This window comes from Chanodichthys erythropterus, chromosome 14, assembly GCF_024489055.1.
Source record: "Chanodichthys erythropterus isolate Z2021 chromosome 14, ASM2448905v1, whole genome shotgun sequence".
Taxonomy (NCBI): domain Eukaryota; kingdom Metazoa; phylum Chordata; class Actinopteri; order Cypriniformes; family Xenocyprididae; genus Chanodichthys; species Chanodichthys erythropterus.
The window spans coordinates 16,088,605-16,212,280 of NC_090234.1; the positions used below are offsets into that span (position 1 = coordinate 16,088,605).

General features: G+C 36.9%; 3 protein-coding genes across 16 annotated transcripts in view; 1 reads left to right on the plus strand and 2 right to left on the minus strand.

Annotated features, from left to right (window-relative positions):
• cobll1b (cordon-bleu WH2 repeat protein-like 1b) overlaps positions 1-15,905 on the minus strand; it is an 89,150-nt gene extending 73,245 nt beyond the window's left edge. For 3 of the 7 annotated variants that reach the window (XM_067409980.1, XM_067409978.1, XM_067409977.1), the window contains exons 1-2: positions 15,115-15,272; positions 12,964-13,038 (exon numbers count right to left, since the gene is read on the minus strand). In XM_067409980.1, coding sequence (XP_067266081.1) covers positions 12,964-13,038; positions 15,115-15,155 — 116 coding nt within the window. In that variant the 5' untranslated portion in view covers positions 15,156-15,272. Of the gene's footprint in view, positions 1-12,956; positions 13,039-15,114; positions 15,273-15,789 lie in introns of those variants that run through there. The other 4 variants (XM_067409983.1, XM_067409979.1, XM_067409982.1 and 1 more) reach the window with 3 other exon arrangements.
• A 2,069-nt stretch (positions 15,906-17,974) lies between these two features.
• Positions 17,975-27,277, minus strand: slc38a11 (solute carrier family 38 member 11). Its single transcript, XM_067410255.1, has 12 exons — positions 27,206-27,277; positions 26,995-27,115; positions 25,937-26,011; positions 25,328-25,462; positions 25,161-25,226; positions 24,381-24,487; positions 22,426-22,505; positions 20,878-20,948; positions 20,608-20,769; positions 20,403-20,515; positions 18,379-18,510; positions 17,975-18,265 (listed from the first exon to the last, which is right to left on the minus strand). The coding sequence occupies exons 1-12, from the start codon at positions 27,245-27,247 to the stop codon at positions 17,975-17,977; spliced, it is 1,395 nt and encodes a 464-aa protein (XP_067266356.1). The 5' UTR covers positions 27,248-27,277.
• Positions 27,278-49,797: 22,520 nt separating this feature from the next.
• On the plus strand, positions 49,798-110,044 carry scn1laa (sodium channel, voltage-gated, type I-like, alpha). Of its 8 annotated transcripts, none has more exons than XM_067409853.1 (27): positions 49,804-50,067; positions 50,676-50,794; positions 51,775-51,864; positions 51,956-52,084; positions 53,897-53,988; positions 56,540-56,761; positions 58,390-58,453; positions 59,124-59,265; positions 65,967-66,182; positions 66,352-66,615; positions 67,971-68,325; positions 70,077-70,187; positions 72,854-73,092; positions 75,045-75,209; positions 75,828-76,184; positions 78,590-79,017; positions 81,849-81,852; positions 89,109-89,241; positions 91,228-91,382; positions 91,708-91,881; positions 93,877-93,999; positions 100,796-101,071; positions 104,631-104,684; positions 104,820-104,957; positions 105,161-105,265; positions 105,482-105,752; positions 108,879-110,044. In XM_067409853.1, exons 1-27 carry the CDS (start codon positions 49,804-49,806, stop codon positions 110,042-110,044), a joined length of 5,856 nt encoding a protein of 1,951 aa, XP_067265954.1. The 8 variants fall into 8 exon arrangements, with proteins under 8 accessions (XP_067265956.1, XP_067265954.1, XP_067265955.1 ...); XM_067409854.1 differs by lacking the exon at positions 53,897-53,988 and adding an exon at positions 54,117-54,208; XM_067409856.1 differs by lacking the exon at positions 53,897-53,988 and adding an exon at positions 54,117-54,208 and having other exon boundaries at positions 65,967-66,173; positions 66,346-66,615; positions 67,971-68,330; positions 70,067-70,187.
• The last annotated feature ends 13,632 nt before the right edge of the window (positions 110,045-123,676 follow it).

Genomic DNA, 123,676 nt, shown 5'->3' on the forward strand with positions numbered 1-123,676 from the left:
ACAGAAGATCTATGGCATCTATAGACACTAGTGAGCTGTCTACGTAGGTATTATTTTAAGACATCATGCACACAACATAGGAAACATTAAAATACTGACTTCTCAGAATCAGAATCATGAAGAGCTGTACTGCTGGCAAGTATGTTTACACACACAAGGAATCTGTCTTGGTGACAGGAGCTTCCAGTGCAGAAGAAAGTACAGACATGGTAAAGACATACATAGGAATTACACAGTAGACATGAAATATAACATTAATAATATAAGAAAACTGAATAGTGCAATATAATACATATAAAAGATTACATTGTGACAAGAAACAATGCAGATGAAGCTAGACTATTATCAATATAATAATAATAATTTAAAATTGAAAAAATAGCAATAAAAGCTTCAATCCAACTTAAGACTAGTTTACCCAAAATTTGCATGGACAACAATATACGCCATCATTTTTTTCTTTTCGAAAGAAATAATATTGTGAAATATTATTACAATTTAAAATACCTGTTTTCTATTTGAACATATTTTGAAATTCCTGAATTATGACATATTAATTTATTCCTGTGACTAGAGCTGAATTTTCAGCATCATTACTCCAGTCTTCAGTGTCACATGATCCTTCAGAAATCATTCTAATATGCTGATTTGCTGCTTAAGAAAAAGAAAAATGTTTTATGTTTATATTTAATGTTTAAATAGAAATCTTTTGTAACATTATAAATGTCTTTACTGTCATTTTCAATTTAAAAAGTTAAGAATTTAATGCAGAAAAAAGCATAAAGGCTGTGTGTACACCAAAGTGTTTTTTTCCAAAGCGAATGTATTTTTCCACTTGTTTTCAATGGGAGCACTGTGTTTTTAAAACTCCAGGAGCGTAATGAGGCCTGAGAGTCTATTTCACGCTGAAGCGCTGAGCAAAACGTTGTGTTGTCGCTACAGCTAGGCATTTTTCGGCAGAGCACCTAGCATTTTCTGCTGTCTAAAAATGCTTTAGTGGACACACGGTCTAATAGCTTTAAAAAAATAAAATCTTACTGACCACAAATTGTTGAATGGCAACGTATTTTTATGCAACACATTTAGGATGCCTATGCAGGGCGTCCCAAATCAGCAATCAAGATGCTGATTTCAGTTAGGGACAGCAGACAGCAAGGCAGCTCACTAGGTTTTTGAACAGAGCCCTTGTGTTCATTCTGCTAGTCTTGTCACCACATGAGAGCCTCTGTCACAGTCTGTTTAGTTTCAGTTTCAGTTTATGGACTTTGTTTTCGTTCTGTGATCACATGTTCTGTTTTCCGCCTTAATCATTAGTTATCTGTATCACCTGTGTCTATTTAATCACCCTGGTTATGTTTGCTATTTAGTTTGCCCCCGTTCACTCAGTCCTGGTCCATTCACCGTTGTAAGATGTTGTGTTGCTTCTCTATGCCTGTTAACCTGTGGATTACGTCATTAAAACTAGTATTTGGATTTCTACTCCTCGTCTGTGCTCCTTCCTGCAGCAAACCGTAACAGATGAACGGACCGCCCAAATTTGATGAACGGGCCACGTTCATCACCGTGGCCCAGGAAAGCCACGTTTTTTTTCATTTTGCCACAAACTTTTGCGTTTTGGCTAGACAGACCTCTTTGGAGGATGAAACCATCAAGGACCTGTTCTGGATCAGGGCCAACCTCTACCATGCCACCCACCTTCCAGACTCCACCGGACTTAGTTGGAGGGAAGCCGTATATTTGTGTCTGGAAAGCGTGCGGTCCCGATTCAGAACCCGGCCAGACCCAGAGCCCAGCCCGTCACCACCGCGATTGACGACGCCTGTGCCCCCCGCAGACTGGAAGCTTCCGCCTGCCGCGACGCTAGAGCCTACACCCGAGGACAAAGAGGTGGAGCTCAACATCGCCCCGGAGCCGAAGCACCACCAGGAATCTGACCAGGGGCGTGAGCCGACGTCATCATCCATCGCCGTGGGAGTCCTAGTGGAGTTCGAGGGGATGGATGCGAGCCCCGCCCATACCCCCGCCACTGAGAGCGAGCAACAGTTGGACTTATTGGACAGTTTTATAGAGAGTGGTGTGAAAAATACTTTGTATCCCTGCATTTCCAATGATTCTGATTCTTCGACAGTTCTATCATCCCCACCCAACCTCCCTCTCCCACCACCTCAAATAACTACCAGTAAGGACACTTCATCTTTGGGTTCCTGTGCCACTCATTTCCAGAGCATCGCCAAGCCTGTCACCCAGCCATCGTCACCTCCCATCATTCCCATTGACTCACCTCATCCTCCTCTCAGTGGCGAGGCCTCATCATGGTCCTGCTGGGAGGTCACTCCTTCTGGGCGTCAGGAGTCCGTGGCTCCGCCTCCTGCCTCGTCGTGCTCTGTCCTGCCTCGACCCGTCGGCCTGGCTCCTGCACCTACACTCCTCCTCCCCTCGACTCCGGCTCCGACCATCGAGCATTCAGACTCACTGGGCTCCCTCGGTACGTCGGCTCCCCCTGGGTCGGACGTCGCCAAGCCTCCGCTGCGGACTTGCGGGCCGTGCGCTGCTCTTCGGCCCTCCACCCCTTCGGCTTCGGCAAGCTCCGCCCTCCCTCAGGCTCCACCTCCGCCCTCGGTCACTCCAGCTCGTCCTCTGCTCTCCGGATCTCCACCTTCGCCTCGGAAAGTCGTCACTGCGGCTTCGTCGCGGCCGCCCAGGTCATCGGCATCCCATCACCGCCTCGGACTTCCGTCTGCGCGGGGGATTCCACCCTCCAAGGCTCCGTCACCGTTGGTCATCTCCACGAAACCACCATCAAGGCTCCTACCACTGTTGACGTCACCTTGGGTCACCGCCTTGGCTGTGCTCTGGGTCACATCCACCTGGCCACTCCTACCTCCTCCAATCCCGCCTTGGTTGTCATCTTCCAGTCTTCTGCCTGCCTCCGGTTCCTGCTCCTGGCCACACCCTCGTCCTCCTCCCAAGCCGCCTCCATTTCTCCTTTCACGGCGTGAGGACACGCCTTTCCGGAGGGGGGCATAATGTCACAGTCTGTTTAGTTTCAGTTTCAGTTTATGGACTTTGTTTTCGTTCTGTGATCACATGTTCTGTTTTCCGCCTTAATCATTAGTTATCTGTATCACCTGTGTCTATTTAATCACCCTTGTTATGTTTGCTATTTAGTTTGCCCCCGTTCACTCAGTCCTGGTCCATTCACCGTTGTAAGATGTTGTGTTGCTTCTCTATGCCTGTTAACCTGTGGATTACGTCATTAAAACTAGTATTTGGATTTCTACTCCTCGTCTGTGCTCCTTCCTGCAGCAAACCGTAACAGCCTCATTCAAAGGATAACATATTACTCAAGTAAGCAAATGAAGCAAGTATTTAAAGGGACAGTTTACTCAAGAATTCAAATATGTCATCATACTTGTTAACATCAACATCATCATATATGCACACTAGGACTGGGTATTGACACAATTTTCACGATTCGATTTCTATTCATATGCTTGCGATTCGATTATTTTGGATGTAGTATATCAGATGCCGTACAGTACATGGCAAATTTTCTAGAGGAAAACAATCTCTCAACTAATGCTGTAAACTTAACCTGGGAGTCAGTTGGTACTACATTACGATAATATTGAAGGTTAAAATTAACTTATTTATATACAAACATTTAAATTACACTCAATGATGTTTTTATTATAAATAAAGTTTAGAATTACATAATCATATTTCTACTCCAATTTGTTTTTTTTTTAAATATAAACATTTAAACTGTCATAACTGATTTATTCGAACATGCATTAAATATTGAATAACATAAAAAATTATAATGAGTATGTAACAGTGCATAGCTATATTTATCAGAATGTTGCTCTCTAGAGTCACTTTTCTAGCTAAATAATGAGTTTATGGTCACTGAATATGTTTTTCTGAGGTAAATGTGACGTTACGCGACATTGTTTACAAGCTGTTTTAATGACGTCTTTCTGAGGTTGAAACACTGATTGAGCGATTACACGAGACATGATACGGATTTCAGTAAGTTGTACTGTACATTTTAACATGCCTTCAGATGTTCATGCATGTTTATTTTGCGCTGTAACTGGTATTAAAGCGGAGGAGAGGATGATCAAATGCGCTCGTGCTGCCGCTTCTCTTTAACTGAGGTGCTAAAACGATCGGTCACGTCACATTAAACAGCGCCATAACTGTATTTATTTTTTGAATCTGATAATAAGATGGACATCATTTGAAATCTGAGACTTTGCTTCATATCAAAAGTAACAAAGGGTATTGCGATTTATTGGATGGGAGGCGCTGCATATTCTGCTCATTCATCAAGTGAAAGCAGACTAGACTAATTAATTCCTGGGATTTAAGAATCGATATTGGTTCGTAAAAATGAGAATCGATTAAAATCAATATTTTTTACCCAGCCCTAATGCACACCTGTGATTTTTTTTCCTTCAACAATAGGTCTCAAATCTCTAATCTCAAAAACAGTACAAACACAAGGCATTATTCTTTGTCATACACATTTTGAGGAACATGGGGAATAAATGATGACCAAACGTTAATTTTCTGGTATCCAATATGAGAAAGAGAACTATCCCTTGGCTTGTAGTATTTATCCAGTGTGCTTTGAAATGTAAAGAATCACTATGGCTTCAAATTGCCTCAGGCTGTTGATGTCTGAGATGTCTAAATTTTCCAGACTAACCATTGTTCTTAAAGTGTCTTAGGGAGTTGTCTTTTAAAACCACCCTAAACCTTACACGGTAAACTGTAAATGTCAAAAGCTTGACTATTAATCATCCTGTTGATTCTATTGAGAAAACACCCAACCCGAAACCTCTCATTTCCTGCAAAGTGTTCACAAGACAGAAACAACTTCAAAGTTTAAAAGATCTCCCACACTAATCCAGACAACTATCCGAGACAACTGTTCAGCATAGACACAGCCTTACGTGGAAGTCTATGACAACTGGGGAATAACTAGAGATGCAAAGATACATTTCCAAAAACTTTCTAAAATTTCCTGAAAGTTTCCAAAATCCTGGAAAGTTTCCACCATTTCCGGAATTGGTGGAAAAAATTCCAGAAACTTTCCAGGATTTTGGGAAATTTTGTAAAGTTTCTGGAAATTTACAGTAAATTTAGCCTTTCCAGGATTTTTGGACATTTTTGGGAAATTTTGGAATTTTTTCACCCCTTTGCATCCCTAGGGGTGTTCTGGCTAGTTTCCAGGGGTTTCGTAGCCAGGTTTATTCTAGACGAGGCATTCTGATGGTATCTATGGTGTTGCTAGATGGTTTATAAAGTATTCTGGGTGGTTTCATGAAAGTCTTTGTCAAGCCAAAATAATAACATTACTGTTCTTATACTGTAGCTTTCAACACCGGATTGGATAGAACAGCTGTGCAAGCGGCATGTGTGTGTGTGTTAGTATATGAAGAAGGAAAATTGGAGTGTGAGAAAGTATGGAAACATCTGCAACAACACTTAAGAGCTTCCAAACCCCGTCCCTGAGGTGACACTTTGTTGTCAAGGCTGCACTGAGATAGAAGTGTCTGTGTTGATCATTTGGTAACGACTAAAGATCACACAAAATGACATCATGAGCGAGTAAACATTCCGACAGTTATTCACAACACCATAGCTGTCCGTCCAGCTCGGAATTCCAAGAACAGATGTCAAGAGTAAAAGAAGCCAAACTGCAGCAGCATACAGTAGAGTCCTGCCAACACCTGCGAAGTTCCACATCTTGCTTTCATATTTGCAGAGATCAAGCTTAAATTCCCCTCATTTGTCAGTCTCTTCTTTTACCATTCTGAGCTTCCAGAATATGAAAACATTGCTAAATGTGGGCACACCTGCAGTCACTGTACATTATTAGCAGGCCCACATTATCTGCACTTTTTTGGGGAGGAAATCGGCAAAACAGATTTAAATATTGTCAAATGTGTTGTATGGATGTGAGAGTGCAACACTTGCATTGTCAAATTAGCTACAATATTTAACGAACAAATCCAGAAAATTACTTTGCATTTACTGCGATTCAGTAGGACTGGTAATCAATTCAGATTTCCCAGTTCAATATGATTCAGATACAATTGCTCTTGATTCTTCGTTTGAATTCAATTCTAATTCATTATGTGTTCACACTTGGCAGATTTGGTTCAGTTAAATGAACTCTGGTGCGATGTTAGTGTGGTTCATTTGAGCAAGTGTGAATGCTGCCATCTGAACCCTGGTGCGCATCAAACAAGTGGACCAAGACCCTGAAAAGATGGGTCTCTGTCTGCTTTCAAATGAACTCTGGTGTGGTTCGACTGAAATATGAACGCAACACGGACCAAAGGGATGTAAATGAACCAAAAACAGGACATGATGTCACAAGACAGAATGCTCAAGCATACCCATTTTTTCTCGTCATAGTCGCGATGTTGCCCATCACAGTTCGGTACAGGCATCAGAACCGCGTCTCCATCGTTTTTTTGTGTGTGATGGAGGGATTCCTGATGCTGTTTTGACTCCTTTACACATTTTATAAGCTCTGCATGAGTTTTCAGCTCCATCATATACCATCACATGTACGCACATACAGCAAGCACATTTAGCCCAGAACACAGCATTGTTTTGCATGTTGTTTTGATTTGTATCTTTAGGTTTGGTGTTAAAAATGACAGTGTGAACATCATTGTATCATTTTCTTTTTTTGATCCAGACCAAAATAACCAAGAGAAATGAACTACAAATGTGAAAACACCCTTACATGCAAATATTATCTCTCTGCTTAGGCAGTGTTTAATTACATTACATTTATTCATTTAATAGGCGTCTTTTACCAAAACAACTTACAAATTAGGAAAAATCACAATAAATTTGTCATAGGACCTAGTGTTGTCAAAAGTACTGGTACTTCGATACCAAGTCGGTACTGAAATTTTGAAAATGTGACGATATCAGCATTTCTGTAGTACTGGGAGTACCGAGTATACGGGTATATTCGGTACCCACTGATAGGGCTGTGCCATTATTTACGTGAATATGACACAAAGCTTTGTTTACAAAATAAATAATAGGTTAACAATTAAATGTGACATCGCAGCCATGGAAACATTTTGGTTCATGCCAATTGAGAGAGGTACGTGAATCAAAAAATTTCAGATTTGTCAGCTTTGTATTCTGATTTGCGAATCACGATCTGGTCACCTGATTAGCAGAGAATTTAACAATATTCCATTAGTTATTCCACTGAACATAGAATCTGTGTTTCTTCTCCCAAATCTTCACTTACGTAGGGGATTATAAATGTTTCTTCCTTCAGTTCGCTTTTAATTAATTATATTTGCATTCTTTACTGTGGTAGAAAAGTAGCTAAAGTAGAAAAAACACTATAGAACAGAAAACTTTTTGCTTGCACATCAATTTCTATTTAACACAGTTTGTGCTTGGTATTAGGCACGTCAAGTTTATTTGTATAGTGCATTTCACACACGCTGGTGATTTTTAGTTTTGCTTTCTCTGGTATCAATATCAAACATGGCCTGAATGTCTGAAGATAAAACTCACTCTTCAGACCGTTTACAACAAGCGTCAGTCGCTTGTAACATCAGGAAATAACATGAAGATATTATTAAAGAGATGCTCTCTTTCCTGCTCGTGTACCACATCCCTCTCAAAGCGTAGAGCGGCAATATGACGCATCTTTGTGTTTTTTTGGGGTTTTTTTTAAATAATATTTAACCGTCTTATTATTTAATAACTAGCTAAAACATTCTAAGACTGTGCTCAACATACAGCGATTGTTTTCTGCGACTGAAACCGATTTATATACTTACACATGGAATTTGAACACCGACTGTAATCGCAGACTGGACGCAACTGGCTCTGACTGAACGCGTTTGAGCGCGATCAGTCATAAGTATCAATTTACATTCATAATCGGCCTTACAATCGTTAAGTGTGTGTGCGGCTTTAAGTTACCTTACCATTATTTACTGATATTTATTTAATAGTTTTACAGGCTGTGGTGTGTTGTTTCACTGAAGGAAGTGCTAAAATAAACACGCACGTCTGTTGCAAAATGGATGTTTGAGCATTTTTTTATTTATTTTTTTATATTTCAAAATGTATTTAATTGAGCTATGTATATATACACATACAGAAACTTACACACCAAAGACTATAGAATAACACAAGACGTGTCACTCGTATTGTTTTGAATGGGAGAAAGTGTACCTCGCAATACAGCGGAATAAGTCCCGCCTTCTTAATAAAAGCCAATCGCCGACTGGTAAAGTCATTGCGTCATTTCAGCGGCCGTTAGAATCACCGGTTTCTATAGAAACAGTCAGACGCGCGCCTCCTTAGAGACGCGCATTTAGGTCTGCACATGCGCATTAGCTTCATCCAGCCTGAAAAATAGTTTTTTTGTCATGATTCGAGCGTTAAGAAACTAAATTTATGAGCCGGTTGTTGTTAGATTTCATTGGTGATTTCAAATATGAAATTTAATTGTAAGGTTGGCGAACCGTTTTGGAGAATTTGATGTTTCCCCCGTTCAAATAGATTGCATGATGCCCAGGATGCCCGAGAGGCGTTTCAAAGATGGCCGCCGAGTGAAATGACTTGTCTTAAAGGGACTTTGATACACACACACGCTTCAAATATGTATATGCATGATAACCATCATATTTAATATGTTTTTCAAATAGGCTAGTTAAATAAAATAGTAAAATAGTTCAAACAGGTTTTCCTGTGGTACCGAAATTAGTACAGAGAACCGTAAAATTTTATTGGTATTGGTACCGACTACTGGAATTTTGGTACCATGACAACACTAATAGGAGCCAACAATATTGATTGCACACAATGTCAGGTTTAAAGTATAAAGTTTCACACTGATTCACACGTTTTTTGTTGTTGTTGTTGTTTTTTTAACTGGACATATCATGTAAATCTGACTTTTTCGGTGTTTAAGTGCTATAATCAGGTCCCCAGTTCATCTACCAACCCAGAAAACGTGAAAAAGGACAACCCAGTAACTTTCTCTGCAAGCATGTGAAGAAAAAGAAAAAAAAAGTCGCTCAGATTTCACTCCCCTTGTGACGTAGGGAGGGTATATTATTTATATTACCTCCCCTTAATCTGTAACTTCTTCCTGAGTCTCTCCATCAATGTCGACTCCGGTTTGAACAATGTAAGGCTGAACACCGTTACTGACAATCCTCATTTTGGCTTCATGAGATTCTCCAGCTTTGTTGTTGTTGAGCTGTTAAAGCTCCGCCCTCTTCTGGAAAGGGGGCGGGAGCAGCAGCTCATTTACATTTAAAGGGACACACACAAAAATGGTGTGTTTTTTCTCACACCCAAATAGGGGCAAATTTGACAAGCTATAATAAATGATCTGTGGGGTATTTTGAACTGAAACTTCACAGACACATTATACAACGTGCTAAGAGATCTGCAAGGTAATAGAGTGAAATCAAACTCATGTTTTTTGGACCAAATATTCAAACCTCATGTAAAAACAGTGTAAATAAATTGTGCAGCTTGGCAAAAGGCTGGAAATTTTGGATTTACAAACAAAGTTGCACCACAGACATAAGACGGTTGATGGCCTGATGCCCCGCGGTGCCAGAGAAACCAGAATCCTGCCCCCGAATTACACAACAACTTCTGTGTGGTTAAGAGTCACGCTGTTTAACACAGCAAAACTTTCCCTCTGTAAACCCCATGGGCAAATCTAATCAAATGATCCTGGGTGCAAAATCAGAGCGCTTGTGCGAGGCTCATAAAAAGCCTTCAAAATATCAGACTCGCCTCTGATTAAAATCACAATAACGCAGGGATGTGCTCATAGCCATCGTGGGAGATGTAACGTGTGTGTGATAGAGAAAATAATGCAGAAATAGAGAGTTATGAGAACCTGCTGGAAAAAAATCTCTCAGATTTCACAGAAAATGCTTCCAGCCTTTGGAACGCTCTCAGCTGACATCATCCTCTGCTAGCAAAATCTGAACCCATGGAGCACAAATTTCCAAAGTCTTAAAGTCCAAAGTGTGTTAATAAAGATCATATTTGACGCTAATGTGTATGGAGGATTCAACGTCCAGATCTCCTCACTCATGATATAGACGGCTAATCAGCCTCATGTGGTTTTCAAGGACCAGTTCTGCGTCTGGTTTGTATATTTTAAATTTCCTAGTCTTCTGACTCTCAGACTGTAGTATTTCCCCCACAGCCATGGATTATTACACCAGATAAGTACAAATGGCTCTGAGGTCAAATTAACAAGCATCACACTGAACGCAGCAACCATTTTTCTGTAATCTTCAGTCATATCTAAGAGGGAAATGAAAACTGTAGACCCTGTTCTTCACTAGACAACTTTAAAGTAACAAATGCAATTACTTCCTCATTTCCCCAGCAAAGAAATTAACCAGGAGAATTTTGCAAGAGACTCCCCCTCCCTAAAGTTCATTTCCCATGACCTCCACATGTGTCCAAGAGCGTTTCTCAGCTCTGCTCTGCAGGCAGGAAATGCACCGATGTCAAAGGTTGAGGCAATGCTTGCGACAACAGAGACTTTAATTACAGTCAGACTGTCTTGTAAACAAACACACAACGTCTAAATCTTCACTCATAAACAGCCCGGTTTGCAGCGACAGATCACACAAATTTCATTCCTACCCAGTGCATTATATTCATATATTTACTTTCAGCTACATAAAATTGCTTATTCCAGAACTCACATTATGCATCACTATGATTTTTCTTTACAGCAAATGGAGCTGGAATGAGCAATGAACTGCTTGAAAACTGGAAACTTTCTTCCTATTCTCCTCATTCCATATAATCTTTGAATCCACAAGACGAAAGAACAAATACACATGCATTAGTATTACAATCTTTCATTACACTTTCCTACAGACTCAAATATCCACACTTACTGTACAACTGGGAAATTTCTACAATGCATGTTTTCTTTGCAATACGGTTTTAATTGTTAATCAATTTATAGTTCTTCCCGCATCATCCTCAAATTCTATCTGCAGAAACCATTTACTAACAAAAGCTAGTTAACCCCTTAATGGTAACCCCCATTTTTGAACACAGACATGAAAATGCACTTAAAGGTGCCCTCGAATGAAAAATAGAATTTATCTTGGCATAGTTGAATAACAAGAGTTCAGTACATGGAAATGACATACAGTGAGTCTCAAACTCCATTGTTTCTTCCTTCTTATATAAATCTCATTTGTTTAAAAGAATCTCAACATAACACAGACTGTTACGTAACAGGCGGGGTGTACGCCCCAATATTTGCATATGCCAGGCCATGTTCCCAACATTATGAAAGGCATTAGACAAGGGCAGCCAGTAATGTCTGGATCTGCACAGGTGAATCAACAGACTAAGTAAGCAAGCAAGAACAATAGCGAAAAATGGCAGATGGAGCAATAATAACTGACATGATCCATGATATCATGATATTTTTAGTGATATTTGTAAATTGTCTTTCTAAATGTTTCGTTAGCATGTTACTAATGTACTGTGGTTAAAGTTACCATCGTTTATTACTGTATTCACGGAGACAAGAGCCGTCACTATTTTCATTATTAAAAACTTGTAGTCTGTATAATTTATAAACACAACTTCATTCTTTATAAATCTCTCCAACAGTGCAGCATTAGCCGTTAGCCACGGAGCACAGCCTTAAATTCATTCAGAATCAAATATAAACAATATAACAGTATACAATACTCACATAATCCGACGCATGCATGCCGCATGCATGACGAACACTTTGTAAAGATCAATTTGAGGGTTATAGTAGCTGTGTAAACTTTGTTTATGCACTGTTCAAGGCAAGTGCGAGCTCCGTGGGCGTGGAGCAGGAGAATTAAAGGGCCAGCAGCCCTGAATCGGCTCATTTATAATGATGCCCCAAAATAGGCAGTTAAAAAAATGAATTTAAAAAAATCTATGGGGTATTTTGAGCTGAAACTTCACAGACACATTCAGGGGACACCTTAGACTTACATTACATCTTTTTAAAAAAAGTTCTAGGGCACCTTTAAATGGTTGTAATTCAAGAATGCTTTGGAATAGACCTAAATTTGATCTTGTTTTAAAGAAGACACTCATCAGATTGCACTTCAAAGCACTTCGAAAAATTAAAGAATGAAAAAAAATATAGAACTTTAAATTTACTGTAAATCAAATGTACTGTATTAAAATGTTTATATTTTACATAAAAATATATATTTTACAATTTTTTTTTATTCTAATACAGACATAAAATCCAAGCCATATGTCTAACCAAGCTGTGTTCCAAATTTGAAGTTGATATCACAAAAATTGAAGTTCCCATGAGATTTTGTTTAGGCGTTGTACCAAAAAAAGCCACCAGGTGTCACCCACTTTCGGGTCACAAATTAATACATTTCTGTCCAAATATCACTTATATAACAAAATATGGAAGCTTGAGATTCAGACCTTTCCAACGATATGTGTTTTGTCAAGATTAGAAAAGTTTTGACTATCAAGTATTTAGAAAAAAAAACAAAAATTGTAATGTCTAACATGACAACGCCCACTAGGGGTTGATGATTCCTGAAATATGTGATGTGAAAAAGGCAATAAATAAAAACAGCGCCAAGTGGGTGACAGTTAAGGGGCTAATGACATCATCTGCCAGGAAGTGACATCATTTTGATGTGAAAACAACATCACAACTGTACGATAAATTTAATGATATGATAATATCAAAGCTCAGAAATGACAACCTTGTAACCTAATTCTCAATCATCCTCTTGACTGCACGGCAAAAATCAAAGTTTTAGAAAAATACAACAAGCATATAAAAGTTTAAGTTTAAGACATACTGTAACCACACAACTACTCTAAACAGATCAAACCCAGGGTTAAGGAGTAAATCTTTTAGTGCTTACGGTCTACCTTCGGTCAGGCGGTCGACTGTGCCCATTACCATCCATCCCTGCAGCGGCCTGCATGGCTCTGAAATCCCTGGCACTGTAGAACAGAAAGCAAACACTGTACTCACTCGTGGCACTGCCTAAAGGGAGTGCTGACAGATTGAGAGGTTAAACTCGACGAGTCAGTTTTGCAGAAGGTGGTTCTTCATGCCGCAGTGTCAATAATGGGCATGGTTCCCTTGTTGAAAAAACAAACATCTTGAACGTACACCAGACAAGCTCCCAACTTGGTCAGGACCGATTTTAGAAGGGCTTTGGCCACTTTTCAGCTAAAAGACCAGCTAAAACCAGTCAAGATCAGCAAACCAGCTTAGTTTATATAAATATATATATAATAGGGCTGGGTAAAAAATATAGAATTCTCGATTTTAATCGATTCTCATTTTTACGAACCAATACCGATTCTTAAATCCCAAGAATCAATTAGTCTAGTCTGTTTTCAGTTGATGAATGAGCAGAATATGCAGCGCCTCCCATCCAATAAATCGCAATAATCTTTGTGTTTTGTTACTTTTGATATGAAGCAAAGTCTCAGATTTCAAAGGACGTCCATCTTATTATGAGATTCAAAATGTGGCGTGACAGATCGCTTTAGCGCCTCAGTTAAAGAGAAGCATGTGAACATCCTCTCCTCCGCTTTAATACCAGTTACAGCGCGAAATAAACATGCATGAACATCTGAAGGTATGTTAAAATATACAGTACAACTTACCAAAATTTGTGTCATGTCTCGTTTAATCGCTTAATTAGTGTTTCAACCTCAGAAAGACGTCAGTAAAACAGCTTGTAAACAATGTCACATAACGTCACATTTACCTCAGAAAAACATATTCAGTGACCATAAACTCATTAGTCAGCTAGAAAAATGAACTCTAGAGAGCAACATTCTGATAAATATAGCTATGCACTGTTACATACTCATAATTTTTAATGTTCTTCAATATTTAATGCATGTTCGAATAAATCAGTTATGACAGCCGCGATTTAGCTGTTTATATTTCAAAGAACAAATTGGAGTAGAAATATGATTACGTAATTCTAAACTTTATTAATATTAAAAAAACATCACTGAGTGTAATTTAAGTGTTTGTATATAAATAAGTTAATTTAACCTTCAATATTATTATAGTAGTACCAACTGACTCCCATGTGTAGTTTACAGCATTAGTTGAGAGATTTTTTTCCTCGAGAAAATTTGACATGTACTGTAACTGAAATACTACATCCAAAATAATCAATATCAAATCGGAATCGAATCGAAAGCATGTGAATAGTAATCGAATCGTGAAAATTGTCTCAACACCCAGCCCTAATATAAGTCTAGTGATGTGGTTCAAAGGTGACCTGGGTTCGAATCCCGCCTCAACATCCAACTATTATTTCACACAAACTTGGAAATTAACAAATCAGCCAGTGATCCCCATGCAGTTTTGTTATATGGAAAATAACAACATTGTGATAACTCATTTTTGTATTCAACAGGCAAGGGAGGAAAATCGGATTGGTTTAAATACGCACTGAGCTTTTGCTGGCTGTCAACTGTGAAGAAAAGGTTAAACACATCATGATAATTCAAAGCCTTACAATAGTTATTTTATTATAACTGTAAAAACGATAAAAAGCTATTTCCTAAAAAGTATTTGATCAAAATTACAGACAACATCGAAATATGGTTGAAAAAGGAATTCGTTTTTGACAATTTAGCCGGTGTGATTTGTGTTCAAGACAACCCGAGTTCGAATCCCGACTCAACATACTTTTTTTTTTTTTAAGTTTTTTTTTAAGCAAACCAAAAAATAAACTTGTCAGTCATCACCACGAAATACTATTTCATAAAAAGTATTTGAGCAAAAATACAGACAACATCGAAATATGGTTGAAAAACGAATTCGTTTTTGACATATTAGCCGGTGTGATTTGTGTTCAAAACGACATGAGTTCGAATCCCGACTCAACATACTTTTTTTAAAACATAGTTTTTTTAAGCAAAATAAAAAAATAAACTTGTCAATCATCACCATGAAGCAATTTTGACATTATATCCATAATTAATTTAGTGTTTCACGAATAAAACAGTATAATAGTTTGAATGAGCATGATTCATTGAACCTACCTTGATCGCCCTTGAAGTTTCCCGCGGCTGTCAACTGTCATCAGTCTCGCTACCAATACGTCAAAACACCATCATCAACACAACTTCAGCAGGTTTAGGAACGTTTCAGCTGACTTAAAGCACTCCTTATTGGTAACTGCATCACTTCTATCCCGTTACCCCCTTAGAATTCTGCAACTCCCACCATATTTTCCAGAGTCCTGCCCCTGTCAACAGACGCTCCTCTGTTCCTATTTAACCGAGAGGGAGACTGCAGCTCCGCATATTCAAGTCATGACACGATGAGTTACAATCACTGCCAGCCCTCCCATCTTCACACTGGATTCATCGACTGTTCACACTCCGGGAATGCGAATTTACATGTCGCCCCCGACGGGAAAAGTCTTAACAAAGCAGTGAATGTGCTCAAATCCCACGTACAGTAATGCCACGCGAGAGATTAGCTTGTTTCTCAAACCCAACATAATTCATTCATGAATATCATATTAGTAAAATATTGTTTGTCATGCCAATAATAGCCTATATGTTAATTTAAGTGCACTTGTACATGGAGGATTTTATACTGCCTTGACGTGTCGAACCACAACTGGCAAAATAGCGACATCTAGTGATTGGATGCTGTAGTACATACCAGACGCCTTCACCAAAATTAAATTTCTGTCATTATTTACTCACCTTCATGTCGTTTAAAAGACGTATCCTCACAAGTCTAAGGAGAGTTACTGAAGAATATCCACAGAAAAATATTTCTTACAACAACAGACTGTCACTAATCCAAGTCAAGACCCAAAAAAGCGGCCACGTGCTTTTATTTCCTCCTATTCTGTCTACGTGTCAAATTTGTGGACAACATATGAAGTCTCAATTATATTGCTCATGAATCTCAGCTCAAGTCATTTTGTTTGCGAGTCAAGTCTCGTGTTTTCTTCTCCGGTTAACCAAAGCACGCCACAAACTTCCCACACACACTAACAAGGTTATTTGACCAATTAAATTTAACCCAACTGCAGACGAGCATCACGGGAGGATTTTCTTTTCTTTTTCTGAGAGTCGTGAACATTTCCATGACATCCTGTGTGACAGTCTAAACATGTTTTGAATAAACTGAGCTAATCTTTTGTCTTGAGATAGTCTTAAAGTGGTATTTCACCCCCAAAATAAAAATTCTGTCATCATTTACTCACCCTCATGTTATTTTAAACCTGTATGAGTTTCTTTGTTCTGTTAAACACAAATGAAGATATATTGAAGAATGCTGGTAACTAAACTGTTGCTGGATCCTCACTGACTTCCATAGTGGGTTTTCTATATACTATGGAAGTCAATGGGGACCAGCAGCTGTTCTTCAAAATATAGGCTATTATTTTGTGTTCAACAAAACAAAGAAACTCATACAGTTTTAAAACAACACAAGAGTGAGTAAATGATGACATAATTTTTTGCCATTTTTGGGTGAAATAACCCTTTTAAATATTTGAAGTATAAAGTCAGAATTGTGAGTTATAAAGTCAGAATTGTGTGATATAAAGTCAGAATTGTGTGATATAGTCAGAATTTGAAGTATAAAGTCAGAATTGTGAGTTATAAAGTCAGAATTGTGTGATATAAAGTCAGAATTGTGTGATATAAGGTCAGAATTGAGTTATAAAGTTAGAATTGTGTGATATAGTCAGAATTTGAAGTATAAAGTCAGAATTGAGTTATAAATTCAGAATTGTGTGATATAAAGTCAGAATTGTGTGATATAAAGTCAGAAGTGTGATATAAGGTCAGAATTTCGATATATGGTCAGAATTTGAAGTATAAAGTCAGAATTGCGAGATATAAAGTCAGAATTGTGAATTCTAAAGTCTGAATTGCGAGATATAAAGTCGGAATTGTGAGTCTTAAAGTCAGAATTGTGAATTATAAAGTCTGAATTGTGTGATATAAAGAATTTATTTTATAATTCTGACAATTTAGCATCTCCAACTCACCTTTACTGCATGTTTTTGGATTGTGGGGCAGACATGCAAACAAACTCCACTCGAACCGAGGACCTTCTTGCTGTGAGGCGACAGTGCTGAGCTGCCCTAATATTAATAAACAACTTCAGATTTTAATTTTTTCCCCCTTATTTACTGTTCATGGCTGTTTTTGCCCCATTGACTTCCATTATAATGACATTTTTTTTATTGCAAAGCCATGGCACCATATAATCATGCATTCTTGATTGATGGTGGTTTTCCCTGTTGGGAAGAGGTAAAATTTATAATTTTTACAGTTGATCACCAGGTAGCACCATTAACCCTTTAGATAGGTTTGTGCAAAAAAATGCTTAGTTTCTGGCTTTTATATGGAGTTATATGGAGTATAACAGTATATTATAGTGTGTGTGTGTGTGTGTGTGTGTGTGTGTGTGTGTGTGTGTGTGTGTGTGTGTGTGTGTGTGTGTGTGTGTGTGTGTGTGTGTGTGTGTGTGAGTAAGACCTTTGCACACTTACCTTGTGAGTTTATATATACAATTTTGAGTTTATAATGCATAATTATGAATTTATAACTTGCAATTATGAATTTATTTTATAATTCTGACAATTTAGCATCTCCAACTCAACTATACTGCATGTTTTTGGATTGTGGAGCAGACATGCAAACAAACTCCACTCGAAACAGGGACCTTCTTGCTGTGAGGCGACAGTGCTACCCACTGAGCTGCCCTAATATAAACAACTTCACATAATTGCAAAAAAAAAAATCTTTCTTAGGCTTGTTTTTATGTGATTTCTTTAATACTACAATTGTATCAACAATGTATCACTAGAAAACAGCATATGAAATAAAAAGATTCCTGTGAAAAGAATTCCAGTAAAATGAATTTGAGTCAGAAAATGCTGGCATTCTGTGTGGCGTTAATAAACTGCAGCACACTGCTCTGTGAAGTGGTGCTGGGAACGGAGGTGTTGGAGACGGTGCAGTAGAACAGCTCTGCTCCGTGGGAACAGTCCTGAGGGAAGAGCACCATCATGATTAAGCCGATTATCATAACACAAACACCCGCCACCAGGATGATGCTGGGGATGAGGTTTTCCCCACGAAACCAGCGGCCCTCCGAAAGCCTCAGAAAGCAGGCGGCGGGGAAGATGAACATGAGGGGTACAGCACTCAAAACACCCTGAACGAGATGGAAAAACATTTACAGACATCTCTGAATGTGACTGTCCAGCAACATCAACTACTGTTGCTAACCACATATTTTGCTGTTAATGATTTGACAGGAAAACTCACATTTAGTTCCAGTACAATACCCAGGCAGTCATAAGAGAGGGATATGGCAGTCGTTGCTGATATGATCACCACGGTAATGATGACATGGGCGGTGTTACTGAGTTCTCCTTTAAAAAAGACATTGGAGATCACCTGGACACCATCAAGAAAGGACCAACTTTAAAGCAAGTTAAACAAATACTAAAACAATCATCTTAAAGGGATAGTTCAACCCAAAATGAAAATTACCCCATGATTTACTCTTCTTTCAGATGAACACGATCAGAGATATATTTAAAAATGATGTAGTGAATGGGGGGCCTGTTTTAAAACCCAAAAAAATGTGCATCCATCCATCATAAATATAATCCATATGACTCCATGGGGTTAATAAAGGCCTTTTGAAGCAAAGCGATGGTTTTTTGTAAGAAAAATATCCATATTTAAAACTTTATAAACTAGAATAACTGCATTTTTTGGGGATTCAAAAACACGCCCCTCGTTCACTGCCATAAAGCTTGGAAGAGCCAGGATATTTTTAAATATATTTCTGATTGTGTTTGTCTGAAAGAAGATAGTCATATACACCTAGGATGGCTTGAAGTTGAGTAAATCAGAGGATAATTTTCATTTTTGGGTGAACTATCCCTTTAAGGATGTCACACATTAAAATGAATTCAAACATTGCATGCAGTCATTAAAGAGTCAGGATGACAGTAATGTCAAACAGAAAGCTCTGGAAATGTGTGAAGACTTTGACATGTGTCACAAAGAATGATTTTAAATGCTTTTTACTTTTACTTTTTTAATAAATTATAAAAAAAAAAGTTAATATCAGAATCCTACTTTACCTTTTTTTTACCTGGTCCTGAGAACCAGTGTTATTTTAGTATAATTGAGATACTATTATAGTTTTGATTATTTATTTTTTTTAACTTTTTAATTATTTTCCATTTTCATTTTGTTTTTAGTTAAAGTTAGTACTTTTGTTGTATTTTTGTAATTTTTACCTATCTATGTATCTATCTATGTATCTATATATCTATCTCTCTCTCTCTCGATCTATCTATCTATATATATATATATATATATATATATATATATATATATATATATTACAAATATAGTTTAAATTAATATAAATGGTTTAAATTAATTTAAATAAAAAAATAAACTGTTTAGAGTAAGTAAGTATAATATATAAATATATATATATATATATATATATATATATATATATACTTATTTTTATTTCAGTATTTCTCATTTATCATTTTTTTCACTTTATTTATATATATATATATATATATATATTTTTTTTTTTTTTTTTTTTTGTACAATTTTTTTTTTCAGGATTCTTTGATGAATAAAAAGTTCAAAAGAACAGTGTTTATTTGAAATATAATATTTTGTTACATTATAAATGTCTTTTCTGTCACTTTTGATTGATTTAATGCATCCTATACTGACCCCAAACTTTTGAACGGTAGTGTAAAATGTTACAAAAGCTTTGTATTTCAGATAAATGCTGTTCTTTTGAACTTTCTATTCATCAAGGAATCCTGAAAAAAAAGTACACAACTATATATTGTATTTGTATTTTGTATTTATTTATTTATTATTTATATATATATACACACAATATATATATATATATATATATATACACCATTTTTGAGATCAAAAATTAAGTGTAATAAAAAAATTATTGTATTTAATTTCAATTAACAAAAATGTTTTTTTGTTTTTTTGTATGGTTGTAGTTTCAGTAAACTATAATAACCCTACTAAAACCATTCAATTAATTTGCTATTTATGTTTACAAATTTGATGTTTTTATGTCAAAGAATCACCCAATACTGCTGTCATTCCCTTTACAAGAACAAAATATATATTTGATTATGATGGAAAATCCGGTTGAAGGCCATGATCAGATCTTCATTTCAGGACGTGAGTAATGATTTAACATTAAGAAGTTTTGATTTTCAAGCTTTCAAGTAGTCAAAAGTGCCCCTAGTTGAAGAATCACTCTTTAATTATCTTACCTCACGGGTTACAAAGCACTCCAGAGGGAATGTGGTGATTATACTGACACCATAGCAGAATCGACCGAATGTAGCCAAGTTATCATTCCTGCAGTAGTTCTCAAATATATCACCTTGGAAAGGAAACAAAACAGGAATAATCATTTCAGGTTATTTTAATGCATTATTTTACCGTATTTCTGACCCAGGATGTACAGTAATTTACCTTGTGAATAACCAGTAAATGTTGCATAACCTGCAGCAGCAAAGACAGCACTGAACAGCGCGGCTGAGCCCACAGATACATGCGTGACAAGAGACCAGCTGCTCAACGTGGGCTCCTGCAGCGACCCGTAGATCATGAAGCTGTTATGGTGGCAGATAAAAGCTGAAAAATATGTCAAAATTTCAATTGAAAAAGTACCTTAATTTTGAAAGTGACCACACTGACCACACTGATGTAGAAAGGTGTATATCACTAAAAGTAAAACCTTACCAAAAGACATGACAGCAACTGCCTGAATTGCATTCCACCGTGCAAACACCCATGCACCATCTGAAGCAGGTCTGTGGACAGAAAAAAAATCCAAGTAAACACATAAAGTATTAATTGTATAAATCATTTTTAATGTTTGTGCATGCCCATGCAAAAGTCACTACCATGATGCTGTTACATTGTTAGGGTGGTTTGAGTGGTTTTTTTAGCATGTCATAGGCCCTGTTTCCACCTGGTATTAAGTATATTATTACATTTTGGTCAATTGGATCACAGCACTAAATACAGGTGTAAACAGGGTGTAAAAGGTTTTGAGTGTCATGACAAATCGAGTCCCCCCCAGGAATCGGGTCTCCTTTAGGATCAGGCAGTAATGCCTGATCAAAAGTTGTTATCGTGATGTCTTGACTAATTATAACCTATTTCACTATTGTGTGATGTTTATTGCATTAAGTGCACAAACAACACGCTTAAAATATAAAACGAGTATACTAGTATTTGAACCATGTAATTTAAAAGACATCATATTCTATAATATTTTACATTTTAAACCATATAAATCATAATGTTGAACCAATGGGATCTCTTGGGGTCCTAAAGGAGACCCGATTCCTGGGGGGACTCGATTTCTCACCACACCAGATTGCTTTCTTAGTGGAAACGCTCATGTGATCAAATGCATTCGAACAGACACTAAAGACCGCCTACTCTCCACCTACTGACCTAACGTGAAGATATAATGTGAAGCTTGCTAGCCAGACGGGATTTAAACTATGTCGGCTGAACTGAAGACCCAAGTTTGGGTTGAAGTCAAAAAACGTACTAAGTACAATGTCCTCTCCCCATTCCTGATTTCTAAAATGTACTCACTGCATTCAGCCGGTGTTGAGCAGAAACGAAAGCTGATGCTCTCCATATGTTTTTCTCTCATCTTTGGGCGTGTTCATATGTAAATTGAGCAAGCTTTTTTTGTCCATTAGATCGAATGATCTGAAAAAACCCATACATTTGCCTGCCCATAGACGCTCCCCTTGAAGAAATCAAGACAGAAGTGGTTGAAAGTGGACAAAAGAGATGGATTTAAACACCACGTGTAAACGGATATGCGTCTCCCTCGTCCACTTTTGATCCAATCGACCAAAATGCATCTTAATACCAGGTGGAAACAGGGCCACAAAGAGTCAAGAAAGTCACATTCCCAAGTCTTTATGATAATACTAGAAAATATCTTTTGCCTGTTTAATCATGTGCTAAGTGAAAATCACATATTTGATCTGGGTTCACACGGGCCAGGGGTTTTCCTTATGAACCATCACAAAACATACATATATTGTTTCCCTACAGCGTGTCACTATATGCCTTGCGTACACAAAGGCCAAAAATATGATGGAAAAATCGAATCAAAAATTAAATAAACCCAGTGAACGGAGTGCAGATATAATTCCTCAGAAAAAGGGTAAATCATTATCCAGAGCTGCGGTCAGCAAACATGAGCATATGGTGGACGGTGTGAATGAATGCACACAGACGGAAAGAGAGATTTTATACATCTGTGGTCCTAACGTCGCTGCTCTCACGACCACTGTGATGAGGATGGCAAAAGTTAAGAGCATCGACAATAAAGATACCTGGAACAGAGGAGAGTTCATTATTGTCAATTTAAAGCAATAGTTCAGCCAAAAATGAAAATATTCATGTTATCCTATTCCAAACCCATATTTCTGTGGAGCACAACAATGACCTGGCTTCAAATATCAATGGAAGTAGCACACGGGTCATATGGACTATTCTTATAAAACTATTATTGTGCTTTTTTGTCCGTTCTAGAGTCTGATGTGGTACACTGTAAAAACTGCTGGGTTCAAAACAACCCAAGTTGGGTTGAAAATGGACAAGCCAAGCAACTGGATTATTTTGGCCCAACAGTTAGGTTTAATGTTTGCCCAACCTGCTGGGTAGTTTTATTGAACTCAATTATTGTATTGCTTGCTTAAAATGAACACAATGTTGGATTTATTAATATGTTTAATAAATGAATATGTTTTAATAAGTTTAATGAATAATAATTAAACTATAAACATTTATTAAATTGCTTATTAGCAAATGTTCACCTTTGGATTATTATTGTTGCCTCTAGTAATTATGTGTCTGATTTTTCATTTCCAACCTATTTTGGGTTCATTTTAAGCCAGACATATAGTCATTTTTATAAGTTGAGTTAAAGGTGCCCCTAGAATCAAAAACTGAATTTATCTTGGCATAGTTGAATAACAAGAGTTCAGTACATGGAAATGACATACAGTGAGTCTCAAACTCCATTGTTTCCTCCTTCTTATATAAATCTCATTTGTTTAAAAGACCTCAGAAGAACAGGCAAATCTCAACATAACACAGACTGTTACGTAACAGTCGGGATCATTAATATGTACGCCCCCAATATTTGCATATGCCAGCCCATGTTCAAGGCATTACACAAGGGCAGCCAGTATTAACGTCTGGATCTGTGCACAGCTGAATCATCAGACTAGGTAAGCAAGCAAGAACAATAGTGAAAAATGGCAGATGGAGCGATAATAATAACTGACATGATCCATGATATCATGATATTTTTAGTGATATTTGTAAACTGTCTTTCTAAATGTTTTGTTTGCATGTTGCTAATGTACTGTTAAATGTGGTTAAAGTTACCATCGTTTCTTACTGTATTCACGGAGACAAGACTGTCGTTATTTTCATTATTAAACACTTGCAGTCTGTATAATTCAAAAACACAACTTCATTCTTTATAAATCTCTCCAGTAATGTGTAATGTTAGCTTTAGCTACGGAGCACTATCAAACTCATTCAGAATCAAATGTAAACATCCAAATAAATACCATACTTACGCGATTAGACATGCTGCATGACGAACACTTTGTAAAGATCTATTTTGAGGGTTATATTAGCTGTGTGAACTTTGTTTATGCAATGATAGAGTCGAGAGCTTGGGAGGGGGCGGAGAGCATGAGCAATTAAAGGGGACGCAGCCTGAATCGGCGCATATTTAATGATGCCCCAAAATAGGCAGTTAAAAAAAATAATAAAACAAATCTATGGGGTATTTTGAGCTGAAAATTCAGACACATTCAGGGGACACCTTAGACTTATATTACATCTTTTAAAAAGACGTTCAACTGCCCAGCAGGTTGGTCAAAAATGTACTCCAACTGCTGGGTCAAAACAACCCAATCACTGGCTTTGTCTATTTCCAATCCAACTTAGGTTGTTTTTAACCCAGCATTTTTTAGAGTGTAATCAGACATGGTCACTATGAAATGCTGTTGTATGAAGAAATTGTCCTTTTGTGTTACACAGAAAAACAATATACAGTTCTAAAAAAAACATGAGAATGAGTAAATAATAGGTGAATTTATTCATTTAAAGCTACAGATCACAAGTGACTATACTGAAATTTGAAAAAAAAGAAAAAAAAATAGCACAGTGAATAGTTGGTAATACTCAACCTTTCCCAGCTTTGCTATATCTCTATAGAGAGACAGGGGAAGTGTGAATAGAAGAGTGGACATCAGAATGACAAAATGTCTCTCTGTAAGAATGTTTCCAGGACCAACTAAAAAAAACAAAACAAAAAAAGAGCACAAATGTAATGTTTCTGCTTTTATCAATGCATTCACAGAGAAAAAAAGGAGGTGACCTTTCAAAACCCAGACACAAGACCTTTAGACCCAAGATGAATTTATCATGCGTTTATTGTAGTGTAACTTTCTGAACACAAAAAAAGAGCACTTATTAAAACAAAGCAGGACAACAGTTGTTCTAAAAACCTGAAATATTAACACAAAATCATCCACATTTGCACGTCAATAATTCCTATTCATGAAAATGGACAAACCCAGCAACTGGGTTGTTTTGACCCAACAGTTGGGTTGAATGTTTGCCCAACCTGCTGGGTAGTTTTATTTAACTCAACTAATGTATTGCTTGCTTAAAATGAACACAACGTATGTTAATATGTTTAATAAATGAATATGTTTTAATAAGTTTAATGAAAAATAATGAAACTGCTTATTAATAAATGTTCACCTTTGCATTTAGTAATTATGCATGTGAGATGAATGAACATGGTCATAATAACTAAATTATGACTTTTTGGCATAAAACACTTTGCTAAGATTATAGGCAGACCTCTGGGACAAAAAAAACAAACAAAAAAAACAAACAATAAAAATATAGATATGACACTGTTTTAAAAAAAGAAACGTTAAATGTAATAACCAGCTCACCTCCTTGGATTCTCATAAAAACTTTGGTCAGCGTATCACCTGTGATGATGTTGTAGCTGATCATTGCTATTATGTGGGACACAATACAGACGATTATATTCTTCAAAATCTCACTTCACCTCACAATATAAATACAAAAGGTCATTAGGACAGATGTCCGCAATTACCTATGAATGGGTAAAGAAACTGAAGCGCTGACAAAATCAAATATCCTATCTGGCCAAATGTGCTTTGAACCAGAGACTGATAACTGTGAGTGCCAGACAGATTCCCACCTCTGACCAGCAGAATGATGGAGTAATCTGCAGAAAGAAAAAAATAAATAAAATAAAAACATGATGGGCGCAATAAACTTTTGACAATGGCACTACATTTGACATATGTTTAAATGGGTCATGACATGGATTTTAATATGATCCTTGACATTCACTGTAACACTTTATTTTAGGGTCTTTTAACTAGTTGCATATTAGCATGCATATTACTAGAATATTGGCTATGTATCAGTACTTATTAATCACATATTAATGCCTTATTGTGCATGACCTTAATCCTACCAAATAGCTGAACTTAACAACTACTTTACTAACAATTAATGAGCAGTAGATTAGGAGTTTATTGAGGGAAAAATCATAGTTAAAACTTTATATGTGTTACCACGTTCACATATAATGTTAAAAAAGTTTTTTTTGCACAACCAGTGCATTTTAAAATGCACATTATTGTGGTCTAGATACACAGTTAACAGGGAATGAAATTTCTTTTGCAGTGCATACCTGTGATGTAGGCAACCAGAAAAAGCAGCAGAAGACCCATTGGGAGACCAGCCTGACTCAAAGAATATGGCAAACCTAGATGAATGAAACCAAGAGACTGGAGATGTGGAGGACTTGTTCAATATAAACTAGTAAATACATTTTTTTGCAGCCAAATCCAAAGGTTTGTATCTATACATACAGTAGAAGGTGACTAAAAATAAACCCAGACTTGAAAATATTCACATAAATGTGACAACTAGCCCCAGTCTCCCATAGAGGATAGTGGGAAAGATCAGTTGACTAACTAGTTTTGTTTTCCTCTCTGATCAAGTAGGTGATAGAGCACAGAAATAGCTACTGCCAAGAATGCATGTATGCATTCAAATTTAATGCTGACCTTTTCTGGACATATCATCGGACCAGAAAAAAATATTTTTCTTCTTTTCTTTTTTTTTTTTTTCCTGCAGCAGAAGCATGTGAACTGACTAGGGCTGTTCAGTAGTCATATGATCCTGTACCGCGTGGAATCTAAGCCAGTTCTCACATCTACTGGCCTATTCAAATACGCAAAAATGTGAGAAAATAATGAACATGATAGCATCCAAAAATCAGTAATAGGCCATTAAGCATGCTTTTGACTTACATTTTTTAATTTTTAAAATAAATAGATGAAAAAAAATCTAAACTGTCAGTCAAGAGTTTGTACAAAGTCATTAAAACTATTAAAATATGGGAATTATGTAGTGATCAAAAATGTTAAACAAATCAGATTTTAGATGCTAAACTATTTGACATGCTCTCAACCACCTTCATGACATGCTTTTTTAAACACTTCAGGAGTTCACATGTATGGCTGGACACTTGATGATGCTTTTCCCTCAAAATTTATGATCCAACTCATCAATTAATAATCATAATAATAATAATGTTAGCTTTGTAACAATATTTACATGTGCAATTTATATTTTTCAACAAGTTATTAAGATCAAGAGGAAGATATATTTGGTTTAATATTTAGTGTGTATTTATTAAATTGATATTATTATTTTGCAGAAGCATAAACCAGAAAACATTACCTATAATTCCAGATCCTATAATGGAATTGATGAAATTAAACGAGGCAGAAGACATTGAGCTAGTTCCACTTTTCCCTGTGTCCATATGTGAAGACAACAAACAATCCCTGTCATTGTCCATCTGAAAAGACAAAAACCCACATCAGGAGCAGGTTCAGTGCATCTCAGATATATAAATATTCATGAGTTAGTAAATAATGTGCAAACTCACCTGTTGAACTGCGCCAGTTTTCTCTCCTTTGTGGTTTTCCATTTAAAACAATCCTTCTGACATGTCCTAGATGGATAGATGTTCTACCACGTCATGGAATAAAAGAGCTCCACCTGATTCAGTCAGTCCACCCATAGAATAAAAATACGCCCCTTGTTGCTTTTAAACATCAGCTGCAGGCTATCTGAACAGCTATTTCTGCATGAATAACTTAATCTGTGTTTGACACACAAAGCCTGTTAAACCGTATTATAGCTGTTGGCCAAACATTTGCTCAACAGTCTCAGTTTCTTGTGAAATAGTGGAAAGTGACTGCACTCAATACAAATGTAACTGAAGAAAATTAGATAGATAGATAGATAGATAGATAGATAGATAGATAGATAGATAGATAGATAGATAGATAGATAGATAGATAGATAGATAGATAGATAGATAGATAGATAGATAGATAGATAGGTGTCCTTGTCTTTGTGTCCTGCAGACTGTCTGATGCTGCTGAGCAACCACTTGGTGACATCTGGATGAACCTTAAGCAAGTGTCCACACTCTTCAAGAGCACAAAACCAAAAACTGCACAACTTGGATAGATCAGTTTCTAAACATTGCATTTATTGTATATTTTATATTGTTTAGTTAAAGTTATGATTTCACTTTTTTTTAACTTTAGTTAGTGCGTAATGTTGCTGTTTGAGCATAAACAACATCTGCAAAGTTACAACACTCAAAGTTAAATGCAAAATGATTTTACAGAAATCGCTGTTTAAGGACTACAACAAACAGCTGGTAGGGACTACAACCACCTTCTTCCCGGGTTGGTGACAATACTAACCCTAAAATTTACATAAACCCCGCCCCCGAGAACACACAACAAAAGGGGTGTGGCCATGTTGGGCTGCTTTAGAGAAGAGGAAGAGTTGTTGTAGTATAGTGTTGTTGTCATGCCGTCATTTTACACCGGACTGTTTCACAAACGAGGGTCAATTCAACACAAAAGATGAACATGACGACACATGCTAGTGGATGAGTTGAATCAACTCCACAGCAACTACATCAATTTATCCACTAACCATTCAGAAACGTCCAGTTTCATTCTAAAAGTTGTAACTTCTTCCTGAGTCTCTCCATCAGTGTCGACTCCGGTTTGAACAATGTAAGGCTGAACACCGTTACTGACAATCCTCATTTTGGCTGCGTGAGATTCTCCAGCTTTGTTGTTGTTGAGCTGTTAAAGCTCCGCCCTCTTCTGGAAAGGGGGCGGGATCAGCAGCTCATTTGCATTTAAAGGGACACACAAAAACGACCAAACAGGGGCAAATTTGACAAGCTATAATAAATGATCTGTGGGGTATTTTGAGCTGAAACTTCACAGACACATTCTGGAGACACCAGAGACGTATATCACATCTTGTGAAAAGGAGCATTATAGATCCCCATTAATGTTCATGACATTAGTTTACTATACATGTTTATTGGGCATGGTTAAAGGAAAGGTCAGTTCTGGTTAACACTTTTTGTTTTAGCATCAGTAACTCGGTGGATGTTTGTGCTAGATTTCTCACACTTTGATAGAGGGTAGCCACATTTGTCTACTAAGAATAAAACTCACTAGGATGTGTGTTCTAGTGTGTTGAGTTGTAACGGGAAAGATGTAACAGTGAGAGATAATTTGCTGAAACAAGATCTCATTTATGCAAGAACTTTATTGAGGAAAAAAAAATCTATTTTGAAAAAACTGAACGATTTAAAGTGACATTATATTGTAGGCCTATTTGTTTAATGAGCTTATATTTAGCACAAAACAATTGCTGTGTGTGTTTGTGTCTGTGTACTGTATTTCTGTCACATAAGGGTTCAGTCAACAGCTATGTTGCTATCCACCTATTTTTATATGAATATTTGGGATATCACATAAAAAAACTGCCTTATTTAAAAAATAAATCCCTAGATGAGCAACTTACGTGACTTTGCCTCAACAGAGAATGTGTAACTGGACACATTGGACCACCATAAGGGGTTGGTTGTATACATTTTAATAAAGGTTGTTACAACTATTCCCACCCAAACCACCAAATTAAACAAGAGAAACTGCAACTTTATTAGCCTATGTAAATGCAGTAATTGTATCTAATTGTATCTAAAAAATAATCTAAATTTCTTTCCTGAAAATCATTTTTTTGGTCATAAAATCTAGTGTTGCTCACAGTCACATGCCACTTCTCCTGTCATCAAAATAAAGGTGATGGGAATGTATGAAATTGCTGGCATCACCACAGCTCTTTTCTGACTCAAACTGAAAGTGTTACAACTGACCCCATGTTACACTCCCTTTTACATAACTAAAAAGTGTAATGGACTTTTAATGCATAAGTGGATGAAACAGTTAAAGAAAAGCAGCCAAAAACAGTGAATTTCTGGAAGCCAAGCACTAGATTTTTTAAAATGTCAAATTTCCATTGATAATGAAACAAAAAAAAAAAAAAGAGGTTTAATCCACTAGGTGTCGCCATGAGGCTTCGCTGCCCTCTCTCTGAACTGTGACTGACGTTTTGAAATGACAATTTGCAGTTGTTGTAAAATTGATTAGCTTTACTCAACTAGTACAAGTTTTTATGCAACTTTTATAAACTCAAGTTCAAATGTTTGTAGTAAGCATTAAGCAACTCAAAAAAATCTATTAAAATATTGTCTTTTGTATGATTTTAAAGTAAATTCTTGTAAGATTTTAAACTAAAAGGTGCTTCATAGACAGAAAGCACTTGTAAAGTGTACTACAAATGCACATTACAAATATTGAAGTTCCACTAGGGTACTATAGGGAATTGATTAACATTCAACAGTTTTTTTTTCATCCGAAGCGACTTACAAATGGACCGACAGAAGCAGTTTAAACCAACAAAAATAGTAACAATATGAAAGTGCTTTGATAAACTTGTCTTTTTAAAGTTGTCCAAAAAAACTAAATAATGACTTTTTAGTGATATCTAGTGATGGCCGATTTCAAAACGCTTTGAATCTTAAAGTCACATGATTTCAGCAGTTTGGCATTTTGACGCCTGATCCGAATTATGATTCGATACAAAAGATTCGAAGCATGTTTTGAAATCGGCCATCACTAGATATTGTTGAAAAGTCGTTAGTTTGTTTTTTGGTGCACCAAAAGTATTCTTGTTGCTTTATAATATTAAGATTGAACTCACATGAACTGTTTTAAATATGTTTTAAGTACCTTTCTGGATCTTGAGAAGTTCAATGGCATTGCTGTCTAGAGGCCTCACTGAGCCATCAGATTTCATAAAAAATATCTTTATTTGTGTTCCGAAGATAAACGAAAGACTTACGGGTGTGGAACGACATGAGGGTGAGTAATAAAACAATACACTATGCCAACTGTTTAATTTGATGTCAAAATGAGAAAAGTGCTAATACAACAATAAGTTATTGCCTACACAAAGGGTGGGGCAAATAAGACATCCTCATGGAAAAAAAAAATACACAAAAAAGTATAAACATGAACCGTCATCACCTTTTGGCGCTTTTATGAAACGTTTTGCAGTCGCACGGGATCTGTCTGGCGTCAGTGTCCGTCAAGATCTGAAAATATAGTAGTCCTACTATGGCGAAGGCCTAGTTTTAATATTCACTGTTCTCCATTGGATGTTTAAGAAGCAACGTCATCGCAATCTAATTAATATTCACGAGGCAGAACCGAACAGAAGGTGGACGTTGTCATGGCCTACTTGAATATTCATGAGCTCAGCCTCAGGCATAGTAGGATTGGTGATTTCGCTCTGGGTCTAATGAATAACCGGAAGCGCTCATCTCTGTCATCTCAGGCACTTCGCTCTTCTTGATCACAGACTTTTTTTTTTCTCTCGCTGAAAATCCCTTGGAGTTGTCTTACTTACTTTGGTGAAGTTGCCCACACTGAATGTTTTCCTCCACATTGGATCACTGCATCAAGTTTTGGACCCTGAGGATTAATTTCCCCCTCAAGAAATTCCCTGATTTTTGCTGGATGATGGTGAGTAGATCATGATGAAAGCTATTCAAATTTATGGTCAATAAAACATGCTTCAGGTTATAATTAAATGCAAATAACAGTACTATGTCTGATGCATAAAAGAGTTTAATTTAACAATATATATATATATATTTTTTTTAAATGAAGGATGGTGTAGTCTGTGATCATACAGTTTTTAGATTATTTTCTCATTCAGTTGGTCTATGACAGTATAGCACATTTATAACTCTTGTTGTTTTGTCATTTGGTTATATAAATAGTTTAGTTTAGGTTGTGATATAGGCTTACCTTCTGTTTCTGTATTGCATAAAGTATGTCATTGTTGTCATAACAGCCTTAGATGCACATGAAAAAAAGTTATTTACATTTCTGTACATTGATTGATTTGTTTGGTTTTCCGACATATATTTATACATGTCAGCTCTGCGCCACGGGTTTTGTGCTCTCATTTAACGTAGAGTATTTTAAAATATCTCTCGCTCTTGATGCATTTGATTACTGCAAAGCTCAAACAATTAAATTCACCGTGGGATTTTTTTGAGAAATACATGTTAACTGTCCTAACCCTGGTTGACGCCCTGGAAATCCACTTTTCCAGTGATTGATTCTTGAATCTGCGGTGGAAGAGATGATGCCACAGGATAAAAATAGTTCTTTCAGCTCATACGAACTTAGATTTTGTGTACTAGACTGCAAAACCGCGTTTAATTTGACTATAGTTAATGAACCACTTGCAGTCCGATTCCTGGAATCGGTTCTTTCGAACAGTTCATTTCAATAAACCTAATTCATCACGTGGTCCATGGATATTACGGCGTGTCATAGCCGTTAACGTGATTTATGTTTCAGTAAAGTCATATTACAGCAAATTTTGTCCATTACGTTTTATAAATAAATAATTAAAAATAATTTACTTATTAATTATTTATTTATAAATAGCAATCTTGAAGTGCTCTCGACTTTCCTGTCAATCATTCTGGGCATTTGTTTTTTTTTTTTGTTGTTGTTGTTTTTTTGGCGCGATAATCCATCCAATTGTAGCGCGTTTTAACGGTCATCAATATCGTAAATCCTGCAAAGTTTTTATATTTTCATAAAAAAAAAAAAAAACATATGTACATTTATAACACTATTTATAAATTATTTATAAATAAATTATTTATAAATAAATAATTAATCATAATTTTTTTAGCTTATTGTAACACTGGATCAGTTTATTTTAGATCCGATTTGGCTCAAACAAAAATTAATTTAGCCTCCATTAGGGTGACCATATGTGCCATTTTCCCAGGACACGTCCTGTCCAGGATTTCTAAGTTGCATAAAATGTAGTTTTGGTTTTGTTTTCATATTTGCGGAAGGTATTGGTAAAAAATTATTTTACCAATAGCATGCATTATACATAATCAACCAATCGTGGTTTGCGAGAAGGCTGGATCTACAGAGAACGGTCAAAGCATTGCAAATACGACAACATTTTAATGCATTGCATGAAGACTGTCAATAAGAACACCCTAGCCTACATAAAACTAAAATTCATTTCCATCATGTTGTGAAGTAGGCTACCATTGAGACAAATCGCTCATACAGTCAAGTGTAAACTTACTTTTGACCACATCAATCAAATTTTCTTCATTCAAATGCTTTTACTATCATGATAGTAAAAGCATTTGAGTGAAGAAAATTTGATTGATGTGGTAAAAAGTAAGTTATGCATCGGTTTTCGACTTGTTACGACTTGGACATGAGTCGGTGATTGTTGATTCGAGAACTGCTCTGACTCAAGAATTGATTCAGTCCGATTCGCAAACGAATTTTTCAAATCGGTTTGGTTTTATTTGACTGCATCTAATAGAGGGTACGCATCGACGTCACTTTCCCGCCGGAACGCGCTCCCTCAGCTGGACTGAGTGGCAAAAGAACCAGCTGCGTGACTGGATTTAATAGAGGAAACTACGAAAATGCGAGTAAAACAAACGATTACACTAAAGGTTGGACTCGAAAGTTCCTTACAACTTGTAAACCTAATCCATGGATATTGACATGCAGCCAGGAGTCGTGTTTCCTGACATTTATATGTGCCTGATTTCGACGCCGGGGAAATACATAAAGCAAATCTGCCTGTGAATATTTTATATAACTACAATATAGGTAGGTTTAAATCCACGTAATCACTTTGTCAGTGTTATATATGTCATATTGTCCATCCCTAAAACTTGTATAGTTTTTGTCAGTGAATTTATTTAAAAACAACCAATAATGCAGAATATAAGATGGTAACGTTAAATATATACGGTATGATTTTGCCTCAAAATCCAACAATTTGACACAAAATAACTGCAAATCCATGTTTCTTTGCCTGGAGTCCAGCTGTTTCTGTGAATTGCAGTGATCCATTTGCTTCTTTTTTGATCTAGCTTTCGGCAGTCTTTAAATTTATATCTCAGGTTTTGTGTAAAGCTATTTGTACAGTCAATCACAAGCTCTTTCCCGTTTTGGAAGTGTTTAGTGTGTTTTTCGCGGAATTCACGCTGAAAACCAGCGCGCCGGACCGGTGCCGCTCAGTCTTTGTGCCACTCAGTGGGCGTGACCGCAGTCTTAACGGTCGACAGTGACGCCACGTGCATACCCTCTATGGAAAAGGGGTCATTTTTAAAGAGAGTAAGGATGGTTCCTTGCAATCGTCAGATTATATCACTTAAGAACAAGATAGTTTATCGCGCACGTGTAATAGTCAATAATCGCCTCATGATCGCTTTTTTTCATACAGGCTGGATTTCATTGAAGAAGGCAAATTCTTCTGTTACGCCCACCTCAGCTAAGCCGAACAGTCTAGGAGGCGCCATTTTAAATTAAATCAGGTATTTCTCCAAGGCAGGCAGTCAGTCATAATATGAAGGCTGTCTTCACCAGTTAGCCTACATAAGATGAGAGAAATTGTGCTCACATTATATTGTAGTACAGTAGTGGACTACAAAACAGTTCGTTTAGTTTTGGATCTTTATGGAGTTCTACTTTCATTACTCACCCTCATGTCGTTCCACACCTGTAAGACCTTCATTAATCTTTGGAAAGCAAATTGAGATATTTTTGTTGAAATCCGATGACTCAATGATGGCGCAATGACATTTCTTCTCTCAAGACCCATTAAGGTAACTAAAAAAATATTTAAATCAGTTCATGTGAGTACAGTGGTTCAATATTAATATTCTAAAGCGATGATAATATTTTTGGTGCGCCAAAAACAAAACAAAATAAAGACTTATTTAGTGATGGCCGATTTCAAAACACTGCTTCATGAAGCTTCAGAGCATAATGAATCAGCGTGACAAATTAGCTGTTCGGAGCGCCAAAGTCACATGATTTCAGCAGTTTGGCGGTTTGACACGTGATCCGAATCATGATTCAATACACTGATTTATAATGCTCCGAAGCTTCATGAAGCAGTGTTTTGAAATCGGCCATCACCAAATAATTCGTTATTTTGTTTTTTTTTGGCGCACCAAAAATATTCTCAGCGCTTTAGAATATTAATATTGAACCACTGTACTCACATGAACTGATTTAAATATGTTTTTTGTACATTAATGGATCTTGAGAGAGGAGATGTCATTGCTCTCTATGCAGGCCTCACTGAGCCATCGGATTTCAACAAAAATATCTCAATTTGCCTTCCGAAGATTAATGAAGGTCTTATGGGTGTGGAACAACATGAGAGTGAGTAATTAATGACAGAATTTTCATTTTTGGGTGAACTAACCCTTTAATGCTGGAGGGTGTTTCTAATACAGTAGCTATGGGAGTGACAGTAAAAATGATGGGTTAGGGTTCTTTCTCTCTTCTGACTGCTGTTATCAATCTCTTTTTGAAAGTTGGAAAACATTATTGTGGAGTTTTTCTTTTGCTATTTGAGCAATTTGAAACACAAAAAATATATTTAATGTATTCTCTCATTCACCGCTATAGAATTTTACCCAACTATGACGACTTCCACTTCTGCGAAACCCGGAAATGTGAAAAGGGTCTATACAGGCCAACACTGCGTTCCATTTGGAAGGGCTCATCCCTATGCCCTAATCCCTTCAAAGGGTTTACCCTCCAGAGTGAGAGTTTCGAAGGGATGATGGGTGTAGTAGGGGTCAAAAAACCTCTTCTTTTGGAATGCACTTCTTAACAAGACAATCAAAGAAGCGCCTTTGTCGCACATTTTGTACACTGGTTAACCCCCCCAAAAACACGCATTTTGTTTAACCTTAGTTTATTTATTTATTTCTTTACGTTAAATATAATGTATATTGTGTCTATGTATTTGAAACATTTGAATGGAATGATAAAGGGAGCTGTTAAAGTCGGCATGAAATCAAAATGGACCCTATTTACTTTGTTAGTGCATATTACTAGTCTTGAGGTGACCAATTAATCCATGCAGGTTAACCCTCTGGAGTCTGAGTCTGGTGCTTGGAGAAGTTTTGACATGCCCTGACATTTGTGCTTTTTTCAGTTGTTCATAAACATATTAATGACAAAAGTGTCATTACATTGTATTCAACACAGACTAGGCTACAATAATATGTGAGGAACATGTATGTACATGTTTGTGTTTTTGAAGGAATAACATATATGCGTGGTTATTGAAAAAACAAATAACTTAAGTCACTGAAATAAGGCCAAAAAAAGTATAGTAAATCTGTGTTTACAATACTTTAGGGTATTGGAGGTTGTAGACTAGAGTTTTTGCTTCAAAATTACGTAAAAATTATGCTGCCTATTCCTTCATATAAAACAATATATTGATTTAGTTTTTGTAAGACACTTTTTGCCAAGAAACACAGTATGCGAGGAGGCGTGAATCACCACTGAAAATGGGCCATTCTCACCTGAGAAGACAAAAAAATTGGATAGTAATGAGCTGAATTGACTTGCATATTAATGAGGCCTTTCAGTCAGGTAGGCTGTGAAAAAAACCTTCTGTGATGTCTCAAGCTCATCATGATATATGAAACATACAGAAATATATTATTACAATATAAAGTAATGGTTTTATATTATACTTTAAAATATAATGTATTTCTGCGATGCAAAGAGTCTGAATATAGGCTTTTAGTTTAAAAGCATGCACATTTGGAGAAATATTGGATTACTATGAGCGCTGGTGTTTTCAATTCATCCTTGAAGTCGGAGGGCGCTATGTGCATTTTTAGTCCACAAATTCATCTAAAAGAAGAAGAGGCTATTCCATGAATGGAGTTTCCAATTCATACTGCAGCCGGAGGGCGCTAAAGAAACAAAAGAAAATTGTTTGTCGCAGTAATCTTTAATCAAAATCTGAAAAGTTACTACCGGTCTGGAATGACATTCCTTCTCTGATGACGTCAGTTTGACGGCTTGGGTTGGAAACACTTAAACCACTCCCCTCCAACCGTTAGTCTGCTATGAGCGAGAGATGGAGAGGAGGAGCGCTAAAGTAAAACTCTGCCCTCTATCCAATATTCCATTTAATTTAGACATACGTCACAACACTGGAGAAAAGTCGTTTGCAATTTCCAGTTCACAAGGACTTTAAGTATTTTTGTTGAAGTACAATTAGGGGTGTGACGGTTAGTATATAACCGTGAGACCGGCGGTTATAGTTGAACACCGTCATTAGAACTCTATAACCGCCAAAACCGTGTCATTAAAATATTTTTTACAAACATTTTTTATCAAAAATTATTTTCATTTTTTAGATAGGATCATAAGATGCGCAATATATCGGGAGACATTTTATCTTAATTTTAATAAATGTTTCATCAACCAATTGCATGTATTTTAATAAATAAAAAGCAAATATAGCAGACAATAATAACCGTGACATGGAAGTGCCAGCGCGCCGCGTTCACTTGCACTGCACTGTGAACTAGAGCGCATCTCATCGTAAATGAAACTCAGCGTAGGCCTATGCCTCATACATTAGCATTAAATATCTTTGCTGCATCCTTTCTAGAACAGACAAGGGCTTTTTTTTGCGGCTCACATCAGCAAAGCATTGCATCGTCCATAGACCGCAAAACAATCACCGGATGGCGGGCGGGTGCGGCTTTGAAATTTGCTCAAAAAACGTTGGCGCGGATGATGAGTTTTGTGATGTGGTTGCGGATGAAATAATACCCCATCTGCGTATCTCTATCGATAACAACATTTAACACTACACAAATATTAATAAAATTTTTTAAATTTAGGCGATTAATTTCCCATAGTGACATAGGACTCAGGTGCCGGATCCAATAAAAAATGTTCCGGATCCAACGTCGGAGGTGACGGAACATGTTCCGGCTCAAATTAAAACTTCGTGAAGTAATTTAGGCCTAGGCTACTCATTCATTTTTATGCTCTTATAGAATTTAAGTAGCCTACTTTTTTAAAAGGTTTTGTTTACTGTGTGTGATTTATTTAAAACAAAGCACGTTCATTGCAAAGTTTTTTTTTTTTTTTTTTTTTGTTAAGGATTTGTTCACTGTGTGTGATTCATTTAATGGAAAGCACATTCACTGCTAGTTGTCCTGCTGTTAATTTTAAATAAGCGTAGAGCAAGTAGCTAATCAGTGTCTGCTCCTTTTTTCAAATTAATACCCCCCCCCCCCCCCCCCCGGACGGTTATGTTATAAACCGTCACATTTGACTCACGTCATAACCGTCATCACCAATTCTGAAACCGGCACACCCCTAAGTACAATATCATTTTGACCATAATGTACCAAATCTAACTCGTATAAATATTACAGTAGTATAGAAAAATACTACACATACATTTATAGGTAAAATCGAACTCCGAGCCTCCTGTACCCATTCTGTGACGTCAAACAACTTCCCTGTGCAAAGGATCATGGGGGCCCAAAGTGTCCTTTAGTTGTATCCTTCGAAATCCTTCATTCCCAAGGGCCCTTTGAAGTAGCCAGTTTTGAGCACTTCGGTTTGGAACGACCCTTCAATATGGCAGCCATGATTGTTTTCACTCCGAAGTGCCCTTCGGAGGGTGATATATCCTGTTTGGAATGCACCGTCTATCTCTCGAAGTTAGCAGATCAACTGAAATCAATTAGGTACACAACATGAAAAACAGTTTACTTTACTTTACTTCTGTAATAATCTGATGCATATTTTCAGCTTGATTTTCTGTAAAACAAATTTTGATTTTGATGGCTGCAACACACTCCAAAAAAGTTGGGACAGAGGCAAAATAAAAGTGAAAAGATTATAGAATATCCAAGTTAAACTGTTTTGAAACAGTCCACAATGAGCAGGTGAACTGGTTCATGAGGGTTTAGTGATTGGGTATAATAGTCCCATCCACCAAAGATGGGTCATGGCTCACCTTTGTGCTAAATGCACTGAGAGAACTGTCAAACAATTAAAAAATCATTGCATTACAATGCATTTCTCAATGCAAGATTGCAAGGGTCTTTCATCTACCATATATAATATTGTGAAAAGATTCAGGGAATCCAGAAGAATGAGAATCTCAGTCTGTATAGGGCAAGGCAGGAAACTTTTGTTGAATGCGTGTGACCTTCGAGTCCTCAGATGGCTTTGCATGAGAAACCATCATGCTGCTGTGTTAAATAAAATCACATTTGCTCAGGAGTACTTTGGAAAACCTTTATAACTTAAGATAGTCTGCCACTGCATTAAGAAATACAACTTCAATTTCTGTTACACTAGGAGAAAGCTATATCTGTTCAGTGCAGAGATGCTGCCAAATGTTCTGGGCCCGAGCTCGTCTCAGAATGTGTGCTGTGGTCAGAAGAGTCTACATTTCAGCTTGTTTTTGGGAAAAATTGACATTGAGTTTTCAATCCCAAAAATGAAAGGGACCATCCAGACTTTCATTGGGTGCATGGGGTTGGGGGTGCATCAGTTCAAACGGCATGGGTGACTTGCATTTGTGTGAAGGTACCATTGACGTGGAGGCATGTATTTGGATTGTACAAAGACATATACTGCGATCGAGATGACATCTTTCCTGGGAAGTACATGGTTATTAGAGCAAGACAATGCCACAATGCCAGACCTCATTCAGTCCTATTGAAAATGTATGGCCCATCATGAAAAGGAGAATCAGACAACGATGACCACAGGCTGTTGAGCAGATGTCTTGTAACAGGCGAGATTGGGCAAAAATTCCAATTCCAATTGCAGCAATTAATATCTTCAACTTCCAAACAATTAAAAAGTGTAATTAAAAGGAAAGGTGATGTGACACAGTGGTAAACGTTCCTCTGTCCCAACTTTTTTGGAGTGTGTTGCAGGCATCAAAATTTGTTTATATTTACAAAATACAATAAAGTTGTTCAGTGAAAACATTGGACTGACATTTCCAGTGTCAGTTCAATAAATGTTAAAGAGAATTAACGAATCACAGATTCTTGATTTTATCGCATTTTACACAATGTCTCAACTTTCCTGGAAATGGGGTTGCATATTATAAATATGATATTATATAATCATAATAGATGTTTCACCAGTGGCTGTTTGAAATAGACAGCTGTATTTCTCTGATGTTCAGCCTATTCTGTTCTATTTGCATGGTATCGGTATAAAAAAGAAATGCATTATAATCTGACAGGAGGTATCAATGAATATGGGCTGTTAGATCCATTACTGAGAACGGTTTGTGATTTAGAGGCGTTTTGCTAAGTGCTTTTGGAGGTTTTTAGTTTCATTGTATATCCACACTTGGGAAACTTAATGTTTTTTCTCACAAGGCAATGGGAACCACTTGAAGTGTCTGAGCCTGACATGATGGCTTCTGATTGAAACTGTTTGTGGTTGTGGCTTTTCTTTTTGGGTCTGTTTTGGACAGTGTTGCGACAAAGAGAGAGGTGGAGTGATTTGCATGATGTAAACCAATTCAGTTCATTCAGGCAAGGGTGTTGACAACTGAAACAGCTGCTATAAAATCATTTTCAGTAGTTAAAATTTTTAATTAAGTTCTTGTGTGTGTTTGTGCTCTCCTGTCCTGACAAAAACACAACATGTTCTCCAACCAATACGACTATATAGGTTGTTTGTCACTTCCCTGAAATACGACCCATAGGAGTGTTTGCTAAAGTTGCACCCCTATCGATAACAGGACACTTTCATTTTAATGCATTGTTCCCTTTTATCTGTGTTATATTTCGGGTTTTGCGTAGCTCAATTGGCAGAGCATTGCAATAACAATATACAATCATGCGATCATGGGTTTGATCCCAGGTAACGCATGTGCTCATAAAGTGTTTATGCAGGGTAGGTTTAGAGGGTGGGGTGGGTGTAGTCGTTGATAAAAAAATGAGTTTTGCTCAATGAAAATAGGACAAATGTTTTTTTTTTGAGGACAGTCTCCAAAAACAGGACAGTGTTCCAGCTTCAACTAGTGCAGGTTGTTTTACTTGGTTCAAAGAAAAATTTGGTTGGTATTATACTAGTTTAACATAGCCAAACTATTGATTTAAAGGAATAGTTCACTAAAAAACTAAAATTGTTCCATAATTTACTCAACCTCAAGCCATCCTAGTTATATATGACTTTCTTAACACAATTGGAGTTATATTAAATAATATTCTGGCTCTTCCAAACTTTATTATCAGAGTGAATAGTAGCCTATATTTTGAAGCCCAAAAAAAGCACATCCATCCATCATAAATATAATCCATACGACTCCAGTGGGTTAATAAAGGCCTTCGGAAGCTTAGTGATGTATTTTTGTAAGAAAAATATCCATATTTATAACTTTATAAACTAGAATTGGGGGTTTATGGTTCTAAAATGTATCAATAAAATGGTAGGGCATTTATACAAATATATTATGATATAAAAGATTCATAAATATTTTCCGTTTTTTTTTTTTTTTTAGCTGTAAATATATACATAATAATATTAATGTTTATGTGTTGTCAATATTTTCATATTGTACGTTTCAGATCCAAATGTACAAACATGTGCGTTTTGTTCCTGTAAATGTTACATATTAATACCTACATACATATTAACATTAATGTGATGCTTAAATTGACTATTTTTTAGTGCTTTATTTTTGTATTATATAGGAAAAACTGTCAAGTGCTGCCATGTCAAATTAATTGAGTTCTAGAGTGGTACAACATGAGAGCAGAAAAATGATTTCTACAGTGGCTGATAAAGAGCAGATCAGCTGACATTTGGTGTGTCCGTTGTCAGGTGTATTGTCTCGCAGAGGAGTCAATATGTCATGAGGAGAGATTAGAGGCTCTGAGTGAGAGTCGGGTTGCTGTTGTTGTCGATGGTAATCATGTGATGAATATCATGTGTAATTTGGAGTAACCTCAGCCATCGTTTAGATGCTGACTTGTGCCTCTGTTTGAAGTTTATTTAGGTTCTTGTTTGCATAACCGGGCCTGTCAGTCAGCTACGCAATCTCTAATTAAAATTAATGCGGAATCTGCTGGGAGTACAGATGTGGTCAACAACCTGTTAATCTCTCAGAGGACAAATCGTACGACCTGCAGATAATAATCTGGATTTATTACATACTTAGCGTGATGCTGAAGATAGTGTCTGTTTCAAACTGTTCTTGGTTGGTAGCAGGTGGGCCGGTTGACTTGTAAACCAGTTGAAAGTGAAACCTAATTTAGATACAAAGTAAATATGCAAAGATTTTAAAAGGCAAAAGAGTTCTTAAAGGGATAGTATAAAAATACTGTCATCATTTACTCACCCTCATGTTGTTTCAAACTTGAACAGACTTTCGTTCATCTTCTGTGCCCAAATGAAGATATTGTTAATCTGAGAGCTTTCTACCCCACTGCAAAAAAATGTTTTTCTTACTTAGAGGTTTTGTCTTCTTTCTAGTAAAAATATCTAAAAATTCTTAAATAAAGAAGCATTTTCTAGACAAGTAAAAATTATTGTCTTGTTTTTAGAAAAAAATAAGTAAAAAGTTAGTGAGTTTTCCTTAAAACAAGCAAAATAATCTGCCAGTGGGGTAAGCAAAATAATCTTATTTCAAACCGAAAACAAGAATATTTTGCTTACCCCAGTGGCAGATTATTTTGCTTGTTTCAAGAAAAAAAAACCTCACTTATTTTTGATGTATTTTTTCTGAAAACAAGACAATAATTTTTTACTTTCATCAAAAAAAAAAAAAAAACTTTGTGATCTGAAGATGAACAAAAGTCTTATGGGTTTGGAACAAAGTGTGAGTAAGTAAATGATGACAAAATTTTCATTTTTCGATGACATTGGGAATTTTTAGAGAGTATTAATTTTTAAAGAAAGGGCACACACTGATTAAGCTAAATGAATACAAAAAAGTATTGTGCTATTTTGTTATTTGTGAATATTTAGTGTAACATGTTCACAGTAGTTAATGTAATAAACTTCACCTATGATTCCTCTTGATGGGACACCCGTCACATGCATCCACTGAAAATCACCAAAACACCAGCTGAATAAATTAACATTACTGTATAGAGCTTTATTGTCCAAGGTTCAGTTTAATTGTGCTGCCTTTACGATGTCAAAACAGATATTTAATACATTAAAACACTGCAAAAATCAATCAAAATATGAACTATAGTTTGCATTTTGCAGTAGGCTGACAGCGGTTTTTAGTCCCAGTGCATCCCTGCCATCACTATTAAATGCAATTATTCATTCACAGTATGTTGTGCCCCAAGTGATGTTGAGGGAGTATATTGGTTGAAATCGCAGTATACAGTTTCTCACAGAACAGTACACCCCCCAAAATTTTTGTAAATATTTTATTATATCTTTTCATGTGACAACATTGAAGAAATGACACTTTGCTACAATGTAAAGTAGTGAGTGTACAGCTTGTATAACTGCTGTCCCCTCAAAATAACTCAACACATAGCCATTAATGTCTAAACCGCTGGCCAAAAAATGAGTACACCCATAAGTGAATATATCCAAATTGGGCCCAAAGTGTCAATATTTTGTGTGGCCACCATTATTTTCCAGCACTGCCTTATCCCTCTTGGGCATGGTGTTCACCAGAGCTTCACAGGTTGCACTGGAGTGCTCTTCCACTCCTCCATGACGACATTACGGAGCTGGTGGATGTTAGAGACCTTGCGCTCCTCCACCTTCCGTTTGAGGATGCCCCACAGATGCTCAATAGGGTTTAGGTCTGAAGACATACTTTAGCAAAGCAGTGGTCGTCTTGGGGGTGTGTTTGGGGTCGTTATCATGTTGAAATACTGCCCTGTGGCCCAGTCTCCGAAGGGAAGGGATCATGCTCTGCTCATTCATGGTTCCCTCAATGAACTGTAATTCCCCAGTGCTAGCAGCACCCATGCAGCCCCAGACCATGACACTCCCACCATCATGTTTGACTGTAGGCAAGACACACTTGTCTTTGTACTCCTCCCCTGGTTGCCACCCCACATGCTTGACACCATCTGAACCAAATAAGTTTATCTTGGTCTCGCCAGACCACAGGACATGGTTCCAGTAATCCAATTGCTTGTCTTCAGCAAACTGTTTGCAGGCTTTCTTGTGCATCATCTTTAGACAAGGCTTCCTTCTGGGACGACAGCTATGCATACCAATTTGATGCAGTGTGCGGTGTATGGTCTGAGCACTGACAGGCTGGCAGCACTCATATGTCTATTTCCCAAACACAACCTCTGGATATGACGCTGAGCATGTGCACTCAACTTCTTTGGTTGACCATGGCGAGGCCTGTTCTGAGTGGAACCAGTCCTGTTTAACCGCTGTATGGTCTTGGCCACTGTGCTGCAGCTCAGTTTCAGGGTCTTGGCAATCTTCTTATAGCCTATCTTTATGTAGAGCAATAATTCTTTTTTTCAGATCCTCAGAGGGTTCTTTGCCATGAGGTGCCATGTTGAACTTCCAATGACTAGTATGAAAAAGTTAGTGATAACTCCAAATTTAACACACCTGCTCCCCATTCACATCGGAGACCTTGTAACACTAATGAGTCAAAAAAAAGGATATTAAAAAAAAAAAACGATCAGATGAAGATATTTCAGGAGACAGGATGTGAAGCTTTGGATTCGGACATGCCTTGATGCCTTGCTAGCTTGGAATGCATCCTCCATAGGCAGCATTTTTTAGCTTTCGGACATAACCATGCCCTTATCATTTGAAATATGTAGAAAGGGGCCTAACATTAGCCACTTTACATGGCTGCTTACTGTAACATTAATGTTAACCTAGATAAATGTGCTTATTAGGCACATATTTGAATGGAGTGAAGCTAATTTAGTACCATGCTTTACTGTGTGACGTTTAATTTAATGTGCATTTCTGTCATTGGGGCATCAACTATACTATGGAGATTAACGAGTCAGAATTGTCAACTTCATCTTTGGCACCGACACTGACTCAGAAAACATTAGTTATTAATAAATTATTAAAATGTTCAGACAGTCTCCTTGCAGATTCATAATCATTAGTTTTGCCGCTGTCTCCACAGCAAGCTTTATGCGTGTGCTTGAGTGCTTAATTTATATTTTAAAGGCTCATTGTTATCATTTAGTATTTCTTTTTGATGTAGAACAATGTTAGCAATGTTATAGGTTGTTTATATTTACATAGAATATTTAAAGGGATAGTTCACCCAAAAATGGTTGTCATTTAGTCACCCTCAAGTTGTTCCAAACATGTTTGAATTTTTTTTCACAAAAAGAAAAATGTTGGTAACCAAACAGTTGATGGACTTCCAGAGTATTTTTTCTCTCTCTCCATACTATGGAAATCAGTGGGGCCCATTAACTTTTTGGCTACCCATAATCTTCTTTCTTTTGTGTTCAGCAGAAGAAAGAAATTCACACAGGTTTGGAACTTAATAAAAGATTATTTCAATTTTAGGTGAACTATTCCTAAATTAACTAGACTAAATTAATATCTTAAGCATGCGGCTACTCACCTGGCTTAAATGAACGACTACCAGTGGATTAGGAAAATATTTGGTCGGGGACAGACCTACTAAAAAATATGACAGTACCTGTAAGGGTGCGACAGTAATTAATTGATATTTTTCCATTTTTTTTCCAAAAATTGTTTTCCCTCTCCATTCCTCAAGGTTTATAGCCAAAAGACAGAACTTATTTATTTGTATTTTTCATGCTATTTTTGAGAAATTATGTAAAATGTGACCAATGTTACCAAAAAATTTTTTATTTTTTTATTGCATTTTTATAATGTGACTGATCATTCAAGTTGTTGTTTTTTTTTTTTAACAGATAAATATATCGTATTGCATTTCTTAATTCCTACCTTACTTTCTTTTGCACAGGAATGAATACTAATAATAGGGATTGGAAGTGAAGACAAATGGAGAATATTAATTTTTAAAGGGTATCGCAAAAATAGACTAGGAGAGAGATGTGAGTGAGGATTTGAGGGGAGAAATGAGTGATTGCAAGTGGAATAATTCATGGGATATTGTTCATTACGTTGGTTGAGCAGATTGCAGGACAGAATGCAGTGACTGTTGTGTTTTTGTCGTTGTGAGAGCAGAATAAAAAGAAAGGCCAAGAACTGAACCCTGACATCATGGATAACCAAAAGACAAGTTTTTGTTTGTCATACTAAGTACATTATAATGTTTTGCTCATTGTTGACAATTGTTGTTTTCCACCCAGGATTCTGATCTAGATCCTTATGTCGTTCCGGCATGACTTGAAGTCTGATATAGGAAATGATATATCATCTTATTGACCTGAAGACAGATTATGATATGGTAATGGAATTAGGAAATGATATCTGATAATGATTCTTAGTATTACAGAGGAAATGTCCCAGGACCAATAACTGGCAGTGTGTTTCTCACATGTGGCTCCACCATACCAGGTTTCCCTGCCTGATTTAGCATGTGATCTTTGCTGGTTTTATTCAGCGTTTGGTTCCCGGAGTCAACTGTGGTCAAAGTGCAAAACAAAGTGCATTCTGGCTCATCATTCTCAAGAGCTCATAATGTTGAGGGTTTTCTAGAGAACACCTATTAGCAGAGATTTTTCAGTGGTTAGGCCTATAATGTTTCATCTGAATTAAGGAAATTCATTCCTTCCTTCACTAATTGCTCACGAGAACCCATATACTCGGAAATAACATCAATGATCGATCATAAAAAACGCATTAATTGGATGGCATGACTTTTTTCAGCTTTAAAACACTTGATATCAGTTGAAATTCACTAACAATATGCAAATGTGTGAAATTGGGCCTCTTTTTTAAAGTGCTCATATTATGGATTTTTGAAAATGACCTTTCATGCAGTGTGCAATGTAGCTGTATGTGAATGTAAACAGACCGCAAAGATGTAAAGCTGAAAGTGCATCATAAATAAAGTTATTATCTCTCAAAAGAAAGGGTCGACTCTGAATCGCTTAAACGAGTCGTTTTTAGTTCGAATCCTATTTTGCGAAGTTCACACGTCACAAGTTAACACATTTACATAATGCCTGCCTACGTTCTGCGTGGACATCTCGCAAAACTCGAACCCCTAAACGCTGTAGCTCGTTCGTGTGGATAACATGTCGACAAGACGCTGTGAAAGCAAATTTGGTTTATTTTCTCTTCCAAAGTGTAAAAAAAAGGAATTAAAGATGGGACAGTACCTGCTTTATTTGGACCAACTTGCTCCTCAGAATCACAAACTGTAAGTGAGATTAATTATTCATGTGTTTTATACCGAGTGTTTAAAATACTTTTTTAGTTAGTTTTGTGTTTTAGCTATATTGTGTATGTCTCCGGCTAACCGGCTAACTCACGTTATTAGTGTCTTAGTGAAATACTGCTGCTAATCAGCTGTGGCTCACTATTACCTAAAACTGTGTCCATTAATACAGATTGTCTGTTGTTCTTACTACTTTGAGTAATGATAATGGATGGAGCAATATTTGTTTTACAAATGTTACATCAGTCATTCATGTTAGTGCTCGGCTAACGTATGCACCGTTATTGATACAGTTAATGATGGAGTTCCCACATGTGCATTACAATAAGTTAGACATTGGTTTGTTGATGGACAAACACTTGTTAATGTTGATAGTGAGGAATTGCATCTCATAATGTACCTCAAACAAAGTAGTGTATCACTGAGAAACTCAAGTCATTCTTGTGATGGAGGTTTGGGTTGAATAACTATTTCATTTAAATGTTTCAAGATTGATATGGTAAAATCAACGCCATCGTTACTGTCTTTACAGTGTACAATCGCTGAGCTTTAGGAAGCATACAGAGCCAAATCACTAATGGTAATGGGCGGATGTTTCCGACTTGCGCTGTAAGCAGTGGACCAATCACAACAGACTGGGCTGTCTGGTCAATCAGAGCAGAGCGGGCTCTCTGAAAGGAGGGATTTAGAGAGACTGATTCATCCATCGAGTCATGTGATGTGTATTGAATACTATGAGAAAATTAAAGTGTTTTTTTGACCTTGGATGCATGTAAACCTGTTGTATGAGACATCCAAAACAAAATTAGGAACCTTTCAAATACCATAATAGGTAGACTTTAATGCTGGAATATAGTTACATTGTCATTTCCATTTAAATTTTGGTTTGATTGATCAGACATTAATTTGCATCAACACTAGGGATGCACCAATGTATCTGGCACTGATATTTATTGGCCTTGTTTTTTCATTCAATTTAAAACCATCAGTATATCGGCTCACCGATCAGGTAAAACATTATGACCACCTTCCTAATTTTGGGTTGGTCCCGGTTTTGCTACCAAAACAGCCCTGACCCGTCGAGGCATGGACTCCTCTAGACCCCTGAAGGTGTGCTGTGGTATCTGACACCAAGATGTTGGCAGCAGATCCTTTAAGTCCTGTAAGTTGTGAGGTGGAGCCTCCATGGATCGGACTTGTTTGTTCAGCACATCCCACAGATGCTTGATTGGATTAAAGGGATACTCCACCGTTTTTTCATATTAAACTATGTTATTCCCTTAACTAAGACGAGTTGATACATACCTCTCTCGTCTCAGTGCGTGCACTAAATCGCTCTGTCTTGCGGCGAAACTTTGTTAGCACTTAGCTTAGCCCAGTTCATTCAATAGGGGCAAAGCAGAGAAGCTACCAAACACCTCTACGTTTTCCCTATTTAAATACAGTTACTCGAGTAGTGTAACTCGACCTAGGACGGTGACACAAAACAAAACGTTGCGCTTTTCTAAGTGTGTAAAATGGATAACTATATCGTATGGCGGAATACCATAGCAAGTGCTCGGGAGCACTTTGACTTGGCGCAGTAATATCTTCACTCGTGAAAAGTCCTCTAAACGGCCCCCGCTCCCTCTCCTCCTCCCTCTCATTTCCGTCAATAGAACCAATGTGACTTTTACAGGAGAGGGAGCGGGGGACTTTTCACGAGTGAAGTTATTACTGCGCCAAGTCAAAGTGCTCCCGAGCACTTGCTATGGTATTCCGCCATACGATATAGTTATCCATTTTACACACTTAGAAAAGCGCAACGTTTTGTTTTGTGTCACCGTCCTAGGTCGAGTTACACTACTCGGTAACTGTATTTAAATAGGGAAAACGTGGAGGTGTTTGGTAGCTTCTCTGCTTGGCCCCTATTGAATGAACTGGGCTAAGCTAAGTGCTAACAAAGTTTCGCCGCAAGACAGAGCGATTTAGTGCACGCACTGAGACGAGAGAGGTATGTATCAACTCGTCTTAGTTAAGGGAATAACATAGTTTAATATGAAAAAAACGGTGGAGTATCCCTTTAAGATCTGGGGAATTTGGAGGCCAAGTCAACACCTCAAACTTGTTGTTGTGCTCCTCAAACCATTCCTGAACCATTTCTGCTTTGTGGCAGGAGCATTATCCTGCTGAAAGAGGCCACAGCCACCAGGGAATACTGTTTCCATGAAAGGGTGCACATGGTCTGCAACAATGCTTAGGTAGGTGGTGCGTGTCAAAGTAACATCCACATGGATGGCAGGACCCAAGGTTTCCCAGCAGAACATTGACCAAAGCATCACACTGCCTCCGCCGGCTTTCCTTGGGCCCAGGTAAGCGACGCACACGCACCTGTCCATCCACGTGATGTAAAAGAAAACATGATTCGTCAGTCCAGGCCACCTTCTTCCTTTGCTCCGTGGTTCAGTTCTGATGCTCACGTGTGCACTGTTGGTGCTTTCGGCGGTGGACAGGGGTCAGCATGGGCACCCTGACTGGTCTGCAGCTATGCAGCCCCATATGCAACAAACTGAGATGCACTGTGTATTCTGACACCCTTCTCTTCTTGTTGAACATGAACATATTAAGCTGGTTAGGTTCAAGCTGCTCTTTTAAGCCACAAAGTATTTAATTGTGTGGCATACGTAACCCTGATTCCTCGAGAGCTCTATGCCTAATAACTTGATGGTTTTGAGTACAGAAGGTGTGTCCATCACTAATAGGATGCTCTTTTCTCTCTGTGGTTCTGTAATGGTTTTGTATAGGCAAGCCATTCAGTTACCAAATCACATTTCATGAGTTACTGTCGCTCTGACTCGCTCTTTCTCTCTTTCTCTGCCAGTTGTTTCTCATGCAGACGTCTAGCGAATCACTCTGAAGGTTCAGGATGAGAAAATGGCACATATACTTACTCCACCAGGACCTAAAAGTTTCCGTAAGTTCACCCGTGAATCTCTTAAGGCCATCGAGAGCCGGATCGCTGAGGAGAACAAGAAGTCCAAGGATAAGCGGGAGAGAATTAAAGACGATGAATGCGAGAGAAAACCCAACAGTGGCCTGGAGGCCGGGAAATGTCTGCCCTTCATATATGGAGATATTCCCAGAGGAATGGTGTCCACACCACTGGAGGACCTGGACCAGTTCTACATCAATCAGACAGTGAGTTTTGATTTGTATTGTTCAACCGGAGGGTCCACAAACCTCTGAGGGTCCACAGAGGGGTCCAAAACGTCACATTGAAAAACTGTGATTCAGAATTGATTTTTTTTTAAATTAGACTTAATGAAATAAAGTCTTGGGGAAACAAAATGGAAATTTTAATGATTTGGAAACATGTAAAGTGCAGAAATATAAGAAATAATACTATTTATAATAAATATAAATAAAAAGAATACTAATACTATTCAAATAATAATAATCTCAGCAAAGGCAAACTGATTACATTCTCTGTTTTATTTTTGTGCATTTCTCTCAGAGACGAAATCTCAGAGTTAAACTGTCAGAAAAGTTTTGGTACCAAATTTTTATCAGTTTTCCACATATTATATTTTGTGGTATAATATGTCACAGTTTACTTTATTTTGCTATCCTCACTTACATAAATTAACTATAGTGTCCTGCACCCACTAGTGAAAATATATCAAAAATATATCTATACCTCTAGTGTCAGAATATTTTTTGGTTTGACTGTTTTTTTAATATATATTTATGTATACAGTTTTGTCCACTGTTCATGTATTCATATTCTTCATCTCCCTCTTCTTTAGACTTTTATAGTAGTGAACAAAAAAAAGACAATCACCCGTTTCAATGCCACTCCTGCCTTGTACATCTTCAGCCCCTTCAACCCTCTGAGGAGAATATCAATTAAGGTTTTGGTACATTCATATCCTTCTCAAGTGATAAAACATGCTGATGGTGACTGTCTTGCTGTGCTGGATGAGTATCATGTTTATACACTGTTTATACACCAGTGGCTTTCAGTTGGTAGTTTGCAATCCAAATATGGTTTGCAGGTCTGTTCTAATTGTTGATTAATGCAAATTATAAAGTGAAAATAACCATGGAATCATACTTAGTTAAGATGCATAGAGAAAACAAATCAGGCTTATCAGTTTTTAATAACGAGGAGGAAGCACTTCAAACTCTGCATTATTTTGCCAGAAATTCATCTGTCACTTAGTAGACAGATGTCAAATGGACATGTTGTGTGACGCCCCAACAAATTTACACAAGGTCATGAAAATATGACCCAAATGAAATTTTAGAAAGGTTCACTTCAGGATAAACATGCTTTGCTTGATAAATTATTAGCGGCTGAGAGCCTGAAACTGTGGCTTGATGACTTGATGTCTAATGTAAAATCTGATCCTGAAGCAAAGCTCATTGCGAACCACTCATATGTGACTTCAAACATTTATCAAAAAAAAATGTACTTGATTTTACTAGATAAAAATGTTTTTTGTTTTGTTTTTGTTTTTTTCCACACTGCAAAAAATGTCATATTTATTTTGTGTATTTTAGACTCTACTGTTCAAAGGTTTGGGGTCCGTAAAATTGTGTAATATATTAAAAAGGCTGTATTTATTTGATCAAAACACAGTAAAACAGTAATGTTGTGAAATATGATTACAATTTAAAATAACTATTTCTAGTTCTATTTGAATATATTTTAAAATATAATTTATTCCTATGATGTAAAAGCTGAATTATTAACGGGTTTGAACACTTATTTGCTGTTAAAAATGCGAGACCTTTTCTTTTAACTTGAACACTGTCACTTTCAAAAAACATTGAAACCCCAACCCCAAACTTTTGAACGCTAATGTAGTTCAGTCACTACATTTCCTTAACTGCAGTTTTCACGTTGTTCAGTATGGTTATAATGTTCACTATACTGTTCAACTGCGCTTTCATGGTCTACACACAACCTCCAGACTGGGCCAAGAATGTAGAGTAAGTTGATCTCTTTCTTGCTTTCCAGACATACTGGTGAAATGCTGGCCATGTTGGTTCAACGCAGTAACTGACCGTATTGTTTTAACAGATATGCCTTCACTGGGATATACACCTTTGAAGCGCTCATAAAGATCGTCGCCAGGGGATTCTGTGTGGGACAGTTTACGTTCCTCAGAGACCCGTGGAACTGGTTGGATTTTATTGTTATTGTCATGGCGTAAGTATGACAAGTCTGTTATTTTATCCCTGCTACGCTGATATAAATGATTCAAATTTATTTATTCTCACTGCTTAAAGGTGAAGTGTGTAATTTTTTTAATGGTAAAAGACTTTTTCAACTGATCTTGTTTACTTTCTTCTGTCTTATTGTGGAGGATTAATCTGTGAAAATTGTTACAAATAAAAAATGGTAACACTTTCTGAACGTTAATTAATAAAAACTGTTCATTGTTAGTTAGTTCATATTAGCTCAGGTCTATTAAATAATATTAACCAACTGAATCCATTTTTATATGGAACACCACTTTTCTCCATCCAATCAGTTCCTTATAGATCAAAGTCCCGCCCTTTTTTGTTTCTCCATTTATTGTTTAACTTTGAAATATTTCACATGATGATGTCAACTTCTGGTCAGTCAGTTGTGGGACACAGGAGGATGGGACTGAAAGGGCTTTTGGGAAACTTCTTTCATAATTATTTTTGCAATTCTGTTTGTTTTTGCTAGTGGCACATAAATTACACACTTCACCTTTAGATTTTCATTGTCCATAGAGAGGTCAAAAGTTGTTTTTATCCCAAGGTCAAAAGTCATTTCAGTTGTTCTAGTCAGCTTGCAAGAATTAGAGTCATGTGGATAATAGTGTCTGGTAAATGATTACAAATAACATTTGAAAGTATTGAATTAGTAGTTTATACATTTAGAGTTTAAAGTTTAGAGTTAAAAAAATTAAACAAGTTTGTGTTTCTTTACTGAGTTAATTCTTTCATTAATTAACACCCTCATGTCGTTGCAAACCCATAACACCTTCGTTCATCTTCGGAACACAAATGAAGATATTTTTGATGAAATATGAGAGCTTTCTGACCTCCTTATAGACAGCAATGTCATAACAAATTTCAAGTCCCAGAAAGATACTAAAGACATTGTTAAAGGATTAGTCACTTCAGAATTAAAATTTCCTGATAATTTACTCACCCCCATGTCATCTAAGATGTTTGTCTTTCTTTCTTCAGTAGAACAGAAATGAAGGTTTTTGAGGAAAACATTTCAGGATTTTTCTCCATATAGTGGACTTCACTGGGGGTCAACGGGTTGAAGGTCCAAATGTCAGTATCAGTGCAGCTTCAAAGAGCTCTACATGATCCCAGACGAGGAATAAGAGTCTTATCTAGAGAAAGGATCAGTCGTTTTCTAAAAAAAAATAACAATGTATATAATTTTTAACAACAAATGCTTGTCTTGCACTGCTCTGCGATGCACCACACATTACGTAATCACATTGGAAAGGTCATGTGTAGGTGGAAGTACTCCATCTCATTTTCTCCTACAACTTCAAAATCGTCTGACATCGCTGTTTTGCCCTTTTTTTGTAAAGGCTATTCGACTTAGTCTTTGCATGTTCAGTTTGTTGACACTGGATCAGTACTTCCACCTACGTCATGCGTGACCTTTCCAGCGTGATTACGTCAACTGCGTAGGAGAATAAAGTTGTTAATTTTTGTTTGTTTTTGCACACAATATAGTATTCACAATGTCTTTACTACCTTTCTGGGCCTTGAAATTAGTTATGACATTGCTGTGTGTAGTAGGGAGATCAGAAACATCTTGGATTTCAACAAAAATATCTTTTTTTGAAGATGAACAAAAGTCTTACGGGTTTGAAATGACATGAAGGTGAGTGATTAGTGACAGAAATTTCATTTTTGTGTGAACTAACTTACTTACAATGATTATTAAAAATGCCCATAAGGCCATTGGCATCAACAGTACCCATCAGCTTCATTTGTATCTGTGCATTTGGTCCCACAGGTTTGTAACAGAGTTTATAAACATAGGCAATATATCAGCTCTCCGCACGTTCAGGGTACTCAGAGCTTTGAAAACTATTTCAGTAATTCCAGGTAAGCAGAGAACATGTTTAGGTGTAAGACCTCTGTGTGACCTTTGAACCCGACTGCAACCCTGTGTCGAGACCTTCCTGTGTTTTGTATGTCTGTCAGTGTTTGATTTCCCACCCTCCATGTTTCAGATATGTAACTGAGTTTGTGGATCTGGGTAATGTGTCCGCCCTGCGAGCGTTCAGAGTTCTTCGAGCCCTGAAAACTATATCGGTCATCCCAGGTGAGAGTTAGGGCAAAGGTCAAGGTCACAGATGCAGACACTGCTTTCTTCAAGCATGTCTTCTCTAACTGCTTAATTTTTTCCCAGATAATTTCCAGTTTTTATTTCAGGTATTCTTGCTCTGATTCATGATTTGATGGTTGCATGAAAAAAAAAGTCAGATTCACAATGAATAACTAAATTTTAATCGATAGGTCAAAAAACTCATTTTTCGATTTTGGCTTCCAACGATTATGAAAACAAGATAATCGAGTTAAAATGATTGTTGTGCCGCTGCTGCATTCCGTCAGGCGCACCTTCCTTTCCTTCACAGGCTTTGTTCCTCCCTAAAAGCCCAAACATAACATCCAAATCAGCCAAATAAGTGAGTGTTGTAAAATGCAGTCTGCTGTTGCTAATTTGCGGGACATGTTTGATACTAAACAGTGTTATTAAAAGTGCATTTAGCCACAAAAGAGACACTGTTGCCCATGCGGCTTTCTGTGAGCTCGCTCTGAAGCAGCTGAACGCGGATAAGAAAATGGGCTTTGAATATGTGCCTAGACGTGTACACACAAAAATGTCAAAATGCCTTTTTGGAGAGTATTCATGTAAACACAGTCAGTTATGTCTTAAGTAAACATACACAGTTGAGAAAGAAAACGCGTGTGTATCAGTATAATGGATCTGTGCATTAACTCTTAAAGTGACAGCAGCCTAATATACCACTCACTGATCTTAACTGAATAACTTAAGTAGCTTTAATGAGGATTCATCTTTATTATTTAATGTGTACTGTAAGACTATGCAGTGTTATATGCAGTGTTGTTTTTACTTTTGATTATTCAATTTTTTTGCTGTTGTTGTTGTTGTTGTTGTAGCTTGTTTACGACACTAAATAAAAAATAAAAAAGTTTACATCTCGCAATTCTGACTTGCTTTCTCAAAATTGTGAGATATAAACTCGCAATTGCAAGAAATAAAGTCAGAATTCTGACTTTTCTCACAATTCTAAATTATTTTCTCATAATTGTGAATTTATATCTCACAATTCTGACTTTTTAACTCAGAATTCTGAGAAAAAATCAGTCTTTTTTTCCTCAGAATTGGACAGAATTGTGAGTTTATATCTTGTGATTCTGAATTTATAACACACAATTGCGACTTTATATCACCAATTCTGACTATAACACACAATTCTGACTTCATAACGAATAACAATTGTGAGTTTATATCACACAATTCTGAGAAAAAAGTCAGAATCGTGAGATGTAAACTGGCAATTGTAAGAAAAAAAGTCAGAACTGTGCGATAAAAAGTCGCAATTATACCTTTTTTATTGTTTATTCAGTGGCTGAAACAAGCTTCCATAGGATACCACTGTAAAACTTAAAACACTGTTTATTTAATTTGTATTTTCATTCTGTTGCAGTTATTTGTCAGTATTGTTTGTAATTAGTTTCTTTGTTCTTATTGTATTGCTTACTGTTTGTTTTATGTAATTGTTTTTCTTACATTAGTTAACTTAATATTAGTTTTTGCTGAAGTATTGATAATTGTGAAATTTCACTGATATTTAAAATTACTCGTATTGCCCAACAATAATCATGTTAAATAATCGTGCTTTCAATATTGACCAAAAATAATCATGATTATGATTTTTGCCACAATCGAGCAGCCCTAGTTTGATTCTATGCAACGACTCCCTGAACTGCAGTCATTACTTTTGTCATGTCTTATTCAAGAACTGTTATGGAGTCATCAGACCGAATCAGTGACCTTATTTAGTACAAAAGTACTAAACCAATCATTGTTAAGTGTGATTGAAATCAGAACCAGAATCATTGTTTTTTGTTTCTCCTCTCCTTTTGTGATGAGTTTACGTTTGTACTGTACTCGTCTTGCATGTCTTCATGTAGTCGCTGTTCATTTATTATGAGCATCTGTGAAATGTTTATATTGATGTTTTTTCAAACATATTTTAAAGGGTCCAAAATAATTTTTTAAATTTTATGACAAGTTGCTATCTTGCATGATTTAAACTAAATTATAAGAATGATCACCTGACCAATGCTAATGTAAGTGAATTAAACTAAAGAAAATGTCTGTTGTGACTTCTTAAAATGGCTATATTTGTCAAAACAAGGAAACTTCTCGCATGAAGATAAAATGATGATGGCCTGTGCTATTTTCAGAAATAAACTGTAAAAAAAAAATTTAAACTGCTAAATAATCCCATCTCATGGCCAGAAATAAATATTTGGATTCAAAGTGAATTTGGACCCTGAGTACATTATGCTGAGACCTCAGTGTAAAGTTGGAAAGTGACAAGGTTTCCTCTGTTCTCCACAGGCCTGAAAACAATCGTTGGAGCTCTGATCCAGTCGGTGAAGAAACTGTCAGATGTGATGATCTTGACCCTTTTTTGCCTAAGTGTCTTCGCTTTGGTCGGACTGCAACTGTTCATGGGAGTTCTTAAACATAAATGTGTGTTCTACAATTCTTCTATTATTCCTGATAAGCCAGAGGAGTGTTACAACTCAACCATCTGCAAGGCATACATTAACGATCGTAGTGAGTTCATTTTCCTTCTTGAAATATATTCAGAATCTAATGCAATCTGTCTGAATGCTAATTCATTTTTTTGTTCCATCGATCATTCTATCTACCTAGTTTAGGTGGGTATTTTCAGCAGAAAACCACATAGAGATTATATAATATATAAATCAATATATTAATTAATTAATATATGTATACACACACACACATACACAGTATATATACTTTCAGACCCTGCTGTAGGTGGCAAGATATTGCAAATATCCTTATCACATGGTCACATAATCCAGGAAGGACTGATCATTTGTATCCTTATCTGCAAATTTTAGTTGAAGTGAGCTTTTAGTAAACCAAAAAACTGTCAGTGATATGGGGAACATTTTGATCTGGGCCAATATAAAGCAAGTGAAGAGTGACAGGTCCAATGTACTAACTATAGGTCTGAAGAGAAAATATAGTGTGTGTGAGGGATGCTCATATCTGCCAGACAGCCAGCTGTCATCATTCAGCATCATGGGTGTTTGCATTACTGCCAGCCATGAAAAACCTGTTTGAGAGAAAGAGGAATTCCACCTTGCTCATGGGGGGAATATGATATCCATTGGCAAGTACTTTAGTGGGATGGGGGAAGCTATCATGCAGGAATGAGGTAATGTGGTGCGTTGTTTGTTGAGGACGATGCTTTCCACATTCCACACTCCATCTTATTCTGATATATGCACTAATCTTACTGGTATTTTGCAATTTCCCTCATTCGCATGGGGTTTGGCTGCACAGACAAGAACAGAACACTATTTAGAGTCTCATTAGCTTGGATAGCCTACAAGTTGACCCTGGTAAGCTCGATTGCTAAAAAAGAAGTGTTTCTGTCCAAGCGATATTTTGAAGAAAAAGAATGAATATATATATATATATATATATATATATATATATATATATATATATATATATATATATTAGACCATTCACAGCATGTGATAGCAATCATAAACATTCGCCTGGTGTATGGCTCTGTTTGTCAAACAGTATGTATAGTGGGCGTCCATACGGGTTTTGCACAAAAGATGAACATGACGGCACATGCTAGTGGATGAGTTGAATCAACTCCACAGCAACTACATCAATTTATCCACTAACCATTCAGAAACGTCCAGTTTCATTCTAAAAGTTGTAACTTCTTCCTGAGTCTCTTCATCAGTGTCGACTCCGGTTTGAACAATGTAAGGCTGAACACCGTTACTGACAATCCTCATTTTGGCTGCGTGAGATTCTCCAGCTTTGTTGTTGTTGAGCTGTTAAAGCTCCGCCCTCTTCTGGAGCAGCAGCCCATTTGCATTTAAAGGGACACACTCAACTAGGGGCAAATTTGACAAGCTATAATAAATGATATGTGTGTTATTTTGAGCTGAAACTTCACAAACACATTCTGGGGACACCAGAGACTTGTATTACATTTTGTGAAAAGGGGCATTATAGGTCCTCTTTAAATATAAAAAATATGGTATTAAATGACCTATTATGGACAGAATAAACACCAACAAATAGAATATAACACAAATCAACTAATACACTTTAGCTTTGTATAAGAACTATTATGAATTCTATGTTAATATATGAATTATTAACAATTCTTTGTCCTGTAGGTAACCATTATGTACCAACAGGAAAGAAAGATGCTCTGATCTGTGGAAGAAGCAGTGATGCTGGGTAGGCAACACTTGGAAACAGACCTGGATATCGAATGGTTTCATAAACTGTCACATGAGTAGACCGGATCACAAGTGGACAGTGCTAAATACAGGTGTAAACGGGTCTAAAACATTTTGAGCTTTCCACTTTCGACCACTTCCAGAGGTACTCGAAAACGGATTGCTTTCGTAGTGTAAATGCTCATGTGATCGAATACGTTCGAACAGCCTGAAAGGGCCACCTACTATCTGCCTACTGATCTAATGCTGAAATATTATGGAAATTGCGCTAGCAAGACGGGATTTAAACTTTGTCGGTTGAAAACACAAGTTTGGTTTAAAAATGAAAAATGTAACAAGCACAATGTTCTCTCACCATGTTTTTCTGTTGCCTCCGGGCGTGTTCATATGTAAATTGCACAAGCTTATTTTGTCCATTAGATTAAAAGATCTGAAAAAATTCATACATTTTCCCACCCATAAACCCTCCTTACAGAGAAATCACGACAGAGGTGGTTAAAAGTAGATGGACTAAAACACCAGGTGTAAACGCGTATGTGTCTCACTCGTCTACTTGTGATCCGATCGACCAAAGCGTATCTTAATACCAGGTTAAAACAGAGCCTCAGTTGCACGTTTTATGTTCTGTTGATATCAGTTGATATCAGTGTCACTCGTGTTCATTTCAGGCATTGTCCAGAAGGATTTGTCTGTCTAAAAGCAAGTCCTAATCCAGATTATGGTTACACAAGTTTTGATTCCTTTGGCTGGGCCTTCCTTTCCTTATTCAGACTGATGACTCAAGACTACTGGGAGAATCTTTACCAACAGGTGTGTGCTTAGAGGAAATTGAACTCGTATGGTTGTTTTTATTTCATGCAACACAAAAGGTGAGATGAGGTGTGGGCTGTCAAGCTTTAAAAAAACACAGTAAAAGTAGTCCATATGATTTTAACACTTTATTCCAAGTATTCTAATGCAATACAACATTACTGACGAGATTACGAAAAATTGTTGTTCCCTGAAAATCTTGCTTTTCATGATGTTCAAAACTAGTGTTTGATGAGAATTGCATGAACCTATAAAGTTTATGCACAGTTTATTCTCCTTCACTTCCTCTGAAATTTCAATTTAGACTATTTTGTGGTATTTTTTATGTTTTTTGTAAAACTTTACTTAAAGGTGCCCTAGAATTGAAAATTGCATAGTTGAATAACAAGAGTTCAGTACATGGAAATGACATACAGTGAGTCTCAAACACCATTGTTTCCTCCTCCTTGTGTAAATCTCATTTGTTTAAAAGACCTCCGAAGAACAGGTGAATCTCAACATAACACCGACTGTTACGTAACAGTCAGGATCATTAATATGTATGCCCCCAATATTTGCATATGCCAGCCCATGTTCAAGGCATTAGACAAGGGCAGCAAGTATTAACATCTGGATCTGTGCACAGCTGAATCATCAGACTAGGTAAGCAAGCAAAGACAATAGCGAAAAATGGCAGATGGAGCAATAATAACTGATATGATCCATGATATCATGATATTTTTAGTGATATTTGTAAATTGTCTTTCTAAATGTTTCGTTAGCATGTTGCTAATGTACTATTAAATGTGGTTAAAGTTACCATTGTTCCCTTTCAGTCGGTCACGTTCGACGTACGTCAGTAGTGACCGACGAATTGGGATATCGCTTAGAGAGCCCTATCAGCTTCGTGTAAACTAAAACAAGCCAATGGAATTGGCGTGCGATATTTGCATAATGCGCACCGCCTCCGACAGGTGTATATAAATAGGAAGCAGATGCAATCGCACTCTGTCTTTCGCTTCGGAGCCATACAGTGGTGTCCTGTGTTCAGAAGACTAACCTTTCATCGTGAAGAAAACTGAACTGCCTCAGAAGAGGATTCTACAGCAAGCCGTGTGCTGGTAGTTACGTTGCTTCAGCGAGGTTGCGAGCTTCCGAGGAGCCGAGCTATAGCTCTCAACTGCTGTTTTCACAGCAACACGCCTAGAGTGAAAAAGAGTGTGTGTTGCGATTTGGGCCGGTTCCTCGGTGTGCCCAGGGAGTGGTGTACCTGGCACATCGCGTCACTCCCTGTGTGCTTCAGCACGAGCGAGTTGACTGTTTCCCCTTCTAAAAGAGCTTACAGACGAACCCTGACAGTATGTCATTTCGTCTGTGCGTTACTGGGTGCGGTCGTTCCCTGGTCCCTGCTGATGGGCACAATCGCTGCATCTCGTGTTTGGGCGTTCAGCACGCTGAAGCAGCTTTTGTGGATGGTTCATCCTATCGCAGTGCTGAGGTCGAGACTCTCCTTCCTGAAGTCTCAGGAAGCGGGGGTCCCCTCCCCTATGCCCCGTTCGACCATTTTTTCCGGCCCGGTGTGTGGGTGGGGGGGGGGTTTGGGGCGCGCTGGTCAGCTCCAGCGTCCCGCCCCAATGCCTTTCTTCCCGGAAGTGCATGATGAGGTGACCAGGTCTTGGCAAACACCGTATAGTGTTCGTGCCAGGCCTGGTCCCGTGTCCGCCTTCACCTCCCTGGACGGCGGGGTAGCCAGGGGGTACGCGAGGATCCCGCCAGTCGAGCGGTCTGTTGCGATGCAGCTGTGTCCAACGGCCACTGGCTGGCGTGGTGAGCCGCGTCTCCCGTCCCGGGCCTGTAAATTCTCAGCCGGTCTGACTGAGAAGGCTTACAGTGCCTGTGGGCAGGCTGCCTCCGCCCTGCACGCGAAGGCCCTTTTGCAGGTTTACCAGGCAAAAGCACTGTCGGAGATGCCCCAGGAAGGTCCTGACCAACAGCTGCTGGGGGAGCTGCGCGCTGCCACCGACCTTGCCCTCCGGGCAACGAAGGTGACAGCACGCGCTGTTGGTCACGCGATGTCTACCCTGGTAGTCCAGCAACGCCATCTCTGGCTGATCCTGGCGTACATGCGCGATGCCGACAAACAGCGGTTCCTAAATTCCCCCGTGTCCCCGGTCGGCCTTTTCGGCGACGCAGTGGAGAGCTTCGCCCAACAGTTCTCTGCTGCACAGAAGCAGGCCGAGGCTATCAGACATGTCATGCCACGGCGGTCCGCTGCTGCCTCCACCCAGCCGCCCGTGGCCCAGCCTCAGCCTGCTCGTCGCCGAGGGCGCCCGCCTGCTCCGTCCTCCGCCCCTGCTAAGTCAGCAAAGCAGCAGCCTACACCAGCCAGACAGCAGGGTGCCGGTCGCGGACGTGGTGCCCAGCCCGTCTCAGCCAAGCCAGGTGGCAAACGAAAAAAGAAGTCACGGCCCTGAGACGGGCAACCTGGAGGGGAAGGTTCTCGCTCTTTGGGAGAGTGTACCATCATCTCTCCCACCCCCGGAGGAGGGCCAGGGGGAATTTGTGATGTCTGTCTGTCCACCGCCGCTGGCTCCCCGGAGTCCAGCGGTACCCACTTTTTCACAAAAAGAGCAGTTTCCTCAAACTCCAGGTCACAACAGAGTGCGTCTGCCAGTGTGCCAGGCCCTGCCTCGCCGCTCGCATCCCCCTCCCATTCCGCCAGTAGGCGGCAGTGTGATGGCGCAGACCGCGCCCCGTGCGCCATCTCCCATTCGCACTGCTGCCTCGCAGAGTCCGACCTCACTTCGGGACGCTCCCATGCCGTCCGAGTCGGGTCCCTCTCTGCCTTGCTGCCCCACCCCCGGTGCGTCTGTGGTGCCTTTGGTCCCGCTGACTCGGAGTCTCGCTGATCACGCTTCCCAGCCCGTCCCGCTGGCTCATTCGCACCATCAGACTTGGCTATGCGATTCAGTTCGCCCGGCGTCCCCCGGTTTTCAGGGGTGTCCACTTCACTCAAGTGTCGTTGGACAGTGCACCTGTTCTCCGGGCGGAGATTGCTGTCCTACTGGCGAAGGATGCAATCGAGCCGGTCCCTCCAGCCGATATGAAGTCGGGGTTCTACAACCCCTTCAACTTCATTGTACCAAAAAAGGGCGGTGGGCTACGGCCAATCCTGGATCTGCGCGTCCTGAACCGGTATCTTCACGGGATGCCGTTCAAGATGCTCACGCAGAAGCGCATTTTCGAATGCGTCCGTCCCCAGGATTGGTTTGCAGCAATAGACCTGAAGGACGCGTACTTTCATGTCTCGATTCTGCCTCGACACAGACCCTTCCTACAGTTTGCGTTAGAGGGTCGGGCATATCAGTACAAAGTCCTACCCTTCGGGCTGGCCCTGTCACCCCGCGTCTTTACGAAGGTTGCGGAGGCGGCCATTGTTCCCCTCAAGGAACAGGGCGTTCGTATCCTCAACTACCTCGACGACTGGCTGATTCTGGCCAGCTCGCGAGAGCAGTTGTGCGAACACAGGGACATGGTTCTAGCTCACCTCAGCCGGTTGGGTCTTCGGGTCAACTGGGACAAGAGCTAACTCGCCCCTGGGCAGAGGATCTCTTATCTCGGTCTCGACCTAGACTCGGTTGCACGTCCAGTCGGTGTTGAACTGCCTGAGCTCGCTCAAGCGCAGGACAGCGGCCCCACTGAAAGATTTTCAGAGGCTCCTGGGGCATATGGCATCTGCAGCCACGGTCACGCCGCTCGGATTGCTCCATATGAGGCCGCTTAAACACTGGCTCCGTGGCCAGGTCCCGAGATGGGAATGGCAGTGCGGCACGCTCCGTGTCCCCATGACACCGAGCTGCCATCGCACCCTTGACGAGCTGTCACCGCAGCCTCCACTTGCGGGCGAGTGGCGGCTCCACCCCCAGGCGGTTCAGCTGATTTGGCAGCATTTCGGCGAGGCCCAGGTAGACCTGTTTGCCTCCCCAGAAACTGCCCACTGCCAGTGGTTTTATTCCCTGACCGGCGGCACGCTCGGCACGGATGCCCTGGCACACAGCTGGCCCCCGGGTCTGCGCAAATATGCGTTTCCCCCAGTGAGCCTTCTCGCACAACTCCTGTGCAAGGTCAGGGAGGTCGGGGAGCAGGTTCTGTTAGTGGCTCCGTACTGGCCCACTCGGACCTGGTTCTCAGACCTCATCCTCCTCGCGACAGCCCCTCCCTGGCTGATTCCTCTGAGGAAGGACCTCCTGACTCAGAGACGGGGCACCCTGTGGCACCCGCGTCCCGATCTATGGAACCTCCACGTGTGGTCCCTGGACGGGATGCGGAGGTTCTGAGTGGTCTCCCGCAAGCGGTCGTAGACACCATCACTTCCGCTAGAGCTCCTTCCACTAGGAGTCTCTATGCGCTGAAGTGGAACCTGTTCGTCGAATGGTGCGCCTCTCGCCGAGAGGACCCCCGATTATGTTCGGTCGGATCCGTGCTTTCCTTCCTGCAAGAAGGGTTGGAGCGAAGGCTGTCTCCCTCCACCCTGAAGGTGTATGTTGCCGCTATCGCCGCACATCACCACGCAGTTGAGGGTAAGTCCCTGGGGAAACACGATCTGATCGTCAGGTTCCTGAGGGGGGCGAGGAGACTGAATCCTCCTCGCCCTTCCTCCGTACCCTCTTGGGATCTGACCCTGGTTCTCACAGCTCTCCGGGGTCATCCCTTTGAGCCTTTGCAATCAGTCGACCTGAAACTAATGTCTCTCAAGACGGTTCTTCTGGTTGCATTGGCTTCCCTGAAGAGGGTAGGGGATCTGCATGCATTTTCGGTCGACGAAGCGTGCCTAGAATTCGGGCCCGGTGATTCTCACGTCATCCTGAGACCCCGACCTGGATACGTGCCCGAGGTTCCTACCACTCCCTTCAGAGATCAGGTAGTGAACCTGCAAACGCTGCCCTCGGAGGAGGCAGACCCAGCCCTAGCTTTGCTCTGTCCCGTCCGCGCTCTGCGCGTTTACGTGGACAGAACGCGAAGCTTCAGGACCTCAGATCAGCTCTTCGTCTGTTACGGAAGCCAGCAGAAGGGAAAGGCTGTCTCCAAGCAGAGGATGGCCCACTGGATAGTGGATGCCATCGCCTTGGCGTACGAATCCCAGGGCGTGCCTTGCCCGCTCGGGTTGAGAGCCCACTCCACCAGAGGGGTGGCCTCTTCCTGGGCGCTGGCTCATGGCGCCTCGCTGACAGATATCTGTAGAGCTGCGGGCTGGGCGACACCTAACACGTTCGCTAGGTTCTATAGCCTACGTGTAGAGCCGGTATCTTCACGTGTACTCGCATCCACTAGTCGGTAGACGTGTTGTACCCGCTCTAAGTGTCGGCTTGCAATGCCATTCCCGCCCCCTGGCCGAATACGTGCATACTTTCACTCCCTGTCGAGTTCCTCCGCCTCCCCCTTCGGCTCGGACATTGCGGAGTGTCTGATGCCAGGCCTACATCCGTCGCTGACGCTGTCTGTTGGCTGGGGCCCATATGTCGTGACCCCTCTACGTGAGCGGTCCCATATGTGTAATTATCCACGGTTTAAAACTCCCTACGGCGAGTCTGTGTCTTTCCCTTAGCAGAGCCAGCTCTGCTGTCACCTGTCAGATTAGTCTCCCCCTAACCAGGTGGAGCCATCCCAGGGACTCCATATGCGTACTGCCCCCCGGGCCAGTCCATATGTGTATTTTCCACGTAAACTCCTCCCCCATTGGGTAGGTAGTGGCCTCTGCAGCGTCCCTTACGGGTTCGCTTCCCCAGTGTAGTCTAGTTTACTTAGTGGGTATGTCGGTACAGCGGTAGACTCTCTCGGTGTAAGCTCGCCCCCTTCACCGTCCAGCCGGTGCTATCGGCGGCTGAGCTTGCGCTGGGCGCTGGAAGGGGTTTTGTAACTGTGGCGCTTTAGTTGGGATCCCAATTCGTCAGTCACTACTGACGTACGTCGAACGTGACCGACTGAAAGGGAACGTCTCGGTTACGTATGTAACCCTCGTTCCCTGAAGGAGGGAATGGAGACGTACGTCCCGTCGCCACAGTTTCTGTACCCTCGCTGTAGCGCGGACACCAGTTGTCTCCTCAGCGAAAAACAGAGTGCGATTGCATCTGCTTCCTATTTATATACACCTGTCGGAGGCGGTGCACATTATGCAAATATCGCACGCCAATTCCATTGGCTTGTTTTAGTTTACTATCAAACTCATTCAGAATCAAATGTAAACATCCAAATAAATACTGTACTCACATGATCTGATCCATACATGCAGCATGCACAACGAACATCTTGTAAAGATCCATTTGATATCTTTTCATAAATAATTGTAACCAAAGTTAAAATGCATTATAATATTCACAGATTGCTTGTTACATCTGAAATTGGTTGTTTGTCATGTTTTAATGCATTATGCTTTCTAAAGGTGTATTATAATGTATTATAACTGTGTTTACAATTATTCATGAGACCATACAATGCATAAGGTGCATTAGAAGGCATAATTCATGCATTAAAAATACTTTTATAATGCATTATACATAAAAGATTTAAGTAAAGTGTTTTAATTTATGTTATTTATTGAACTTGACAGCTCCATTCCGCATCCACTGTAATTACATGTAAAAGAAAATAATCATAATTGTTCAAAATGACACAAATAGCTTCCTGTGTGTTTCTCCTACAATAATCATGGACTTTTATTACAGACTCTTCGAGCCGCAGGAAAAACCTACATGATTTTTTTCGTGCTGGTCATTTTCTTGGGTTCCTTCTACCTGGTGAACCTGATCTTAGCTGTGGTGGCCATGGCATATGACGAACAAAACCAAGCCGCTATTGATGAGGCTTTGAAGAAAGAAGAGGAGTTTAACGCCATGCTTGAGCAGATCATGAGACAGGAAGAGGAAGCTCAGGTCTGTTGGGTGATTACACATAAACAGTATATGATTAGAATGCATGAACCAATAAAAAATCAAAGTGTTTTCAAAGCATCTGCCAAATGCATAAATGTAAATGCATGAAACCTTTGCAAACTGTTGCGTAAGTGTATTGACGGTCTGTCATGTGATTGGTTGACAGGCTGAGGCTGAGGCTGAGGCTGAAGCTGAGGCTGAAGCGTCCAAGTGCGAGGGGCTCAGTGGAGAAAGAACGGACAGTTCCTCGGACGCCTCCAAACTCAGCTCCAAAAGTGCAAAAGAACGACGCAACCGCAGGAAAAAGAGACAGCGTCAGGGGGATGGAGAGAAAGAGGAGGATTCGAGGAGGGAGGGAAACGATAGAAAGTCCAGCTTCCGTTTTACAGCCGATGGAAATATACGGTGTTCACGTGAAAGGACATACACGTCTCCACATCAGGTTAGAAATGTCTCACTGTCATTTGATGTTTGCTATAGCAATAAGGAAATGTCATTTACTTGAGTTCTTACAATAAGGAAGTGAGTCGAGAGCTCAGGAGGGGGCGGAGAGCGCAAGCAATTAAAGGGGACGCAGCCCTGAATCGGCACATTTCTAATTATGCCTCAAAATAGGCAGTTAAAAAAATTAATAAAAAAAAAAATCTATGGGGTATTTTGTCAGGGGCCACCTTAGTCTTATATTACGTCTTGTAAAAAAACGTTCGATGGCACCTTTAAAATGCTCATTTAGTATACGTGGTTCTGTGAATATGCAAATTAGCCCCACCTCCACTCGCTCACACCAGTTCAGAGATCCATTTGTTGGTGATCACACGTTGACATGATTTATTACAAAGCAGTTTGTGACGTCAGAAATACCAGCATTTTTAAAAAGGCGTTTTGAGACTGTCTTTGGTTTACTGCAGAGAAAAAATTCTCAGCAATGGTGTTGTCTTAGGAATATGCACATGGTTTGTCTTAAAGCACATTAAAATCGCCACATATAAAAAATTTCTGGGGTTAAAGGCCCCCCTCACCACCTAATACTTTTATAAGATTTTAAAACAAAACAAACCACTTTTATGATTTATTTTCTCACAAAATCTGTTGCTCCATCAATGCTCAATACAAACTTGTTGTGTTGTTGTTGGTTTTTTTGCGATCATACACTATGCTGAAAAGCACATTTTTCTTAAAGGAATAGTTAACCAAAAAATGAAAATTCTATTATCATTTACTCACCCTCAAGTTGTTCCAAATCTGTATAAATTTCTTTGTTCTGTTGAACACAAAGGAAGATATTTTGAAGAAAGTTTGTAACCAGGCTGCTTTGGGGCACCATTGACTTCCATAGTAGGAAAAAAACTACCATGAAAGTCAATGGTGCCCACAACTATTCAGTTTAACACTTTCTTCAATATATCTTCCTTTTTGTTTAACAGAACAAAGAAAATTATACAAATTTTGAACAACTTGAGTAAATGATGATAGAATTTTCATTTTTGGGTGAACTGTCCCTTTAAGGTGTGCCTTTAGCCCCATTGTACACTATATTTTGTTTAAAATAAAGAAAAGTTTAGTTCAGTACATTTGTTTTACAGAAATCTTCTGTAATTTTTTACATTTTAATTTTTGTTTTTGAAGTGCCTTCACTTCTGCAGTAATCTGCTCAGTGTCTTCTTAAAAAAAGAGACCAATGTTATGTCAACGTTATTCACTTTTTTAATCAAGTTCTTCCATCAGTTAGTCAGGTTGCGTCCTCGAATGCCTTGATTTGTTTGTCAGTGTGTTTTTGAAGCTTCTTTATCTCCTTAGTCCCCCCGGAGTTTTCAGGGTTCAATCCTCACCCCACGCCGGGGCAGCAAAGGTAGCGTCTTCAGCTTCCGCGGGCGTGTGCATTCCGAAAACAACTACGCCGACGATGAGCAAAGCATCATTGAGGAGACGGGCAGCCGGAGAGACTCTTTGTTTCTACCCTCTCGATCCGAGCGTCTTTACAGCAAAAGCAGTCTGACGCCACGTATTCTGTTGCCGTCTAACGGAAAAGCGCGGTATGTGGTCGACAGCAGTGGCATGGTGATGGTGTCAGTTGATGGAGCCTCTTCACCCAACTCACCGTCTGGAATACTGACACCCGAAGTGTCCAGAAAAAAAGCCACATTTGACGAAAGTTGTGTAAGGGAAAGAACTAACAGAGCACAAACCTTGCATGGCCTGTGATGTACTGTGGTTTTCTTTTCATGCTTGTAATGCATTGTTTTAGACTGAACATTTTTATAATAATGCTATCTGTGTACGCTTTTTCACTTTTTTTGCTGATTTTGGCTAAAAATCTGCTGGATGGATTTAAATATGGTAAAAAAAATAGAACTGCACAATCAAATTATGCAAAATATTTATAAACAAACATAAACTGGCAGGGATGTTCAGAACTTTTAAAATAATCCACATTCTGGTTCTGCAGAAATCATTAGAGATTCTTTTGCACAGATTCTGTGTGAGCCTTCAAAATCAATTTGTGACAATTTTGTTTTATAGGATGACAGCATATTACTAAAGAAATTAAAGAATTAATTCATTTCTGAATTAATTTTTTTTTGTTCATTTACTCACCCCCATGTCATCCAAGATGTTCGTGTCTTTCTTTCTTCAGTCGAAAATAAATGAAGGTTTTTGAGTAAAACATTCCAGGATTTTTCTCCATATAGTGGACTTCACTGGGGTCCAAATGTCAGTTTCAGTGCTGCTTTAAAGGGCTCTACATGATCCCAGACGAGGAATAAGAGTCTTATCTAGAGAAACCATTGGTCATTTTCTTAAAAAAAAAAAAAAAAAAAAAAAAACTAATTTATATACTTTTTAACTACAAATGCTTTTTTTGGAGGAGAAGTTGGAGTTTTTCGCCCTACCACAGTACTTCTGCCTGAAATGTTTTCCTCGAAAACCTTAATTACTTTTCGACTGAAGAAAGAAAGACATAAACATCTTGAATGACATGGGGGTGAGTAAATTAGTGAACTAAAAAAGTGAATGAATCATTTAATAGTGCCGTAACTAACAGATATTTTGCAAAACGATTAATTTGCTAATTATTTATTCAATTAATTTAATCACTTAATTATTTAACAAAGCAAAGTGCACATTATTTCCATGTTTTTTTTTTTTTCAAAGCATGTTAAAGCATGTATTTAAAGTGTTATTCCATATAATGTCAAATTATTTTTTTTATTAATTTTATACATTTTTATTGTATTGCATAAACATTTATAATGTATGGAAGCTTGTTTCTGCCACTGAATAATCAGCATAAAAGATAATTGCAACTTTTTTTCTCATAATTCTGACTTTTTTTCTCAAAATTGCGAGATATAAATTCGCAATTACACGTTATAGGAAGAATTGCGAGATATAAAAAAGTCTTTTTCCCTCATAACTGGACTTTATAACATGCAATTGCGAGTTTATATCTCACAATGAAACGATATGTATTGTGAAAAGCGCTATACAAATAAATGTGAATTGAATTGAATTTAATTGAATTCTGAGAGAAAAAAAAATTAATTGCATGATATAAAAAAGTCAGAATTGCGTGATATAGACTCACAATTTTAGAGAAAAAAGTCAGAATTTTGAGAAAAAATATCAGAAATGCGAATTTATATCCCACAATTCTGACTTTATAACTCACAATTGTGAGTTTATATCTCACAATTATAAGAAAAAAATTGTGTTGTTGTTTTTGTATAAGCAGCATATCTTAGCAAATATCAATCCAGTTTTACAGATTGCCTGAATTTGTTTGAATAGCTGCATTGTCTTTGAAGTTAATCGGAATGATTGATGCATAGGAATATAATGCTGCCTTGCGAACACTGTAACATTTGTTTATGTATTTGCTGATCTCTTTACAGTTTAACACAGATGAAGAACACAGACACCGAAGTGATTCACAGCGCTTTTCAGTGGCTTTTCGACATGACCAATCAGCGAGACAGAGAGCTTTGAGTGTAGCAAGTGTCAGCAACCCTGACTGTAAGGAACCCTAAATGCTGAACATACTTACAAGAAACTGAATGTGAGGCATATTAGTTTGATTTTTTCCTGTACTTTTTAAGAAATAGTTCACAATTGTCATCATTTACTCAACCCCATGTTCTTCCAAAACTGTAGAACTTTAAAGGATTAGTTCACTTTGAAATGAAAACAAGCTTTACTCACCATCAAGCCATCCTAGGTGTATATGACTTTCTTCTTTCTGATGAACACAATCAGTTTAAAAGACTTTAAAATCATATGAGCTGATATTTTATTCATAATAGACCAAATATAACATAACAAATGTTTAAACTGAGAAATTTCAAATTTGATGCCTGCTAGAGTTCTCTATAGGTGAAAGATCTGGACTGCAGGCAGGCCAATTCAGCACTCTTCTACGATGAAGCCATGCTGTTTTAATAACTGCAGCAAACCTTTTATATACCTTTCAGCATTCATTGTGCCTTCCAAACATGCAAGCTGCCCATACCGTATGCACTTATGCACCCCCATACCATCAGAGATACTGGCTTTTGAACTGAATGCTGATAAAATGCTGGACGGTCTCCCTCCTCTTTAGCCAGAAGGACATGACGTCCATGATTTCCAACAAGAATGTCAAATTTGGACTCGTCTTTTCCACTTTGAAACAGTCCATTTTAAATGAGCCTTGGCCCACAGGACACGACAGTGCTTATGGACCATGTTCACATATGGCTTCCTTTTTGCATGATAGAGCTTAAGTTGGCATCTGCAGATGGCACGGCGGATTGTGTTTACCAACAGTGGTTTCTGGAAGTATTCCTGGGCGCATTTAGTAATGTCATTGACACAATCATGCCGATGAGTGATGCAGTGTCGTCTGAAAGCCGGAGACCATTCAATAAAGGTCTTCGGCCTTGTCCTTTACACACAGAGATTACTCCAGTTTCTCTGAATCTTTTGATGATGTTATGCACTGTAGATGATGAGATTTGCAAAGCCTTTGCAATTTGACATTGAGGAACGTTGTTTTTAAAGTATTCAACGATCTTTTTACGCACTCTTTCGCAGATTGCCTGTCTTTACTTCTGAGAGACTCTGCCTCTCTAAGACATCCCTTTTATAGCTAATCATGTTACAGACCTGATATCAATTAACTTAATTAGTTGGTAGATGTTCTCCCAGCTGGATCTTTTCGAAATTTCTTGCTTTTTCAGCCATTTGTTGCCCCTGTGCCAACTTTTTTGAGACCTGTAGCAGGCATCAAATTTGAAATAAGCTCATTTAGTGGATAAAATTGTAAAATTTCTCAGTTTAAACATTTGTTATGTTATCTATGTTCTATTGTGAATAAAATATTGGCTCATGTGATTTGAAAGTCTTTAAGTTTTCATTTTATTCAAATTTAAAAAACGTCCCAACATTTCTGGAATTCGTGTTTTATTTATAAAGCACATATTAATACAACAAACGTTGACCATAATGCTGTACATGGGGCTAGCAAAATAACAATAAAATCACATTTAAATTCTATATCATTACAACACACATCACAAATAAAACCTTAAATTCAGTGAGGCATTAATAAAAACCCTCGGGTCAAAAAGCAGTCAGCGAGGATCAACAAGTATGAGCTGAAGAAAGTGTCTCCATCCACATCCATCCATCATAAATGTGTACTCCACATTAAGAGGTTAATAAAGGCCTTCTGAAGTGAAGCGATGCGTTTTTGTGTAAAAGAAATCCATTTTAAAATATCTAGCTTCTGCCAGACAGCCTCCGGTATTCAAGTTACAAAAGAAAGTGTAAACTGGCATCGGGTCACTTAAGCTTTTTCCATAAGTTGGATAGGGAAGTCGTAGGACATAGCGCAAGGCGTTACACTTTCTTCAAAAGTAGAATACGTAAGGTGGTCTGGCGGAAGCTTGATATTTTACCTCATAACTTGTTAAATATGGATATTTTTTTACACAAATGCATCACTTCACTTTAGAGGGCCTTTATTAACCCGCTGGAGCCACGTGGAGTACACATTTATGATGGATGGATGTGGATGGAGACACTTTCTTCAGCTCATACTCATTGCCATTATAAAGCTCTGATGCATCTGGATATGTATTAATATAACTCAGATTGTGTTCATCAGAAAGAAGAAAGTCATATACACCTAGGATGGCTTGAGGGTGAGTAAAGCTTGGGCTAATTTTCATTTGAAAGTGAACTAATCCTTTAATTGTGCCTTGTACACAAAAATGTTATTTTAAGAGTATCTTGACCAATCTTATCAATATAATAAAAAGTGACTGAGGTTGTCAAGCTCAGGATGCAGAAAAACTAAAAAAGTATTATGAAAAATTGTTATTATTCTACATAGTTAATAGAAAATAGTTATTATTCTAAGTCTTCTGAAGTAATTTGAATGCTTTGTATAGGAATAGACAGAAAATTAATAGTGCTTATAATGTCACATTGCAGTTTGACAGCTTCAGTTCTCATTGACTTTCATTAAATTACATGCATTTTGTTCCTTTTTGTTTTTCACTGAAGATTGTTGAACTATTCTCTTAATTAAGTTCTTATTTGCTCATTAGTTTTTTTCTCTGATTGTTGCTGAAATTCCTACTAGTTTACATACAGCTTTCAGATTGTCATCTTAATTTTTTTTTTATTTAACACGGCAGCGTTGGAGGTCTGGAAACAGAAGTGTGTGGAGTGGTGGCTCGAGTTTGCAGAGAATTATCTGATCTGGGATTGCAGTCCCACGTGGCTGAGGATAAAGAATATCGTCCACATGGTTGTAATGGACCCCTTTGCTGATCTGTTTATCACCATTTGCATTGTGATAAACACAGTATTCATGGCCATGGAGTGTCACCCCATGGACCAGGCTTATTCTAATATGCTTACAACTGGCAACATGGTAAGAACATTTATAGCAGCATTTTAAATGAAATACTTTGAGACTTGTTTTGTTATTTTAGATTGAGTTGTTAATCACCAGGGAGATACCCAGCTGAAATGGAGGTGTATGAATTTACTAATTAAATTAATTGATTACAGTTTATTTATATGCAAAATAAGATGTTAAAAAACAGTATTTTGACTTCTACATTAATCCACATATATAATGATTTTATTACAAATATATTCAGGAGATCATTCTAGCTTTGTAAAATACTTTTAAATATATAGTTCAATGAAAAGTTTGGTAACACTTTACAATAAGGTCCCATTAGTTAACGTCAGTTACTTCATTAACTAAACTAATAATAAGCAAACAATTTGTTATAGTGTTTATAATCTTTGTAATAAAAACAGCTATTCATTGTTAACAGAGGCAAATTTGAATTTAATAATGTATTAGTAAATGTTGAAATTTACTAAAAGTACACTCTAAAAAATGCTGGGTTAAAGGATTAGTTCACTTTCAAATTAAAATTAGCCCAAGCTTTATTCACCCTCAAGCCATCCTAGGTGTATATGACTTTCTTCTTTCTGATGAACACAATTGGAGAAATATTAATAAATATTCTGACGCATCCGAGCTTTTGATGGCAGTGTGAGCTGAAGAAAGTGTATCTATACACATCCATCCATCTTAAATGTGTACTCCACGTGGCTCCAGAGGGTTAATAAAGTCCTTCTGAAGTGCATTTGTGTAAAAAAAAAAAAAACATATTTAACAAGTTATGAGGTAAAATAGCTTCCGCCAGACCACCTTCCGTATTCAACGTACAAAGAAAGTGTAAAAGTCTTGCCGTTCAAAATGCTTACGCTACGTCCTGCGCCTTCCCTATTCAACTTACGGAAAAAGTGTAAGTGATGCGATGGCAATTTATACTTTTTTCGTACGTTTAATACGGAAGGCGGTCTGGCGGAACATACATATTTTACTTCTTGTTAAATATGGATTTTTGTTGTTACACAAACACGTCACTTCCCTTCAGAAGGCCTTTTTTAACCCTCCGGAGCCGTGTGGAGTATGTTTATGATGGATGGATGCACTTTCTTCAGCTCGTACTCGTGAACCCTGTTCACTGCTATTATAAAGCTCAGATGCATCACGATATTTATTGATATTTATCCAATTTTGTTCATCAGAAAGAAGAAAGTCATATACACCTAGAATGGCTTAAAAGAGTGAGTAAAGCATGGGCTAGTTTTTTAGTGAATTAATCCTTTAAAAACAACCCAAGTTGGGTTAAAAATGGACAAACCCAGAAAATGGGTTGTTTTAACCCAGGAGTTGGGTTAAATGTTTGCCCATCTTGCTGGGTATTTTTATTTTAACCCAACTATTGTTTAAAAATGATTGTAATGCTTGCTTAAAATGAACCACAAAAATGTTGGAAATGAATATTAATAATATGTTTAATAAATGTTAATTTATTAAGTTTAATGAATAACAATTAAACACTAAACAATTATTAATTTGCTTATTAATATTTTTAAACAATTATATTTAGTAGTTGGGTGAAATAAAGCTGGGCAACTGCTGGGTTTTTCCATTTTCAACCCAACTTGGGTTGTTTTTGACCCTGCATTTTTTTCCAGTGTATGATTAATAAAAGATTTAGAAGTATTTTTCATTGAACTAATAATTTACCCCCCAAGGCTTAAACCTAGTCCCAGAATATAATGCATGTTTGAGCTGTTTAACTGAAAGCAACTTGCACTGGCATATCATAACATATGTCCGTGCCATTGTTTTGTCTAAAGATGCACACCAATAGGCACATTTATAAAAACTACTTAAATGTCCTAATTTAACTAATGCCCAATCCTGGCTTAAACTAAGCTTTCTCTGTGGAACCAGGCCTAGAAGAAATTTAGTTAACTAATGTTAACAAAGTTTTGTCTCCTTGCCTACAGGTTTTCATAGGCATCTTCACTGCAGAAATGATATTCAAGATAATTGCCTTGGACCCATACACTTACTTTCAGGAAGGCTGGAATATCTTCGACAGCATCATAGTCACACTGAGTCTTCTGGAACTTTGTTTGGAAGGAAAGGGTTTTCTTAGGCCATTCCGACTGGTAAGAGTATCCTACTGTCATGCATTGTACCCAATGACCTAGATGGCATATAAAGTGTGTTCTTAAAGGGATCATGACATTAGAAATCAAATTTGCCTTGATCTTTTGACATATAAGATGTCAAAAACATCCTGCAAATTTCTCCATCCTGCAAATTAGCTAAAACGTCCTCCTCATTATAAACAAAGCATTTATTTAATCAAGCTCCAAAATGGCTCGTTTTGATATTGCGGGATCTGTGATGTGACATGAGCAAACACATTTGCATATGACTGCCTCCAGAGCAAAACATCATCAAATAGTTATACATCATTGCACCATAGGCCCCACCCACTGGTGTTCAGTCCCTTAATGGCTGACATTTGCCTACACTGGATGTGAGTGTCGCATCAGAATGTACAGTATGAAAAAATCTATATCAATATAATTTAGATTTGCTCAAGATAACATTTAACAGTTATTAAATGGTGTTTTTAAAGATAATCTTTAAGTCCGCATTAGATGACAGCAAAGGTAATCTAAATGTAAAAATAGAAGAATTTATCATCGAACAATACTGATACAGTTTTTTAAAAATCAATGGATCATACTAATTTTCTATGCCACCTATTGTCACAGCTGAGGGTCTTCAAACTAGCCAAGTCCTGGCCAACTCTGAACATGCTAATCAAGATCATTGGCAACTCACTGGGTGCCTTGAGCAACCTGACGCTTGTGCTAGCCATCATCGTCTTCATCTTCGCTGTGGTGGGCACGCAACTGTTCGGGAAGAACTACAGAGACTGTGTGTGTAGGATTTCTGAGGACTGCACGCTTCCTCGCTGGCACATGAGCGATTTCTTCCATTCGTTCCTGATCGTCTTTAGGGTGTTGTGCGGGGAGTGGATCGAGACCATGTGGGACTGCATGCAAGTAGCGGGACAGCCTTTGTGCTTAATTGTGTTCATGATGGTCATGGTGATCGGAAATCTGGTGGTATGTATAGTTCATCTCAATTAATTAGCATTAAAAACATTATATATAAATGTTTGTAAGCAGGGTCTTCAGTTGGTGTATGCATAGGAACATTTTCATACCAGTTTCTGCCTTTATTTATCCTGATTTGAAGTAGGATAAAATCAATGAGTCTCACATTATATAAAGTGTCTTCAACTACTATGTACTAGCATTTGAATTATTAATTTTTAAAAGCATTTAATTGCTGCGAGCAGCAATTATCAGGGTGCTTTAAAGCCTTTACGCACATGCATAAAATGGTATTATGACCATTTACAGCCAATACAGGCAATTTGCCATAGGAAATATATGGTTTTCAAAGCTTTTTAACAATAATAGCACCATCTGTGGTACAATCTCCATAAAAGTTTGCATGCTTGTTTACAATTATACTGTATGTTTATGAGGGCTGGGTAAAAAATATTGATTTCTAGATTTTAATCAATTCTCATTTTTACGAACCAATATCTATTCTTTAATCCCAAGAATCGATTAGTCTAGTCTGTTTTCAGTTGATGAATGAGCAGAATATATAGCGCCTCCCATCCAATAAATCACAATAATCTTTGTGCTTTGTTACTTTTGATATGAAGCAAATTCTCAGATTTCAGATGATGTCCATCTATTTATGAGATTCAAAAAATAAATACCGTTTCGGCGCTGTTTATTGTGCCGTGACGGATCGCTTTAGCGCCTCAGTTAAAGAGAAGCGGCAGCACAAACGCATGTGATCATCTTCTCCTCCGCTTTAATACCTGTTACAGCGCAAAAAATAAACATGCATGAACATCTGAAGGTATGTTAAAATATACAGTACAACTTACCGAAATCTGTATCATATCTCTTGCTCAATTAGAACTTCAACCTCAGAATAAAACAGCTTGTAAACAATGTCACGTGACGTCACATTTACCTCAGAAAAACATATTCAGTGACCACAAACTCATTAGTCAGCTTGAAAAGTGAACTCTAGAAAGCAGCATTCTGATAAATTTAGCTATGCACCGTTACATATTCATTATCATTTTTAATGTTCTTCAATATTTAATGCATGTTCGAATAAATCAGTTATGACAGTTTATATTTCAAAAAAACTAATTGGTGTAGAAATATGATTATGTAATTCTAAACTTTATTTATAATAAAAACATCATTGAGTGTAATTTAAGTATTTGTATATGAATAAGTTAATTTAACCTTCAGTATTATTATAGTAGTACCAACTGACTCCCATGTGTAGTTTACAGCATTAGTTGGGAGACTTTTTTCCTCCAGAAGATTTGCCATCAAATCGAATCGAAAGCATGTGAGTAGTAATCGAATCGAATCGTGAAAATTGTGTCAGTACCCAGCCCTAATGTTTATAGGTTTTTGAGTATATTTTGCCATGGTATAACTATCCAAAGGGTAAAGTTCAACATTTTTTTGATAATTATTGACCTAGAGCAGTGTTTCTCAAACCTGTCCTGGGGACCCCCCACCACTACACGTCTCCCTCATTGATTATATACCTGATTCAACTCATCGGCTCATTATTACAGACTGCAAGACTTGAATTGGGTGTCTGATGAGGGAGACATCCAAAATGTCCAATGCTGAGGGGTCCCCAGAACAGTTTTGAGACGCAATGTCCTAGTCCAGAGAACGGTTGGGTGGTTATAGCTTTTTTTTTTTTCTCACACGGCCACATAATGAGCACTTACATATGTGTGCCAAGTTTGGTGAAAATATCTCATTCCGTTCTCAAGTTATATCCATTTTACTAAAACAATAGAAAAATCAATAATCAAATCCAAAGCATGCATTTTGCATTCCATCTTGAGCCAAGGAACAATATAAGCCACTTGAGAGTACATGTAACGGTTTAGGAGTTATGAGTGATTTCATACTTTTCACTGTTGTAGCGCCCCCGTCAGGCCAATCGGGGCGAGCCTTGGTGACGTTGTAGACAGTTTGAGTATTACCAGCCCTCAAAGTTTCAAGTATATCTATGACTTACGGTTTGGTCTACCTGATTGTTTTTAGGGGATAATGCTGATCTTTGGAAATTTTAACAATTACCTAATTACACCGTTGACCCTTCCCTTCCACATTAGTCCACTCACCATTGAAACCACCAAAACTGTCCCTAACCTTGCCCTTATCCCTCCTCAATAGCAGCAAAAGTGTTTTGCAACACAACATCAACACAATAAGTAAATTTGTACCTTTTTTCATGTAAGCGGTAGGCACAGAGTAGTTGACACCTAACAGAAATTGTGACCAATCCATGGTATTTAGAATCAAATCTAATCGTATATGCATTTTATAAATGAGATCCCTGATGTGTGTGAAGTTATTCTGAACCTGTAGTTGGTTTCTTCCTAATTTTGCCATTCCTTTAGGTTCTGAACCTGTTCCTCGCTCTGCTGCTCAGTTCCTTCAGTGCCGACAATCTCACGGCCAATGACGAGGAGATCGAAAAGAACAACCTGCAGATAGCGGTTGGTCGAATCAAGAGAGGCTTCGCTTTTGTTAAGGCCTGCCTGCAGAGTTTCTTCCGGAGTGGCTGTATAAGGAGGAAGAAGCAGAAAAAGAAAACTCCAGATGGGAACATGATCACAAACTGCAAGGGAATAAATGATAACTCCAACCACACCACACTAGAGCTGGTTAAAGGCGCTGGAGGAACAGATGTGGATAGTGACTCTGAGAATTTTATCAGCAACCCGAGCTTGACCATCAGTGTCCCAATGGCCGCCGAGGAGTCTGATTTTGAGTGCCTCAACACTGAGGATTTCAGCAGTCTTTCTTCGGACCTAGAGGAGGTAAGGTTGCAGTTTGAAATTATTTGACACTTCAAACACTTCAAAAGGTGCCATCGAACGTTTTTGTATGTAATATAAGTCTAAGGTGTACCCTGAATGTGTCTGTGAAGTTTCAGCTCAAAATACCCCATAGATTTTTATTTTTTTTTTTTTTTAATTTTGGGGCATAATTATAAATGCGTTGATTCAGGTTGATTCGGCCCCTTTAAATCTCTCGCTCTCCGCCCACGGAGCTTGCGCTTGCCTTAAACAGTGCATAAACAAGGTTTACACAGCTAATATAATCCTCAAAATGGATCTTTACAAAGAGTTCGTCATGCATACTGCATGTATGCGTTGGATTATGTGAGTATAGTATTTATTTGGATGTTTACATTTGATTCTGAATGAATTTGAGGCTGTGATCCGTGGCTAACGGCTAATGCTACACTGTTGGAGAGATTTATAAAGAATGAAGTTGTGTTATTGCATTATACAGACTGCAAGTGTTTAATAATGAAAATAACGACAGCACTTGTCTCCGTGAATACAATAAGAAACAATAGTAACTTTAACCACATTTAACAGTACATTATCAACATGCTAATGAAACATTTAGAAAGACAGTTTACAAATTTCACTAAAAATATTATGTTATCATGAATCATGTCAGTTATTATCGCTCCATCTGCCATTTTTCGCTATTGTTCTTGCTTGCTTACCTAGTCTGATGATTCAGCTGTGCACAGATCCAGACGTTAATACTGGCTGCCCTTGTCTAATGCCTTGAACATGGGCTGGCATATGCAAATATTGGGGGCGTACATATTAATGATCCTGACTGTTACTTAACAGTCGGTGTTATGTTGAGATTCGCCTGTTCTTCTGAGGTCTTTTAAACAAATACGATTTATATAAGAAGGAGGAAACAATGGAGTTTGAGACTCACTGTATGTCATTTCCATGTACTGAACTCTTGTTATTCAACTATGCCAAGGTAAATTCAATTTTAAATTGTATGGCAGCTTTAAAAGAAAACAAATCGAGCAGGGAGATGGGTGGATAAGAAGATTTTAGTGGAGATCAAAAGCCCCTTTTCACCTTCCATTAGCAAATGTTTGGTATCTATTTTTGCATCTCCTTCATTCTAATGAATCTCTTAACGTGATTGAATAGAGCTTCGCACAGTCACTTGAGAAAAATCCAAAATGGCTCTGAAACACTACTGTTTAAAATTTTGGGTTCAGTTAGATTTTTTTATTTGTTTTTAAAAACATTTCCTGCTCATCAAGGCTGCATTAATTTGAACAGTAAAAACAATAATATTGTGAAATGTTATTACACTTAAAACTCACTGTTTTCTATTTGAATATAATTAAAATGTAATTTATTCCTGTGATCAAAGCTGAATTTTCAGCATCATTACTCCAGTCTTCAGTATCACATGATCCTTCAGAAATCATTCTAATATGCTGATTTGCTGCTCAAAATTTTTTTTTAATATTGCTGCTTAATATTTTTGTGGAAACCATGATGCATTTTGTTTTCAGAATTTGTTGATGAATTGAAAGTTCCAAAGAACAGCATTTATTTGAAATAGAAATATTTTGTAACATTATAATTGTCGTTACTGTCACTTTTGATCAGTTTGTTTCCTTGCTGACTAAACTTATTCATTTCTTACTGACAACAAACTTTGAACAGTACAACGGTACAGCTTTGAACAACTTTGTGAGAGGTTGCATTAACAGAATATTTTCTATTAGCCACATTTTAAAAACATTATAGATAATTCAGAGTATGATTTTGCATTTCCCTTCTCTATGAATTGTTCAAAAGTGTATGATGTTAATAGGGATTAGAATTGAAGAAAAATGATGGGAGAGAATGGGAGTGGGAGAGAAATGATAGAAACCGTATACCGTATAACCGTACATAAGTCTTAAAATGTTAGTTCACCTAAAAATGAAAAATATGTCATTAATTACTCACCCTCTTGTCATTCCACACCAGTAAGACCTTTGTTCATCTTCAGAACACAAATTAAGATATTTTTGATGAATTCTTAGAGATTTCTGTACCTCCATTGACAGCTACGCAACTGACACATTGACACTTCAAAAAGTTCATAAAGAGATCGTAAAACTAATCCATATCCATATAAGTGGTTCAGTCCAAATTTTCTGAAGAGACACGATCACTTTAGATGAAGAACAGATTTAATTCAGGCTTTTATTCACATATAAACATTCATCAACACATACAGTACATCAATTATGGTAAACGGAAGCTCAAGCATGTTTGCTTGACGTGTGCGAGAACCAATGGGTTCATTCGCATGTTATGCAGCACTTTCATTAGTGCACACCCAATTCCCATAGAACTGATGGTTGTGGAGTGAATTTTGTATGCAATAAGTATGACAGCAATGCACCCTAACTCATGGAACCGCTATTGATGACATACATCTTTATGTGCTCCAGGTCAGTATATGGCCCTTCTTTTGGACATTGATCAGGGTAGATGCCATATTTAATGTTAGGTGAATGTGTTTTTAAATGCAAACTTCCAATGCACTGTAAGCCCCTTTGTATAATAGCGTCTACCAAATGTGTAAATGTTCACAACAGTACAACAGATTGAACAATGGGAGGAATACTTCAATAACAGTGCAAATGAAGTCGAACCAATCCTTTGGCGTAGTTATTGTCAGGTAACTGGCCCTCAAAAATGAAGGTTTCACATATCACTGAAATTCTCACTGGCGTAATCGTGGTCAAGTTCCTCTCCGGTCTGGGTTAATTGCAACGAGTGCATTGTGGATTACATCAACATTTAGCCTGACCCATTATGGAAGAGAGGTCAGGGAATATCAGTCTTCAGATCACATTATCTACCATTTAAGTGCTGAGTGTGAATGTTAGCCTCATGATAACATGCTCATTTGCTTCCTGCTGGAAATGGAGGATGTGGCGGTCTGTGGTTTGGGCATAAAACCGTTATATACTGGTCATTTGTACGACAAGCTCTTCGAAATTGTCCTTAAATGTCTACCGCTTTAGCTTTGTGAAGGGTGATATGATTTCTCTTGAAACTCTGTTTATGTAAGCTGCATTTTCAGGAATAATAGGCACAAATGGTTAAATAAAACTGCCTCTCACAGGATGCTGAATTGCAATTGGAATTAAATTCCCCCCCCAAAAAATCCCAATTCTCACCCATCGTTATAACAACTCACAAAATATGTTTACATTCACATATTGTGTAGAGTATATGTCAGACTTATGACAGTACTGCATGCATCCTTTTCAAAGAAGGCGTTCCCATAATGCAATAGGCACAGTGAGCTGGTGGACAAAGCTTAAGAAGTGTTGATTATAATTATAATAAACCAAATAATGCAAAATATGGTGGAGCGTGTTCTAGACAAGGTTTCATTTCAGTTTTAGCTTGATAAAGCAGACAGAAAGGCAGCTCACTACATTTTGGACCAGAGCCATGATTGCTGATTGATGGTTTTCAAGACATCAACAGATGTTTCTGTATTATTGCTCCTATTGAATTATCTGTCATTCTAGTACTCTGGCCAATCTCTTGTCCTCCAGACAAGACAGATAGTGTTTTTTGGTTTGTTTTTTGTTTTCTTTTTTGTGTCTCTCACACCTTTTAACGTGGTCTGCCTTTGCAGCATATGCATCCCAACTAACCTCAAAGACAGCTTGTACTATTCATGAAACAAATGTTTCTTCATAATGGATTGTTCATGCATTTCAAATCCTGCCGTACCATCAATATCATTCTTGTTCATCGTCAGTCATAGATAGTGGTGTACAGTTTACTTTGATTTAAGGCCTCTCTGCACAGCTCTACACAGTTGAGGTTTGAGAAATGGTTATTTTTTGGAATAATGTCATAGTTGGACAAGCCCAATAATGCTTGACTGCTGTTGATTTGCAATGCTGGGTTAAAACCAACCCAAGTTGGGTTGAAAATGGACAAACCCAGTGGTTGAATATTTGCCCAACCTGTTGGGTAGTTTTATTTAACTTGACTATTGTTTAAAAATTACTGTATTGCTAGCTTAAAATGAACCCAAAATATGTTGGAAATGAACATTTATTAATATGTTTAATAAATTAAATGAAGTTTAATGAATAAAAATTAAACAATACATATTTATTAAATGTTGGGCAAAAATTTAACCCAACCACTCTATCACTGGGTTTGTCCATTTTCAACCCAACTTGGGTTGTTTTTATCCCAGAATTTTTTAGAGTGTATGATTTTGTCCAAAAGCAACTTTACAAGTTCATAAACAGTAGAGCATTGTTCTAGCAATCATGTCAAGGTCATGGGTTCAATTCCCAGGAAATACATGAGCTGATAAAATGTTTACCTTGAATGCAGTGTTGCTTTGGATAAAAACATCTGCCAAATGCATAATTTTAGTTAGCCATACAAATCAGAATGATCTGGGAATCTGACCCATTAGCCTGACCCATTATGGAAGAGAGGTCAGGGAATATCAGTCTTCAGATCGCATTATCTGTCATTTAAGTACTGAGTGTGAATGTTAGCCTCATGATAACATGCTCATTTGCTTCCTGCTGGGAATTGAGGATGTGGCAGTCTGTGGTTTGGGCATAAAACCGTTATATACTGGTCATTTGTATGGCAAGCTCTTCGAAATTGTCCCAAAATGTCTACCGCTTTAGCTTTGTGAAGGGTCCAAAAGCAACTTTACAAGTTCAATAAACAGTAGAGCATTGTTCTAGGAATGTCAAGGTCATGGGTTCAATTCCCAGGAAATACATGAGCTGATATTAAATGTTTACCTTGAATGCAATGTGAGTTGCTTTGGATTAAAAAAAAAAAAAAAAAAACATCTGCCAAATTTTAGTTAGCCAAACAAATCAGCATGATCTGGGAATCTGACCCATTAAAGGTGCCATCAAACGTTTTTTTACAAGATGTAATATAGGTCTAAGGTGTCCCCTGAATGTGTGTGTGAAGTTTCAGCTCAAAATACCCCATAGATTTTTTTAAATTAATTTTTTTAACTGCCTATTTTGGGGCATTATTAGAAATGCAGCGATTCAGGCTGCGGCCCCTTTAAATGCTCGCGCTCTCTGCCCCCTCCCGAGCTCTCGACTCTATCATTGCTTAAACAAAGTTCACACATCTAATATAACCCCTTAGAATGGATCTTTACAAAGTGTTCGTCATGCATGCTGCATGCATACATTGGATTATGTGAGTATAGTATTTATTTGGATGTTTACATTTGATTCTGAATGAGTTTGAGGCTATGCTCCGTGGCTAACGGCTATTGCTACACTGTTGGAGAGATTTATAAAGAATGAAGTTGTGTTTATGAATTACACAGACTGCAAGTGTTTAATAATGAAAATAGTGACGGCTCTCTTGTCTCCGTGAATACAGTAAGAAACGATGGTAACTTTAACCACATTTAACAGTACATTACCAACATGCTAATGAAACATTTAGAAAGACAGTTTACAAATATCACTAAAAATATCATGAGATCATGGATCATGTCAGTTATTATTGCTCCATCTGACATTTTTCGCTATTGTTCTTGCTTACCTAGTCTGTTGATTGACCTGTGCAGATCCAGACGTTAATACTGGCTGACCTTGTCTAATGCCTTGAACATGAGCTGGCATATGCAAATATTGGGGGCGTGCATATTAATGATCCCGACTGTTACGTAACAGTAGGTGTTATGTTGAGATTCACCTGTTCTTCGGAGGTCTTTTAAACAAATGAGATTTATATAAGAAGGAGGAAACAATGGAGTTTGAGACTCACTGTATGTCATTTCCATGTACTGAACTCTTGTTATTTAACTATGCCAAAGTAAATTAAATTTTTAATTCTAGTCAAAGTCCCTTTAAGACAAGTCATTTCTCTCGGCGGCCATCTTTGAAATGCCTCTCGGGCATCATGCAATCTCTTTGAATGGGGAAACATCAAATTCTCAAACTGTTCACCAACCTTACGATTAAATGTCATATTTGAAATCACCAATGAAATCTAACAACAACCGGCTCATAAATTGTGTTTCTAAACGCTCGAATATTGAATATTTTTCAGCCTGGATCAAGCTAATTGTGCATGCGCAGACCTAAATGCGCATCTCTTCGGAGGCGTCTGACTGTTTCTATAGAAACCGGTGATTCTAACAGCCGCTGAAGTGACGCAATGACTTTACCAGTCGGCAATTGGCTCTTATTTAGAAGATGGGACTTAATCCGACATATTGCGCGTTAAACTTTCTCCCATTCAAAACAATACGAGTGACACGTCTTGTGTTATTCTATAGTCTTTGTTCTAGGCATTGGTGGAAAGAGTACTAAAAATTTGTACTCAAGTACAAGTACTGTTACATTGCTGAAATAATACTCAATAACAAGTAAAAGTACAGGTGTCAAAAAAGTACTCAAGTAAAAGTACAAATTACTCTTCTCAAAAACTACTCAAAGTACTAAAATTACTAGTTACTTTTTAGCCGGCGATATTTAATGAATTGCCAAACAATATTCAATCAATCAGTAGAAAGTAGCTACTTTTTAACAAAGCACTTTCACCTTATTCATGAAGTGCATGAATTAGTGGTCACAATACTGGAATTTCTAACTTCAATACAATACAAATGATCAATATTCAGTATCATTTTAAATACCAATAACATTGATCAATTACCGTTACAATAATTTCACTTAAATATTTGCTCACTCTGTGTATTTGTGTCTTTACAGTAGGGTAACTTTGTTGCAGTAGCTCACATGCAGCACACGAAAGCTTGATTTCAAACTGAATTGAATTTACAAAAAAAGACAAGAAAACAGTCAGTAATAAAACAGGAACAAAAACAAATTACCTCAATTCAGTTGAGGGATATGAAATATAACAACACTGAATTTGTATATGCCCTGTATCTTGAAGGGTTAGTTCACCCAAAAATGAAAATTCTGTCATTAATTACTCACTCTCGTGTTGTTCCACATTCATAAGACCTTCGTTCATCTTCAGAACACAAATTCAGATCTTTTTGATGAAATCTGAGCTCTTTCTGACCCTCCATAGACTGCAACATTATTACCACTTTTTATGGCCCAGAAAGGTAGTAAAGACATAGTTAAAACAGTCATGTGACAACAATGGGTCAACCCTAATGTTATGAAGCGACCGGAATACTTTTTGTGCACAAAATAAACAAAAAAGACCACTTTATTCAACAATTTATTCTCTTCCATGTCAGTCTCTGACACAGTTGACGTAGTAAACACAGTCAGCTCATTTTATTGGCCGGATTCTGCGTCAGCATCACATGCGCTGTGGTGCTCACACGAACACCGTCAGATAGTGACACGGAGGGAGTAAATTGTTTAATAAAGTCGTTATTTTAGTTTTTTTGCACACAAAAAGTATTCTGGTCGCTTTATAACATTAAGGTTGAACCACTGTAGTCACATGGGCTATTTTAACAATGTCTTTACTATCTTTCTGGGCCTGCAAAAGTTGCAATTGCGTTGCAGTCTGGGGTCAGAAAGCGGACATTATCAAAAATATCTTCATTTGTGTTCTGAAGATGAATGAAGGTCTTATGGGTTTGAAATGACATGAGGGTGAGTAATTAATGACAAAAATTTCATTTTTTGGTTAAACTAACCCTTTTAAGAGCCATATAATGTTATTTAGATAAAAAGCATCAGAATGGTTTGACCTATAATGTTTGTATAGTGATGCAGTTACACAGACTAGGTTATTTATTATGTAAAAATCATATAAATGCCCCATTCTGAAACATACATCTAGGCTACATTGTAAAGAAATTAAAGATCCACTTTTGTTTGTTGAGACTGTAGCATTTTCATCGGCCAGGCATGGAAGTCTATTATGATTGTTTGATAACTTTTTACAACGTTTAATTTAATAGCACGGAGAGATTCGCGATTGCACACTACACAGAGCGCGCGCTCAGTGGAGAGGCAGTTCACTTGTTTATTTGAGAGCTCGTGTCGTTTTCGGCCATTACATGAATGTGCTCTCGCGATACAATAATGCGCTCTCCACAAACCTGCGGGTATGATTAAAATTATGTGCAATACCTGCAATCCTGCGCTGTAACTGAAACGAGTGACAGGAGAAGGAGGCGTCGGGGATATGAGAGATGAGAACGCGCCGCTGGTAAAATTTCAGGGTTTTCATTGGTCCATTTACGATCGGATAACTTTATTGGCTACCGATATGCTGGTCAAAGCAGAGCCATATGGTTTCAATATTAATTCAAATTGTTGGCGTACTCAGTAACGGAATGTGATTTTACAAGTAGCGAAGTAGATTTCTAAGCTTAATTTGTACTTAAGTACGAGTAAAATTACAGATTAAAAAATGTACTCAAAAAAGTACAAAAACCCGAAAAAACTACTTAATTACAGTAACGTGAGTAGTTGTAATTCGTTACTTCCACCTCTGGTTCTAGGGCACCTTTAAATGATCTGGGAATCCCGTGAATTTTACTAAAAGGTATTAGATATGCAAATCAATGGCATAATTGCTTCCCTTGATTGTCAAAATGACTTAGAAAAGACCTGGGGCCAAACAAGGACTCAAGCCATCCAGACATTTTTTGAGCTTGATCACAGAGGAAGATTGGATGTGTATGGATTTTGTCATGACATGCCTGCATTAGTCCATAAGCGGCATTAGCTAGAATTCTTACAGTACTGATGTTTTTTGTTTAGCAAACTTCACCATGTACCGTTTTATCACATGCACGACCTTCATAATGTGCTGCATTATAGTTTAAGCCTGTATAGTAGACATTTAGGCTATTTCTGCATAGCAGGTACGTGCTGTTAAAGTCAACATGACCCTGTTTGCTTTTTTTTAATGCACATGGCTGGTTTTATTTTGAACCATCCATTGGTGCACGTCATTCCTTAGGCAATAAATGGTTGTCTTCATAACCTTTAATCAAAATCCAAAATTGCATAACCTTTGAAATGACCCTATATTTTTCAGACCCTCCTCTCATACTACCTGCAAATTAGAGACCATTTCAATGATCCAATCAATTGCTGATGTATAAAATCAAGACATTTTGAATATCCTGTTTTGCTCAGAAATGCCTCATTACAAAAGTAAAATAGTTTATGAATGTTATTTCATGTTGATTTTGATAAAGCGAATGCAGACTGTGGCTTGTTCATTACAAAAATAATAGGCATAAAGAGTGAAAATACGTATCTTTATTTATTTAACACATTTGTGACCATTGACCACAAAACCAGTCATAAGTCACACAGGTATATTTGTAGCAATAGCCAACAATACATTGCATGGGTCAAAATTATGATCAAAAACGCCAAAAATCATTAGGATATTAAGATCATGTTCCATGAGGATATTTTGTAAATTTCCTACCATAAATATATAAAAAATGTATTTTTGTGAGTGGATATGCATTGCTAAGGACTTCATTTGGACAACTTTAAAGGTGATTTTCTCAATATTTTGATTTTTTTTTTTTTTTTTTTGCACCCTCAGATTCCAGATTTTCACAGTAACAATAACACTGATTCCCATCTTTTTGTCGGTCATTTAGTCTGATGATTTCCACCCAATGATTTCTACAAATATCCACTTAACAATAATCAATTTTACTTTAATTGCCATCAGCTATTCACTTTTAAAATGCTTAGAGATTATGCAAAAATTGTCCTATATAAACAATTCAGGATAAACCAATTATGAGCTCAGAGATTCAGTGATTGTAAGTGCTTCTGTAGAAGTCAGTGTGATTTCACCTTCAAGTTTCAATGCATGTATATTTTGCATTAAACTTTAAATGTATAGTATTGTGTAATATGATTTATCTCAAAGCTTGGTTCATGGCTTATAATGTTTGGAAATGCCTAAACTAGTCAATGCACTTGATAAAGCGTTTTATCACACTAAGCAAACCTTTCTTCTCAGGCTTTGCTCAGTGACTCAGCTGAAATGACTGACTTCAGAAACCATGCGCACATGTATCATGTCCTCGGCGGTTGCCATAGTAATGTGTGCTGTGTCTGTGCTGCTCTTGCAGAAGCTGTCTGACGTGGCTCCCAGCTCTTCAGAGGGCAGCACGGTGGACATCAGACACTTGGGTAAAGAAGGAGAAGATGTTTTGGACTTGGAACTTGAGGAATCTGCAGATCCAGAAGCTTGTTTCACAGCAGGTGATTCAGCTAATAGTTTTTTTCACTATGTTAAGACTATATTATTCACTATATTATCACTATATTATCCTTCAACTTTAGCTTTAGTGGGAAATAACGTGATATTTACAGTTCCCCCAATTAGGTAATTGACATTTTTGACAAGTGTAAGTTGATTTTCATCCTGCTTGTATTGTTACAATATCGTAGTATATAAGAATTTATCTTCCCAAATCTGAAGTTTTGGAAGATCATTTTTATTCCATATTCCATATTCTTCACCTTAATTCTTAATTCTTTTACAGTTAACATGTATTTTTTTCTCCAGCTGTTTTTGTTTGACCCTGCTGACCCAATGAGCATTTCACTGTCCAGTGGTCATGGTCAAGGGTTAGTTCAGACAAAAATGAAAATTCAGTCATTTATTACTCACCCTCATGTCGTTCCACATCCGTTAGACCTTCGTTCATCCTCGAAACACAAATTAAGATATTTTTGATGAAATCTGATGATTCTGTGAGGCCTTCATTGGCAGCAAGATAATTAACACTTTCAATGCCCAGAAAGACATATTTAAAACAGTTCATGTGACTACAGTGGTTCAACCTTCACGTTATGAAGCAACGAGAATACTTTTTGTGCGCTTTACAAAGCTTTATGATTTTTTTGTTTCGAATAAGTATTTCGGAGTGTTTATCAAACTGCCGAAGTCACATGATTTCAATAAACAAGGCTCGAAATTTCAATGGTTCACGTGTTTTGGCAGTTTGATACGCGCTCTGAACCACTGATTCGAAACAAAAGATTCGTAAAGCTTCATGAAGCAGTGTTTTGAAATCGCCCATCACTAGATATTGTTGAATAAAGTTGTTATTTTGGTTTTTTTGGGGCGCACAAAAAGTATTCTCATCACTTCATAACATTAAGGTTGAACCACTGTAGTCACATGAACATTTAAATATTCTTTAGAAGCTTTCTGGGCATTGAAAGTGTCAATTATCGTGCTGTCAATGCAGGCCTCACTGAGCCATCAGATTTCATCAAAAATATCTTAATTTGTGTTCTGAAGATGAATGAAGGTCTTACAGTAGTGGAACGACATGAGGGTGAGTAATAAATGACGGAATTTTCATTTTTGGGTGAACTAACCCTTTAACTTTGCAATTTCTAGTGTTACATTATTGCATCCTTCTCATATGCATTTAATAATTTTTGACTTTTCAGTCTGAGTTAAATTTTTTTTTTGGCTCATGTTATCTGAAAAGAAAACCTGCCTAATAATTCTGCACACCTGAATATAAGGTGTGTTTCAATTCCAGCCTTCATGAACAATTATATAACACTATAAATGATTAAATACAAGATCAATAGTATAATTAAGATTAATGTGGTTTGGAATTGGTAAATGTGCTTGGGAAAAAAAATGATCAGAAAATCAACTTGCCTAATAATTCTGCACACGGTATAGATGCTTGTTAGGAGTCTTAAAGGATTAGTTCACTTCTGAATGAAAATTTCCTGATAATTTACTCTCCCCCATGTCATCCAAGATGTTTATGTCTTTCTTTCTTCAGTCAAAAAGAAATTAAAGTTTTTGAGGAAAACATTCCAGGATTTTTCTTGACTTCACTGGGGTTCAACAGGTTGAAGGTCCAAATGTCAGTTTCAGTGCAGCTTCAAAGGGCTCTACATGATCCCAGACGAGGAATAAGAGTCTTATCTAGAGAAACCATCGGCCATTTTCTAAAAAAAAATCTGTTTGTGTAATGTTCATAGTTATTGTAATGAACTACATCTGTGGTTAAATTAATAAATTGCTAAATTAATAAAGCTAAATGTAAACCTGAGGGAACTCACTTCTTAAATCTACTGGGTAAAAGTTGTGTAAAACTATTTGAAATAATAAAAAAAGAAGAAAAGTGAAGTTAACTTATCTTTTTGTGAGTAAAAATTAAAGAAATAGGGATTTTGAATATTGAAAAAGCAATTCTATGTTTGTTTTTTCAGGCTGTGTCCGTAAGTTCCCGTGCTGCCAGGTGGATACTGAAAAGGGCATATGGCAGAAATGGTGGCTGCTGAGACAGACGTGCTATAACATAGTGGAGCACAGCTGGTTTGAGACCTTCATCGTCTTCATGATTCTGCTTAGCAGTGGCGCTCTGGTGAGGGGAAATACATATGCTTGTTTGTGAGACTTAAAGTAAATACTCAACTTAGTTTCAGTACTTTAATGTGAACATGTTGTTAATGACACAATAATCTAACAAGCAGAATAATACAGATCACATTTTTTATTAGCAGTTTTACTTCTATTTTATATAAATACTATTTGGTATTTAATACATTTTATGCTCACTTATAATCAACATTTTGTCCACTATCTTGGAGGGATTTTTTTCTTTCACTTAGCTTGTTGCAATGAATACTAGTATAATTTTTATTCATTATTTTCTCACATCAAAGATTAACATCTAACATGTTTTTCAGGCTTTTGAGGACATTTATCTTGAAAAAAGGAAAAACGTAAAGACTATACTGGAATTTGCTGATAAAGTTTTCACCTACATCTTCATTCTTGAGATGCTGCTGAAATGGGTCGCTTATGGATTTGCCAAATACTTCACCAATCTCTGGTGCTGGCTGGATTTTATTATTGTTGATGTAAGTTCAGCTTTTGAATTAATATAATATCAAACTGAGTTGCACAAAATTACAGTTACAGTACAACTGTGGTTATTTACATAAGTTTACATACACCTTGCAGAATCTGCAAAATGTTAATAATTAAAAAAAATAGTAATAATCAAAAATTGTGTTTTTCTTTATTTAGTACCACCCTTAAACTGTTTTACGTGCAGATGTTTACATATATTCCACAAGAAAAAATAATTGACATTTTGACTAGAGATGCACTGATATATCTGCCAATAATCAGTATCAGCTGAAATTTTCACATTCACATTTTCATAAAGAAGTTTAAAAACAGCTGATAGTCAGGGCCGATATATGCTGTCAATCAAAAGAGGGCAGGGAAATGCACTGCATTTGGGCTTTGTGTAAAGAAAATGCTAAGAAACCAGTTTGATACCAGTTCAATATTAATAGTAATTATATGAATTAATAACATTCGGAAAGTTAAGAAACATTAATTTAATCTTCAGAATTTAGTTAATGTGTGTTAATATTAATTTGAGTAATGTGTTTGTTTATAACTGATACCAGTTACTCTGAAACAAGCTGATGAAATGGAGAGAGTAAAGTTTTTATTTGCATTTCTTTCAAAAAATAATGATTAATTATTAATTATAATAAAAGTTGCCTATTGCATTAGCTTTACTACTAAATATATTTATGGAGATGAGATATAAAAACCACCCTGTACAGCTATGATCAGCTGAATTAATATTTTGAATTATTTTTTATGTGTTCACTTTAATTTAAAGTTTTAGTAATTTTGTTGTGTTTTTGTCATTTTTATTATCTATTTTTTTTTTTTCCAGCTTTTTTTAGTACATCAGTTTAAACTAAATTGTGTTATGACAACCAGCTGAAATAAAATAAGATTTTAAAAGTACTTCAACACTGTATATTTTGTAATAAATAAACACTGGAAAAAGCACACAGTACTCATACAAAAAACACAGTACTCATACAGGTTTAAAGTAAGACATGAGGATGGATATATCATGATATAATATTCATTTTTAACTATTCTTATGTTATGTTACACCTTTTTATTTCTCAAAATCCTTGTCAATATAACAAAAAAAAAAAAAAAAAAAGAGACTGGGGGATTCACTAAACATTTGTGCCACTTCTGTTTGTTTTGTTTTAACACAAAAACCACCCTCAATCCACTTTAATCAGGTGTTAAAAGCACTGTACTAGTATTTAGTACAATGAGTATTTCAATTAAGTCATTATGCATTAAGTCATTTTCAATGCAAACATGCTAATTTTGGTGTAAAATAGGTCATCTTTAAAAAAAAAAAAAACTTCTTATACCTATCCTTTCACTTCCTATAATCCCTTTCTATTGTAGCTTATGATACTCTGAGCACTGCCTAAAACTTGTATTGTGAGCACTTCTTCTTCTCGTCATGACCACTCGCTTGTTGTATTTCTCACTTGTAAGTCGCTTTGGATAAAAGCGTCTGCCAGATTAATAAATATAAATGTAAATGTCATCTTAGTCACAGAATTTGTGTTGCTCTATTACTATCTGTGCCATGCAGGTCACATTTAGATCAGATTTTGTCTCAGAGTATGTGGCATTACCTGATTTGCATGAGTCCTTTTGTGAATTGGGTGCCAAAACAACGTAGACAGCGGGTGCAAATCAAAGTCAAATCATTCTTAGTAAATCCCCCCACAGTGGTTATAAAAGCACCATTAGCAAGAGAGCATCAGTGAACTGTGTATGAGCTGAGAATGAGAGAATTGAAATGATCTCTTTTGTGTTGATCTCCTTTGTGTGTGCATGTGGGTGCTTGTTAGAGTTCATTCCGTTTGATAACAGTTGGTTGAGCAAACTGGTCATTTATACATTTGAAAGGCCATATTTCCCATGAGAAACCACAGGAAGTTAGAAATTGGAGCTGAAAGGAAGGGAATCATGCCTGCTTTTCTCCTAATTACCTCTGTTTATGTGTGTAGGTCTCTCTGATCAGCCTGGTGGCCAACGCCCTGAACTATTCAGAGCTGGGCGCCATCAAAACCCTACGAACGCTGAGAGCCTTCCGACCTCTCCGAGCTCTCTCACGCTTCGAGGGAATGAGGGTAAAGTCTTTTAATGTGGCCTCTATTGTAAAACTGATCATTTTGAGGACTTTATTCAATCGAACGCTGCGTTCACACTGTCAGTTTTAGGGATTGACAACCGCATTTGCTTTCAGGTGTGAATCCCGAATCCCGTTCAGATAGAAACTTACAGTAGCGTCTCGAATACTGTCTGTATGAAAGTGCAACGGGATTCAAGCACGTGTTCTTTTATCACTAACCGACAGTGACCAAATTAATATCAAAGATGGCAACGTCCATAAAACTGAAATCTTTATCACTTTTGCTTTGATACAACAAGAGTCCAATTGAGCTGCGAGTTCATCCATCAAATCTTCATTAACCGACAGCAGCTTTTTGAGTCGCGTGTGAAACACAAAACTGACAGGACAAGCTCTGGTGGAGGACAGTGACTGGATCTAAAACCTTTAGATGACACAGCTAATTTCTCCATCGCTGTAAGTTATCAGAAGCGAAACCATGCATGAAAACCCACAACACACGATCGTCACACATTTGTGCAGCACAGAGCGGCTCTCTCGCACTCCAATACATGACGAACAACTAGTTGTCCAGTCCATAATGCGGTTGTGAGTCCTTAAAATGAACAGGTGTGAGTTTGGTTGTAGAATGTGGTTGTCACTCCCATAAATAACTGAATTGTGTGTGAACGTAACTGTATTAAGGACTAAAATATGGGACTGACAACTGTATACCATGGCCAAAGAAAGGCTGATTTGACGAGAAGCGGATCTGAAATCATTGCAAACTTTGGTCTTTTTTTGGGCTTTTCACACTGAAAATTGTTAATCCAGTGTCATTCTGGTTTATCCTGTTCCATAGTTTGCATCTAACCAGGTGCAAGTGCTAGTCAGGTTTTTTTACAATGAACATTTGTAAAATCAGAGTTAACTGATTTTTATTTTTACTATGCAGCCTTGTTTAATAATGTTTTTGTCACCACAAAGATCCGCTCTAATGAATGAAAAAAAGAAAGAAAATTGAAATAACATAGACAGCACTTGAAAATGTCTGACTTTTCTGCCAAAATAGAAAGATAGCAATTTAAATAGACAAAACAGAAATTTCTGCATGAATATTTAATGAGCCGAGCTCATGATTGGTTGTCTGTTGCACTGTAGTTTAGGTTGACAACATCCTTTAAAACTATAACTATAAAACTTTGATAAAAGCAGGGTTACAATGGGCTTGTCACAGACTTAAAACAATGTTAACCTTAGGTTTATTGCAGTGTGAAAAGCCGTTTTCAGTAGTTTTGCATTGATAACGGGTGATACATCTGAATGAAGTCCTCTGAGCAGATCAGCTTATTAAAGTCAACATGAAACTGAAAACCATATATATATATATATATATATATATATATATATATATATATATATATATATATATATAATTATTTAAATCATTAAAATGTAATGGGGTCAAATTCAAATGAACATATATATATAAAATATATTTTTTTTTTTTTCTGTAGAAAGACAAACATAAATAGTGATGAAAGCCGATATTTACGGAGTAATCCACATTTTGTAGAGGGGGTCAGAATGACAATTTTTACCTGAGAATTGGAGCCAAATTAGAGGGGTGTAAAAATGACTTTACAAAAAAAATGACAGCATCATTATTTTATTTTTACACAGAGATTGGTTGGTCTGTTGGTAAAATCTGTTGACTTTCGCAGTCTTTGTTGCATTATATGCCAACGTTGACAGTTTAAAAATGGCAAAAAGCACTTGTGTTGTTTTTTTGCCTCAAATTTGCATGCCTGTAACTCAAGAAATATTTACTCAAGAAGTGGTTTTGTCTCTCAGAGAGGCGTGTATTCAGCTGTTTGTTTTTTTTTGTTCTTCAGACATTCCTCTTTAAATTCAATAAGTTTCAGATGTGTGCAAAGTGAACCACATTTGGTTTTCGATCACTGAAAATCAGTAAAATTCAACAAATTGAACATGGAGCCACATTGAGATCCCCATATCTATGGGACTGAACTATATAGGGCCTTGAAAATGAAGATTACAAAAGGAAAGTTTATTAAAGGGTTAGTTCACCCAAAAATGAAAATTCTGTCATTTATTACTCACCCTCATGTCGTTCCACACCTGTAAGTCCTTCGTTAATCTACGGAACACAAATTAAGACATTTTTTATGAAATCCGATGGCTCAGTGAGGCCTCCATTGCCAGCAATGACATTTCCTCTCTCAAGATCCATTAATGTAGTAAAAACATATTTAAATCAGTTCATGTGAGTACAGTGGTTCAATATTATTATTATAAAGCGACGAGAATATTTTTGGTGCGCCAAAAAAACAAACTAACAACTTAAGCCGGGGACACACCTAATGATTAGCTGAAACATTCTAAGACTGAACTGAACACACATACCGATTGTTTCCTTCGACTGGAGCTGATTTTAATCGTTGACAGTCGGAGAAGAACACAAAAGTTTACGATTGAGACCGCTGCTAAGCAACACACTGTGCGCGGGATCTTGAAAATGGATGTAAACAAACAGCTGGCGCTCTTCATCTGCAGCTATATTTGTGCGGAAAATAACTAAAAAATAGGAAAAACGCGCAGGATATGTGTGAGGTCCTGGCTGGAGAGGCAACATGGATTTGTTCTCTACAGAGAATTTGAAGTGAGTAAACAAAATCTCAATAATAGGTAGAGTATTTGTAATTCATATGCTTAAATCTATTTTTAGGGCTTGCACTCCGGTGGTGTCGGCCGTTGTTAAGCAACGATCCTCAATGAAGCTTGTTCGACTTGAAACGGCACTGTACAGACCATTAAATTACCACAGAAGTAATGTTAACTTTATACTACCACAATGCAACCTCAAAGGGCACTTTCACTTTTGCGATCAAAGGGGCAGGGCTCTTTATATTCTCTCTGTATATATTGTATCAACTGTTAATTTTGTATCCGTATCAGATAAATAATATTGGCTGGTGCTCCAGGACACTCGCCCAATGCCGTCTATGGATAATCCGGCCCTGTACATTACCTGACACGTTCAAAGCTTCCGCAATAGCAGCCCAGCTTCTTTCCTTATCACTTCTATTATGGTATTCCTTCGAAGATATGTTGTATTCGTACTCTTGCCAGAGTTCAACCAGTTTTTCTTCCATACCAGTTGTCCAATGTGTTTTTATGTTTCAAACGTTTTTGACGCCATTTCACCGCTTGTTTACAATCGCCTGACACAGTCTCCAAGGAAACAGAGACGTCATCGGTCGCAAATATTATGCTGCCTTCACGTGCTCTCAGTGCTATTGTAAAGATGACTTTCCTTGAAAAAAAAAAAAAAAAAAACGAAACGAATGCAATTTGCTCATAATCACTACTTCAGAAGTGGGAATTATCAAATTTGAGAAGAATCTTTGTGAGGAGGATTGGCAATGACTGTTTCTAAAATTCTAAGACTAGAATCGTTAGACACAGCACACTGCACGATTTTAAGCACCAACTGTAAACACTGACTGAACGCAACTGGCTCTGACTCGAGCCGATTGGACATGATCAGTCGTAAGTATCAAATTACATTCATAATCGGCCTTACAATCGTTAGGTTTGTCCCCGGCTTTACTTAGTGATGGTCGATTTCAAAACACTGCTTCATGAAGCTTCGGAGAATAATGAACCAGCGTTTCGAATCGCATGTCAAATCGCCAGACTGCTGAAATCACATGACTTTGTTGCTCCGAACCGCTGATTCATAACGCTCTGAAGCTTCATGAAGCAGTGTTTTGAAATCTTAATTTGCATTACAATGATGAACGAAGGTCTTACAGGTGTAGAACAGTATGAGGGTGAGTAATAAATGTTGTTATTTTAATTTTTGGGTGAACTAACCCTTTAAGAATGAAAATCAAGAAGGACATTAAGATATCTTGAAGAGGTACAGGCATGCACACTTTGGAAAAGGAATATTTATGGCACTCAGACAGGTATGTTTTATGCATTTGAGTTGATAGAAAACCATGATATATATTTTTAGTTTCAACATAATTTGTTCTTCAAATATTCCTCTTTAAAAGAAAGAAAGTATCAGCTGTGTGCAAAATGAGCCACATTTGATTTTTGACCACTGCAAATGTGTACAATTGACCAGTTTACTCATGGAGCCACATTGAGATCTCCATATCTCTGGGATTGAACCATCGAGAGCCTATAAAATGAAGATACCTAAAGGAAAGTTTGTTTAGAACCAGCATCTAAAAGGATATTAAGATATAATCAGTACTTCTTGAGTTACAGGCAGGCAAACTTGAGGCAAAAAACACAAGAAATGCTTTTTGCCATTTGAACGGTCACTGTTGGCATGTAACAAAGATTGCATATTTTATTAATAGACCAAACAATCTCTGTGTAAAGATAAAATAATGATGCTGCCATCTTCCTAAAGTCATTTTACACCCCTCTAATTTGGCTCCCAATCTCATGTGAAGATTGTCATATTGTCACCCCCTCTACAAAATAGTGGATTACTCAGTTAATATACATCTGTGACATGTAATAATTTGGCTTTCATTACCATTTATGTTTGTCTTTCTACAGAAAAAATATTAACAAAATCAAAAATTTTAGCCGAGGACCTCTGGTTGAGTTGACACGGAATGACCCAATATTAAAATAAATGAATTATTTTAAATTGAAACAATCAAAATAAAACACTAAAAATGTATTTGTTTTCCTGAGTTTCATGCATTACATTACATGTAAGCATTTGGCAGATGCTTTTATCGAAAGCGACTTCCATTGCATTTCAAGGCATACTTTTTTTCAGGCATTCAAGCTACAGAAATGGTCATACGACAATTAACCAGCATCAGAGAAAACCCAAACCTGCTGAAATCCTGCCTTAGTATAAAGTGCACATAATCATTCCCAATAAGACCCTAAACATGCATTAAGAAAGAAAATGGAATTAAATTTGATTTCATGTTGACTTTAAGAGCGTAGAGAGAAATGTGTGCCTGCTGTACAGTAAATCATCACTGTGGCTTTTTCCTCTGTCTTGTCCTCTGACTGTTCCAGCTAAACATGTGTCACAGCATGAGTCCCCAGTAATCCTGATCAATCAGCACAAGACTGCTTACCATCAGTTTAAGCTCCTGATTTTAGACAATGCAGATAAAAAGGTGGATTTGTGTGGGTTCAGGTGAATTTGTCACTGAGATGAATGTCAAACAGTGATTTTATGCTAAGCTTGCATCCCAGAGGAACTAAGTGGAGATTTTTGTGTTATTGTTCAGTAAAAATGTGCTTAGAAAGTGGAAAACATTGACCTCATTCCTTAAAAAGCTGAACACAGTGTGTTTTATGAGGCTGTCAGGAGCTTGAAACCATTGAAATTTAACATTTAGATATTTAGAAACCAAACACTCTAATGTTCCTATGCAGTTCATAATATTATTACATTTCTTTTACATTTGTATTAGCTCACCACTATGGATACAATGTAAAATCTGCTGTAATGTGTGAGATGAGGTCGGTACTGTGATATAATCTTGTGTCCGGTCACCATTTGTGGTGTTTTACTAAACAATTACAAGCTGTGAATTGCAAGCAATGGTAGGGAGCATTGACTTGCAGCTTTATGTAATAAGCTCAGGAGGTCAATAGTGCTGTTATTGACCAAATGCTTGCATACGTTTTCCACATAAATGTGATGTTGCGATGACTTCCCCTCACGTGGCAATCACTGATCTCTCCTATCCACTCATTGCTCTGTTTGTATCGACAGTGTCTAGAAATACACCATGCATCCGGTTGTGTCATTGCTGCTGAGTGCCTTTAACATGTGCTTTAATTTCTTTTTGTGTTTGTTCGTTTACAGTAAACAAATACTGTGGCTTCACGGTACTTTCTAAAGGTCATGCTTTTTCATGCCAAACTGTCAGGGTTGTGCGTAATTCAGAATTGAATTGAAAAGCATTTAAATTGCAGTTTGATTCCTGAAATTGAATCAATGTTGGATGCAGAATTTGAATTAATTAATTAATTATAATTGAATTAAATATTTTTATAAAAGTGTGTGTGTGTGTATGTATATATATATATATACACACACACACGATAACATATCATCTCTTATAAAGATAGGTGAAATTTACACACACATCCATATAAATTACAATCTAATTTTATTTCTTTAAATGGCAGTTTTGGAATTTGATTTTTCTGACAGATTCAAACGGAGCCGACGTGTTCAATTCTGCACTTTGCACAACCCTCCGAAATGCAAAACAGATAAAACCAGTGAGTGCACAGATCAGCGTGCACTGATAACTTTCCCTCTCCATTCCTCTTTCTTCTTTCCCAGCTTTTCCACTCATTTGTTTTTTGTCATTGCCGGTAACGATGTGTTCTCCTGCTGCGGTTACTGCTAACCATTATGCTTCAGCAGTTTTTTACTACACTTGTGTGTTTTCCTTTCTTTACCGAAACCAAGTCAACAGAATTAAAACAGGATGCACTTTGTTTTACAGGTGTACCAGGATTGTAATAGGGGTAAAAAGTCACATAATCGATTTTTCAGCCTTTTGATTATATCTCAATATATATAAATGTGCTCTGAAATGGATTAAAAGTTTGCTGCTTTTATTTCAGTCTGAGGAATAATCATTTCAACCAGCATCATTTATATTCAAGTAGATTCAAAACATTGGATGTAAAATACAAATCTAGCTGTCAAACAAAGTGCTTCCATGATTATTGCATCATATTCATAATACTTTGTAAGTTCGATGTTTCTGTGGACACAGGTGGTTGTGAACGCTCTTCTTGGTGCCATTCCCTCCATCATGAACGTTCTGCTGGTCTGTCTCATCTTCTGGCTCATTTTTAGCATTGTGGGCGTCAACTTCTTTGCTGGAAAGTTTAATGAATGTGTAAACATTACCACGGACCAGCGCATGTCTGTCGCAGATGTCTTTAACAAGACAGAATGTTACAGTTGGGTAGAGAATGTAACCTACTGGAGAACTCTGAAGATCAACTTTGACAATGTGGGGAATGGATACCTGGCCCTGCTACAAGTGGTAAAGATGCCCTCAATAGCTAGTGGTCAATAAATATGAGGGAGATTTTATTTATTTATTTTTTTAATCTAGAACATAGAAAATGTAGAATTATGTGTTCCATCATAAGAATAAATATTTAACATCAATGGAAAATCAGTTATGGTTGGGGAATTTATTTACAATGTACTTGATTTATTTAAATATATAATTATTAAGTACATTATTTTTCAGTAAAATAAATATGGAAGTTTGTTTCCACCACTAAATAAAAAAGGTAATAGCGACTTTTCAGAATTGTGAGATTTAAACTGGCAATTATGAGTTATAAAGTCAGAATTGCGAGATATAAAGTCAGAATTGCGAGTTATAAAGTCAGAAATGCGTGATATAAAGTCAGAATTGCGTGATATAAAGTCAGAATTGCGAGATATAAAGTCAGAATTGCGTGATATAAAGTCAGAATTGCGAGATATAGTCAGAATTGCGAGTTATAAAGTCAGAACTGCGAGATATAAAGTCAGAATTGCCAGATATAAAGTCAGAATTGCCAGATATAAAGTCAGAATTGCCAGATATAAAGTCAGAATTGCGAGATATAAAGTTAGAATTGCGAGTTATAAAGTCAGAATTGCGAGATATAAAGTCAGAATTGCCAGATATAAAGTCAGAATTGCCAGATATAAAGTCAGAATTGCCAGATATAAAGTCAGAATTGCGAGATATAAAGTCAGAATTGTGTGATATAAAGTCAGAATTGCGTGATATAAAGTCAGAATTGCCAGATATAAAGTCAGAATTGCGAGATATAAAGTCAGAATTGCGAGATATAAAGTCAGAATTGCGTGATATAAAGTCAGAATTGCGAGATATAAAGTCAGAATTGCGTGATATAAAGTCAGAATTGCGAGATATAAAGTCAGAATTGCGAGATATAAAGTCAGAACTGTGAGTTATAAACTCAGAATTGCGTGATATAAAGTCAGAATTGCGTGATATAAAGTCAGAATTGCGTGATAAAAAGTCAGAATTGTGTGATATAAAGTCAGAATTGTGTGATATAAAGTCAGAATTGTGAGTTATAAAGTCAGAATTGTGTGATATAAAGTCAGAATTGTGTGATATAAAGTCAGAATTGCCAGATATAAAGTCAGAATTGCCAGATATAAAGTCAGAATTGCGAGATATAAAGTCAGAATTGTGTGATATAAAGTCAGAATTGCGTGATATAAAGTCAGAATTGCCAGATATAAAGTCAGAATTGCGAGATATAAAGTCAGAATTGCGTGATATAAAGTCAGAATTGCGAGATATAAAGTCAGAACTGTGAGTTATAAACTCAGAATTGCGTGATATAAAGTCAGAATTGCGTGATATAAAGTCAGACTTGCGTGATAAAAAGTCAGAATTGCGTGATATAAAGTCAGAATTGTGTGATATAAAGTCAGAATTGTGTGATATAAAGTTAGAATTGTGTGATATAAAGTCAGAATTGTGTGATATAAAGTCAGAATTGTGTGATATAAAGTCAGAATTGTGTGATATAAAGTTAGAATTGTGTGATATAAAGTCAGAATTGCGAGATATAAAGTCAGAATTGCGAGATATAAAGTCAGAATTGCGTGATATAAAGTCAGAATTGCGAGATATAAAGTCAGAATTGCGTGATATAAAGTCAGAATTGCGAGATATAAAGTCAGAATTGCGAGATATAAAGTCAGAACTGTGAGTTATAAACTCAGAATTGCATGATATAAAGTCAGAATTGCGTGATATAAAGTCAGAATTGTGTGATATAAAGTCAGAATTGTGTGATATAAAGTCAGAATTGTGTGATATAAAGTCAGAATTGTGTGATATAAAGTCAGAATTGTGTGATATAAAGTTAGAATTGTGTGATATAAAGTCAGAATTGCGTGATATAAAGTCAGAATTGAGTGATATAAAGTCAGAATTGTGTGATATAAAGTCAGAATTGTGAGATATAAAGTCAGAATTGCGTGATATAAAGTCAGAATTGTGAGATATAAAGTCAGAATTGCGTGATATAAAGTCAGAATTGTGTGATATAAAGTCAGAATTGTGTGATATAAAGTCAGAATTGTGTGATATAAAGTCAGAATTGTGAGATATAAAGTCAGAATTGAGTGATATAAAGTCAGAATTGTGTGATATAAAGTCAGAATTGTGTGATATAAAGTCAGAATTGTGTGATATAAAGTCAGAATTGTGTGATATAAAGTCAGAATTGTGTGATATAAAGTCAGAATTGTGTGATATAAAGTTAGAATTGCGTGATATAAAGTTAGAATTGCGTGATATAAAGTCAGAATTGTGTGATATAAAGTCAGAATTGCGTGATATAAAGTTAGAATTGCGTGATATAAAGTCAGAATTGTGTGATATAAAGTCAGAATTGTGTGATATAAAGTCAGAATTGTGTGATATAAAGTCAGAATTGCGTGATATAAAGTCAGAATTGCGTGATATAAAGTCAGAATTGTGTGATATAAAGTCAGAATTGTGTGATATAAAGTCAGAATTGCGTGATATAAAGTTAGAATTGCGTGATATAAAGTTAGAATTGCGTGATATAAAGTCAGAATTGTGTGATATAAAGTCAGAATTGCGTGATATAAAGTTAGAATTGCGTGATATAAAGTCAGAATTGTGTGATATAAAGTCAGAATTGTGTGATATAAAGTCAGAATTGCGTGATATAAAGTTAGAATTGCGTGATATAAAGTCAGAATTGCGTGATATAAAGTCAGAATTGTGTGATATAAAGTCAGAATTGTGTGATATAAAGTCAGAATTGCGTGATATAAAGTTAGAATTGCGTGATATAAAGTCAGAATTTTAGTTGAAATCCGATGGCTCCGTGAAGCCTCCATAGGGAGCAATGGACATTTCCTCTCTCAAGATCCATTAATGTACTAAAAACATATTTAAATCAGTTCATGTGAGTACAGTGGTTCAATATTAATATTATAAAGCGACGAGAATATTTTTGGAGCGCCAAAAAACCCCAAAATAACGACTTATTTATTTATTTATGATTTCAAAACACTGATTCAGGAAGCATCAGAGCACAGATGAATCAGTGTGTCGAATCTGCTGTTCGGAGCGCCAAAGTCACGTGATTTCAGCCGTTGGCAGTTTGACACGCGATCCGAATCATGATTCGACACACTGATTCATTTATGCTCCGATGCTTCATGAAGCAGTGTTTTCAAGTCAGAATTGCATGATATAAACTCGCAATTCTGAAAAAAAAGGTTAGTTAAACTTAGACACAATTGCAAGTTTATATCATGCAACTCTGACTTTATATCTCGCAATTCTCACGTTATAACTCATAATTGTGAGTTTATATCTTGCAATTCTGAGGGGGAAAAAAAGTCAGAATTGTGAGATAAGAAGTTGCAATTACCTTTTTTATTTTTTCATTTAGTAGTGGGAACAAGCATCCGTAAATAAATGATTTGTTGTGGAAAATTATATTATAATGCAAAAAAATAAACAGTCCTAAAAATTAAGAAATAAACTGTTCGTTATTTTTCTTGTTCGTTTTGTCAAGGCCACCTTTAAAGGGTGGATGCCCATTATGTATGCAGCGGTAGACTCTCGCGGTGTAAGTCATTCCTTGTCATTAATTGCTTCAATAATATATAATTAATTTTATTTTATTATTATAGATTACCTTAATTATAAAACTATTATACATAATGCTTTTAATCATACTGTTACATGTTGTCCATCTCTGCAGGTAGAGGAGCAGCCAGAGTATGAGGTGAATCTGTATATGTACCTCTATTTTGTCATCTTCATCATCTTTGGAGCTTTTTTCACATTAAATCTCTTCATTGGCGTCATCATTGACAACTTCAACCAGCAGAAGAAAAAGATAAGTATCTTTAGGCTTGATGATTAAGCTGCTTCTGATCTTGATTTCAGACATCAGAGGTTTCTTCTAATGCTAGTTTGTTGTCTACTGGATGCTCAACACAGACGACTTTTTCTTTATGTTCATAGTACATATTTTTGATCATAAAATCAAGGTCTTCTTGGTTTCTGTCACAAAATGATCTTTCTGTTTTCTGTCTTTACTTTGGGGGTCAGGATATTTTCATGACAGAAGAGCAGAAGAAATATTACAACGCAATGAAGAAGCTCGGCTCAAAGAAACCTCAAAAACCCATTCCAAGGCCAAAAGTAAGCATTCCTGTAAAAGAATAGGTCCTCCAAAAATCACATTCTTGTCAGTATGTCCCTCTAGAACTGTATTATTATCTCTTACAGCATATATGCAAAAGCTGCTTTTTAGAAAATGATGACGAGACAATGCCTTTAAACAATATTTTCTTGTTTGTTGTAAATGTCTTTTGAAAAACAAGCATCTCTTACTGTACATCTTCTCATTCATTCCAGAACAAATTTCAAGGATTCATCTTTGACCTTGTAGCCAATCAGGCCTTTGACATTTTCATTATGGTCCTTATTGCGCTCAACATGGTTATTATGATGGTGGAGACGGAAGATCAGACCACAGAAATGGGCAACGTGCTGTACTGGATCAATCTTGTCTTCATTGTGCTCTTCACTGGTGAATGTGTGCTAAAGATGATCTCACTACGACACTACTTCTTCATAGTTGGCTGGAACGTATTTGACTTTGTCGTCATCATCCTGTCTATAGTTGGTAAGATCTGCAGTATGACAAAAGGACTTGACCCTTTACTAATTTATTTTATCAGTCCCTCCATTTTTTCCCTCCCAAACACATTGCAAAATCAAGAAAGTGTCTTTTTTTTTTTTTTTTTGCAATCCTGCATAAAATAAAAAAAAAGTGAAGTGCTACTTATAAGTTATTGACACATTAGTGTGATAAATGAGTGAGAAAATAAAGCATGGGACGTGCTTGATGGTAGCACTGGATCATTCTTTACGTCAAGTTTCTATATGAGGAGCAGCATTACTCCACAAATGTTAATTGTGATGAACAGGCATATCATGTGACATTCCAGGAAATCCCTTACACAAAGCATCCAGAGATCACTAGGGCTGTGTATTGCCAAGAATTTGGCGATACGATACGTATCACGATACAGGGGTTACGATACGGTATTTTGTGAAATATTGTGATACTGTAAGAGAGGCGATTATATTGCAATATTTCTTTTTTTCAGAAAGAGGATCTAATTTTTATAAAAAACTGTCAAAGAACACAATCATACGGAAGAGGATTAGGGCCAAGCAATAATAAAAAAATAAAACCATCTCAAGATTAAAGTTGTTAAATTTCAAGAAAAAACTTGTTAAATTTTGAGAAAAAAGTTTAAATAAAATGTTGAGAATAAACTCGTTAAATTTCGAGAAAAAGGTCGAGATAAAATGTTGAGAATAAACTCATTAAATTACGAGAAAAAAACGCTTTAAATTTCAAGAAAGAAGTCAAGATAAAATGTTAAGAATAAACTTGTTAAATTTCGAGAAAAAAACTCGTTAAATTTAGAGAAAAAAGTCGAGATAAAATGTTGAGAATAAACTCATTAAATTACGAGAAAAAGCCGTTAAAATATGAGAACAAATTCATTAAATTATGAGAAAAATGTCAATAAATTTCAAGAAAAAAGTCGAGATAAAATGTTGGGAATAAACTCGTTAAATTACGAGAAAAAACTCATTAAATTTAGAGAAAAAAGTCGAGATAAAATGTTGAGAATAAAGTCATTAAATTACGAGAAAAAAGTCGTTAAATTACGAGAAAAAAGTTGATAAAATGTTGAGAATAAAGTCGTTAATTTATGAGAAAATTGTTAAATTTCGAGAAAAAAGTCGAGATAAAATGTTGAAAATAAACTTGTTAAATTACAAGAAAAAAACTCGTTAAATTTCGAGAAAAAAGTCGAGATAAAATGTTGAGAATAAACTCATTAAATTACGAGAAAAAGTCGTTAAATTACGAGAAGAAATTCATTAAATTATGTGAAAAAATGTCATTAAATTTCAAGAAAAAAGTAGAGATAAAATGTTGAGAATAAAGTCGTTAAATTACAAGAAAAAAGTCGTTAAATTACAAGAACAGTTTCGTTAAATTATCAGAAAAATTTTACATTTTGAGAAAAAAGTCGAGATAAAATGTTAAGAATAAACTCGTTAAATTACGAGAAAAAAACTTGTTAAATTTTGAGAAAAAAGTTGAGATAAAATGTTGAATAAACTCATTAAATTACGAGAACAAAGTCGTTAAATTATGAGAAAAATGTCGTTAAATTTTGAGAACAATGTCGAGATAAAATGTTAAGAATAAACTTGTTAAATTACGAGAAAAAAACTCATTAAATTTCGAGAGAAAAGTCGAGATAAAATGTTGAGAATAAACTCATTAAATTACGAGAAAAAAGTTGTTAAATTACGAGAACAAATTCGTTAAATTATGAGAAAAATGTCGTTAAATTTTGAGAACAATGTCGAGATAAAATGTTAAGAATAAACTTGTTAAATTACGAGAAAAAAACTCATTAAATTTCGAGAGAAAAGTCGAGATAAAATGTTGAGAATAAACTCATTAAATTACGAGAAAAAAGTTGTTAAATTACGAGAACAAATTCGTTAAATTATGAGAAAAATGGTTTTTTTGTCAGGTTTTATGCACATGATTGTACGGAAGAGGATTAGAGCCAAGCAATAATAAAAATAATAAAAACATCTCAAGATTAAAGTTGTTAAATTTTGAGAAAAAAACTTGTTAAAAAGTCAAGATAAAATGTTGAGAATAAAGTCATTAAATTACGAGAACAAACTCGTTAAATTATGAGAAAAATATTGTTAAATTTCGAGAAAAAAGTCGAGATAAAATGTTGAGAATAAACTCATTAAATTATTAGAAAAATGTTGTTAAATTTTGAGAAAAAAGTCGAGATAAAATGTTAAGAATAAACTCGTTAAATTACAAGAAAAAAGTCTAGATAAAATGTTGAGAATAAAGTCATTAAATTATGAGTTTATTCTCAACATTTTATCTCGACTTTTTTCTCGAAATTTAACATTTTTCTCATAATTTAACGAGTTTGTTCTCGTAATGTAATGACTTTTTTCTCATAATTTAATGACTTTTTTCTCGTAATTTAATGACTTTATTCTCAACATTTTATCTTGACTTTTTAACAAGTTTTTTCTCAAAATTTAACAACTTTAATCTCGAGATTTTTTTTATTATTGCTTGGCCCTAATCCTCTTCTGTACAATCATATGCATAAAACCTGACAAAAAAACTCAAAACAGTAAAATTTGCATTTATATCACTAATCACTATTTTGTGCAATCTAAGGCAAAGGAAAATAGTAGTGACTGCAGGATTCTTTAGGTGTATATGTTTAAAAGGTTCACATTATAGCAGTTTTTACAACCCAAATTCCAGAAAAGTTGGAACATTTCTTTAAAATGAAAACTTGTTTGTGGTACAACAAGTGTAGTATTCGCAAAAATTACGTTGGATTTGCTCAGCCGCCATGACAGTCCCTTTAAGTGGAGAGATACAGACGGTGAAAAGGTAGGAGTGCTGTTATCACTAAAATATCACACGGCTATCAGCCAATCAGATTCGAGAACCAGAAAGAACTGTTTTAGACTTATCTTCAGATTTGAGCTATAACATGGCCAGGCATGTGGCTTTTGGCATTTCTAGATTAAAACAATGCCAACTTCAATTCTATTTTCATAAAGAGATTTCATAAAAATAATAACTTTACATAACTTTGAAGTTATTTTTAACCATTTTTTCATTATGACAATAATGTTAAATAGAGTTTGTTTGTGGTTGCAGGCATGTTCCTGGCAGAAGTCATTAAGAAGTACTTTTTCTCACCGACCTTGTTTCGTGTCATTCGCCTCGCCCGGATTGGCCGCGTACTACGTCTAATCCGAGGTGCCAAGGGAATACGGACCCTTCTGTTTGCATTAATGATGTCACTTCCTGCTCTTTTCAACATCGGACTTCTGCTCTTCCTTGTCATGTTCATCTATGCCATCTTCGGCATGTCCAATTTTGCCTATGTCAAAAAATCAGGCGGCATCGACGACATGTTCAACTTTGAGACGTTTGGCAACAGCATGTTGTGTTTGTTTCAGATCACCACCTCGGGAGGTTGGGACGGCCTTCTGGCACCCATGCTAAATAGCAAACCACCAGACTGCAATCCGGAGAAAAAAGACTGCGGGAACCCGCCCATCGGCATTTTTTTCTTCGTCAGCTACATCATCATATGCTTCCTGATCGTGGTGAACATGTACATCGCCGTCATCCTGGAGAACTTCAGCGTGGCCACCGAGGAGAGCGCCGAACCTTTGAGCGAAGACGATTTTGACAGGTTTTACGAGGTTTGGGAGAAGTTTGACCCGAAAGCCACGCAGTTCATGGAGTACGGCAAGTTGTCGGACTTCGCAAATTCGCTGGATCCTCCTTTGCGAATACCCAAACCCAACCGACTGCAGCTAATGTCAATGGATTTGCCGATGGTGAGCGGCGATCGCATCCACTGTCTGGATATCTTGTTCGCTTTCACCAAGCGCGTTCTTGGGGAAGGAGGCGAGATGGACATGCTCCATGGACAAATGGAAGAACGATTCATGGCCTCCAACCCATCCAAGTCCTCATACGAGCCTATAACCACAACTCTGCGCAGGAAGCATGAAGAAATGTCTGCTGCAGTCATTCAGAGAGCCTTCAGGAACCACATGGTCCGACATAGTATGAAGAAAGTTCGTAATGTCCACAGAGAGACTAAGCAGCAAAACGGAAAGGTGCCGAGTAAAGAGTCTGTGGACAATGACAAGTGCAACAATACCACCGCTTCAGAAGACTCTGATGCAACGCCCGCCACATCCTCTCCACCATCGTATGATAGTCTGGCGCAGAATGTTAAAAACAAATACCAAAAGGACAAGCATGAAAAGGAAGTGGAGGACAAAGGTAACCGAGTGAAAAAGTAGAGTAGATACTCGTTCATTTTCTTTGACACAAACAATTGTTTACAATTTCAAGTTATTTGTCAGGGTCAGGTGACCTTGTCTCTTTGATGTGGATGTCTATGCCATACTGCCTGAGCATACTTGAACACTGTGCCTATTCTGGAGCTGTGATTAACATTAGTTAGGCAGTGAAGCTGCTACCCCTAACCGTTTCACACACTGGGTAAAATGGCGATGGACCAAATGTTGTTGAAATGTCTGTTTTATTTCATGATCTAATACGTTTAGTTTGACTGTTCGTTCTTCAGCAGCTTTGTGTTTCGCCCAGTGTCTTTCATTTAAAGGTGAGGTGTGTTATTTCTGACCCACACACAGCACCAAATCTTAATGTCAAAACCTAAAAAAAGTCTGATGTATATGAAGTGTTCAGATGCAAAAGCTGCTAAACGCCACCTCCGTCAAAAATGAGATTGAGCGAATGCTCTCTGCACATAGTATACGTTCATCAAAAACTTTCGATTCGAAGTCTGCTAAATCCCAGCGTCAGCCCATTCAGAAATACTGGTTCGTTGGTAAAAACCAATAAACACCAATTCCCTTGTCAGCAAAGGCCTCTAAGTGCACAGAAGAACCAATCGGGAGATGCGAATCAAATCATATGATTTTTGGCGTTGTACCTATGAGCCGGCTTTCAATTGCCGCGCTGCAAAAATTTTTTCATGTTTTGTCCATCATTACAGTGGCAATGACAGGATTTCCTGAGTAGCAAGTAAACACAACAGTGTTCCTTTTGCTGGTGTAAAACTGACAGAAACTGACATTTTACTGTGTCTTGTTGCCTAAAGAGCTGGACTTAGTGGTTTTTGCACATAAACAGCTGGGCTTGCAGCAAAAGACAGTCAAATTTGTTAAATACCAATAAATTGACTAAAGTGACATTTTTGAAAACAAGGCATTTCAATAACTGACTAATAACGTTTTAATTGCCATTAAAGTGAAATTACTGAACCTAAACATATAGTTTTTATAATTTAAAAGAAAACATGTCAGACGGACTTAAAGGTTTTTGCATTGAAACTCTTCATAACGTTTTAATTGCCATTAAAGTGAAATTACTGAACCTAAACATATAGTTTTTATAATTTAAAAGAAAACATGTCAGACGGACTTAAAGGTTTTTGCATTGAAACTCTTCATAATGTGTATATCAACATTGATGATAATAAGAAATGTTTCTTGAGCATCAAATCAGCATATTAGAATGATTTCTGAAGGATCATGTGACACTGAAAACTGGAGTAATGATGCTGAAAATTCAGCTTTGATCACAGGAATAAATTACGTTTTAAAACAAAATAATAGAAAGCAGTTATTCTAATTTGTAATAATATTTCATTATTTTTACAGTAGTTATATCAAATAAATGCAGACTTGGTAAGCATAAAAATATTTCTTTCAAAAACAAATCTTACAGCCCCCATACTTTTTAATGAAAGTGTTTATGTATAATTTTTAAACTGTATATATTGTGATAATTAATTATGTTATTTATGTAATGGTGTAATTTGTCATAATATATTATTTTTTTTCACCATTACATAAATATCATTACAAATATTATAGAAATTATTGTATTATTTACAGCATCAGTTCATGTTATATTGTCAGCAAAATAAAAACAAATATTTAATGTATCACGCAGTCCTAAATTGAGTGCTGTAGGGTTGACATCAAAACCTGCAAGACAAAATTCGCCAGTGGTTTCCTCGAGATTTTCCAATAGGGGTATAACTAAGGCAAACATAACTTGACCTTTCTTGGACGTTTTGTTATACACACCCATATCAAAAATACGAATTTTGTTTATTTAAAAATAAAACTACTGTAGATAATAACGTTTGGTGTGTGAGTGTGTGCAGTTTACGCTGTAGAACAAAATGTCCAAGTTTAATAAAGTCCCATTCACCACAGACCTTATTTTACTCATAAACTGAAAAACCCCATTATAAAATGAGAAAATCTCAAGGCAAAAAAGCAATTTTGTTTAGTTTTCTCCCCCTGCTGCAGTTTTCTGTATCATTACACCCCTAATGTAAACTAGAAAAACTTAGTCACATCTGCTCCAAAAAAACAGGCCATAGATCAAAGTTTGTCTAGTTGACTTCAGCAGTTATTCCCTGCTGGTAGATGCTGTAACTACACACTTATAGGAGCAAAAAGCATCTTTCTTCATCTAATATAGCACTAGTGAAGGCCAGGGTGTGTTCTTGTGTTGCTATTGTCAAGATGTCATACATACTTCCAGTGACTGAAGCTCCCACTGAAATGAGTGGGAATGTTTGGTTCTATTGCTGCAGAAATGACACACTTCCTCTTTAAATGTCAGTTATTCAATTACTTATGTTTGTTACGAGCAGATTCCCTCGTGTCTGTTTTTGTTTTTAAGCTAGTGTGCGATTTGTTGTCCTGTGTTACTTGAGACAGAGTTGACGTATTTCCACAGCTTGTTGTCATCAATACACGTGTAATTATAGCTGCATGAAATCTCACCTGTACACATACAAGTTTCCCACTCAGTATTTCAGAATGGCTCAGTGCCTCTCAGGTCTCTCTTCAAGATGCTAGAAAGCCATTCGCACACGTGCCTTCCCTACGTCTGCCTCGGTCGAGAGCTTGTAGCAAACACTTTCCACAAAACCTCAAGACTTATATCACATCCTGAACTGTGAAACCTGTCTTATTTCATCCTTCCTGTACCCGTCTCACTGATATTGCACTTGAAACAGCTTAAATGAACCAGTTAGAGATCTGTGCCCACCCTCTTCACTTCTGCATCGCAGCGGACCCATCAGTGGTTGCAAATTCATTTTTGTATATGATCTCCGTTTTGTTCTACACAGCGTCTTAAGCCAAAACTTCATCTTTCTGCATTCTCGTCTTTGCATTTTTAAAATATTTCTCTCAAAAATGGTCCTTGGTATGTGTAAATATTTTGTAGGAATATGCAATGTGTTATATAATTTCTATAATGCATAAATTATTAATTATAATCTATATAGGGAATGTGAAAGGTGTAAAGTAAAAGGTTATGCATCATAAAAGCTAAAAATAAAAATTGCTGAAGTTATAGGGGAAATATAATCATTTTGATTATGTTAAAGCTGAAATATGACTTTTTAATTGTATTATGCATTTCTTTATATAAATATATATATATATATATAACATGAGAAATAGTGTATGTATGTGCACCACTTTTGTTTACTGCATATTTCACCAATGGAGCAATTGATTCTAGTTCTATATTTCTGTTATCAATGTTTGACATGCATCTTGGTGACTGGCGGGATAGCGTGTATTTGTTTACATTTTTATAGTTATGAATGTTATCATTATATTTCGTGTCATGTACGAGACTTGTGTGTTCCACATAAACACAGTAACTGCTCCATGTGAATGTGACGTGTATTGAGAGAAATGAATTCTAGGTATATTATGAATTTATATGAAACAAATATCAAAATAGCATAAAACATAAATCAATAGCTTTTATATGCATCATGCTTGTAGTCTGTGAGTCAAACTGCATGCGAGAGTTCAAGCTAAAAGAATAAACTCATCACATACTGTACCTCAGACTTGCTACAACTCTTTGTGTTTTTCCTATTTTTGTTTTATGACATTTGATGTGAACTGTGACGATTTGAATTCACTTTTTGTTTGGCTGCCAAGTTTCCTGAAGACTAGAGGTTTGCGATCCTTGCTTCTGGGTTTTTATCATTAATTGAGGGCATGTTTATTTACACGGCAAAAAGTTCTTCACTTGTCTTTTTCACGTACAGATGATATTGTCCAAGTTCGCACGAATCCGTGGAAACAACTAAAACGTTGCATTATTCATGCCAGGCCAGTAGTTGGCGATGTCACTTTGTAAAGAAACACCACACACCTATAGACTGAACACGCAATACGCATAAAAATGTTTAGTTCCATTTTAGTTTAATTGACACCATTTTCAACTAAAAACGGAAAACTTTTTATGCGTTTTGGCCAATCATTTATACGACAACATCATTTTGAGGGCCTGAAAAGGCAAACTTTTGAAAACTGGTGCGAGTTTTTGAAAACTTTACCATTATTGTTTCTGTTTAAACTACAAAAATGCTAATTTGTGAAAATGTAATGCGCATGCATATAACGCATTCAGTCTATGGGTACATTGTGTTTCTTTACAAAGTGACATCGCCATCTACTGGCCTGGCAACAGAATACAGCGCTTTAATTGTTTTCACGGATCCGTGTGAATGGACATCATTTTGACGACATTGTCATCTGTATGTGAAAAATGCAAAGGAAAATGTTTCAATTTTTAGTACATCATTGTCATGTAAATGTGCCTTAAAACTATTAACATTTAATTGAAATAAACTGAAATTAATTGAAATATATATATTAGTTAAAAAAAATAGAAATATTGCCATGGGAACATTTGAAGCACTAAATTATTAACTGGAAATAAATAAAAACTAAAACTAATTAAACTGAAATAAAAATAAACCTAAATAGCAATGTTTTATATAAAAATATATAAAGAGTTTTGAACTTGAGTATGTGAGTGTTTAAACTGAAGTGTGTAATAATTTATGTGCCGCTAAACATACATTATTCCACACACACAAGTTTGGAATAATTCATATTTTTGAATCTCGAAGGATCATGTGACACTGAAGAAAAGATGCTGAAAAATTGGCTTTTCATCACAGGAATATATTACATTTTAAAATATATTCACATAGAAAACAGTTATTTTAAATTGTAATAATATTTTTACTCTAAAGTTATAATTATTTTCAAACAGTCCTGATTCATTTTCAAATGTGTGGAACAACAAATCAAGTCAGGACAGTTATAGTTCTTACATTAACATTTCAAATCCACTTGGCAACGATGGCCGTTTGCTCTAAGTGATGATTCCTCTCAATGTATTCACATTTTACAGCATCTGTACGCCCTGATGTCTGTTCGTAAACACATAGTAATGTTTCTGAGATGTTTTATGGACACAGCTCTGGTCTCAAGTGACTGTCCGCTCTAATTAGGAGCACATTAGAGCTCCTGTAACTTCAGTCTGACCGTTTCAACTCGACCACAATCAACATTAGAGGTGATCCACTTCTGCAAAACACCACCGCTTCTCTGCTAATGAGCTTTAGTGTGAAATTGCTTCTTTTTTTGCCCTCAGAGCTTTTGTCTGTGAGCAGCACGTGTCTGACCACACTTATAACCATCTAATGCTTCTGTTTGATTTGCAGGGTGAGTATAGCAAATGTAATAATAATAATAACAAAAATTATTATTATTATTTTATTATTGTCATTATTAAATCATTTTTTTAAATACATAAATATAATGACAATAATAATAATAATTATTATTATTATTATATTTTTATAATATAAATGTATTTTTGTTGTCTTGATTGGATTCATGTCAGATTAATAATAATTATTATTTTAAAATAAGTAAATTTTATGTATAAATAATATATATATATTAATATATATACTATAATTATTATAGAATTAAATTAATATAATAATAATTAATATAATTATATATAATATAATAATTATTATTATTATTATATTTTTGATTTCTTGATTGGATCATGTCAGATTAATAATAATAATATATTTTTTAATTGAAAGAAAACTCCCAGGATCACAATAATATAAAAAAAAAAATACTTCAATAAATTATTTAAATCCAGGATTCATTAGCCAGCACAAATATTAAGGAGCACATTTGGCCACAAAATACATCCAGAAAGACCATGAAGACAGTCAGGATCTTTAGATGACTCAGAAGCTGCTGGCTCAATCTATTAATATTTGATTAATTATTAATCTGAGATTTCAGATGAGCTTTTATTTGAAGATGACTCAATCCCCAGCCTATAAGAAAAAAAGATCTTGCCATTTTCTGGTTATTCAATAAAAGTCCCTCAGCGTTCTCGTTTTTCACCACACCACACCCTGTTATCGTGTCATTTGTGGTGTTTATTTCCGTTTTCCACTAATGGTCATTTTAGATAATGCAGAATAATTTAGTTAGGTTCACATGCTGCTCTCATTTGAGCCCATCAGTAGGACAATAACTTAATAATTTAAGAAAAACACAATTAAGCAAGTGGCCAAAACCAAGACGTTTCCTTATGAGAGCCACTACAGCACAGCGATCAGGCCATAAAACGATGACCCGCAGCACAGATGGTGTAGTGGGCAGAGTCAGTATATTTGCAGAAGTTAATGGCTGCTGTAATAGCCTTGTGATCGGCCCGACCCAGGAAGCTCTGGTCCCAGACACTTATTCAAATGAAAAGTGATGCTGCAGTTTCTCCTGCACTGTTGCTTAGTAACGTAACATCACATATGTTTCTGTACAGTGTTTGCAAGGAGGAACAGCGCTCATATTCCTATTTCCTTCAGTGTTTCTGGATAGGGCTTGTTCTACAGTAAAGCTCTTAAGTACATGTCAATCAAACTTTGGGTTGTCAGTCATTTCAGCTTTAGCTGTGCTATGAAATTTGGGGTTTGTAAGCATTTACTTTTTAAGAAAATGTTTGAAAAGTTTGAAAATCTCCTGTGAACTTACATTTTTAGATTATTCAATGAAACCTCTCATCACTGTTTTGTGATTGATCTTCTTTATTACATCTACTTGCATACTGAATATGAGAATATAGGCATAGTATAACTTTAAAAGTGAAAAGTTTTTGATAGAAGCATCTTCTGCTCACCAAGGCTTCATTTATTTGATCAAAATACAGTAAAAACAGTAATATTGTGGAATATTATTACAATTTTAAACAACTGATTTCTAAATGTATGAAATGTAAGAAATTTAATGTATTAAGGAGAGACACTACAGGCAAAAACACAGTTTTTTCAGGCACCTGTCAATTTTGAGATTTTGCACTTTTTGTTTTTATTCCTATCTATAAGGTTTTTACAGAGGGATTTGTTGATATATAATTTGCCTGATTTTATACAACATTTTATTCCTAAGAAAATAGTGAAAATATATATTTTTTTCTGGCTGTTGATAGTATTTTCTGATTTATGGAGTGATAAAAAGAGATATCCAAAATTCCCTTTGTAAAAACCTTTGATTTTAATATGTACAAAAATAGAACTGTGAACCTGACATCATACAAAATTCAGATTTTTGTTCTAGAAATGTATGCAAATTAGCGCATATTTAATTAGATAACGCCTTATTTGCATATTTAAACATAACATTTTAGAAAACTTGTAATACAAAAAATGTTTGCAATTTTTAATCAATCACCTGGGGTACTATGGTGATATTATTAGTTATATTTTTTACCCTATTCACCTGTGTCTCGCCTTAATCGCTTTTTGTATTGCCAATGTGTCAACAGCTTGTAACGAAACTCAAAAAACGAGACTTTCCCCAACTTCTTAGGTCAGTAGAAAGCCAGTAGAATGGTTCAACAACAACAACAAAAAATATGTTAAAGTTTTCCACTAGAATTTTTAACTTAAGCCAATTGGGAGAATTACATTAATTCAAAGCAATATTTTGAGTTGATCCAACATAATGTTTTAAGTAAGGTGAAGACGTTTTTTGCCACAATAAAAACACATTTCTAAGTAACATGAACTTAAAAATTGTCAACATGAATGCAACTATTTAAGTTGATCCAACATAATGTTTTAAGTAAGGTGAAGACGCTTTTTGGACACAATAAAACGCATTTCTAAGTAACAGTGTTTTAATTATCTGTCATCTGTCGACATGATGCCAGTGAATTACAGAGCTGGTGCAAACATGTCCACATCGCTATGATCAGATGCTTTCTTAACTTTCTCCACGGTCATTTTTGTGTGTGTGTGTGTGTGTGTTTATTTTGTTATTGAGAGGAAAGCTAGATCGCACTTATATATTCATCTAAATGTTTCTTTCAGCACAATTGACGATGTCTCAGTGTTGCTAGGTTTTCACAACAAAAGCCTGCCAATTGCTACTCAAAACTAACCCAAAACTAGCCCAATTGTTACTCAAAATTAGCCCATTTATTAATTTGTTCCCTCAATTTACTAAAACGTGCGCATGATTTCCTATTTCATTCCCTTGATTTACTAAAATGTGCGCACAATTTACTATTTTGTTCCTTAGATTTATAAATTATGCGCATGATTTATACATCGAGACAACGAAATAGTAAATCATGCGCACAATAAATGTTTTTTTCTTGCATGTCATGTGCGGGGCTCTGTAAAATATTAAATCGTGTACATGTTTTAGTAAATCAAGGGAACAAAATAATAAATCGTGCACATGTTTAAGTAAATCGAGGGAACGAATGAATAAATCGTGCGCACGATTTAGCCTACCATTTTTTTTTTTCCTGCATGTCATGGCTACGTATAAAGTAACCCAATTCCGTGGGACACGGAACAACATTGAGATGTGCTGCAAAGGTATTTGCAACTTTGTTTTTTTAACTTAGCCGTGAGTATATCAGGGCATTAAATCAATCATGTTCAGAGCAAAAAGTTGCTTGCTGGCTGCAGTTCACTTAACGGCCACTGGTGTCGCTATTAATAAGGGTTTCTGAATTCTAAATGTAGCCTAATTTCTAAAACAAAGCTGAATTTTTAGCATCATTACTCCAGTCTGAATTGAAAATGCAAAAGTAATGTATTTATTTACAAGATGCGAAGAGTTTATGAGGTCATGAGAAAACAATGTAGCATGAACCTGTTTGAAATGATCCAAAGGGCCTATTAAATTCTTGATTCTTGTGATTGTAAAGCCTCAACACCTAAACTTACATAAAACAAATGCAAATATAGTTGACACACATACTATAATATTTTGTGGTGCTTGCAGTGTTCAGCAAACAGACAAATTTCAATGGCAAAGTTGCTCTCAGAAAGCAGATTGCTGCTTATTGACTGCAGCATATCAATTCCCTGTCATTAAAGTTTTATTGCACATATTCAATGATTCATTTAAATACGTATTGTCACTTTTATCTATTAAAAGGCCTATGAAACTCTTTGAGACACTTACAGTGTGTCCTGTGGAGGTCACCAGATTTATTGACAAGGATAAATACAGGAAAACCACAATGCAGCAAGACACATCCAGCAAATGGAGAGGAGCGGAGAGGAGCCTCTAACCACCAGACTTACGGTTAGATGGTTTGAGAATGTTCTTTAAGGAGCTGTTGTAAATGTCTAAGAGCACTCACTGTGCTATTGATCAGAGCCCGGGCTGTCTGGGTAATTGTGTATACTGGCCTAAACGTGTTTAAGTGCTTTTGACACTGAGGTCATAAAAGTGCAACATCTTTACCAGCAGCTAACCTTCTCACTATGTTTCCGTCCACGTATTTTATGCAAAGTTTTTGGAGTAGCTATCGCATAAAAGTCCACTGGATGTAAACTCTATCTATCTATCTATCTATCTATCTATCTATCTATCTATCTATCTATCTATCTATCTATCTATCTATCTATCTATCTATCTATCTATCTATCTATCTATCTATCTATCTATCTATCTATCTATCTATCTATCTATCTATCTATCTATCTATCTATCTATCTATCTATCTATCTATCTATCTATCATCTATCTATCTATAGTTTAATATAGTGTATAAATATAGTGTAATAGTATAATTTGAATAGTAACATTTTTAATGTTTTTTTTAAAAGTATTTATTCTCACCAAGGCTGCATTTATTTGAAAAAAAAAATAAAAATACTGTAGAAATTGTGAAATATTTTTTACAACTTAAAATAAGTGTTTACTATGTTAATATAATTTAAAATGAATTTTATTCCTGTGATGCAATGCTGAATTTTCAGCAGCCATTAATCCTCCAATCTTCAGTGTTGAAAAGAGTTGTGCTGCTTAATATTTTTAATTTCTCTATAATGCAGGTTTTTGTGCATTTTTACATGCTTGCAGAGAAAAGCTTGCAAAACAAAGTTACTGGGTTGTCCTTTTTCCAATTTTCTGGGTTGGTAGATGCACCGGGGACAGGATTATAGCACTTAAACATGGAAAAAGTCAGATTTTCATGATATGCCCCGTTTAAAAAATCCTTCTGACTTTAATTTAACATGAGAAAACACTTTTTTCCTTCATCTGGAAGACCTGCCAGAGCTTCCTCTAGTGTGTAAGTGCCCTTTAAAAAGTTATCAAAACAGTTAGAGAGATTCCTGATTAATCACGTAGGGTTCATGATCATCAAAAATACAAACCTTCTGAAAGTCAATAAAAATGAGCATGGGACATATGAGAAGTATCACTAGCTAGGCGCCATGTGCTGACAGCAGCCTGATTATTGTGCGTTTGACGACTGCTGCTGCTGATAATGATTATCTGTCAGTGTGTATATGGAATGTTATCGGACAGGCCGGGGAAAGGCCCCCTTTAGGACAGGACACACGGCCGGGATCAGGGTTTGGGAGGCCAGCGTTCAGGTCACAGTGCAGTTCGGAGCAGCTTTAGACATGGTTTTCATGATCAATGAGCTCAAACTGTGTTGTGCAACACTGAGTCTCTCATTAACGCTGATGAGGATGTGAGAACATTTCCATTTCGCATGCTGTGCGGACAATGTGGACTGGACAACAGGAGTCAAATGTATGACCTCTGAGCTGGAGTTCATGGAATTACTCACACGCAAGGTCCATCGTAAATCAACCTGCCAAACATTTATACAAACCCGATTCCAAAAAAGTTGGGACACTGTACAAATTGTGAATGAAAAAAAAGAATGCAATGATGTGGAAGTTTCAAATTTCAATATTTTATTCAGAATACAACATAGGTGACATATCAAATGTTTAAACTGAGAAAATGTATCATTTTAAGGGAAAAATAAGTTGATTTTAAATTTCATGGCATCAACACATCTCAAAAAAGTTGGGACAAGGCCATGTTTACCACTGTGTGGCATCCCCTCTTCTTTTTATGACAGTCTGCAAACGTCTGGGGACTGAGGAGACAAGTTGCTCAAGTTTAGGAATAGGAATGTTGTCCCATTCTTGTCTAATACAGGCTTCTAGTTGCTCAACTGTCTTAGGTCTTCTTTGTCGCATCTTCCTCTTTATGATGCACCAAATGTTTTTCAAGATCTGGACTGCAGGCTGGCCATTTCAGTACCCGGATCCTTCTTCTACACAGCCATGATGTTGTAATTGATGCAGTATGTGGTCTGGCATTATTGTAATGTTGGAAAATGCAAGGTCTTGTTGTTCTAGAACTTGGATATACCTTTCAGCATTGATGGTGCCTTTCCAGATGTGTAAACTGCCCATGCCACATGCACTCATGCAACCCCATACCATCAGAGATGCAGGCTTCTGAACTGAGCGCTGATAACAACTTGGGTTGTCCTTGTCCTCTTTAGTCCGGATGACATGGCGTCCCAGTTTTCCAAAAAGAACTTCAAATTTTGATCCGTTTGACCACAGAACAGTTTTCCACTTTGCCACAGTCCATTTTAAATGAGCCTTGGCCCAGAGAAAACGCCTGCGCTTCTGGATCATGTTTAGATATGGCTTCTTTTTTGACCTATAGAGTTTTAGCCGGCAACGGCGAATGGCACGGTGGATTGTGTCACCGACAATGTTTTCTGGAAGTATTCCTGAGCCCATGTTGTGATTTCCATTACAGTAGCATTCCTGTATGTGATGCAGTGCCGTCTAAGGGCCCGAAGATCACGGGCATCCAGTATGGTTTTCCGGCCTTGACCCTTACGCACAGAGATTGTTCCAGATTCTCTGAATCTTTGGATGATATTATGCACTGTAGATGATGATAACTTCAAACTCCTGAGAAACTCCTTTCTGATATTGCTCCACTATTTTTGGCCGCAGCATTGGGGGAATTGGTGATCCTCTGCCCATCTTGACTTCTGAGAGACACTGCCACTCTGAGAGGCTCTTTTTATACCCAATCATGTTGCCAATCGACCTAATAAGTTGCAAATTGGTCCTCCAGCTGTTCCTTATATGTACATTTAACTTTTCCGTCCTCTTATTGCTACCTGTCCCAACTTTACTGGAATGTGTAGCTCTCATGAAATCCAAAATGAGCCAATATTTGGCATGACATTTCAAAATGTCTCACTTTCAACATTTGATATGTTATCTATATTTTATTGTGAATAAAATATAAGTTTATGAGATTTGTAAAGTATTGCATTCCTTTTTTATTCACAATTTGTACAGTGTCACAACTTTTTTATATTTATAGTGCATTAAGCTATTTAAAACATTATATATCATATGTACTGTTCATTGTTTAAGAAATAAATACCTTTATTCAAAAAGTGTATTTGTAAAAATGTATTACTTTTCTGAACACCCCACAACATTAATGACATATTTAACTTTCAGAAAAACATATTTTCCCATCTCAGGCATCAAATCCCTATTATTATTGGTCATTATTTCAAGTTATGGACACTATGGGAGCTCTCTGAATATTATTATACAATGTATTTGTGACAAAATCAACATTTTCCTATTAATCATATGTCCCTCACACTAATTCAGTAATTGCAAATATAAAAGTTACATAAAATCTCACACTTTTGCTATACTAAAGCCTGAAATGGCACTTTTTGTGATGGCAACCTCGTCATTTTTGACTTAAGGCTTAACTTCAGAATTTGACCTAATATCAGTTTTCTTATGATTGCTCTGAACATTTCAGAGTTCAACTAACTTTAAATTACTTTTTCATAAACTTAACAAAAATAATAATAATAAAAATGTAGCTGTTACAGGGTTGTGATTTTTTGCCCAAATTGTCCACTGCTCTAAATCAAGTGAATAAATGAAGAGCACATGGCATGCATGATATTAAGAAATCATGAATAATGTTGAAATACCAAAGATAATTTTCACAAGTTATAGTTTTCTGTATTTAATTGATGTAACGGGGTTGAGTCGTTAAGCTTGACAAACACAATTTCACAACATAATTTAGTTATAATTATTAAAGAAGGTGCTAACTTGCCTGTGTCTGCTCACGGTCATTTCACTTCCTATTAATGGTGTCACATAAGTATCAGTTCATTATTTTTATAGGGAGAGAATGGTTTGTGTAAAGGGGTTACTGAATTACAGAACTAAAAGATGTAATTTTAATGAATAATTGTGAATTTAAAACATTACCAGCAAAAAAAAAAAAAAAAAAAAAAAAAAAAAATGATTAAAGAAGGCATTTCAATTAATACAAAAAGCTTTTAAAAATATATTTTGGTGACCCAATAGATAAAATAAACCGAAAAAGGTCAGAGGGACTCAAATCGTACCGGTTTCGTGGAATGACTCCATATATATATATAGTTCCAAACATAAGTTTTGCATATTGTTGGGCTAACCATTTGGGAACAGTGCCCAGTGAGATGAATGGGTTATGAAAGACACAAACACCAGCAATCTGCGTGCCACACTTCATCTCCAAACAACCACAGATCAGTCATGTGATGAGGCTCAGATCCAGAGACTGAAGCGACCACAGAAGAAGCAGCACTGTTTGCATCTATTCAAAACAGCCCAGCCTCTTTTTTACATGCAGATCAATGCAAAAGGG

What these genes read in the sequence shown, in the direction of transcription:
- slc38a11 (XM_067410255.1), bottom strand. Translation starts at nt 27,247, where the DNA reads ATGGAAAACCACAAAGGAGAGAAAACTGGCGCAGTTCAACAG. An exon ending in GCGACGTTAGGACCACAGAT is followed by an intron (nt 20,949 to 22,425) that starts GTATAAAATCTC and finishes TTCTGTCCACAG; the next exon opens with ACCTGCTTCAGATGGTGCAT. An exon ending in AGTGCTTTGTAACCCGTGAG is followed by an intron (nt 18,511 to 20,402) that starts GTAAGATAATTA and finishes GATGGTGTCCAG; the next exon opens with GTGATCTCCAATGTCTTTTT.
- scn1laa (XM_067409856.1), top strand. Translation starts at nt 49,804, where the DNA reads ATGGCACATATACTTACTCCACCAGGACCTAAAAGTTTCCGTAAGTTC. An exon ending in ATTAAGGTTTTGGTACATTC is followed by an intron (nt 50,795 to 51,774) that starts ATATCCTTCTCA and finishes TGCAGTTTTCAC; the next exon opens with GTTGTTCAGTATGGTTATAA. An exon ending in GACTGGGCCAAGAATGTAGA is followed by an intron (nt 51,865 to 51,955) that starts GTAAGTTGATCT and finishes TTGTTTTAACAG; the next exon opens with ATATGCCTTCACTGGGATAT.